The sequence below is a fragment of the Hypanus sabinus genome, chromosome 3 (genome assembly GCF_030144855.1).
Source record: "Hypanus sabinus isolate sHypSab1 chromosome 3, sHypSab1.hap1, whole genome shotgun sequence".
NCBI lineage: Eukaryota > Metazoa > Chordata > Chondrichthyes > Myliobatiformes > Dasyatidae > Hypanus > Hypanus sabinus.
The window spans coordinates 193,922,737-194,066,915 of record NC_082708.1 but is presented as its reverse complement, the minus strand read 5'-3'; the positions used below and the strand labels follow the sequence as shown (position 1 = coordinate 194,066,915).

Below are 144,179 nucleotides of genomic sequence, written 5' to 3'. Positions count from 1 at the left end.
GTATGATGTTGAGGCTATTACTGAATCGTGACCGAAGGATGGTTGCAGTTTGCAGCTGAATGTCCAAGGTTACATGTTGTATCAGAGGGACAGGAAGAAAGGCAGAACAGGTGGCGTGGCTCTGCTGGTGAAATATGATAGTAAATCAGTAGAAAGATGAAGCAGAATCAGAAGATGTTGAATCCTTGTGGGTTGAATTAAGAAACGTAAAGGGTAAAAGGGCCCTGATGGCACTTACATAATGACCTCCCAACAGCAGCAAAAAACAATACAGGGACAAGCTTCACTCAACTCTCCACCTACAACACACAGAGCTTACAGCAAGGTCTGCACATCATTGCAGTCTTTAAAGCTAAATGCAATGGAGTTTCTAACATCGCTGCCTCTCTCCCAGATGAACTAAATATTTTTTTATGCTTGATTCGATGTTCCCAGCACTGAGCCTCTGAAGAGAGCTATAAATGATGTGAACTGCAGCTTGGTCATCTCTGAGGCCAAAGTAAGCAGGTTTTTCCAATGAATGGACAGCCACAAGGCTGCTGCTTTTGGACTACAGGAGCAATGAACATAAGAACATAAGAAATAGGAGTAGGAGCAGGCCATCCGGCCCATTGAGCCTGCCTCGCCATTCAATAAGATCATGGCTGATCTGTCCATATACTCAGCTCCATCTACCTGCCTTTTCCCCATAACCCTTAATTCCCCTACTATGAAAAAATCTATCTAACTGTATCTTAAATATACAAGGGGTGATTGATAAGTTTGTGGCCTAATGTAGAAGGAGATGAGTTATACAGCTCTCGTTACATGCACGTGTAGTTCAACTGTTTGAGTGTTTATGCAGAAAGTTTGAAGTTAATAACTTCTGTAGTATTACTGTTTCAGATAATTGAAAATTGCAAGTAAGCACCGTCTGAGAAAATGGACCTTAGGCTACGAACTTATCAATCACCCCTCGTATTATAGTGAACAAGCCTCAACTGCTTCCCTGGGCAGAGAATTCCACAGATTCACCACTCTCTGGGAAAAACAGTTTCTCCTCATCTCTGTCCTAAATCTTCTTCCCTGTATCTTGAGGCAATGTCCCGTAGTTCTAGTCTCACCTACCAATGGAAACAACTTTGTATGTTTCTATAAGACCCCCTCTCATTCTTCTGAATTCCAGAGAGTATAGTCCCAGGTGACTCAATCTCTCCTCATAAGTTAACCCCTTCATCTCTAGAATCAACCTGGTGAACCTCCTCTGCACTGCCTCCAAAGCCAGTACATCCTTCCTCAAGTATGGAGACCAGAACTGCACACAGTGCTCCAGGTGCGGACTCACCAGTACCCTGTATAGTTGCAGCATGACCTCCCTGCTCTTGAATTCAATCCCTCTAGCAATGAATGCCAACATTCCGTTTGCCTTCTTAATAACCTGTTGTACCTGCAAGCCAATATTTTGCGATTCATGTACAAGCACTCCCGTGTCCCTCTGTACAACAGCATGCTGCAATCTTTCACCATTTAAATAATAATCTGCTCTTCTATTATTCCTTCCAAAGTGGATGATCTTGCATTTATCAACATTGTATTCCATCTGCCAGACCTTGGCCCACTCACTTAACCTATCTATATCCCTCTGCAGACCCTCCACATCCTCTGTACAATTTGCTTTTCCACTCAGTTTAGTGTCATTAGCAAATTTTGCTACACTACTCTCAGTCCCCTCTTCCAAATCATCAATGCAAATGGTAAACAGCTGTGCGCCCAGCACTGACCCCTGCAGCACCCCACTCACCACTGACTGGAGAAATTATACCAACCGGAGAATTTATACCAACTCTCTGCCTTCTATTGGTTAACCAAGTGTATCCATGCCAATACACTTCCTCCAATTCCATGCATCCGTGCCTTATTTATAAGTCTATTGTGTGGCACCTTATTGAATGCCTTCTGGAAATCCAAGCATACGACATCCACCTGTTCCTCTCTGTCCACTGCACTCATTATATCCTCAAAGAACTCCAGTAAGTTTGTCAAACAGGACCTGCCCTTTATGAATCCATGCTGTATCTGTCCAATGGAACCACTCCTTTCTAAATGTTTCAATATTTCTTCCTTAATGACAGTTTCAAGCATTTTCCTGACTACAGATGTTAAGCTAACTGGCCTCTAGTTGCCTGTCTTTTGCCTACATCTTTTTTTAAAAAGTGGCGTGACATTTTCTGCCTACCAATCCGCTGGGACCTGCCCAGAGTCCAGAGAATTTTGGTAAATGATTACCAATCCATCTACTATAACCTCTGCCAATTCCCTCAGCACCCTGGGATGCATCCCATCAGGACCAGGGGACTTATCTACCTTTAGGCCCCTAGTTTGCTCATCACTATCTCTTTAGTGACAGTGATTTTATCGAGGTGCTCACCTCCCATTTCGTCCATAACATCATTCTTTGGCATATCAGACATATCCTCCACCGTGAAGACCAACACAAAATAGTCATTCAATATCTCAGCCATTCCCTTATCACCCAATATCAATTTCCCCTTCTCGTCTTCCAAGGGACCTACGTTGACTTTAGCTACCCTCTTCTGCTTTATATATATATTTTTTTTAAATTAATTTTTTTATGAGTTTCTACAATACAACTACAAAAAACCATCAACAAAATGGAGATTCATACAGTGCAAATCAAACATGTCTAATACATAATTCATAACAATAAGGAAAAAGCATGCAAAATAAAATCATATGAAGTAAATATCCTCCCCACCCTCCCACTACAAAACTCCAGACCAACCGTTTCAAAAAGAAAAATTAATCAGAGCGTTTGAACCACAGAGCTGTAAATATATATATAAAAAATATAATGCCTACTGTTATGGTTCCGGTTGGCTGTTCCCGTTTAATGCTCCTTTCTCCCTGATTATGCCCTAATTTCAGATCTCCAATTGCTGCCAGTTTACTCAATTACAGAACACCTGGTTTTCATCAGAAACTGTGAAATAAATACGATGGTGTCACTATCACAGGTTGCTAGTTTGTTGGTCTATTCCCATGTGATAACTTCATTTCTCGACTGCTTAGAACCGTTTGTTCAAAGTTCAACTCCAGTTTCAAGATATTCCATGAAAACCCTGTCTCCATGTCAAGACTCCATATCAGAGCTCTGTGTCAAGATTCCTCCAGTTTACTGTTCATATAACATACAACCATATAACGATCACAGCACGGAAACAGGCCATCTCGGCCCTCCCAGTCAGTGCCGAACTCTTAATCTCACCTAGTCCCAGCTACCCGCACTCAGCCCATAACCTTCCACTCCTTTCCTGTCCATATACTTATCCAATTTTACCTTAAATGACACAACTGAACTGGCCTCTACTACTTCTACAGGAAGCTCATTCCACACAGCTATCACTCTCTGAGTAAAGAAATACCCCCTCGTGTTTCCCTTAAACTTCTGCCCCCTAACTCTCAAATCATGTCCTCTCGTTTGAATCTCTCCTACTCTCAATGGAAACAGCTTATTCACGTCAACTCTATCTATCCCTCTCAAAATTTTAAATACCTCGATCAAATCCCCCCTCAACCTTCTATGCTCCAATGAATAGAGACCTAACTTGTTCAACCTTTCTCTGTAACTTAAGTGCTGAAACCCAGGTAACATCCTAGTAAATCGTCTCTGCACTCTCTCTAATTTATTGATATCTTTCCTATAATTCGGTGACCAGAACTGCACACAATATTCCAAATTTGGCCTTACCAATGCCTTGTACAATTTTAACATTACATTCCAACTTCTGTACTCAATGCTTTGATTTATAAAGGCCAGCGTTCCAAAAGCCTTCTTCACCACCCTATCTACATGAGACTCCACCTGCAGGGAACTATGCACTGTTATTCCTAGATCTCTCTGTTCCTCTGCATTCCTCAATGCCCTACCATTTACCCTGTATGTTCTATTTGGATTATTCCTGCCAAAATGTAGAACCTCACACTTCTCAGCATTAAACTCCATCTGCCAACGTTCAGCCCATTCTTCTAACCGGCATAAATCTCCCTGCAAGCTTTGAAAATCCACCTCATTATCCACAACACCTCCTACCTTAGTATCATTGGCATACTTACTAATCCAATTTACCACCCCATCATCCAGATCATTTATGTATATTACAAACAACATTGGGCCCAAAACAGATCCCTGAGGCACCCCGCTAGTCACCGGCCTCCATCCCGATAAACAATTATCCACCACTACTCTCTGGCATCTCCCATCTAGCCACTGTTGAATCCATTTTATTACTCCAGCATTAATACCTAACGACTGAACCTTCTTAACTAACCTTCCATGTGGAACTTTGTCAAAGGCTTTGCTGAAGTCCATATAGACTACATCCACTGCCTTACCCTCATAACTTCTTCAAAAAATTCAATAAGGTTTGTCAAACATGACCTTCCACGCACAAATCCATGCTGGCTACTCCTAATCAGATCCCGTCTATCCAGATAATTATTAATACTATCTCTAAGAATACTTTCCATTAATTTACCCACCACTGATGTCAAACTGACAGGTCTATAATTGCTAGGCTTCCTTCTAGAACCCTTTTTAAACAATGGAACCACATGAGCAATACGCCAATCCTCCGGCACAATCCCCATTTCTAATGACATCTTAAAGATCTCCGTCAGAGCTCCTGCTATTTCTACACAAACTTTCCTCAAGGTCCTGTGGAATATCCTGTCAGGACCCGGAGATTTATCCACTTTTAAATTTCTTAAAAGCGCCAGTACTTCCACCTCTTTAATTGTCATAGGTTCCATAACTTCCTTACTTGTTTCCCACACCTTACACAATTCAATATCCTTCTCCTTAGTGAATACCAAAGAGAAAAAATCATTCAAAATCTCTCCCATCTCCCTCGGCTCCACACATAGCTGACCACTCTGATTCTCTAAGGGGCCAATTTTATCCCTCACTATCCTCTTGCTTTTAATATAACTGTAAAAACCTTTTGGATTTACTTTCACCTTATTTGCCAAACCAACCTCGTATCTTCTTTTAGCTTTTCTAATCTCTTTCTTAAGATTCCTTTTACATTCTTTATATTCCTCGAGCAATTCCTTTACTCCATGCTGCCTATATCTATGGTAGACAACCCTCTTTTTCCGAACCAAATTTCTAATATCCCTTGAAAACCATGGTGCTTTCAAACCTTTAACCTTTCCTTTCAACCTAACAAGAACATAAAGATTCTGTACCCTCATAATTTCACCCTTAAATGACCTCCATTTCTCTATTACATCCTTCCCATAAAACAACTTGACCCAATCCACTCTCTCTAAATCCCTTCGCATCTCCTCAAAGTTAGCCTTTCTCCCATCAAAAATCTCAACTCTAGGTCCTGTCCTTTCCTTCTCCATAATTATATTGAAGCTAATGCTATTGTGATCACTGGACCCGAAGTGCTCTCCAACACATACATCCGTCAGCTGACCTATCGCATTCCCTAACAGGAGATCCAACACTACCCCATCTCTAGTCGGTACTTCTATGTATTGTTGCAAAAAACTATCCTGCACACATTTCACAAACTCTAAACCATCCAGCCCTTTTACAGAATGAGCTTCCCAATTTACGTGTGGAAAATTAAAATCTCCCACAATCACCACCTTGTGTTTACTACAAATATCTGCTATCTCCTTACACATTTGCTCTTCCAACTCACGCTCCCCATTAGGTGTCCTATAATACACTCCTATCAGTGTTACTATACCCTTCCCATTCCTCAATTCCACCCAAATAGCCTCCCTAGAGGAGCTCTCTAATCTATCCTTCCAAAGCACCGCCATAAGATTTTCTCGGACAAGCAATGCAACACCTCCTCCTCTGGCCCCTCCTATTCTATCACACCTGAAGCAACTAAATCCAGGAATATTTAGTTGCCAATCACACCCTTCCTGCAACCATGTTTCACTAATAGATACAACATCATAATTCTAGGTATCAATCCACGCTTTAAGCTCATCCACCTTTCTTACAATGCTCCTAGCATTAAAATAGATACATTTAAGATACTCTCCACGCTCTCCTCTCTTTTCATCCCTAACAATGCATTCAAATTTATTATCCTTTTCTTTCTTCTCCCCTACATCTTCGGGCTGAGCACATCCCTTCTCCATCACCTGCCTTTCCTCCCTCACACACTGTCTATTTACTTGCTCTACTGGTGAACTAACCTCCTCTCCCATAGTTTCCTCAAATTGATTCCTGTATGTTCCTGTTAGGTTGAAAGGAAAGGTTAGAAGTTTGAGAGCACCATGGTTTTCAAGGGATATTGGAAACTTGGTTAGAAAAAGAGGGAGATCTACAATAAATATACGCAGCATGGAGTAAATGAGGTGTTTGAGGAATATAAAGAATGTTAAAAGAATCTTTAGAAAGAAATTAGAAAATCTAAAAGAAGATATGAGGTTGCTTTGGCAAGTAAGGTGAAAATAAATCCAAAGAGTTTCCACAGTTATATTAATAGCAAAAGGATAGTGAGGGATAAAATTGGCCCCTTAGAGAATCAGAGTTGACAGCTATGTGTGGAGCCAAAAGAGATGGGGGAGATTTTGAACAATTTCTTGTCTTCGGTATTCACTAAGGAGAAGAATATTGAATTGTGTAAGGTAAGGGAAACAAGTAGGGAAGTTATGGAAACTATGACAATTAAAGAGGAGGAAGTACTGGCGCTTTTAAGGAATATAAAAATGGATAAATCTCCAGATCCTGACAGGACATTCCCTAGGATCTTGAGGGAAGTTGGTGCAGAAATAGCAGGGGCTCTGACAGAAATATTTCAAATGTCATTAGAAACGGGGATTGTGCTGGAAGATTGGCGTATTGCTCATGTGGTTCCATTGTTTAAAAAGGGATCTAAGTGTAAACCTAGCAATTATAGGCCTGTCAGTTTGACGTCAGTGGTGTGTAAATTAATGACAATATTCTTAGAGATGGTACATATAATTATCTGGATAGACAGGGTCTGATTAGAAATAGTCAGCATGGAGTTGTAGGTGGAAGGTCATGTTTGACAAATCTTATTGAATTTTTTGAAGCGGTTACGAGGAAAGTTGACAAAGTGGAGGGTGTCTCAATGGACTTCAGTAAGGCCTTTGACAAAGTTCCGCACAGAAGGATAGTTAGGAAGGTTCAATCATTAGATATTAATATTGAAGTAGTAAAATGGATTCAACAGTGGCTGGATAGGAGATGCCAGAGAGTAATGGTGGATAACTATATGTCACGTTGGAGGTCGGTGAATTGGGTCCAATGTTGTTTGTCATATACATTAATGATCTGGATAATGGGGTGGTAAATTGGATTAGTAAGTATGCAGATGATACTAAGGTAGGTGGCGTTGTGGATAATGAAGTAGGTTTTCAAAGTTTGCAGAGAGATTTAGGCCAGTTAGAAGAGTGGGCTGAACAATGGCAGATGGAGTTTAAAGCTGATAAGTGTGAGGTGCTACATGTTGGTAGGACTAATCCAAATAGGACATACATGGTAAATGGTAGGGCATTGAAGAATGCAGTAGAACAGAGTGATCTAGGAATAATGGTGCATAGTTCCCTGAATGTGGAATCTCATGTGGATAGGGTGGTGAAGAAAGCTTTTGGTATACTGGCCTTTATAAATCAGAGCATTGAGTATAGGAGTTGGGATGCAATGTTAAAATTGTACAAGGCATTGGTAAGGCAGAACTTGGAGTATTGTGTACAGTTCTGGTCACCGAATTATAGGAAAGATGTCAACAAAATAGAGAGAGTACAGAGAAGATTTACTAGAATGTTACCTGTGTTTCAGCACCTAAGTTACAGGGAAAGGTTGAACAAGTTAGGTCTTTATTCTTTGGAGTGTAGAATGTTGAGGGGGACTTGATAGAGGTATTTAAAATAATGAGGGGGATAGATCGAGTTGACGTGGATAGGCTTTTTCCATTGAGTAGGGGAGATTCAAACAAGAGGAAATGATTTGAGAGTTAGGGGGCAAAAGTTTAAGGGTAACATGAGGGGGAATTTCCTTACTCAGAGAGTGGTAGCTGTGTGGAATGAGCTTCCAGTAGAAGTGGTAGAGGCAGGTTCAGTATTGTCATTTAAAGTAAAATTGGATAGGTATATGGATAGGAAAGGAATGGAGGATTATGGGCTAAGTGCGGGCCAGTGGGACTAAGTGAGTGTAAGTGTCTGCACGGACTAGAAGGGCCGAGATGGCCTGTTACCATGCTGTAATTATTATATGGTTACATGGTTATAAAGTATGATTATATCTCTCATCATGAGAAAGTATGATAATTTCTCATGCAAATGGAGGGTGCAATAGTTCAATCTAAACCAATGTATTATGCATAAACAATGGAGACTACAATGAGATGAGGGAGGATAGGATAGACTGGGAACATGGGCTGTATGGTGGGATGGTTGAGGAACAGTAAAAGACTTTCAAAGAGGTTTTTCACAGTGCTTAACAAAAATATATTCCAGATAAAAACAAGGACAGTAAGGACGGGAAGAGTCAGCCATGGATAACTATGGAAATAGAGGAAGGCATCAAACTAAAAGCTAGTACGCACAAAGTCACCAAGAGTAGTAGGAAACTGGAAGACTGGAAAAACCGTATAAAGCAACAAAGAACCACTAAGTGAGGAATAAAGAAAGGGAAGATAGATTCTGAAAATAAACTAACACAAAATATAAAAACAGATAGTAAAAATCTTTATATATAAAGCAGAAAATGATGGCTAAAATGAATGTAGATTCCTTGGAGGACAAGAAGGGGGAATTGATATTTGGTAATGAGGCTTTGCATGACTACTTTGTGTTGGTCTTCACGGTGGAGAACCCATCTAACATGCCAAAGAGAGATGATATGGATGTGATGGGAGGTGAGGACCTCAATACAATGGTTATCACTAAAGAAGTAGTGCTGAGCAAACTTGTGGGCCTGAAAATAGACAAGTTGCCAGGTCCTGAAGGAATGCATCCCAGGAAACTGAAAGAAATGGTAGAGGTTATAGTAGAGGGTTTGGTGATAATTGACCAAAATTCTCTGGACTTTGAGCAGGTCTCGACAGATTGGAAGCAGGTGAACATCATGTCACTGTGCAGAAAAGGATGTAGAGGTTCCGGTGACATCATCGTCAAGAATGGCAGCTTAAGTCACTAGCTCCTCCGGAAAAACGTGTGTTAAGCCCCGTTAACCCATCAAGTATGTTTTGAAAGTATTTGAACTGCTAAGAGGGGCAAGAATGGGGAAAAAGAATGGAAATTAAAAAAGCGACACTGCGGAGCCTGCTGCCGAGAGGAGTGCAGCGAGCGGCTCTCCTACCCAACCACGTGCTAGCGAGGCGGACACTGGGCCTCGTTCAGGCGAAGTAGCAAGTATGATCAAAATTTTTAAAGTGATAAAGGAGTTCCAGAAAGATATAAAACAGCAGCTACATGATATTAAGTTAGAGCTCACCAACATCAGTCAAAAAATAGCGGTGGCAAAGACTCAAATTGAGAAGGCGGAAGATCGCGTTCAAAACGTGGAACGGATACTAAGGAAGACGATAAAAATATTAAATCCACAAGAAGGTAAACTACTTGACCTGGAGGGAAGATCACAGCAGAAAAATATCAGAATATACAACGTTCCCGAAGGAGCGGAGGGCTCGTCTATGACGGAGTTTGTCGGAAAGTTGCAATGGGACAGGTTGGAGCTTCCATCAACTATGGAGCTGGAAATTGAGAGAGCGCATCATGTGCTCGTCCTGAAGCCTACCCGAGACAGAGCAGATAAGCCACGCTCAATGATAATTAAATTCCTTCGATACAGTACCAAGGCAGAGATTCTACTAAGGGCCTGGGGTAAGAAGAGGGTGTTTTTAGATGATAAATTAATATATTTAGACCAAGATTACCCCCCCCCCCCCTGCGGTCCTGCAGAAACGTAAAGAATACTCTGAAGTAAAGCAAATACTAAAACAAGGAAGGATTAGATTTCAAACTCTGTACCCTGCTAAACACTTGTTTTATCAAGATGGGATCCAACTGTATCAGACAGTGGAAGAGGCGACTACAGACATGAAGGCCAGAGGTTTGCCCGTCAGTGTGATCAAACCGAGGGAAAGCCTGGCAGAGGAATTATCCCGCTCTGCTTGGGAAATAGTGCGAGAATCGAGAAGGCAGGAGACGGGAGGAGGCCGAGAGAAATATATCAGGAAGAGACTGGGAGTTTTCTAAAGACAGCCCTCACCCCCTCCAGTAGAGCCATAAGGTTTGGCTAACTTTAAAAATGTTGATAAGCTAAATGGAAGCAAAAATAGACGGTGATATACCTATCTCGAGAAATACTTATTATAATGTGGATTTTATATAACTTAGTTGTTATTCTTTATTCACTCACTTACTCCTTTTTACCCACCAAAATGAGAATATATATATGGTATGTATGTAATATATAAATGTGTGTGTGTATATATATATATATATATATATATATATATATATATATATATATATATAGGAGGAGTATACAGGGAAATCCTTTCTGTGTAATGGATATGTTTACTGACTTTTATGAATACTGCAATGGGGACCCTCAACTCACAAGTAGGAGGGGTTATCCCCCACAGTTGGACATTTCCTGTAGCTCAACGCAAGGTCATCTACCAGAGACCTCAACCTTGGAATCACACATTCATTGCCATTTTTGTTATTATTTGCGTTTCTTGGTTCTTATTTGTTCAGGGAGTAGATTGATTAAATTTTATTCTGCTAATTTCAATGATACATTGACAGATAAATACAGATGGCTAAGGACAAAGTAAAATTCATTTATTTTAATGTCAATGGGCTATTAAATCCAATCAAATGTAATAGTATTTTATCCAAAATGAAAAAAGAACAAGCCCATGTAGTATATTTACAGGAAACTCATTTAAGTGATAATGAGCATAGAAAACTAAAGAGAATGGGCTTCACTAATCTGTTTTTCTCCTCATATAAATCAGGACATAGGAGAGGAGTTGCTTTTTTTATCTCAAGTAATTTTGAAAAAGTATTCGAAATGGGAGATAAAGAGGGCAGATATATTCTGGTAAGGGGGAATATAGACAGCAATTCAGTTACTCTATTGAATATATATGCACCCCCAGGAAGTGATATTGGTTTCTTTCAGAAAATTACTGATATTATGGTAGCAGAAACAGAAGGTCTCCTGATATGTGGGGGCAGACTTAAATTTACAATTACAACCAAACTTAGACTCTTCCAATAGAAAAACCTATGAAACAAAATCCTTACATAAGAAAGTTAATACACTTTTTGAGGATGTTGGTTTGATTGATATATGGAGGGACCTTTTCCCCGACAGAAGGGATTACACTCATTATTCTGCTTCCCATTCTGTATATACAATAATAGACTATTTCATAACATTTGGAAAAGACAAAGACAAAATAAATACCTGTGGAATTGGGACAATAGATGTAAGTGACCATGCACCTATACATTTATCTGTTGATTTTGACCTACAACCAAAGAATACTATTTGGAAACTAAGCTCAAGTCTAATCAATGATCCGTATTTCAAGGAACAAATTAAAAAAGAAATTGGTCTCTACTTAGAATTTAATGATAATGGAGAGGTTTCACCTCCCATTTTATGGGATACTATAGTGATATCTTCATATAAGAAAAAAATAAGGAATAAATCATTAGAGGAATTACAAAATAGGCTGAAGGAACTAGAGAAAAAAACACAAATCGAATTTGGCAGAGGATACATTAGGGGAAATTTAAAAAATTAAGAATGAAATTAATAGTTTGGCTATTAAATCAGGAAAAATTTAATGTTTCTGAAACAGAGACATTATGAAAGTGGATCAAAGTCTATGAAAATACTGACGTGAAAACTGAAAAAAAGATAGTAGAAAATATAATTCATAGAATTAGGGATCCAAGAACGCCTGAGTTGCAGTATTGTGAGCAGTTCTGGGCCCCTTATCTTAGAAAAGATGTGTTGAAGCTGGAGAGGGTACAAAGGAGATTCATGGAAATGATTCCAGGATTGAATGGCTTGTCATATTAGGAACAGTTAATAGTGGTTTTAGCTGTGAGGCAGATGCTAAGAGGATGCAGGGTGACTTGGATAGGTTAGCTGAGTGGGCAAATTCATGGCAGATGCAATTTAATGTGGATAAATGTGAGGTTATCCACTTTGGTTGCAAGAACAGGAAAACAGATTATTATCTGAATGGTGGCCGATTAGGAAAAAGGGAGGTGCAACAAGACCTGGGTGTCATTGTACACTGGTCATTGAAGGTGGGCATGCAGGTACAGCAGGTGATGAAAAAGGCAAATGGTATGTTGGCATTCATAGCAAAAGGATTTGAGTACAGGAGCAGGGAGGTTCTTGTAGGAGCAGTTGTACAAGGCCTTGGTGAGACCGCACCTAGAGTATTGTGTGCAGTTTTGGTCCCCTAATCTGAGGAAAGACATTCTTGCCATAGAGGGAGTACAAAGAAGGTTCACCAGATTGATTCCTGGGATGGCAGGACTTTCATATGAAGAAAGACTGGATCGACTAGGCTTATACTCACCGGAATTTATAAGATTGAGGGGGGATCTTATTGAAACGTATAAAATTCTAAAGGGATTGGACAGGCTAGATGCAGGAAGATTGTTTCCAATGTTGGGGAAGTCCAGAACGAGGGGTCACAGTTTAAGGATAAAGGGGAAACCTTTTAGGACCAAGATGAGGAAAAACTTCTTCACACAGAGAGTGGTGAATCTGTGGAATTCTCTGCCACAGGAAACAGTTGAGGCCAGTTCATTGGCTATATTTAAGAGGAAGTTAGATATGGCCCCTGTGGCTAAAGGGATCAGGGGGTATGGAGAGAAAGCAGGTACAGGGTTCTGAGTTGGATGACCAGCCATGATCATACTGAATGGCGGTGCAGGCTCACCTATTTTCTATGTTTCTATGTTCTGGGCCTCACTTACTGGAATTTAGAAGAATGTGGGATGACCTAATTGAAACCTATTGCATGTTGAAAGGCCTCAACAGAGTGGATGTGGAGAGGATATTTCCTATGGTGGGGGAATCTAAGGCCAAAGGTCACAGTCTCAGAATAGAGGTGCATCCTGTTAGAAGGGAGATGAGGAGGGATTTCTTTAGCCAGAGAGTAGTGAATCTGCAGAATTTATTGCCACAAGCAGCTGTGGCAGCCATGTTATTGTATTTATTTAAGGTTGATAGATTCCTGATTAGTCAGAACATGAAGGGATATGGGGAGAAGGCAGGAGATTGGGGCTGAGAGGGAAAATGGATCAGCTATAATGAAATGGTGGAGCAAACTTGATGGCCAAGTGGCTTAATTCTGCTCCTATCTCTTATGGTCTTTTGTCCGTGTGTTATCCCGACAGATGGTTTCATACGTAAGCATGCCAAGGTAGTGGAGAAAAAGAATTCAGAATTCGTTGTTACAGGCACCTACACTTCTGCTCCTCAATCTCTTCTGGTCTGTTGGGGAGCCTGTAGTCTCAATATTGCTCTTTACTATTTGTGAACTCTACCCATATGGACAATTTGAAGGTCCTCCAAGGCATGCTTCTCTGTTGCCGTGGTGATGGATGTTCTGATTGATAGGTGTGACATGAACAGTGAGATAAGGGCAGGACATACACTATGACTGCTAATTACGAAGGCACTACTAACAAACAGCTTAAGATGTTATGAATGCACCACAGCTCTGAGGGGCCGAAGGGTGCGGGGGAGCCCCCTCCTTTGTGAGAATCACAAGAGCATTATTGGGTTGTGTCAGAGAACCCAGGAAATGAGAGAGAGAGACCTGGCCATTGTCTCCTGGAGACAACGTTTGTGGATTGGGGACTATGCTACGTGCAAGTCCTCGGGCAAAGTGGGCTGGTTGAGAGAGGGATTGCATCATCCCAACTTTATTGACATCTGAGACCCCGTAAGGAAGTATAAAAGAGGGTCTGGGGGAACAACCCCTTTCAGACGCACCAGAAGAAACGCTAGCGATCCCGTAATAGCGGGAAGCCATTTGAAGGAAGCCACGTGCGTTCAGTTCCCTTGCCTGGGGGCTGGTGGCTGGTACCACGGAAAACGACTTGAAACTAACAATGAGGAACCAACTCCCCCGACGCAACGGATTGGCCTCATAAAAGTCCCGGGCAAGTTTAAAACCTTCTCTCTTAAACCCTAAAAGCTGCAGCTTGAAAGGACAGTGACTTTTATCTTTCCATCGGACAATACAATATCCCCTAGACAAACAATAGAGCTATTGCTTAATTGATGATTATTATTATACCTGCGTTTTTCGATTGAGTATGGACGACGTATTTTATCTGAATGTCTGTATTAATCTTATTTTTGTGCCCCTTTATAAATAAAGACTTTAAAAAATAGTACCATCAGACTTCAACGGGCCTCTCTATCTTTGCTGGTAAGTGACCCAGTTATGGGGTTCGTAACAAAGATTCTCTGAAGATGGGAAGCATTATCAATGAGGTGGTGAAGACAGATATTTCCCATCATTAGTTGGGACAGTAAAAATCAGAGCAGGGAATTTACAGCTTGATAGGAACTTTCTGAGACCTTGTTGTACATTACTGGTCAATACAATGAGTGGGATGTGATAGTTCTGGAGAGGATGCAGCAGAGATTCACAGGGACAATGCCTGATATCGGATGCTTCAGTTATGAGGAGCAAATGAAGGCATATATCTGAAGGTATAGCTAAGGCAGAGTTTCCACACAGTAGGCTTATTCAGAAAGTCAGAAGGAATGGGATCCAGGGAAGGTTAGCTATGTGGATTCAGAATTGGCTTGCCTGCAGAAGGCAGAGGGTTGTGGTGGAGGGAGTACATTCAGATTGGAGGGTTGTGACTAGTGGTGTCCCACAAGGATCAGTTCTGGGACCCCTACTTTTCGTGATTTTTATTAACGACCTGGATGTGGGGGTAGAAGGGTGGGTTGGCAAGTTTGCATTAGGGTTAGGGTTAGGGTTTGCAGACGACACAAAGGTTGGTGGTGTTGTGGATAGTGTAGAGGATCATTGAAGATTGCAGAGAGACATTGATAGGATGCAGAAGTGGGCTGAGAAGTGGCAGATGGAGTTCAACCCGGAGAAGTGTGAGGTGGTACACTTTGGAAGAACAAACTCCAAGGCAGAGTACAAAGTAAATGGCAGGATACTTGGTAGTGTGGAGGAGCAGTGGGATCTGGGGGTACATGTCCACAGATCCCTGGAAGTTGCCTCACAGGTAGATAGGGTAGAGAAAGGGGTGTTAGCTTTCATAAGTCGAGGGTTAGAGTTTAAGTGTTGCGAGGTAATCATGCAGCTCTATAAAACTCTGGTTAGGAGTACTGTGTCCAGTCTGGTCACCTCAGTATAGGAAGGATGTGGAAGCATTGAAAAGGGTACAGAGGAGATTTACCAGGATACTGCCTGGTTTAGAGAGTATGCATTATGATCAGAGATTAAGGGAGCTAGGGCTTTAATCTTTAGAAGGAGGAAGGATGAGAGGAGACATGATAGAGGTATACAAGATATTAAGAGGAATAGATAGAATGGACAGCCAGTGCCACTTCCCCAGGGCACCACTGCTCAATACAAGAGGACACACACAAAATGCTGGTGGAACACAGCAGGCCAAGCGGTATCTATAGGGAGAAGCGCTGTCGACATTTTGGGCCAAGACCCTTCGTCAGCAGTGAATAGGTGTTTCTCGGAATGGCAGGTGGTGACTAGTGGGGTGCCACAGGGCTCGGTATTGGGACTACAGCTGTTTACAATTTACGTCAATGAGTTAGATGAAGGCATTGAGAATAACATCAGCAAATTTGCTGATGATACTAAGGTGGGTGGCAGTGTGACATGTGATGAGGATGTTCGGAGAATTCAGGGTGACTTGGATAGGCTGGGTGAGTGGGCAGATACTTGGCAAATGATGTTTAATGTGAATAAGTGTGAGGTTATCCACTTTGGGAGTAAGAACAGGAAGGCAGATTATTATCTGAACGGTGTAGAGTTAGGTAAGGGAGAAATACAAAGAGATCTAGGAGTCCTTGTTCATCAGTCACTGAAGGTGAATGAGCAAGTGCAGCAGGCAGTGAAGAAGGCTAATGGAATGTTGGCCTTTATTACAAAGGGAATTGAGTGCAAGAGCAAGGAAATCCTCTTGCATTTGTACAGGGCCCTGGTGAGACCACACCTGGAGTATTGTATACAGTTTTGGTCTCCAGGGTTAAGGAAGGACATCCTAGCTGTAGAGGAAGTGCAGCGTAGATTCACGAGGTTAATTCCTGGGATGTCTGGACTGTCTTACGCAGAGAGGTTAGAGAGACTGGGCTTGTACATGCTGGAATTAAGGAGATTGAGAGGGGATCTGATTGAAATATATAGGATTATTAAGGGATTGGACAAGATAGAGGCAGGAAATATGTTCCAGATGCTGGGAGAGTCCAGTACCAGAGGGCATGGTTTGAGAATAAGGGGTAGGTCATTTAGGACAGAGTGAAGGAGAAACTTCTTCTCCCAGAGAGTTGTGGGGTTGTGGAATGCACTGCCTCGGAAGGTAGTGGAGGCCAATTCTCTGGATGCTTTCAAGAAGGAGCTAGATATGTATCTTATGAATAGGGGAATCAAGGGATATGGGGACAAGGCAGGAACCGGGTATTGATAGTATATGATCAGCCGTGATCTCAGAATGGCGGTGCAGGCTCGAAGGGCTGAATGGTCTACTTCTGCACCTATTGTCTATTGAAACATCAACAGCGCTTCTCCCTATAGATGCTGCCTGGCCTGCTGTGTTCCACCAGCACTTTGTGTGTGTTGTTTGAATTTTCAGCATCTGCAGATTTCCTCGTGTTTACTCAATACAAGAGGACATGGCTTTAAGGTAAGGGGTGGGAAGTTCAAAGGGGATATTAGAGGAAGGTTTTTTACTCAGAGAATGGTTGGTGCGTGGAATGCACTGCCTGAGTCAGTGGTGGAGGCAGATACACTAGTGAAATTTAAGAGACTACTAGACAGGTATATGGAGGAATTTAAGGTGGGGGGGATATATGGGAGGCAGGGTTTGAGGATCGGCACAACATTGTGGGCCACAGTACATACTGTGCTGTACTGTTCTATGTTCTAAATTATTGAGCAATCAGGCACAAAGGGATACAGGGAGAAGGCCAAAGATTGGGGCTGAGAAGGAAATGGATCAGCATGTTGAAAAGGCAGAGCAGACATCGTGGGCCAAATGGCATAATTCTGCTCTAACAGTTTATGGTCTTCTGGATAGGGTCTGTTCTACCATCAGTGGAGAAGAGGAAACATAAATGATGTCTATAAATCGGGGCAGACTGCAGGGTACCTTTCCCTGGTGAATAAACTAAAGCACATAGACTATGGTAAGCGGGGGCAGGGGCGAAGAGGGCACCTGAAGGTAAGGGTGGGAGGAGAGGGAGCATTGGGAAGGCCTTTCTCACTCAGAGAGTGGTGAATACCTGGAATTCACTGCCAGAGAGAGTGATAGAAGGAGGGTGTCTGAGGGCACAGGAACTGAATGGATGAACACTGGAATCACTCAGACAGAAAACGCTGGAACCTGGGATTAATGTGGAAAGGTTCTCACTGGTCAGCATGGATGAGTTGGGCCGAATGGTCTGTTTTCATTTTGTGTAATCATGACTCTACACACTATAGCAGATAACAAGATAAATTCAACATGTGGAGGCAAAGGCAGCCAACGTTTATTCAAATGGTTTGAATACACAGTACAGGATGTAAAATGGTACAAAGCATGTGAGAACCGGCAAATGGATATCGTATGGAATTGCTCAGATGCCTGAACTCCCCGTCCCCCATGGTCGTTTCCCTTCCCATTGGCAATGACCCACTGAGTGTTTCCAGAACTTTCTGCTTTGTCTCAGATATACTACAGTTGAACTGGTTTTGAGTTTGATTTTGTTGTTAAATATTTCTGGACGTGGCGAGTGTGGAGAGAGACCCCGCTGCAGTGTTTGAGGGTGGGTCTTACCTGTGGCGAGTGCAGACAGGAGCAGGGACAGACACAGTGTCAGGCATCTCTCCATGTTCAGCGCGCCAGTCAGCCTGTGGGAAGTTGGTACTCGGTTACGTGACACTGTCAGGATGGGGGAGAGACTCCCTGCACCCTGCCCCACTACCTCCCCTTGCCTCCCTATCCCCTTCCCCACCACATCCCAGAACGAGAGGGAGAAGCTGCCCGCAACCTGGGAAACCCCCCTCGCCCATTGCCTGGGACACTCTCCCCCTTCTTTTTCCCACATATGAGATCCCTGACCAGTCACCTGCCTGGGACTTTCCCTGCATTTCCTCCCTTCCACCACCTGAACTTCCCACCTCCCCTCGCTTTCCTCTTCCCTTCACACCCCACCACAACTTCCACCTCATGTCAGAGTGAGATTGAAGGTCATGATTCCTGAGGGTTCCAACTGTGTCCTAAAGAGGCAGCGATACAGCAGCTCAGCCTGGTGTCCATGTCTACTGTCTCTGGCTCCTCACCAGAGTCTGCCATTTCTGCCCGATGCACGTTCTTGGAAAGACAGTATGAATTTGCAGCAGGTTCCTGGCTCCAGTTACTGTACAGTGAGTGTTGGGAGCCTCAGCGTTGACCAAGATCCATGGAGACTGCCTTAAGGAAGTGTCAGAAAACTTATCTTAGTCGGCTCTAAACTTGCAGTTGATGAGCCGGGCTTTGGTCACATCACTGTGGACCTCCTGTTCCACAAGCAGCAGGAATGGAGGTACTGCAGTGACTCGGTAATTCACTGGATGTCAGGGCATCAGATGGAACATGACCAAACACTCGTCTCCCTGAAACCGCCCTCCCTCAGTCCTTATCATGAGACAGCACTAGGAGTAGCAGGGGCACAGAAGGTCCCCAAGTGGGGACCAACATCCATCAACAAGAGGGGCTTCGAGAATCCAGTACGGACTGAGCTGTCCGAGACTGGAAGGGCACTGTGTCAGAAAGTGCGTGACCATTTTCTAGGGCATTAAAACTATGACAACAATGAAGGGTTCTATCACCTGACTTCTCATCACCAACATCCTGGGAGAACATAGAACAGTACAGCACATTACAGGCCCTTCGACCCACAATGTTGTGCCGACCCTCAAACCCTGCCTCCCATATAACCCCCCACCTTAAATTCCTCCATATACCTGTCGAGTAGTCTCTTAAACTTCACTAGTGTATCTGCCTCCACCACTGACTCAGGCAGTGCATTCCACACACCAACCACTCTCTGAGTGAAATTCCTTCCTCTAATATCCCCCTTGAACTTCCCTCCCCTTACCTTAAAGCCATGTCCTCTTGTACTGAGCAATGGTGCCCTGGGGAAGAGGTGCTGCTGTCCACTCTGTCTATTCCTCTTAATATCTTGTACACCTCCATCATGTCTCCTCTCATCACCATTCTCTCCAAAGTGTAAAGCCCTAGCTCCCTTAATCTCTGATCATAATCCATACTCTCTAAACCAGGCAGCATCCTGGTAAATCTCCTCTGTACTCTTTCCAATACTTCCACATCCTTCCTACAGTGAGGCAGCCAGAACTGGACACAGTACTCCAAGTGTGGCCTAACCAGAGTTTTATAGAGCTGCATCATTACATCGCGTCTCTTAAACTCTATCCCTCGACTTATAAAAGCTAACACTCCATAAGCTTTCTTAACTACCCTATCCACCTGTGAGGCAACTTTCAGGGATCTGTGGACTAGTAGCCCCAGACCCCTCTGCTCCTCCACACTACCAAGTATCCTGCCATTTACTTTGTACTCTGCCTTGGAGTTTGTCCTTCCAAAGTGTACCACCTCACACTTCTCCGGGTTGAACTCCATCTGCCACTTCTCAGCCCACTTCTGCATCCTATCAATGTCTCTCTGCAATCTTCGACAATCCTCTTCACTAACTACAACACCACCAATCTTTGTGTCACCTGCAAACTTGCCAACCCACCTTTCCACCCCCACATGCAGCTCGTTTATAAAAATCACAAAAGGTAGAGGTCCCAGAACAGATCCTTGTGGGACACCACTAGTCACAACCCTCCAATCTGAATGTACTCCCTCCACCATGACCCTCTGCCTTCTGCAGGCAAGCCAATTCTGAATCCACCTGGCCAAACTTCCCTGGATCCCATTCCTTTCGACTTTCTGAATAAGCCTACCGTGTGGAACCTTGTCAAATGCCTTACTAAAATCCATGTAGATCACATCCACTACACTACCCTCATCTATATGCCTGGTCACCTCCTCAAAGAACTCTAACAGGCTTGTTAGACATGATCTGCCTTCTCAAAGCCATGCTGACTGTCCCTGATCAGACCATGATTCTCTAAATGCCCATAGATCCTATCTCTAAGAATCCTTTCCAACAGCTTTTCCACCACAGACGTAAGGCTCACTGGTCTATAATTACCTGGAATATCTCTACTACCTTTTTTGAACAAGGGGACAACATTCGCCTCCCTCCTGTCCTCTGGTACTATTCCCGTGGACAATGAGGACATAAAGATCCTAGCCAGAGGCTCAGCAATCTCTTCCATCACTTCATGGAGTAGCCTGGGGAATATTCCGTCAGCCCCTGGAGACTTATCCATCCTAATGTATTTTAACAACTCCTACACCTCCTCTCCCTTAATATCAACATACTCCAGACCATCAACCTCACTCATATTGTCCTCACCATCATCAAGTTCCCTCTCAGTGGTGAATACTGAAGAGAAGTATTCATTGAGGACCTCGCTCACTTCCACAGCCTCCAGGCACATCTTCCCACTTTTATCTCTAATTGGTCCTACCTTCACTCCTGTCATCCTTTTGTTCTTCACATAATTGAAGAATGCCTTGGGGTTTTCCTTTACCCTACTTGCCAAGGCCTTCTCACGCCCCCTTCTTGCTCTTCTCAGCCCCTTCTTAAGCTCCTTTCTTGCTACCCTATATTCCTCAATAGACCCATCTGATCCTTGCTTCCTAAACCTCATGTACGCTGCCTTCTTCCACCTGACTAGATTTTCCACCTCACTTGTCACCCATGGTTCTTTCACCCTACCATTCTTTATCTTCTTCACCAAGACAAATTTATCCCTAACATCCTGCAAGAGATCCTTAAACATCGACCACAAGTCCATAGTACATTTCCCTGCAAAAACATCATCCCAATTCACACCCACAAGTTCTAGCCTTATAGCCTCATAATTTGCCCTTCCCCAATTAAAAATTTTCCTGTCCTCTCTGATCCTATCCTTTTCCATGATAATGCTAAAGGTCAGGGAGCAGTGATCACTGTCCCCCAGATGCTCACCCACTGACAGGTCTGTGACCTGACCCGGTTCGTTACCTAATACTAGATCTAGTATGGCATTCCCCCTAGTTGGTCTGTCAACATACTATGACAGGAATCCATCCTGGACAGACTAACAAACTCGGCCCCATATAAACCCTTGGAACTAATCAAGTGCCAATCAATATTAGGGAAGTTAAAGTCACCCATGATAACAACCCTGTTATTTTTGCACCTTTCCAAAATCTGCCTCCCAATCTGCTCCTCGGTATCTCTGCTGCTACCAGGGGGCCTATAGAGTACCCCCAGTGGAGTAACTGCTCCCTTCCTGTTCCTGACTTCCACCCATACTGACTCAAAAGAGTATCCTGCTACATTACCCACCCTTTCTGCAGCTGTAATAGTATTCCTGACCAGTAATGCCACCCTCCTCCCCTTTCCCCCCCTCTCTGTCCCTTTTAAAGCACTGAAATCCAGGAATATTGAGAATCCATTCCTGCCCTGGTGCCAGCCAAGTCTCCGTAATGGCTGCTATAATTCCATGTATGTTTCCAAGCTCTCAGTTCATCACCTTTGTTCCTGATGCTTCTTGCATTGAAGTACACACACTTTAGCCCTTCTACCTTACTACCTTTACACCCTTTATTCTGCTTCTCTTTCCTCAAAGCCTCTCTATATGTTAGATCTGGCTTTATTCCATGCACTTCTTTCACTGCTCTATCGCTCCGGGTCCCATTCCCCCTTGCAAATTAGTTTAAACCCTCCCAAACCATGCTAGCAAACCTACCTGCAAGATATTACTCCCCCTCGAGTTCAGGTGCAACCCATTCAATCTGTACAGGTACCACCTTCCCCAGAAAGATCCCAATGGTCCAAAAATCTAAAACCCTGCCCCCTGCACCAAATCCTCAGCCACGCATTCAACTGCCATCTCCTCCAATTCTTACCATTACTATCACGTAGTACTGGCAGCAATCCTGAGAACACCACCCTTGAGGTCCTGTTCTTCAGCCTTCTGCCTAGTTCCCGAAACTCACACTTCAGGACCTCATCCCTCTTCCTGCTTATGTCGTTGGTACCAACATGTATCACGATTTCTGGTCGCTTTCTCTCTCATACCAGGATGTCATGTACCCGGTCAGAGACATCCCGGACCCTAGCACCCGGGAAGCAACAAACCATGCGGGTGTCCTTCTTACGTCCACAAAATCTCCTGTCTGCTCCCCTGACTATTGAGTCTCCAATGACGACAGTTTTCCTCTTCTCCATCCCATCGTTCTGCACCACAGGGTCAGACTCAGTGCCAGAGGCCCTGCCACCGTGGCTCACACCTGGTTGGTCATCCTCACCAACAGCATCCAGGACGGTAAAATTATTATTCAGGGGAATGGCTACAGGGGTGCCCTGCACTACCTGTCTACTCTCCTTCGCTTTCCCCCCTCAGACTGTCACCCAACGACCTGCTTCCAGCAGCCTAGGTGTGACTACCTCCCTGTAGCTCTCATCTGTGACTGCCTCATTCTCCCTTATGAGTCGAAGGTCATCCAGCTGCTGCTCCAGATTCCTCACACGGTCTTCCAGATCACCCAGCCGCATGCACTTCTGGCAGATGTGACTCTGCAGGAGAGGGGAGTTCCCCCAAGACTGCCACATCTCACAGGAGAGGCACATCACCATCTCAGGAGGCATTGTAAAGACTAACTGGGAACAAGCTCGTCCGCTGCCTCTCGGCATCTCACCAGACTGTATAGTCACATACACTACAAGATCTCAAAACTTCCGAGGCCCTGTAATCACACAGACTACACCATCGGCACCTCCCGAGAACCTGTAATCACACAGACTACCCCATCGGCACCTCCCGAGACTCTGTAATCACACAGACTACACCATCGGCACCTCCCGAGAACCTGTAATCACACAGACAACACCATCGGCACCTCCCGAGACTCTGTCACCACACAGACTACACCATCGGCACCTCCCAAGACCCTGTAACCACACAGACTACACCATTGGCACCTCCCGAGACTCTGTAATCACACAGACTACACCATCGGTACCTCCCAAGACCCTGTAACCACACAGACTACACCATTGGCACCTCCCGAGACCCTGTAACCAGACAGACTACGCCATCGGCTCCTCCCGAGACTCTGTAATCACACAGACTACACCATCGGCACCTCCCGAGACTCTGTAACCACACAGACTACACCATCGGTACCTCCTGAGACTCCATAACCACACAGACTACACCATCGGCATCTCCTGAGACTCTGTAATCACACAGACTACACCATCGGCACCTCCCGAGACCCTGTAATCACACAGACTACACCATCGGCACCTCCCGAGACTCTGTAATCACACAGACTACACCATCGGCACCTCCCGAGAACCTGTAATCACACAGACTACACCATCGGCACCTCCCGAGACCCTGTAACCACACAGACTACACCATCGGCATCTCCTGAGACTCTGTAATCACACAGACTACACCATCGGCACCTCCCGAGACCCTGTAATCACACAGACTACACCATCGGCACCTCCCGAGACTCTGTAATCACACAGACTACACCATCGGCACCTCCCGAGAACCTGTAATCACACAGACTACACCATCGGCACCTCCCGAGACCCTGTAATCACACAGACTACACCATCGGCACCTCCCGAGACTCTGTAATCACACAGACTACACCATCGGCACCTCCCGAGACCCTGTAATCACACAGACTACACCATCGGCACCTCCCGAGACTCTGTAATCACACAGACTACACCATCGGCATCTCCTGAGACTCTGTAATCACACAGACTACACCATCGGCACCTCCCGAGAACCTGTAATCACACAGACTACACCATCGGCACCTCCCGAGACCCTGTAACCACACAGACTACACCATCGGCATCTCCTGAGACTCTGTAATCACACAGACTACACCATCGGCACCTCCCGAGAACCTGTAATCACACAGACTACACCATCGGCACCTCCCGAGACCCTGTAACCACACAGACTACACCATCGGCATCTCCTGAGACTCTGTAATCACACAGACTACACCATCGGCACCTCCCAAGACCCTGTAACCACACAGACTACACCATCGGCACCTCCCGAGACCCTGTAACAACACAGACTACACCATCGGCACCTCCCGAGACTCTGTAACCACACAGACTACACCATCGGCACCTCCTGAGACCCTGTAACAACACAGACTACACCATCGGCACCTCCTGAGACCCTGTAACAACACAGACTACACCATCGGCACCTCCCGAGACCCTGTCACCACACAGACTACACCATCGGTACCTCCCGAGACCCTGTAATCACACAGACTACACCATCGGCACCTCCCGAGAACCTGTAATTACACAGACTACACCACCGGCACCTCCCGAGACCCTGTAATCACACAGACTACACCATCGGCACCTCCCGAGACTCTGTAACCACACAGACTACACCATCGGCACCTCCCGAGACCCTGTAATCACACAGACTACACCATCGGTACCTCCTGAGACTCTGTAATCACACAGACTACACCATCGGTACCTCCTGAGACTCTGTAACCACACAGACTACACCATCGGTACCTCCTGAGACTCTGTAACCACACAGACTACACCATCGGTACCTCCTGAGACTCTGTAACCACACAGACTACACCATCGCAACCTCCCGAGACTCCGTAACCACACAGACTACACCATCGGCACCTCACAAGACCCTGTAATCACACAGACTACACCATCGGCACCTCCCGAGACTCTGTAACCACACAGACTACACCATCGGCACCTCCCGAGACTCTGTAATCACACAGACTACACCATCGGCACCTCCCGAGACTCTGTAATCACACAGACTACACCATCGGCACCTCCCGACACCCTGTAATCACACAGACTACACCATCGGCACCTCCCGAGACTCTGTAATCACACAGACTACACCATCGGCACCTCCCGAGACCCTGTAATCACACAGACTACACCATCGCAACCTCCCGAGACTCTGTAATCACACAGACTACACCATCGGCACCTCCCGAGACCCTGTAACCACACAGACTACACCATCGGCACCTCCCGAGACCCTGTAACCACACAGACTACACCATCGGCACTTCCCTAGACTGTTATCACCAATGTAACCCCCTGGGTCACCTCAGGCTCGCTCAGCTCGTTCTCATCTAGGGGGAGCAGCCTTCGGCCCCGCCAAACTGGGTAATCAGCTGGTGCGGATGCTGTGTGATGTCCCTGCCTCACCCAAAAACAGACAGTACACCATAAGCGATTAAATGAGTACAATTTATAAAGGTTACTATAACTAAGTGATTAATAATGATACAGTATATATGAAGAGAAAAAAATCGCCAAACTTATCAAAGTTCAAACCACTTCGTGCACAACCGTTGGAGCTCAATTACTGAAGTCTTCTGGCCACCATTCGATCCCCTCCGAACTCCTCGACTCGCAGCTCAGGACCCTCCGAGTGGTCAACCAAGCACATCTAGCTTCATCCCCCCTCCTCGGAGTACCTCCTGGCCTCGGACCCCCGCTTTGGGTCCGTTCCTCGCCCAGCTTACAGCATTGCGTCCTTTCTCTCTCAACCCCCTCGCGCCGATCTGCCCAAAAGCCAGTCAACAAAAGCTTACAGACTCAGAAGAAAGAACATTAATCCCCATTTTGTTTACAAAGGAATACAATTCTCGTTATCAGTAAATTTTAACCCAAACAAGCTTCTAGCACTCTCTCGCAACAAAGAAGCATTCCTGCTAGTTAACAAAAGAAACCCTTTTGATTACATACACAGTAACAAAGAAAAAAGAAGAAACCCCTTTTACACTCTCCCCCCACCAAATAAAAGTCATGTCCTCATGACTATTAAATAACTCGCCACCTTTCCTGCCAACACACCGTAACCCAAGCACAAACAGTGACATCTCCTCCTCACACAGTAAACCTTACGCCCTGTTCCTCAGGCGCTACTTAGGCCAACTATCTGGGAGTTCCCTAACCCTTTTGAGACCTCCGTACCCCCTCACCTAAACCCTTCAGGCTCGGACACAACTGGGGATACCTTGGGCCCACTACCAGCTCCTCTCTCAACCTCTCACTCATGCCCCACACTGCACACAGCTAACCCTCCCTGCTACACCTGACTCAATGGGAGAAGGGCCAAAAGTCTCTTCCTCAATCGAGGGAAAGTCAGCAAAAGGCAGCATGTACCACACATCCAGAACATTATCCATCAAATCTGTATTGTTCCTCATTTCTGCGATCGGTAGCTGCTGTTTGATCTTCTCCAAATGGAAGCATGTGGCCTGCACTGCTCCTGCAGTCTCTTTAGCCTCCTGTTCAGTATTCACTGCACTTCTCTCCAGCTTTTTCTTCCTCATGACTTCTTCCAGATCAACTTCCAGGTTTTGCACTACATTTGAACTGTCGATGGTCATCTTCAGGTTCCCTTCAAGCTTCCGCTTCTCTCTTCTGAGATTTGTCTGTAATTTCTTTACCTCCGCAAACTCCCCTCTCCAGGTTCTCAGTTTGCTATTGCCCTCAGTCAGACAACTTTCTTCATTCTCTCCAACTTGTAAGTCTTCCGAATGGTTCCAGATCACTTTCTCCGGTCTCTCCGTCTTCATTTCAAACTTGATTCTGTAGAGACAGTCACTCACGAGCTGCGACCTTCGCCAGCCCTGGCACGTGTCCAGAAAACACTTTAACTCGGTAGTTCCCAGCTGCTCCTGTAACAACCTCACTTCATATTCTCCTGAGGCAAATCCAAATACCAAGAGATCATCCACATACACCAAAACTCCAAACGCCTCCACATCCCCTATGGTCTTCCACCTGCGCAGGAAGGTTGCAAGGGCTCCAGATATGCCCTGTGGTATCTTTTCAGACCGGAAGATTCCTAGGGAATTTATAACAGCCGTCTTCTCCTTGTCGGCCCCACTCATCGGGATCTGGCAACATCCGCTCCTCAGATCCAGCACCTTAAACCACTTCACACCACTCAGATAGGCCATCGCCTCTCCGGCCCTCAGGGCCATATTCTGGTCACTGACAGTGCGCCTCTTCAGCGCAATATAATCCACACACACGCTGCCTACATCTTCCACGGCTTCAGGGGCCAGTCGCCGCAACCTCTCTCTCTCTCTGTGGTGTCTTCAGCAGTCAACTCCCCTCCCTCGTGGTATTTCGCAGCGTCCACGAAGAGGGTCTCACCCTCAGATACTTCCCCCAGGCCGTACCACCACTGGCTCTTGTTTGAATTCGGTATCGGCCCAATGCTGCTACACACGTCCGCACAAGCAGCTCGAAACTCTGGGTGCATTGACAATGCCTCCAAACAGCGCTCACCCGCCTCCTCCAGGCAGGCCCCCAAGTGCACCAGCAGGATATTGGTTCACTCTAGAACAGAAATGCTGCCCGTCTCAACAGTGTCCGGACACATCAGCATTAACGATTCATGAACCTCAGTCACCTCCACTTTTGCCTCCAAGAACTCCATTTTCACTGACCAACTACCGTCATCTGGATAATCACCGGCACTGGTACCCCGAATCTCCAGTGTCCTCAATGTCATCAAGGGTAAATGCTTCCAATAACGGTTATAAAACAAACTGTATAGCAACTAAACCAGCGCCCCGGTGCCGAGGATGGCTTTAACTTGACTTCCATCCATCCGTAACAACACCTGTGCACTTGGTCCCTCTAAGCCTTCAGGAATAGGGTCTGTTCCTTTCGGGAGTTCCTTGGTACATTGCTGGGAACGTGCTCCCCCAGAGACCCCAAGCCGTTCCCCCACTGGGCCTCCTCTAAGTTTCCCGATACCTCTCGAATCAACGGAACAACTGATCCCCTTGACAGATCCCCTTGGCACCACAAGCAATTTATCTGCCCCCCTAGGCAAAAGGGATACCCTAAAAACTTTCCACCAATCTCCTGCCACGGATATGATAAGCCCCCCAGCTGCGGCATTTGACTTCCAGTCGAACCACACGCATTTTCCCACACTTTCTCAGAACTGGCAGCTGTCACTTCGAGGGAATTGCGCCCGACAGTTCTAACAAAGTCACCAGCCCACCTACTCAAACTTTCAACCCGTCCCTGTCGCTTTTCCTCAGCCAAGCACTGCCACTCACCCAACAACTGAGGGGTCCGCTCCACCCACGCCTCCAACCCTTTAGGGCTGGACATTATTCCAATAATCGGGCGGAGCTCACCACTGCTGAAACATCCCAACCTGTCACTCCTCACTCCCCACTCCCCAAACAGTACGGACAGGCCATGGTCCCACCACCATTTCGTCAGCACCAGTCAGAACTCGAACAACGACCTCCAGGCTACCAACACCAGCCACACACACAGTGATAACCAGCAATCGCACACCCACAAAGGCACACCAGCTCTTCGCCGCAGACACAATTTAAAGAGGGTGATCACACAGCTTCCATAGAAATCAACCCCGGACGAGCACCCCACAATGTAACCCCTTGGGTCACCTCAGGCTCGATCAGCTCGTTCTCGTCTAGGGGGAGCAGCCTTCGGCCCCACCAAACTGGGTAATCAGCTGGTGTGGATGCTGTGTGATGTCCCCGCCTCGCCCAAAAACAGACAGTACACTATAAGCGACTAAATGAGTACAATTTATAAAGGTTACTATAACTAACTGATTAATAATGATACAGTATATATGAAGAGAAAAAATAAAGAAAAGGCGCCAAACTTATCAAAGTCCAAACCACTTCGTGCACAACCGTTGGAGCTCAATTACTGAAGTCTTCTGGCCACCATTCGATCCCCTCCGAACTCTTCGACTCGCAGCTCAGGACCCTCCGAGTAGTCAACCAAGCACATCTAGCTTCATCCCCCCTCCTCGGAGTACCTCCTGGCCTCGAACCCCCGCTTGGGGTCCGTTCCTCACCCAGCTTACAGCATTGCGTCCTCTCTCTCCCCCCCTCGCGCCGATCTGCCCAAAAGCCCGTCAACAAAAGCTTACAGACTCAGAAGAAAGAACATTAATCCCCATTTTGTTTACAAAGGAATACAATTCTCGTTATCAGTAAATTTTAACACAAACAAGCTTCCAGCACTCTCTCGCAACAAAGCAGCATTCCTGCTAGTTAACAAAAGAAGCCCTTTTGATTTAATACACAGTAACAAAGAAAAACGAAGAAACCCCCTTTAAACACAGACTACACCATCGGCACCTCCCGAGACTCTGTCATCACACAGACTACACCATCGGCACCTCCCAAGACTCTGTAACCACACAGACGACACTATCGGCACCTCCCGAGACCCTGTAACCACACAGACTACACCATTGGCACCTCCCGAGACCCCGTAATCACACAGACTACACCATCGGCACCTCCCAAGACTCTGTAACCACACAGACTACACCATCGGCACCTCCCGAGACTCTGTAACCACACAGACTACACCATCGCAACCTCCCGAGACTCTGTAATCACACAGACTGCACCATCGGCATCTCCCGAGACTCTGTAACCACACAGACTACACCATCGGCATCTCCTGAGACCCTGTAACAACAGAGACTACACCATCGGCACCTCCCGAGACCCTGTAATTACACAGACTACACCATCAGCACCTCTCGAGACCCTGTAATCACACAGACTACACCATCGGCACCTCCCGAGACTCTGTAACCACACAGACTACACCATCAGCACCTCTCGAGACCCTGTAATCACACAGACTACACCATCGCAACCTCCCGAGACTCTGTAACCACACAGACTACACCATCGCAACCTCCCGAGACTCTGTAATCACACAGACTACACCATCGGCACCTCCCGAGACTCTGTAACCACACAGACTACACCATCGCAACCTCCCGAGACTCTGTAACCACACAGACTACACCATCGCAACCTCCCGAGACTCTGTAATCACAGACTACACCATCGGCACCTCCCGAGACCCTGTAACAACACAGACTACACCATCGGCACCTCCCAAGACCCCGTAATCACACAGATTACACCATCGGCACCTCCCGAGACCCTGTAACCACACAGACTACACCATTGGCACCTCCCGACACCCTGTCACCACACAGACTACACCATCGGCACCTCCCGAGACTCTGTAACCACACAGACTACACCATCAGCACCTCCCAAGACTCTGTAACCACACAGACTACACCATCGCAACCTCCCGAGACTCTGTAATCACACAGATTACACCATCAGCACCTCCCGAGACCCCGTAATCACACAGATTACACCATCAGCACCTCCCGAGACCCCGTAATCACACAGATTACAGCATCAGCACCTCCCGAGACACCGTAATCACACAGATTACACCATCAGCACCTCCCGAGACCCCGTAATCACACAGACTACACCATCGGCACCTCCCAAGACTCTGTAACCACACAGACTACACCATCGCAACCTCCCAAGACTCTGTAATCACACAGACTACACCATCGCAACCTCCCGAGACTCTGTAATCACACAGATTACACCATCAGCATCTCCCGAGACCCCGTAATCACACAGATTACACCATCAGCACCTCCCGAGACCCCGTAATCACACAGACTACACCATCGGCACCTCCCAAGACTCTGTAACCACACAGACTACACCATCGGCACCTCCCAAGACTCTGTAACCACACAGACTACACCATCGCAACCTCCCGAGACTCTGTAATCACACAGACTGCACCATCGACATCTCCCGAGACCCTGTAGCAACAGAGACTACACCATCGGCACCTCCCGAGACCCTGTAATCACACAGACTACACCATCGGCACCTCTCGAGACCCTGTAATTACACAGACTACACCATCGGCACCTCCCGAGACTCTGTAACCTCACAGACTACACCATCGGCACCTCCCGAGACTCTGTAACCACACAGACTACACCATCGCAACCTCCCGAGACTCTGTAACCACACAGACTACACCATCGGCACCTCCCGAGACTCTGTAACCACACAGACTACACCATCGCAACCTCCCGAGACTCTGTAACCACACAGACTACACCATCGCAACCTCCCGAGACTCTGTAATCACAGACTACACCATCGGAACCTTCCGAGACCCTGTAATCACACAGACTACACCATCGACATCTCCCGAGACCCTGTAAACACACAGTCTACACCATCGGCACCTCCCGAGACCCTGTAATCACACAGATTACACCATCGGCACCTCCCAAGACCCCGTAATCACACAGATTACACCATCGGCACCTCCCGAGACCCCGTAATCACACAGATTACACCATCGGCACCTCCCGAGACCCTGTAACCACACAGACTACACCATTGGCACCTCCCGACACCCTGTCACCATACAGACTACACCATCAGCACCTCCCGAGACCCTGTAATCTCACAGACTACACCATCGGCACCTCCCGAGACTCTGTAATCACACAGACTACACCATCGGCACCTCCCGAGACTCTGTAACCACACAGACTACACCATCAGCACCTCCCGAGACCCCGTAATCACACAGACTACACCATCAGCACCTCCCGAGACCCCGTAATCACACAGACTACACCATCAGCACCTCCCGAGACCCTGTCACCACACAGACTACACCATCGGCACCTCCCGAGACCCTGTCACCACACAGACTACACCATCGGCACCTCCCGAGACTCTGTAATCACACAGACTACACCATCGGCACCTCCCAAGACTCTGTAATCACACAGACTACACCATCGGCACCTCCCAAGACTCTGTAATCACACAGACTACACCATCGGCACCTCCCAAGACTCTGTAATCACACAGACTACACCATCGGCACCTCCCAAGACCCTGTAATCACACAGACTACACCATCGGCACCTTCCGAGACCCCGTAACCACACAGACTACACCATCGGCACCTCCCAAGACTCTGTAACCACACAGACTACACCATCGGCACCTCCCGAGACTCCGTAACCACACAGACTACACCATCGGCACCTCCCAAGACTCTGTAACCACACAGACTACACCATCGCAACCTCCCGAGACTCTGTAATCACACAGACTACACCATCGGCACCTCCCGAGACCCTGTAATCACACAGACTACACCATCGGCACCTCCCAAGACCCTGTAATCACACAGACTACACCATCGCAACCTCCCGAGACTCTGTAATCACACAGACTACACCATCGGCACCTCCCGAGACCCTGTAACCACACAGACTACACCATCGGCACCTCCCGAGACCCTGTAACCACACAGACTACACCATCGGCACCTCACAAGACCCTGTAATCACACAGACTACACCATCGGCACCTCCTGAGACCCTGTAACCACACAGACTACACCATCGGCATCTCCTGAGACCCTGTAACCACACAGACTACACCATCGGCACCTCCCGAGACTCTGTAATCACACAGACTACACCATCGGCACCTCCCGAGACCCTGTAATCACACAGACTACACCATCGGCACCTCCCGAGACCCTGTAATCACACAGACTACACCATCGGCACCTCCCGAGACCCTGTAAACACACAGACTACACCATCGGCACCTCCCGAGACCCCGTAATCACACAGATTACACCATCGGCACCTCCCGAGACCCTGTAACCACACAGACTACACCATTGGCACCTCCCGACACCCTGTCACCATACAGACTACACCATCAGCACCTCCCGAGACCCTGTAATCTCACAGACTACACCATCGGCACCTCCCGAGACTCTGTAATCACACAGACTACACCATCGGCACCTCCCGAGACTCTGTAACCACACAGACTACACCATCAGCACCTCCCGAGACCCCGTAATCACACAGATTACAGCATCAGCACCTCCCGAGACACCGTAATCACACAGATTACACCATCAGCACCTCCCGAGACACCGTAATCACACAGATTACACCATCAGCACCTCCCGAGACCCCGTAATCACACAGACTACACCATCGGCACCTCCCAAGACTCTGTAACCACACAGACTACACCATCGCAACCTCCCAAGACTCTGTAATCACACAGACTACACCATCGCAACCTCCCGAGACTCTGTAATCACACAGATTACACCATCAGCATCTCCCGAGACCCCGTAATCACACAGATTACACCATCAGCACCTCCCGAGACCCCGTAATCACACAGACTACACCATCGGCACCTCCCGAGACCCTGTAATCACACAGACTACACCATCGGCACCTCCCGAGACCCTGTAAACACACAGACTACACCATCGGCACCTCCCGAGACTCTGTAATCACACAGACTACACCATCAGCACCTCCCGAGACTCTGTAACCACACAGACTACACCTTCGGCACCTCCCGAGACCCTGTAAACACACAGACTACACCATCGGCACCTCCCGAGACTCTGTAATCACACAGACTACACCATCGGCACCTCCCGAGACTCTGTAATCACACAGACTACACCATCGGCACCTCCCGAGACCCTGTAACCACACAGACTACACCATCGGCACCTCCCGAGACTCTGTAATCACACAGACTACACCATCGGCACCTCTCGAGACCCTGTAATTACACAGACTACACCATCAGCACCTCTCGAGACCCTGTAATCACACAGACTACACCATCAGCACCTCCCGAGACCCTGTAATCACACAGACTACACCATCGGCACCTCCCGAGACTCTGTAATCACACAGACTACACCATCGGCACCTCCCGAGACTCTGTAATCACACAGACTACACCATCAGCACCTCCCGAGACCCCGTAATCACACAGACTACACCATCAGCACCTCCCGAGACCCCGTAATCACACAGACTACACCATCAACACCTCCCGAGACCCTGTCACCACACAGACTACACCATCGGCACCTCCCGAGACCCTGTCACCACACAGACTACACCATCGGCACCTCCCGAGACTCTGTAATCACACAGACTACACCATCGGCACCTCCCAAGACTCTGTAATCACACAGACTACACCATCGGTACCTCCCGAGACCCTGTAACCACACAGACTACACCATCGGTACCTCCCGAGACCCTGTAACCACACAGACTACACCATCGGCACCTCCCGAGACCCTGTAACCACACAGACTACACCATCGGTACCTCCCGAGACCCTGTAACCACACAGACTACACCATCGGTACCTCCTGAGACTCTGTAACCACACAGACTACACCATCGGCACCACCTGAGACCCTGTAATCACACAGACTACACCATCGGCACCACCTGAGACCCTGTAATCACACAGACTACACCATCGCAACCTCCCGAGACTCTGTAATCACAGACTACACCATCGACATCTCCCGAGACCCTGTAAACACACAGTCTACACCATCGGCATCTCCCGAGACCCTGTAACAACAGAGACTACACCATCGGCACCTCCCGAGACCCTGTAACAACACAGACTACACCATCGGCACCTCCCGAGACTCCGTAACCACACAGACTACACCATTGGCACCTCCCGAGACCCTGTAACCACACAGACTACACCATCGGCACCTCCCGAGACTCCATAACCACACAGACTACACCATCGGCACCTCCCGAGACTCTGTCATCACACAGTCTCCATAGGCTCACATCAACCCCCAAGTTCTTGTCGTCACACAGAGTACACCATCGGCTTCATAAGATAATAACATATAGGAGAAGAGGTAGGCCATTGAATCTGCTCTGCCATTCAATCATGGGCTGCTCCAATTCTTCCAGTCACACATGTCTTCTCCCCATACCCTTTGATGCCCTGTCTAATCAAGAACCTATCTATCTCTGCCTTAAATGCACCCAGACGGCCTCCACAGCCGTTTGTGGTGGCAAATACCACAGATTTATCCCCCTCTGATTGAAGCAACTTCTCCATAACTTTGTTCTAAATAGACGTCCTTCAATCTGAAGTCGTGCCCTCTTGTCCTAGAATCCCCTAACAAGGGAAATAACTTTGCCATATCTAATCTGTTCAGGGCTTTTAACATTCAGAATGTTTCTAAGACATCCATAGAAACATAGAAAACTTACAGCACAATATAGGCCCTTCAGCCCACGATGCTGTGTTGAACATGTCCTTACCTTAGAAATTATCTAGGGTTACCCCTAGCCCTCTAGTTTTTAAGTGCCATGTACCTATCCAGGAGTCTCTTAAAAGGTCCTGTCATATCCACCTCCATCACTGTTGCCGGCAGCCCATTCCATGCACTGTGTAAAAGACTTACCTCTGACATCTCCTCTGTACCTACTTCCAAACAACTTAAAACTGTGCCCTCTCATACTAGCCACTTCAGCCTTGGGAAATGCCTCTCACTATATACACTATCAATGCCTCTCATTATCTTAAACATCCCTATCAAGTTACCTCTCATCCTCCATTGCTCCAAGAAGAAAAGGGTGGGTTCACTCAAACTGTTCTCATAAGAAATGCTCCCCAATCCAAGCAACATCCTTGTAAATCTCCTCTGCAGCCTTTCTATAGTTTCCACATACTTCTTGCAACCAGAACTGAGCACAATATTCCAAGTGGGATCTGACCAGGGTCCTATATAGCTGTAACATTACCTCTCTGCTGCTAAACTCAATCCCCCGAATGATGAAGGCCAATGCATCATATGCCTTCTTAACCACAGAGTCAACCTGCGCAACAGCTATGACTGTCCTATAGACTCAGACCCCAAGATTCCTCTGATCCTCCTGACTACCAAGAGTCTTACCATTAATACTATATTCTGCCATCATATTTGACCTACCAAAATGAACCACCTCACACTTATCTGGGTTGAACTCCATCTACCACTTCTCAGCCCAGTTTTGCATCCTATCAATAACCCTTTGTAACCTCTGACAGCCCTTCACACTATCCACAACACCCCCAACCTTTGTATCATCAGCAAATTTACTAACCCATCTTTCCACTTCCTCATCCAGGTCATTTATAAAAATCATGAAGAGTAAGGGTCCCAGAACAGATCCCTGAGGCACACCACTGGTCACTGGCTCCTTTCAGAAGATGACCCATCTACAACCATTCCTTGCCTTCTGTGGGCAAGCCAGTTCTGGATCCACAATGTCCCCTTGGATCCCATGTCTCCTTACTTTCTGAATAGCTGGCATGGGGTACCTTATCAAATGCCTTGCTGAAATCCACATACACTACATCCATCATTGTGTTTTGTCAAATACTCAAAAAATTCTATCAGGCTCAGAAGGCATGACCTGCCTTTGACAAAGCCATGCCGACTATTCCTAATCATATTATGCCTCTCCAAATGTTCATAAATCCTGCCTTTCAGGATCTTCTCCATCAACTGACCAACCACTGAAGTAAGACTCACTGGTCTATAATTTTCTGGGCTATCTTTACTCCCTTTGTAAGGGAACAACATCCACAACCCTCCATTCCTCCGGAACTTCTCCTGTCCCTATTAATGATGCATAAATCATTGCCAGAGGCTCAGCACTTTCCACCCTCACCTCCCACAGTAACCTAGAGTACATCTTGTCCATTCCCAGTGACTTACTGAACTTGATGCTTTCCAAAACCTCCAGCACATCCTCTTTCTTAATATCTTTTTGCTCAAGCTTTTCAGTCCACTGTAAATCTTCCCTACAAGATCCTTTTCCATAGTGAATACTTAAATAAAGTATTCATTAAGTACCTCTGCTATCTCCTCCGGTTCCATACACACATTTCAAAAACAGTACAACTGTGGCTGATAAGGGATGTCAAAGCTATTGTTAAAGCAAAAGAGAACACATACAATAAAGCAAAAATTAGTGGGAAGATAGAGCACTGGGAAGCTTTTAAAACCCTACAGAGCTTGATAGGTTCTTGATTGGCAATGGCATCAGAAGTTACGGAGAGAAAGCTTGAGAGTGAGTCTGAGGAGGGGAGAAAAGCATCGGTCATGATTGAATGACAGAGCAGACTTGATGGGCCTAATTCTGTGATTATGTCTTATGGTTTTATGGCTTGAGTGGTCTAAGAATGCCTTTATTGTATGGACAGACCACAAGAATCTGGCTTATATTCAGGAGCCCAAAAGACTTAATTCCAGGCAGGCCAAGTGTTCACTTTTCTTTAACCACTTAAATTTCATTCTGAACTATTGACCGGGGTCAAAGAATCAGAAACCGGATTCCTTGTCCTGCTGGCCTACCACTATTTTTCTCTAGTTAGCATGATAACGCTAATTCGCTGGAGAACTAGTTCGGGAGCAGAGTGTAGGGCTTGGGCTCAGAGGGCTTAGGCGGGAGAGGGCACAGTAGGCTTATCTTTTAGTTCTCGTTGTTATTTTCAGTTATTCGGGAAGTTTGAGTGTGAGGGTAGCTTGTTGTTCTCAGTGTCAGATGTGGGAGATCCTGGAGTCTCCGAGCCTCCCGGACGTCCACATCTGCGCCAGGTGCGCCGAACTGCAGCTCCTGAGGGACCGAGTTAGGGAACTGGAGCTGCAGCTCAGTGACCTTCGCCTGGTCAGGGAGAGTGAGGAGATGATAGAGAGGAGTTACAGGCAGGTGGTCACTCCGGGGCCACGGGAGGCAGATAGGTGGGTCACGGTCAGGAAAGGGAAGAGGCAGGTACTAGAGAGTACCCCGGTGGCTGTACCCCTTGACAATAAGTACTCATGTTTGAGTACTGTTGGGGGGAACAGCCTACTTGGAGGAAGTGACAGTGGCCGGGCCTCCGGCACAGAGGACGGCCCTGTAGCTCAGAAGGGTAGGGATAAAAGAAAGAGGACCATAGTAATAGGGGACTCGACAGTCAGGGGTTCAGACAGGCGGTTCTGTGGAGGTGATCGGGAGTCCCGGATGGTAATTTGCCTCCCTGGTGCCAGGGTTCGGGACGTTTCTGATCGCGTTCAAGATATCCTGAAGTGGGAGGGTGAGGAGCCAGAGGTCGTGGTACATGTAGGTACCAATGACATAGGTAGGAAAGGGGAAGAGGTCCTGAAACGAGAGTATAGGGAGTTAGGAAGGCAGTTAAGAAGAAGGACCACAAAGGTAGTAATCTCGGGATTACTGCCTGTGCCACGCGACAGTGAGAGTAGAAATGGAATTAGGTGGAGGATGAATGCGTGGCGGAGGGATTGGAGCAGGGGGCAGGGATTCAAGTTTCTGGATCATTGGGACCTCTTCTGGGGCAGGCATGACCTGTTCAAGAAGGACGGGTTACACTTGAATCCTGGGGGGACCAATATCCTAGCGGGGAGGTTTGCTAGGGCTACAGGGCAGACTTTAAACTAGTAAGATCGGGAGGTGGGAATCGGTTTGAGGAAACTATGGGAGAGGAGGTTAGTTCACCAGTAGAGCAAGTAAGTAGACAGTGTGTGAGGGAGGAAAGGCAGGTGATGGAGAAGGGATGCGCTCAGCCCAAAGATGTAGGGGAGAAGAAAGAAAAGGATAATAAATTTGAATGCATTGTTAGGGATGAAAAGAGACGAGGAGGTGGAGAGTATCTTAAATGTATCTATTTTAATGCTAGGAGCATTGTAAGAAAGGTGGATGAGCTTAAAGCGTGGATTGCTACCTGGAATTATGATGTTGTAGCTATTAGTGAAACATGGTTGCAGGAAGGGTGTGATTGGCAACTAAATATTCCTGGACTTAGTTGCTTCAGGTGTGATAGAGTAGGAGGGGCCAGAGGAGGAGGTGTTGCATTGCTTGTCCGAGAAAATCTTATGGCGGTGCTTTGGAAGGATAGATTAGAGAGCTCCTCTAGGGAGCCTATTTGGGTGGAATTGAGGAATGGGAAAGGTGTAGTAACACTGATAAGAGTGTATTATAGGCCACCTAATGGGGAGCGTGAGTTGGAAGAGAAAATGTGTAAGGAGATAGCAGATATTTGTAGTAAACACAAGGTGGTGATTGTGGGAGATTTTAATTTTCCACACGTAGATTAGGAAGCTCATTCTGTAAAAGGGCGGGATGGTTTAGAGTTTGTGAAATGTGTGCAGGATAGTTTTTTGCAACAATACATAGAAGTATCGACTAGAGATGGGGCAGTGTTGGATCTCCTGTTAGGGAATGCGATAGGTCAGGTATGTGTTGGGGAGCACTTCGGGTCCAGTGATCACAATAGCATTAGCTTCAATATAATTATGGAGAAGGACAGGACTGGACCTAGAGTTGAGATTTTTGATTGGAGAAAGGCTAACTTTGAGGAGATGCGAAGGGATTTAGAGAGAGTGGATTGGGTCAAGTTGTTTTATGGGAAGGATGTAATAGAGAAATGGAGGTCATTTAAGGGTGAAATTATGAGGGTACAGAATCTTTATGTTCCTGTTAGGTTGAAAGGAAAGGTTAAAGGTTTGAAAGCACCATGGTTTTCAAGGTATATTAGAAATTTGGTTCGGAAAAAGAGGGATGTCTACAATAGATATAGGCAGCATGGAGTAAAGGAATTGCTCGCAGAATATAAAGAATGTAAAAGGAATCTTAAGAAAGAGATTAGAAAAGCTAAAAGAAGATACGAGGTTGGTTTGGCAAATAAGGTGAAAGTAAATCCAAAAGGTTTCTACAGTTATATTAAAAGCAAGAGGATAGTGAGGGATAAAATTGGCCCCTTAGAGAATCAGAGTGGTCAGCTATGTGTGGAACCGAAGGAGATGGGAGAGATTTTGAATGATTTCTTCTCTTCGGTATTCACTAAGGAGAAGGATACTGAATTGTCTAAGGTGTGGGAAACAAGTAAGGAAGTTATGGAACCTATGACAATTAAAGAGGTGGAGGTACTGGCGCTTTTAAGAAATTTAGAAGTGGATAAATCTCCGGGTCCTGACAGGATATTCCACAGGACCTTGAGGGAAGTTTGTGTAGAGATAGCAGGAGATAGCAGGAGCTTTCAGATGTCATTAGAAACGGGGATTGTGCCAGAGGATTGGCGTATTGCTCATGTGGTTCCATTGTTTAAAAAGGGTTCTAGAAGTAAGCCTAGCAATTATAGACCTGTTAGTTTGACATCAGTGGTGGGTAAATTAATGGAAAGTATTCTTAGAGATAGTATTTATAATTATCTGGATAGACAGGATCTGATTAGGAGTACCCAGCATGGATTTGTGTGTGGAAGGTCATGTTTGACAAACCTTATTGAATTTTTTGAAGAAGTTACGAGGAATGTTGACGAAGGTAAGGCAGTAGATGTAGTCTATATGGATTTCAGCAAGGCCTTTGACAAAGTTCCACATGGAAGGTTAGTTAAGAAGGTTCAGTCGTTAGGTATTAATGCTGGAGTAATAAAAAGGATTCAACAGTGGCTAGATGGGAGATGCCAGTAAGTAGTGGTGGATAATTGTTTATCGGGATGGAGGCCGGTGACTAGCGGGGTGCCTCAGGGATCTGTTTTGGGCCCAATGTTGTTTGTAATATACATAACTGATCTGGATGATAGGGTGGTAAATTGGATTAGTAAGTATGCCGATGATACTAAGGTAGGAGGTGTTGTGGATAATGAGGTGGGTTTTCAAAGCTTGCAGGGAGATTTATGCCAGTTAGAAGAATGGGCTGAACGTTGGCAGATGGAGTTTAATGCTGAGAAGTGTGAGGTTCTACATTTTGGCAGGAATAATCCAAATAGAACATACAGGGTAAATGGTAGGGCATTGAGGAATGCAGTGGAACAGAGAGATCTAGGAATAACAGTGCATAGTTCCCTGAAGGTGGAGTCTCATGTAGATAGGGTGGTGAAGAAGGCTTTTGGAACGCTGGCCTTTATAAATCAGAGCATTGAGTACAGAAGTTGGGATGTAATGTTAAAATTGTACAAGGCATTGGTAAGGCCAAATTTGGAATATTGTGTACAGTTCTGGTCACCGAATTATAGGGAAGGTATCAATAAATTAGAGAGAGTGCAGAGACGATTTACTAGGATGTTACCTGGGTTTCAGCACTTAAGTTACAGAGAAAGGTTGAACAAGTTAGGCCTCTATTCTTTGGAGCGTAGAAGGTTGAGGGGGGATTTGATCGAAGTATTTAAAATTTTGAGAGGGATAGATAGAGTTGACGTGAATAGGCTGAATTCCATTGAGAGTAGGGGAGATTCAAATGAGAGGACATGATTTGAGAGTTAGGGGGCAGAAGTTTAAGGGAAACACGAAGGGGTATTTCTTTACTCAGAGAGTGATAGCTGTGTGGAATGAGCTTCCTGTAGAAGTAGTAGAGGCCAGTTCAGTTGTGTCATTTAAGGTAAAATTGGATAGGTATATGGACAGGAAAGGAGTGGAGGGTTATGGGCTGAGTACGGGTAGGTGGGACTAGATGAGATTAAGAGTTCGGCACGGACTAGGAGGGCCGAGATTGCCTGTTTCCGTGCTGTGATTGTTATATGGTTATATGGTTAGTAGGCTTAAATTAAGCAAGTCACCAGGATCAGATGGGTATACGGCAGAGTGGTACAAAGAATTTAAAAATGAGTTAATTCCTGTTTTACTCCCCACACTGAACTGGGCTCTAAAAAAGGCACAAATGCCACCCAGTTGGAAGGAAGCGATAATCTCAGCTATACCAAAAGAAGGCAAGGATAAAATGGAATGCGGGTCATTTAGACCAATATCCGTTCTTATTGTAGATTATAGGTTATTTACTTCCATCATGGCCAAATGATTAGAGGAGTTTCTACCCATACTGATCCGTAATGATCAGACAGGTTTTATACAACAACGCCAGACTTGAGACAATATATGAAGGACACTTCACGTTATGGATCATATACAAAAAAATAAAATCGAAGCAATAGTGATAAGCGTGGACGCTGAAAAAGCATTTGATTCAGTTAATTGGAATTTTCTTTACAGAGTTTTACATAGATTTGGTTTCCAAGACACAATTATTAAAACTATACAGATACTATATGACAATCCTACTGCTAGGATTAAAATCAACGGATATTTATCAAATAGTCTTACCCTAGAAAGGGGCACGAGACAGGGTTGTGCATGGTAACTGCTACTCTTCACGTTGTATCTGGAACCATTAGCTCAAGACATCAGACAAACTGAAGATATCAGGGGAATTACTATTAAAGGGACAGAGCTTAAATTGACTTGTTATGTGGATGACATTTTGATCTATCTAGGGCAACAAACATACTCTTTACCTAAATTGATGCAATCATTTGAACAATATGGTCAATTATCAGGATACAAGATCAACATAGATAAAACCCAATTACTTTCATATTACTGTAGCCTACCAAGAGAAATTGAAAGTCGATACCTCTGGGCATGGCACGCAGAGTTTTTCAAATATTTGGGCATCATTATTCCAAAAGATTTGGCAAAATTATCAGAATGTAATTATCAGCCTTTATATAAAAAAAATTAAGGAAGATGTGGCAAGATGGAACCTGATTCCTTTTTTCAGTCTCAGTTCAAGGATTGAATCTACTAAAATGAATATACTGCCCAGACTGTTATATTTCTTTCAGACCCTACCAGTAGAGATTAATCAAAATCAATTCAATGAATGGAACAAAATGCTATCAAGGTATATTTGGCAGGGTAAAAGGCCAAGAGTTTGTCTCAAAACATTGCAATTAGCAAAGGAAAAGAAGGGATGGGGCCTACCTTCTCTCAGAGATTATTATTTTGCAGCACAGTTGAGAGCTGTGATATGTTGGTGTAACCCATCATATGACGCTCAATGGAAAAACATTGAGGAGCGGGTACTTCCCATCCCCATACAAGCAATTTTGGCTGATAACAACCTGCAAAGGTACATAAATACTATTGATAACCCATGGGTGAAATTGACTCTTAAAATATGGAAAACTACTATAAAAGAATATAATCTAGAGGGAAATATTGCAATTCTTAAATGGTGTGCATATGACTCAGATTTTAAATAAATTGGATGTTAGATTTAAGGACTGGACAGCTAAATTAATAACAGTTCCTTGTAACATAATGAAAGAAAGAACACTGTTCAGTTTTGAAATGCTTAAAGAGATACACTTATTAGAAAAAACAAGATTTTTATCGGTATTTACAGATGCGACAATATGTTAATAACACGCTTAAAAATGTAACCAAGGCAAATACATGCTTGATAGAGCTCTTTAGAAAAGCATATAATTCAGATAATGGCAGTAGAATCATTTCAAGCATGTATAAGGGGTTGTCAAATCTTAAAACACATTCAATTTCATACATTAAAACAAAATGGGAGAAGGAAGGAGGGATAATTATATCTGAGGAAGAATGGATAATAATATGGAGATATCAATGGAAGTGTACCAGTTCACAGAAATTGATGGAGTTTGGATGGAAAAACTTGATAAGATATTTTATTACACCCTCTCAGAAATCCCATTATGATTGTAACCTCCCTGTTTGCTGGAGAAATTGTGGAAATCAAAATGCTAATTATTATCATATTTTTTGGGACTGCCCTGTTATCAAAAACTATTGGAAGGGGATACACAATGCCCTACAGGACATCTTAAATGTGAAATACCCTTAGAGAGTAAGACCATATATTTTGGATATATACCTCAAGAATGGTTGAAAAGAGATAAATATTTAATGAATGGTTGGTGGCTGGTAAAAAGACTCTTACTAGGAAATAGTTATCACAGGAGAGCCCAACTTTAAATACATGGATGGAAATTACAATGGACATTTACAAAATGGAGAAGATAACTGCATCTGTTAACCATAAGCTGGAACAATTTGATCCATGCTGGGAAAAATGGTTTAACTACATAATGCTTCATAGGCCTGTCTTAATTCTCACAAATCAATGAATCTGTTGTAAAAAAAAAGATCACTCCTTATTTGTACATAGTTCTTTCCTTTTGCTTGTTTTTTTCTTTCCACTCTTTTCTATAAGAGTATACCCTAGATAAATACTTTGTGGAGATTTATGATATATACGATTATATGATATTTATGTACAATGTCTGAAATACATCTTATGGAAGTGTTTGTTTGATGATGAACTTCAATAAAAAAATTACAAAAAAAAAAAATTAATTACAAAAAAGGTAGTAGGGAATTTAGAGAATCATGGTCTGGTCAGGGACAGTCAGCATGGCTTTGTGAAGGGCAGCTCATGTCTAACAAGCCTGATAGTGTTCTTTGAGGAGGTGACCAGGCATATTGATGAGGGTAGTGCAGTGGATGTGATCTACATGGATTTTAGTAAGGCATTTGACCAGGTTCCACACGGTAAGCTTATTCAGAAAGTCAGAAGGCATGGGATCCAGGGAAGTTTGGCCAGGTGGATCCAGAATTGGCTTGCCTGCAGGAGGCAGAGGTCGTGGTGGAGGGAGAACATTCAGATTGGAGGGTTGTGACTAGTCGTGTCTCACAAGGATCTGTTCTGAGACCTCTACTTTTTGTGATTTTCATTAATGACCTGATGTAGGGGTAGAAGGGTGGGTTGGCAAGTTTGCAGACAACACAAAGGTTGGTGGTGTTGTAGATAGTGTAGAGAATTGTCGAAAATTGCAGAGAGACATTGATAGGATGTAGAAGTGGGCTGAGAAGTGGCAGATGGAGTTCAACCTGGAGAAGTGTGAGGTTGTACACTTTGGAAGGACAAACTCCAAGGCAGAGTACAAAGTAAATGGCAGGATACTTGGTAGTGTGGAGGAGCAGAGGGATCTGGGGGTACATGTCCACAGATCCCTGAAAGTTGCCTCACATGTAGATAGGGTAGTTAAGAAAGCTTATGGGGTGTTAGCTTTCATAAGTCGAGTGTTAGAGTTTAAGAGATGCGATGTAATGATGCAGCTCTAAAAAACTCTGGTTAGGCCACACTTGGAGAATTGTGTCCAGTTCTGGTCACCTCAGTATAGGAAGGATGTAGAAGGGTACAGAGGAGATTTACCAGGATGCTGCCTGGTTTAGAGAGTATGGATTATGATCAGAGATTAAGGGAGCTAGGGCTTTACTCTTTGGAGAGAAGGAGGATGAGAGGAGACATGATAGAGGTGTACAAGATATTGAGAGGAATAGACAGAGTGGACAGCCAGCACCTCTTCCCCAGGGCACCACAGCTCAGTACAAGAGGACATGGCTTTAAGGTGAGGGGAGGGCATTTCAAGGGGGATATTAGAGGAAGGTTTTTCACTCAGAGAGTGGTTGGTGCGTGGAATGCACTGCCTGAGTCAGTGGTGGAGGCAGATATACTAGTGAAGTTTATGAGACTATTAGACAGGTATATGGAGGAATTTAAGCTGTGGGGGTTATATGGGAGGCAGGGTTTGAGGGTTGGCACAACATTGTGGGCCGAAGGGCCTGTAATGTGCTGTACTATTCTATGTTCTATGTTCTTGTGTTTCTCCCTCCTCTCCCCCAACTTTTTAACTCTACTCCTCATCTTTGTTTCTCCAGTCCTGTTGAAAGGTCTCAGCCCAAAGCATCGACTGTACTCTTTTCCATAGATGATGCCTGGCCTGCTGAGTCCTTTGTGTGTGTTGCTTGGATTTCCAGCATCTGCGGATTTTCTCTTGCATGTGAAAGAGATTCCTCCTCAGCTCTGTTCTGAAAGGTTTCTGCTCTATTCTGAAGCTGTGTCCTCTGGTCTTAGTCCCTCCCACCACAGGAAACATCCTCTCCACATCCATTCTATCATTGTCTTTCACCATTCGATAGGTTTCAATTCTTCTGAATTCTAGTGAATACAGATCCAGAGCCATCAAATGCTCTTCATATGACAAGCCATTTAATCCTGGAATCATCTTCATGAACTTTCTTTGAACTTTTTTCCATTTCAGCACATCCTTTTGAAAATAAAGGGCCCAAAACTGCTCACAATATTCCAGGAGATGCCTGACCAGTGCTTCGTAAAATTTCTACATTGCATCTGTTACGTACCCCGTAAATGGGTTTACAGACCAGCAGAGACAGAAGAATCCGTTGAAGTCTGGTGGTACTACAACCAAAGGTGTTTATTAGTAAAACAAGCAGAACAATACCAATAATTCAAATATACATATAACACAGGTTAGCAATAATAAACCTAAAAGTGCATGAATAATAATAAGCAATAATAAACAAGCTCTATCAAGGTCTAGGGGTAAGTGAATTGTCATAGAAGAGTATAAAGTTCAGTTCAGTTCATGCGTGCTGAGGTAGTTACGGTTATTGTGTTGTAATCGTTAGAGAGAGAGAGAAAACGAGCAAGAGATTAGGCAGCTGCAGCAGGCAAACCTGCTGCTTTCTTATTCCGTCGTATCGTTGTGGTCATTCAACTATGACCCCTCTGTTCTTTAGCTAGACCATTCTTCTGTGGTGAACTCATCACTCTGGCACGAGTGGACACACACACAAGTCCCCACCAGCCCTGCTGTCACACTGTGAGCTTTGTTGACCGATCTCCTGATTCGGTCCTCGAAGCCCCCACCTTCCTGTGGGTCCACAACACTCAGTCAGTGTCCACTGGTGTGTCTGAAGGGTGTCTCTCCAGACCTGTCTTTTATCCCTACTAATGGGGTCTCAGCCATCCATCAACTCTAAATGACTGTGTCCATCAAATCAGGCCACTCCTGCTGTCTCCTGAGGAACATTAACAAGCAAAGTAAAGTCCTTGTAGTGAAAGGTAAATAATCCAGGAAGAGTCAAAACACAATAAATCAACAGTCTCTCTCTCTTATCTGTAGCAGATGTTCCTGCCTCTGTGCTTCATCTCTCTCTCTCTCTCATTAGCAGCATAGCAATAGCAATAGTTCATAGTTCTCAGGGAGGGGGGGAATGGTTAACTCTTCACCCCATTTCCATCAGGTCTGTCCATCACTCATAACACATCCTTGATTTTATAATCTAGTCCTCTTGAAATTAATGCTAACATTGCATTTGCTTTCCTCACCACAGACTCAATATGCAAGTTAACCTTTAGAGAACCCTGGTGGTGCTAGTGAGATGAGTGCAGCATAGACGTGTTTCATCCAGCTCCTCATGGCACACCAAATTTTATGAGTTAAAACGGCCTTTTTGAACACTTGACTCTCAGCTTTTGTTGCAAGATCTCCATTGTTTGTTTCTCTTTTACGCCATCAAAACGTGTAACATGAACATGTCCAGTAAAACAGCACGAGGTGGGAAGGGAGCAGTTCACCCGCTAGCTGATGCTGCAGCTAATGTTAGCCGGGACCAAGCTAGCAAGAACCCTCCAGAAATGTTGTCAGCTGAAGAGGAAGACGAGCTTCCTCTTATTTGGCAGAAAATGTTAAACAAACTCTTGCAGTCCTTCAACGAGTGGTTTGACAAGTTTGAGCAGTTTCCAGAGTCTGTTGTCTGCCCAGCAAGTGCTCACTGACAGACTGTCAAACACCGAAAATCAGACCGCCAACTACGAGCAGCAAATCCATGTCGTGGAAACTTCAGTCGCCGAGCTGCAGCAAGAAAATAAAAGGCTGCAGGCCAAGCTTTCAGATCTGGAAGGGAGATCCAGCCACAATAACATAAAGATTGTTGGCGTCCCAGAAGGTGAGGAGAAAGGGAGGCCGACTGAATTTGTTGCTAATCTGATCCCCAAGCTTCTGGGGATGATAACTCCACCAAGCCAGTCGTTATCGATAGAGCGCACCGCTTACAACAGCCTAAACCACCGGAAGGCTCAAGGCCCAGTATGATAATTGCACGGGTGCATTTCACACAGGAGAAAGAAAAGATTCTGTGACTCGGGAGGCAACACTTGATGGATTATGAAGGTCATCGAATCTTAATCTACCCAACTACACTGTGGAGGTTATGGAGCAACGGCGGAGTTTCCGTGAGGTGCTACAACTACTGAGAGAGAAGCAGGTCTGGCATTTGCTACGTTTCCCAGCCAGGCTCCATGTTCATCACCAAGGGCAAGTGAAAGTATTCAGCAACCCGGTTGAAGCCAATACTTTTGTAGACCAAAAACTTTGAAAGGTTATTTTTCACAACATAAATGAAGAGTCTAAACATGCTCTGAGCAGACTTTAATTATGGCAGTTCTTTTTTCTGTCCTCAATTTTTTCTTTACTATGTGTGCTAATGAGGGGCAGTTAGTTGGAGGTGTTTTTCTTCGTGTTTGTCCGGCGGTCCCAGATTAGGATGAGGGCAACTCTGCTTCATTTGGGGAAGCAATGGGTAGGGGTTTTGTTCCTATATTTGTTAACTGTTCATGTTATTTTTTGTTGGTTTATGCTGGCTGCCAGATTGAATGTTAAGTTTGTGTTTCGTTATAATGCAAAAGGTACCACAAATGAATACACTTAACCATAGAACCATCGAACACTACAGCACAGTACAGGCCCTTCAGCCCTCCATTTTGTGCCGACCCATATAATCCTTAAAAAAAGTACTAAACCCACACTACCCCATAACCCTCCATTTTTCTTTCATCCATGTGCCTGTCCAAGAGGCTCTTAAATACCCCTAATATTTTAGCCTCCTCCTCCATCCCTGGCAAGTCATTCCAGGCAATCACAACTCTCTCTGTAAAAAAATTACCCCTGATGTCTCCCCTAAACTTCCCTCCCTTAATTTTGTACATATGCCCTCTGGTGTTTGCTATTGGTGCCCTGGGAAACAGGTACTGACTATCCACCCTATCTATGCCTCTCATAATCTTGTAGACCTCTATAAAGTCCCCTCTCATTCTTCTACACTCCAAAGAGAAAAGTCCCAGCTCTGCTAACCTTGCTTCATATGACTTGTTCTCCAAAACCAGGCAACATCCTGGTAAATCTCCTCTGCACTCTCTCCATAGCTTCCACATCCTTCCTATAATGAGGTGACCAGAATTGAACACAATACTCTAAGTGTGGTCTCACCAGAGATTTGTAGAGTTGCAACATGACCTCTCTACTCTTGAACTCAATCCCCCTGTTAATGAAGCCTAGCATCCCACAGGCCTTCTTAACTACCCTATCAACTTGAGCAGCAACCTTGAGGGATGTATGGATTTGAGCCCCAAGGTCCCTTTGTTCATCCACACTCTTAAGTAACTGACCATTAATCCTGTACTCAGTCTTCTGGTTTGTCCTTCCAAAATGCACCACCTCACACTTGTCCGGATTGAACTCCATCTTCCATTTTTCTGCCCAACTCTGCAGCCTGTCTATATCCTCTTCGACAACCTACAGCTCCATCCACAACTCCTCCGATCTTCGTGTCATCTGCAAACTTACTCATCTATCCTTCCGCCTCTACATCCAGGTCATTTATAAAAATCACAAATAGCAGGGGTCCCAGGGCAGATCCCTGCGGCACTCCACTAGTCATTGACCTCCAGGCAGAATACTTTCCTTCCGCAACTACTCTCTGCTTTCTTCCTTTAAGCCAATTAAGCCAATTCTTGACTCCATATCTTTGGTCTCTTGGAATGTGTGCGGTTTAGGTCACGCAATAAAGCGAGGTAAAGTTTTTGCACATTTGAAGTCACTGAAATCTGATATTATATTCTTACAAGAAACTCACATTAAAGCCTCTCAGCATAGGAAACTCAGGGCTAATTGGATTTCACAGGTCTCTCAGGCACCTTTCACTTCCAAAGCCAGAGACGTTGCCATCCTCTTCCGTCAGACTGTACCTGGGCATATCAATTCTCTTCTAATTACACTGGTAAACATTTACGGGCCGAACTCGGATGATCCAGCTTTTTTCCATAAGATGTTTGACTTGATCCCAGATAACGATTCAAGCCACATATTGATTGGGGGTGACTTTAATTGCTACCTGGACCCATATTTAAATGGACTTTCCTATGCCCCCACCAGCCAATATTCTTGCTGTGCAAACTCTTAACAATTTGATGAAGTCGAAGAAGGTGGTGGATATTTGGAGACTACAGCACCCATCTGACCATGATTATTCTTTTTATTCTCATATACACAGATTGATTATTTTTTAGCTGACTTGAGATTAATCTCTAATATTGACCACACCAAATATCACAGCATAATAATATCTGACCATAGTCCTGTCAATCTCAATCTTCAATTGTCCCTCCCTAAGCAAGCCTACAACTGGTGCTTTAATCCCTTTTCACTCAAGGATCAGGCATTTAAAGAATATATTACCATGCACATCTTGCAGTTCCTTGAGACCAATGGCAAGGTGAATGACTCAACACTCTGGGAAACAAAGTGTATATCAGAGGACAAATTATTTCTTATGAAGCAACACTGAAAAGGGCTAAGCGAGATTGGAAGTGATTGAGAAAGAATTACTAGCAGCTGAACAGGCTTAAAAAAACTCTTTGCTCCAATCAGATTATAATAACGTTCTCAAATAAAAATATGAATACGACTCCATTCTAGGGGAACAAATTGACAACGTACTACTTAAACTTAAACAACGACATTTTGAGTTTGGTGACAAACCACAGAAGCTATTGGCAAGGCAGTTAAAAGGAGAACAAGCAAAATGAGCCATTTACAAAATAAAATCCAAATCTGGCCTGATACTTATGGACTTAAAGGATATTAATAAACAATTTAATGAGTTCTATTCAGAAATTTACAACTCCAAATCAACAGCTGCACAGAAAGATTTTGATAAGTTTTTTGATCCGCTCTACTTCCCACAATTAGATGCAGCTTTCAGGGAGAATTTGGACCTAGATTTTTCACTATCTGAGTTACAGGATGCCATTAAAGCATTTCCCACTGGTAAGGCAGCTGGATGGATGGGTTCGGGCCAGAGTTCTACAAAGCCTTCCGAGATGTCCTTACACTGACTTTGCTGAGAATGGTTCGGGATACCCTTAAAATCACAAGGATCCCAGTCTCAGTGAAGCAAATATCTGTGTTTTATTAAAAAAAGATAAAGACGAAATGGACCCTGGTAGCTATAGGCACATTGCACTACTAAATTATGATCTGAAAATAATTACAAAAGTATTAGCGAATCGGCTCAGAAAGCAAATAGCAAATATCATTCACCCGGACCAAACGGGATTTATCCCGGGCAGCTACTCCTTTTGTAATGTCCTCAAAATTCTCAATATTTTGTATGCCGATTATGGGAAAGATGATAGAGCTGCTATATTGTCTCTAGATGCCCACAAGGCATGCCATATGTTAGAGTGGCACTATCTAATTGCAACACTCAAGAAGTTTGGATTCAGTGACACTTTTATAGAATGATTTAAAATATTATATACTAATTCAAAATCCTTCATTTTCACAAATGGGGATAAATCCAATCCGTTCTCCCTGCAATGTGGCGTTCGTCAAGGGGACCCATTGTGCCCCCCTGCTGGTGGTGGCTAAGAAACTTACTGTTCTGACCTGGAAGTCCACTACTCCACCTACCTTTGCACACTGGCTCAGGGAGATGTTGTCTGTTGTACAAATGGAAAGACTGCATCTGCACAAACCCAATACACAGAACATATCTGAGAGAATATGGGGACCTTTCTTGGCTCAGTGTCATATTACCTCACATACATAGTGATCTTGACCTGTCTAGTCTCATGAGTGGGTGTAGTGCCTAACTGGATTCCTTTATTCATTTTATTTTACATTGCTTCCGTGGTACCACTATTGTGTCAACTTTTTTTTTGAAAGTTTATTTATGTAATCTTGTAAATTGTCTGGCACCTTTTTGTTTTTGTTTTTGATTTGTTTTGTCTGTCCTCCACCTGGATTGTTTTGTTTTGTATTGTTGCATTGTTTTTACGTCTTCAATATGTTTTGTCTTTGTAAAACTGAAAATTGTAAATAAAGCATTCAAAAAAACCTTTAGAGAATCCTTCACAAGGACTCCCAAGTCCCTTTGCACCTCAGATTTTTATATGTTCTCTCCATTTAGAAAATAGTCAACCTGTTCATTTCTTCTGCCAAAGTACATGACCATACACTTTCCAACATTGTATTCCATCTCAAGTCAAGTCAAATCAAGTCAATTTTTATTGTCATTGCGACCATAACTGCTGGTACAGTGCATAGTAAAAACGAGACAACGTTTTTCAGGACCATGGTTTATATGACACAGTACAAAAACTAGACTGAACACAGTGAAGAGTGATGCAAAATACTTATTCAGTTCATTTGTTATCTCCTTGTCCCCCATTACTACCTGTCCAACATTGTTTTCCAATGGTCTGACATCCACTCCTGCTTCTCTTTTACACTTAATATATCTGAAGAAACTTTTGGTATCCTGTTTAATATTATATGCTAGTTTACTTTTGTATTCTACCTTTACCTTCTTTTTGACTTTTTTAATTGGCTTCTGTTGGATTTTAAAAGCTTTCCAATCCTCTAACTTCCCATTAATTTTTGTTCTATTTTATGCCCTCTCTTTGCCATTTATGGTGGATTTGGCTTCTCTTGTTAGCCATGGTTGTGCCATCTTTCCCTTAGAACACTTTTTCCTCTTTGGGATATATATATATCCTGTGCTTCCAAATAGCTTCCAGAAATTCCAGCCATTGCTGCTCTACCAACATTCTGCCAGTGTTCTTTTCCAATCAATTTTGGCCATCTCTTCTCTCATACCTCTGTAATTCCCTTTACTCCACTGTAATGCTGATACATCTCACTTCAGCTTCTCCTGAAATTTCAGAGTGAACTGGATCATATTATGATCACTTGCCCCTAAGGGTTATTTTCCCTGAAGCTAACTAATCAATTCTGGTTCACTGCACAACACCTAATCCAGAATATCTGATCCCCCAGTGGGCTCAACCATGAGCTGCTCTAAAAAGTCATCTCATAGACATCTAGAAATTTGCCCTCCTGGAATCCAGCAACAACCTGATTTTGCCAAGCTACCAGTATATTGAAGTCCCCCATGACTATTGTAACATTGGTTCTTTGGCATTGGCCGTTTTCAATCTCCTGTTGTAATCTGCACACCATATTTTTACTACTGTTTGGAGTTCTATATACAACACCTATCAGGGTCTTTTTACCTTTGCAGTTCCTTAGCTCTATGACTTCCTGCTTATGCTTTCGATACAATGTATATCTTTGGACATTAAGCTCCCAGGTATAAACTTCCAGCAATGATTCAGTGATGCGTCCAACATCATACCTGCCAATCTGCAACTGTGCTGCAAATTCATCTACCTTATTCCATATGCGCGCACAATCAAATATGACACCTTCAGTCCTGTATTCCTCCTTTTTAAAATTTTGTTCACATTGTACAACTCATCCTGTTGACTGCAGCTTTGTCCGATCAACAGCCTCTACTCACTATACATTGCCTGTGTTTCTACACCAGCTATCTTATCTTCAGCACTAACATACTCCATTCCTACAATATTTCTTGCATTGAAATATACACTGCTCAGAACACTAATTGCACCAATCTTAACCTTTTAAGTCCTAACTTTGTCTGAGGTCTTACCGACATCTGCCTACACAACCTCTTCACTATCTCCACTGTTCTGGCACTCCGGTTCCCATCCCCCTACAACTCTATATTAAACCCCACCGTGCAGCATTAACAAACCTTCCCATTAGGATATTAGTCCCCCTCCAGTTCAGGTGCAAACTGTCCCTTCTATACAGGTCCCATCTTCCTTGGAAGAGAGCTCAATGATCCAAAAAGCTTATGGCCTCTCTACTACATCAACTCCTTAATCACATACTAAGCTATATAATCATTCTAGCACTGGCCTCCCTAGCATGTGACATGGGTAGCAATCCTGAGATCACAACTCTGGAGGTCCTGCCCTTTAACTTAGCACCTAACTCCATGAAATCCCTAAGCAGAGCCTCATCACTTGTCCTACCCATGTCATTGGAACCTACATAGATCACTTCTGGATGTTCATTCTCCCACATAAGAATGCTGGGGACAGGATCCGAGATATCTCAGATGCTGGCATTTGAGAGTCAGTATACTCTCCAGGAATATCATTCTCACTCTCAGAACTTCCTTTCTGTTCCCTTAACTGTGTATTCCCTCTCACCACAATTTCTTCTCCCATCTTCCAGAGACCCAGCCACTGTACCTTTCCTCTGTTAGGTCATTACTCCCACCCCCCCCCCCCAATATCCAAAGTGATATACCTGTTGTTGAGGGGGATAGCCACAGGGGTACTCTGCACTGGCTGCTTAACCCCTTTCCCCTTCCTGACAGTCACCCAGTTTCCTGTGTCCTGCACCTACCTCTCTATATATCCTATCTATCAGCCCTTCAGCCTCACGAAATGCTCCAGAGTTCATCCAGTTCCAGCTTCAATCCTGTAACGTGGTTTATTAGATGTTGCAGTTGAATGCACTTCTCACAGTTGTTGTTGTCAGGGACACTGGATGTCTCCCTGCCTTCCCACAACCCACAAGAGAATTTCACCATCCTGCCTGGTGTCTCTACTGTTTCAAGCTGAGCAGATAGAAAGAAGTGAACGAGAAAAGCGAGATTTTCTTTGTTTCTCTGACTGAAGCCTCAAAGAACTAAAGCCACAAGATCACCACTCTGACTCTGTTCACTCGGACGATGGCCGCTGTGCTTGCCCCTACCTTCCTTTAATTTTCTCTTACTAATCAATCCCAAACACCTACTGGTCGCTGGTCAAAGCTTTGTTTTCACTCTCACGACCCACTGCTACCTTTTATCCTTTGGCAGTGGACCTGATTGAAGACTCTTCCATATAACCATATAACAATTACAGCACAGAAACAGGCCATCTCGGACTCTACCTTCCGCTCACAGACATGTAAGACATAGTTTCTTCTGTCCACCTTTAATCTCTCCCTTTTCTGACTTAAACTTTGAAGTTTCAACTTTACTCAGTCGGATCTGTAGAGCAACAGTTATAATTATGGCTACTTTAAGAAGCACCAAAAAGAACCCGGACCCAGGCAACAGAAAGTCTAAAAAAGCTGACAAGTTCTTGGAGGAACCCCCTTCGGTGAAGAGATTAGAGTCTTAAATCAGCAGTATCGGTACTGAAGTAACTCAACTAAAAGAGAAATTTGAAGAAAAAATTGATTGTCTGATCCTCGATCTTAAAGAAGTTAGTAGAAATGCGGCTGACCTTTCTTCTTGTTTGGAAAAGGCTCAACAATGAATCGTGGATCTGGAAGCTTGGTCGCGTCGGAATAATATCCGAATTGTTGGATTAAAAGAGAAATCAGAATCTGCCAACACACTGGATTATTTTGCTAAAATGTTTCAGTCTTTATTTCCGGAGGTTTGTTCGCTACCTCCGGGTATTGAAATGGCTCACAGAACCGGTGTTTTAAAACATTTGGATCAAGGTAACAACAGGCATATTGTTGTGCATTTTCTCCATTTTAGAGACAAAGACCGCATTATTAAGCTTGCAAAAAAACAAAGGTTGTTTCAATTTCAAGGTTCAGAGATTCGCTTATTTGAAGATTTTCCACGTGAAATTGTTAAGAAATGTGTTGGATTTGCTTCAGCTATGGGATCAGCATATCAAAAAAAAAGCTCTTTCCATCGCTTCAATACCCAGCTAAATTAAGGCTTTTTGTCAAAAATTCTGGGGCTCGTATTTTTGATGATCCAGCCGAAGCATTGCGTTTTATTAATTCTTTGCCTGACGAGTCTGATGACGAGTCTGAAGCCTGAAGTTTGAGTGATTTACAATGGTTTGATTGTCTCGTGGCATAAAGAGTGATGAAATTGGAAGATTTGATGGTTATAGAGTCTTTACTTTAAAATGTATTTTTATCTCTGAAAAAGACTGGTTTGGATGGTTTTAACCTCAGAAGACATAGCAGGAGAACTGTTGAAAGACTGTAGATAATTTTGAACCATCTAGAATTTTTTCTCTGCAGCATTGAAATGAACTAACTGTTTTTTTTGTTCAGTATGCCTTTGTAAAAATCTTTTAAGTAATTATTTGGATTTCTTCACATTGAAAAGATGGGTTGGATAATTTAAAGATGGCGATTGTTTTTTATTGTGCAAATATTTCAAGAATTGTTTTGGATGTGTTTTTCTTCCCTTATCTAATATTATGAAGGTTACTTTCAAAATTGAAGGTCGTTTTGTTTTACAATAAAAACACTGTTCCTTCCAATGTAATTATATTGAGATACACGTCGACTGAAACGAGTTTTATGTTCGGTAGAGGGAGACAGAGTTTACTTTTTTCATATTTTTTATTTAGGTAGGTGGAGTTTATAATTGCTTTCTTTGCTTTTCTTGGGGCTTGCTTCAATTGATATTGACTTATTTCTAAGCTTTGTACTTAGGGTGGATTTTTTTCTTCTTTTTTTATCCCCATTATGGAATCTCAGAGCATACGCAAATTATTATTACTGTTGTTCATCTCCGCCATTTGCGACTATCTTACCCTGACATGCATCTAACTACTCTTTTTGGATACAAAGTTTCATGATGATATATAAAAATTTTTAAGTTGGAATGTCCGTGGTTGGAATCATCCTATTAAGTGTAAGAAAACATTTTAAATTATTAACCGATTCCAACCTGATATAATCTTTGCTCAAGAGATGCATATCAAGTTATGTGATTAAAAATTGATTTTTTAAATCTTGGATGGATCCTCAGATTCATGCAAACTCTCAGAGTAAAATAAGAGTTGTTTCTATTTTTATCGATTCCAATATTCCTTTTAATCATGAGGATATTACAGCCAATATTAATGGTAGATTTTTGATAATTAAAGGATTAATTTATAATAGGAAAACAGTTTTGGTTAATAATATGGACCAAATGTAGATGATCCTTCCTTTTTTTTTAAAGCTGTCTTTGCTCTATTACCTGATTTAAATGAATATATGTTATTAATGGGTGGTGATTTTAATACTTGTTTAAATCCTTTAATGGATAAGTCATCACCCAAACATCAGCTCCCTAATTGTTCTGCATCACTTATTAATTCCTTTTTAATTGATTATGGTTTAATTGAAATATGGAGGCATATGTATCCTAGTGTTAGAGAATACTCTTTTTTTCTCACATGTTCATAATACATATTCAAGAATTGACTGTTTTATAGTTGACCCTCGACTTCTATTTAATGTTGAGAAATGTGAGTATGATACAATTGTTATCTCTGATCATGCTCCTTTAAACCTAATATTTGAACTGAAAGATGTTGCTTCTACCAGACCATTCTGGTGTTTTCCAGAACACATGTTACAAAGTTCAGAATTTGTTGAGTTTATTGAAACTCAGATAAAAGAGTTTTTTCTCGTTAACAATACAGGAAACATGGTAACATGGTAAAAGCCTATTTATTTGGTCAGATTATTTCGTATATAGCTAAACTGAAGAAAACAACAAGAATGGAATTAGATAAAATCTCTAAATAAATTAAAGAATTAGATAACATCAATGCAATCTCTCCAAATGTTGTTTCATTTAAAAGAAGAGTAGGATTACAATCACAATATAATTTATTACTAACATATCCTATTGAAGGATATTTGCTTAAATTGAAAAGTCAATTTTATATTTTTGGGGATAAAAATAAGCTCTTAGCTTCCCAATTAAGAGCAGCTAGAGCTAAAAGACAAATTTTAAAGATTCATAAAAATAATGGAGATATAGCTAGTAACCATGAGGACATTAATAATATTTTTCAAGATTTTTATTCTGATCTTTATAGATCTCAGTTTCCTGCACAGTCCTCCAAAATGAAGGTTTTTTTTACATAAGATTACCTTTCCTCAAATTTCTGTTGAAGATCAACAGATGCTTGATGCTCCAATTACCAAGCATGAAATTCAGAAAGCTATTTTATTAATGCAATCAGGTAAAGCTTCTGGACTTGACGGCTATTTGGTAGTATTTTACAAAAAAATTTGAAAGATTACTTTCTCCGTATCTTTTGGAAATATTTCATGAATCCTTTGAGAAGGGTAGTTTACCTTATTCCTTTTATGAAGCATCTATTTCCTTCATTAGAACATAGAACATAGAATAGTACAGTACATTACAGGCCCTTCAGCCCGCAATGTTGTGCCGACCCTCAAACCTGCCTCCCATATAACCCCCCCACCTTAAATTCCTCCATATACCTGTGTAGTAGTCTCTTAAACTTCACTAGTGTGTCTGCCTCCACCACTGATTCAGGCAGTGCATTCCATGCACCAACCACTCTCTGAGTGAAAACCCTTCCTCTAATATCCCCCTTGAACTTCCCTCCCCTTAACTTAAAGCCATATCCTCTTGTACTGAGCAGTGGTGCCCTGGGAAAGAGGCACTGGCTGTCCACTCTGTCTATTCCTCTTAATATCTCGTACACCTCAATCATGTCTCCTCTCATCCTCCTTCTCTCCAAAGAGTAAAGCCCTAGCTCCCTTAATCTCTGATCATAATCCATACTCTCTAAACCAGGCAGCATCCTGGTAAATCTTCTCTGTACCTTTTCCAATGCTTCCACATCCTTCCTATACTGAGGCGACCAGAACTGGACACAGTACTCCAAGTGTGGCCTAACCAGAGTTTTATAGAGCTGCATCATTACATCGTGTCTCTTAAACTCTATCCCTCAACTTCTGAAAGCTAACACCCCATAAGCTTTCTTAACTACCCTATCTACCTGTGAAGCAACTTTCAGGGATCCGTGGACATGTACCCCCAGATCCCTCTGCTCCTCCACACTCCCAAGTATCCTGCCATTTACTTTGTACTCTGCCTTGGAGTTTGTCCTTCCAAAGTGTACCACCTCACACTTCTCCGGGTTGAACTCCATCTGCCACTTCTCAGCCCACTTCTGCATCCTATCAATGTCTCTCTGCAATCTTCGACAATCCCCTACACTATCTACAACACCACCAACCTTTGTGTTGTCTGCAAACTTGCCAACCCACCCTTCTACCACCACATCCAGGTTGTAAATAAAAATCACGAAAAGTAGAGGTCCCAGAACAGATCCTTGTGGGACTCCACTAGTCACAACCCTCCAATCTGAATGTACTCCCTCCACCATGACCCTCTGCCTTCTGCAGGCAAGACAATTCTGAATCCACCTGGCCAAATATCCCTGGATCCCATGCCTTCTGACTTTCTGAATAAGCCTACCATGTGGAACCTTAATGCTTAAGATAGATAAAGATCCTACTGAATGTTCATCATATTGACCTATTTCATTACTAAATGTGGATGCAAAATTTCACTCTAAGATAATGGCTAACCACTTGGAAAATAATTTAACTAAATTCATCTCTATGGATCAAACGGGCTTTATTAAAGGCCGTTCTCTTTCTCTAATATTCGGAGATTGATGAACATAATATATTCACCAATATCTAAGCAACCTCAATGTGTTACTTCTCTCAACACAGAAAAGGCATTTGATAGATTTGAGTGGCCATATTTGTTTAAAGCATTAGAAAAATTTGGTTTTGGTAATAACTTTAATAGGTGGATTCAAATGATTTATAAGAATCCTATTGCTACTTTTTTTCACTTTCTTGTGGTACTAGATAGGGATGTCCATTAAGCCCCTTATTATTTGATCTTGTATTGGAGCCTTTAGCTATAACATTACCTGAAGCTAAAAATATTCATTGTATCTCTATGAATGGAACCATACAAAAGATTTCTCTTTAGGCGGATGATCTTTTGGTTATTATTTCGAATCCTGAGGAATCAATTCCTAATCTTTTGGAAACACTAAAAGATTTTGGCAAATTTTCAGGATATAAACTTATCTTGAATAAAAGTGAATTGTTTCCATTAAATGCCCCTGTTTTATATATAATGATATTCCTTTTAGAATTGTTAATACTTTTAAATATTTAGGTATTATAATTACTAAAAAATATAAAGATCTTTATAAAGCTAATATAGTTCCTTTAATGGACTCCATGAAACAACTATTTTCTAGATGGAATCCACTTACTCTCTCTTTAATATCCATGCTGTAAAGATGATGATTTTACCTAGATTTTTATATATTTTCCAAAATATACCTATCTTTTTAACTAAATTTTTTTTGATCAAACTGACTCTCTTATTTCTTCCTTTATTTGGAACAATAAAAGACCAAGAATTAATAAGTATCATTTACAAAAATTCTAAAAAAGATGGTGGACTTGCACTTCCTTATTTAAGACTATTATTGGGCTGTTAATATCAGACAATTATGTTTTTGGCTATATTGGCTTGACAAGAGCCAAAAACTACTATTTGGAATTAAAAGCTGTTAAACAATTTCATTTAACCTCAATATTAGGAATTCCATTACCTTTACAACTCTCTAAAATTCCACTTTTAAATCTTTACCCTGTTATTAAACAGTCCTTACGGATTTGGCTTCGGTTTTGCAATTTTAAAAATTTTAAACACTTAAGTTGTCTAGTTTTTTTATATCGAAACTTTTTATGTAAACCTTCAATAACCGATCCCATTTTTCTCCTATGGAGAAATAAAGGGATCCGTTCATTTACAGATTTATTTTATGATGGCCAATTGATGACGTTTGAAGAGTTAATTAACAAATATTCTCTCACTCGTACACATTTTCTGCAATATTTTCAGGTTAGACATCTTTTACAACAATATTTATCTAAGTTTCCATATTTGCAAGAATCTGATTTGTTGGGTACCATTTTGAAGTTGAATCCTTCAGTGAAGTTCCATTAGCAGAATTTATAATTTACTTTTGTTACAAAAAGAGAACCTCTCATTAAAGATTAAACAAGATTGGGGGAGAGAACTTAATATGACCTTTGTTAATGAAGATTGGTTGCGAGTTTTGAAAAATGTAAATTCTTCTTCTATATATGTGCCAATCACTGTTTAATTCAGTTTAAAATTGTTCACTGTTATTAGTTAACAAAGGAAAGACTATCTAAAATATTTCCTAGTATAGACAACCACTGTGATAGGTGTAAAACTGAAGTAGCAACTTTGTTGCATATGTTCTGATCATGTTCTTCATTAAAACCATTTTGGAAATCTTTATTTTCTACAATTTCTAAAGCTCTGAAAATTAATTTACAACCTAACAGTTCTGTTTGGAATAGTTCTACATCATATTCAGGGTATTTCATCTTCAGATCAACATGTAATTGTATTTGTTACATTATTGACAAGAAGTGCTATTTTATTAAAATGGGAAGATACCTCTGTCCCTACATTAATTGAATGGTTTTCTCAAGTAATGTTATGTCTCATTTTGAAAAAAATTAGAAGTAGAACTTCTGATCCCCGATTTGATTTTGAGAGAAGATGGGACTCTTTTGCGAAATATTATCATTTAATTTGAATTATTTTATATGGTTTCCTTCCAATCTTATTTTATATAAATATGAATCGGTGGTTGATGATTCTATTTCTTTATATATATATATATATATATATATATGGATGATAGTAAGACATATTGCTCTGGGAGTTGATTCCTAATGGGTTTTTTTCCCCTTTTTTTGTAGTCAGTGGGTTTTTTTCTTAGTTCGATGGGGTTCTTTTTTTCCTTTGTTTCCTTACATATATATTTTTTTAATTTTTATATATTACAAAAATGTTTTATTTTCTTCAACTTTATTAATTGTATATACATTAACTTGTTGAAGTTTTGTATCATTTTAGAGCTGCAGAAGATTATGTACCAATAAAAAGATTCTAAAAATGAGCAACAGGCCATCTCGGCCCTTCTAGTCCATGCCAAATGCTTACTCTCACCTAATCCCACCGACCTGCACTCAGCCCGTAACCCTCCATTCCTTTCCTGTCCATATACCTATCCAATTTTACTTTAAATGACAATACCAAACCTGCCTCTACCACTTCTACTGGAAGCACGTTCCACACAGCTACCACTCTCTGAGTAAAGAATTTCCCCCTCGTGTTACCCCTAAACTTTTGCCCCCTAACTCTCAGCTCATGTCCTCTTCTTTGAATCTCCCCACTCTCAATGAAAAAGAGCCTATCCATGTTAACTCTACCTATCCCCCTCATAATTTTAAATACCTCTATCAAATCCCCCCTCAACCTTCTACACTCCAATGAATAGAGGCCTAACTTGTTCAACCTTTCTCTGTAACTTAGGTGCTGAAACCTAGGTAACATTCTAGTAGATCTCCTCTGTACTCTCTCTATTTTGTTAACACTCTACCTATAATTCAGTGACCAGAACTGTACACAATACTCCAAATTTGGTCTTACCAATGCCTTGCACAATTTTAACATTACATCCCAACTCCTATACTCAATGCTCTGATTTATAAAGGCCAGCATACCAAAAGCTTTGTTCACCACCCTATCCACATGAGATTCCACCTTCAGGGAATTATGCATCATTATTCCTAGATCACTCTGTTCTACTGCATTCCTCTATGCCCTACCATTTACCATGTATGTCCTATTTTGATTAGTCCTACCAAAATGTAGCACCTCAGACTTATCAGCATTAAACTCTATCTGCCATCTTTCAGCCCACTCTTCTAACTGGCCTAAATCTCTTTGCAAGCTTTGAAAACCTATTTCATTATCCACAAACACAAAAACGCTTCTGCATCCAGTGCTCCCAGTGTGGCCTTTTATATATTGGTGAGACCTGACGCAGACTGGGAGACCATTTCGCTGAACACCTACACTCGGTCTGCCAGAGAAAACAGGATCTCACAGTGGCCACACATTTTAATTCCACGTCCCATTCCCATTCTGATATGTCTATCCATGGCCTCCTCGACTGTCAAAATGAATCCAAACTCAGGTTGGAGGAACAACACCTTATATACCGGCTGGGTAGCCTCCAACCTGATGGCATGAACATTGACTTCTCTAACTTCCATTAATGCCCCTCTTCCCCTTCTTACCCCATCCCTGACATATATAGTTGTTTTTTTCTCTCTCTCTCTCTGCCCATTACTCTGCCTATTCTCCAACTCTCTCTGGTGCTTCCCCCCCACCCCCCCACCACCTTTCTTTCTCCTGAGGCCTCCCGTCCCATGATCCTTTCCCTTCTCCAGCTCTGTATCACTTTCGCCAATCACCTTTCCAGCTCTTAGCTTCATCCCACCCCTTCCAGTCTTCTCCTATCATTTCGTATTTCCCTCACACCCCACTACTTTCAAATCTCTTACTATCTTTCCTTTCAGTCAGTCCTGACGAAGGGTCTCGGCCTGAAACGTCAACAGTGCTTCTCCTGATAGATGCTGCCTGGCCTGCTGTGTTCCACCAACATTTTGTGTGTGTTGTTTTCATTATACAGAACACCACCTATCTTAGTATCATCTGCATACTTACTAATCCAACTTACCACCCCATCATTCAGATCATTAATGTATATGACAAACAGCACTGGACCCAGTACAGATCCCTGAGGCACACCACTAGTCACTGGCCTCCAACCTGACAAACAGTTATCCACCACTACTCTCTGGCATCTCCCATCCAGCCACTGTTGAATCCATTTTACTACTTCAATATTAATACCCAACGATTGAACCTTCCTAAATAACCTTCCATGCAGAACCTTGTCAAATGCCTTACTGAAGTCCATATAGACAACATCCACTGCTTTACTCTTGTCAACTTTCCTCGTAACCTCTTCAAAAAATTCAATAAGATTTATCAAACATGACCTTCCAGGCACAAATCCATGTTGACTGTTCCTAATCAGACCCTGTCTATCCGGATAATTATATATACCATCTCTAAGAATACTTTCCATTAATTTACCCACTACTGACGTCAAACTTACAGACTGATAAATGCTAGTTTTACTCTTAGAACCCTTTTTAAACAATCAAACCACATGATCAATATGCCAATCCTCCAGCATCATCCCCGTTTCTAATGACATTTGAAATATTTCTGTCAGAGCCCCTGCTATTTCTACACTAACTTCCATCAAGGTGCTAGGGAAATCCTGTCAGGACCCGGAGACTTATCCACTTTTAAATTCCTTAAAAGCACCAGTACTTCCTCCTCTTTAATTGTCATAGTTTCCATTACTTCCCTACTTGTTTCCCTTACCTTACACAATTCAATATTCTTCGCCTTAGTGAATACCCAAGAAAAGAAATTGTTCAAAATCTCCCCCATCTCTTTCAGCTCCACACATAGCTGTCCATTCTGATTCTCTAAGGAACCAATTTTATCCCTCACTATCCTTTTGCTATTAATATAACTGTAGAAACCCTTTGGATTTATTTTCACCTTACTTGTCAAAGCAACCTCATATCTTCTTTTAGCTTTTCTTATTTCTTTCTTAAGATTCTTTTTACATTCTTTATATTCCTCGAGCACCTCATTTACTCCATGCTGCGTATATTTATTGTAGACCTCCCTCTTTTTCCGAACCGAGTTTCCAGTATCCCTTGAAAACCATGGTGCTCTCAAACTTTTAACCTTCCCCTTCAACCAAACAGGAACATAAAGATTCTGAACCCTCAAAATTTCACCTTTAAATGACCTCCGTTTCTCTGTTACATCCTTCCCATAAAACAAATTGTCCCAATCCACGCCTTCTAAATCCTTCCGCATTTCCGCAAAGTTAGCCTGTCTCCAATCAAAAATCTCAACCCTGGGTCCAGTCCTATCCTTCTCCATAATTATATTGAAATTAATAGCATTATGATCACTGGACACAAAGTGCTCCCCAACACATACCTCTGTCACCTGACTTATCTCATTCCCTAACAAGAGATCCAACACTGCCCCTTCTCTAGTTGGTACCTCTATGTATTGCTGCAAGAAACTATCCTGCACACATTTTACGAACTCCAAACCATCCATCCCTTTTACAGTATGGGCTTCCCAGCCTATGTGTGGAAAATTAAAATCTCCCACAATCACAACCCTGTGCTTACTACAAATATCTGCTATCTCCTTGCAAATTTGCTCCTCCAATTCTCACTTTCCATTAGGTGGTCTATAATACACCCCTATAAGTGTTACTACACCTTTCCCATTCCTCAGTTCCACCCAAATAGTCTCCCTAGCTGAGCCCTCTAATCTATCCTGCCAGAGCACCGCTGTAATATTTTCTCTGACAAGCAACACAACACCTCCCCCTCTCGTCCCTCCGATTCTATCACACCTGAAGCAACAAAATCCAGAAATAATCAGTTGCCAATCACAACCCTCCTGGAACCATGTTTCACTAATAGCTACAACATTATATTACCAGGTATCAATCCATGCTCTAAGCTCATCCACCTTTCTTACAATGCTCCTAACTTTAAAATAAATGCATTTAAGAAATTCTCCACCTCTTACTCTCTGTTTATCCCTAATGGTGCAACAACTTTTTTCTTCCTTCTCCCCTATATCTTCAGTCTGAGTGCTCTCCTTCTCTATCACCTGCCTATCCTCCTTCATCAGCTTTCTCTGTTTGTGAACTAACCTCCTCTCTCCGAGACTCTTCAATTTGATTCCCACCCCCCCCCCAACCATTCTAGTTTAAACTCTCCCCAGTAGCATTTGCAAATCTCCCCACCAGGATATTGGTCCCCCTAGGATTCAAGTGCAACCAGTCCTTTTTGTACAGGTCACACCTGCCCCAAAAGTGGTCCCAATGATCCAGAAACTTGAATCCCTGCCCCTTGCTCCTATCCCGCAGCCACGCATTTATCCTCTACCTCATTCCATTCCTACTCTCACTGTCGCGTCGCACAGTCAGTAATCTCGAGATTACTACCTTTGCGATCCTTCTTCTCAACTCCCTTCCTAACTTCCTATATTCTCAATTCAGGACCTCTTCACTTTTCCAACCTTTGTCATTGGTACCTATATGTACCACCACCTCTGGCTCCTCACCCTCCCACTTCAGGATATCTTGGACACGATCAGAAACGTCCCGGACCCTGGCACTAGGGAGGCAAACTGCCATCCGGGTCTCCTGACTGCATGCACAGAATTGCCTGTCTGACCCCCTAACTATCGAGTTCCATATTACTACTGCCTTCCTCTTCTTTTCCCTACCCTTCTGAGCCACAGGGCTGGACTGTGCCAGAGGCACGGCCACTGTCGCCTCCCCCAGGAAGGCTGTCCCCCCCCCCCAACAGTACTCAACATAGAAACATAGTAACATGGAATTACGGGATCGCTAGCGTTTCTTCTGGTGCGTCTGAAAGGTGTTGTTCCCCCAGACCCTCTTTTATACTTCCTTACGGGGTCTCAGATGTCAATAAAGTTGGGATGATGCAATCCCTCTCTCAACCAGCCCACTTTGCCCGAGGGCTTGCATGTAGCATAGTCCCCAATCCACAAACGTTGTCTCCAGGAGACAATGGCCAGGTCTCTCTCTCTCATTTCCTGGGTTCTCTGACACAACCCAATAATGCTCTTGTGATTCTCACAAAGGAGGGGGCTCCCCCGCACCCTTCGGCCCCTCAGAGCTGTGGTGCATTCATAACATCTTAAGCTGTTTGTTAGTAGTGCCTTCGTAATTAGCAGTCATGGTGTATGTCCTGCCCTTATCTCACTGTTCATGTCACACCTATCAATCAGAACATCCATCACCACGGCAACAGAGAAGCATGCCTTGGAGGACCTTCAAATTGTCCATATGGGTAGAGTTCACAAATAGTAAAGAGCAATATTGAGACTACAGGCTCCCCAACAGACCAGAAGAGATTGAGGAGCAGAAGTGTAGGTGCCTGTAACAACGAATTCTGAATTCTTTTTCTCCACTACCTTGGCATGCTTACGTATGAAACCATCTGTCGGGATAACACACGGACAAAAGACCATAAGAGATAGGAGCAGAATTAAGCCACTTGGCCATCAAGTTTGCTCCACCATTTCATTATAGCTTATCCATTTTCCCTCTCAGCCCCAATCTCCTGCCTTCTCCCCATATCCCTTCATGTTCTGACTAATCAGGAATCTATCAACCTTAAATAAATACAATAACATGGCTGCCACAGCTGCTTGTGGCAATAAATTCTGCAGATTCACTACTCTCTGGCTAAAGAAATCCCTCCTCATCTCCCTTCTAACAGGATGCACCTCTATTCTGAGACTGTGACCTTTGGCCTTAGATTCCCCCACCATAGGAAATATCCTCTCCACATCCACTCTGTTGAGGCCTTTCAACATGCAATAGGTTTCAATTAGGTCATCCCACATTCTTCTAAATTCCAGTGAGTGAGGCCCAGAACATAGAAACATAGAAAATAGGTGCAGGAGTAGGCCATTCGGCCCTTCGAGCCTGCACTGCCATTCAGTATGATCATGGCTGATCATCCAACTCAGAACCCTGTACCTGCTTTCTCTCTATACCCCCGATCCCTTTAGCCACAAGGGCCATATCTAACTTCCTCTTAAATATAGCCAATGAACCGGCCTCAACTGTTTCCTGTGGCAGAGAATTCCACAGATTCACCACTCTCTGTGTGAAGAAGTTTTTCCTCATCTTGGTCCTAAAAGGCTTCCCCTTTATCCTTAAACTGTGACCCCTCGTTCTGGATTCCCCCAACATCAGAAACAATCTTCCTGCATCTAGCCTGTCCAATCCCTTCAGAATTTTATATGTTTCAATAAGATCCCCCCCCTCAATCTTCTAAATTCTAGTGAGTATAAGCCTATTTATTCCCCTTACAATCGAATTCCCCCCTGTGCCACAGAGCCACCCATGGTACCATGAACTCGGCTGCTGCTGCCTTCCCCTGATGAGACATCTGCCCCAACAGTATCCAAAACAGTATATCTGTTTAGGAGGGAGATGACCTCAGGGGACTCCTGCACTACCTGCCTACTGCTACGCTGTCTACTGGCCACCCCTTCCCTTTCTGCCTGTGTAGCCTTTACCTGCGGTGTGGCCAACTCACTAAACGTGCTATTCACGACTTTTTCAGCATCACGGATGCTCCAGTATGAATCCAATTGCAGCTCCAGACGCTCAATGCGGTCTGCCAGAAGCTGCAGCTGGACACACTTCCTGCACACATAGTTGTCAGGGACACTGGAAGTATCCCTGATTTCCCACGTGCTGCAGGATGAACAAACCACGGGGCTGATCTCAGCTGCCACGACCTACCCAATACTTGCCTTAACATTTGAAACTTTCTCCTTTTAAAAGAACTTACCCGGCCTTACCTCACTTGGAATGAAGCTCGCCCTGAGCCTCTGCTCGTCGAAGCCTCTCGAGACAAAGCCTTCTTACTCTGTCTCTCTACTCCGTTGCCCGCTACAACGTCAAACTGGAGTACTTATTGTCAAGGGGTACAGCCAATGGGGTACTCTCTAGGACCTGACTCTTCCCCTTCCCTCTCCTAACCATGACCGACTTGTCTCCCTCCCGTGGTCCTGGTGTGACCACCTGCCTGTAACTCCTCTCTATCAACTCCTCACTCTCCCTGACCAGACGAAGGTCACCGAGCTGCAGCTCCAGTTCCCTAACTCGGTCCCTCAGGAGCTGCAGTTTGGTGCACCTGGTGCAGATATTGACATCTGGGAGGCTAGGAGACTCCAGGACCTCCCACATCTGACACCAGGAACAACATGCTGCCCTCACACTCGTGATTGCCCCTTTCCTCAAAGAGCAGGAAAAATTGAAAACTAAACTTACCTTGCCTCGCCCATTGAGCCAAAGCCCTTAAGCCTTCACTCTGCTGCCCCAAATGACACTGCCCACTGTATAAGGCTGTGTTCCTTTTAAATCTTCCGAGCTTCACTGCCCGACATCACATACCTGCACAGTCCTGCATCTCTTAATCCCGATGAGAAGAAAAAGTCAAAATGGCTCCCGCAGCATTCTCGTTTTGATTCTCAGACTTCCTTCTCCAAATGCGAAGCATTCATGCTGTCACGTAATCCAGGATGGATTCCTGTCACAGTATGTTAACAAGCCGACTAGGGGGAATGCCATACTAGATCTAGCATTAGGTAATGAACAGGTCAGGTCACAGATCTGTCAGTGGGTGAGCATCTGGGGGACAGTGATCACCGCTCCCTGACCTTTAGCATTATCGTGGAAAAGGTTAGAATCAGAGAGGACAGGAAAATTTTTAATTGGGGAAGGGCAAATTATGAGGCTATAAGGCAGGAACTTGCAGGTGTGAATTGGGATGATGTTTTTGCAGGGAAATATACTATGGACATGTGGTCAATGTTTAAGGATCTCTTGCAGGATGTTAGGGATAAATTTGTCCCGGTGAGGAGGATAAAGAATGGTAGGGTGAAGGAACCATTGGTGACAAGTGAGGTTTAGGAAGCAAGGATCAGATGGGTCTATTGAGGAATATAGGGTAGCAAGAAAGGAGCTTAAGAAGGGGCTGAGAAGAGCAAGAAGGGGGCATTAGAAGGCCTTGGCAAGTAGGGTAAAGGAAAACCCCATGGCATTCTTCAATTATGTGAAGAACAAAAGGATGACAGGAGTGAAGGTAGGACCGATTAGAGATAAAAGTGGGAAGATGTGCCTGGAGGCTGTGGAAGTGAGCGAGGTCCTCAATGAATACTTCTCTTCGATATTCACCACTGAGAGGGAACTTGATGACGGTGAGGACAATATGAGTGAGGTTGATGTTCTGGAGCATGTTGATATTAAGGGAGAGGAGGTGTTGGAGTTCTTAAAATACATTAGGACAGATAAGTCCACAGGACCTGATGGAATATTCCCCAGGCCGCTCCACGAGGCAAGGGAAGAGATTGCTGAACCTCTGGCTAGGATCTTTATGTCCTTGTTGTCCATGGGAATGGTACCGGAGGATTGGAGGGAGGCGAATGTTGTCACCTTGTTCAAAAAAGCTAGTAGGGATAATCCAGGTAATTATAGACCAGTGAGCCTTGCGTCTGTGGTGGGAAAGCTGTTGGAAAAGATTCTTAGAGATAGGATCTATGGGCATTTAGAGAATCATGGTCTGAACAGGGACAGTCAGCATGGCTTTGAGAAGGGCAGATCATGCCTAACAAGCGCGATAGAGTTCTTTGAGGAGCTGACCAGGCATATAGATGAGGGTAGTGCAGTGGATGTGATCTACATGGATTTTAGTAAGGCATTTGACAAGGTTCCACACGGTAGGCTTATTCAGAAAGTCAGAAGGCATGGGATCCAGGGAAGTTTGGCCAGGTGGATTCAGAATTGGCTTGTCTGCAGAAGGCAAAGGATCATGGTGGAAGGAGTACATTCAGATTGGAGGGTTGTGACTACTGGTGTCCCACAATGATGTGTTCTGGGACCTCTACTTTTTGTGATTTTTATTTACAACCTGGATATGGGGGTAAAAGGGTGGGTTGGCAAGTTTGCAGATGACACAAAGGCTGGTGGTGTTGTAGATAGTGTAGAGGATTGTCAAAGATTGCAGAGAGACATTGATAAGATGCAGAAGTGGGCTGAGAAGTGGCAGATGGAGTTCAACCCAGAGAAGTGTGAGGTGGTACACTTTGGAAGGACAAACTTCAAGGCAGAGTACAAAGTAAATGGCAGGATACTTGGTAGTGTGGAGGAGCAGAGGGATCTGGGGGTACATGTCCACAGATCCCTGAAAGTTGCCTCGCTGATAGATAGGGTAGCTAAGAAAGCTTATGGGGCATTAGCTTTCATAAGTCGAGGGATAGAGTTTAAGAGACGCAATGTAATGATGCAGCTCTATAAAACTCTAGTTCGGCCACACTTGGAGTACTGTGTCCAGTTCTGGTCGCCTCACTATAGGAAGGATGTGGAAGCATTGGAAAGGGTACAGAGGAGATTTACCAGGATGCTGCCTGGTTTAGAGAGTATGGATTATGATCAGAGATTAAGGGAGCTAGGGCTTTACTCTTTGGAGAGAAGGAGGATGAGAGGAGACATGATAGAGGTGTACAAGATATTAAGAGGATTAGATAGAGTGGACAACCAGTGCCTCTTCCCCAGGGCACCACTGCTCAGTACAAGAGGACATGGCTTTAAGGTAAGGGGAGGAAAGTTCAAGGGGGATATTAGAGGAAGGTTTTTTACTCAGAGAGTGGTTGGTGAGTGGAATGCCCTGCCTGAGTCAGTGGTGGAGGCAGACACACTAGTGAAGTTTAAGAGACTACTAGACAGGTATATGGAGGAATTTAAGGTGGGGGTTATATGGGAGGCAGGGTTTGAGGATCGGCACAACATTGTGGGTCAAAGGGCCTGTAATATGCTGAACTATTCTATGTTCTATGTTCTATATGTACACCCAAGTTTATCATCCTTGACGTCTAACCAGGGATAAGTTTCCTTCTTTTTCTTCCACATTTCTTCAGTCCAAACATCTGAACAGGGATACATGTCTGACTTTGAAAGCCCCAGTGGCTCCAATGACTACGGACCAGTGGCATTGACCTCCCACATCATGAAGACCCTGGTGAGCCTTGTTCTGGAGCAGCTCCGGCCTATGGTTAGGCCATACAGACCCTTTCCAGTTCACCTACCAGCCCCGACTAGGAGTTGAGGATGCCGTCATCTACCTACTAAACCGTGTCTACGCCCACCTGGAGAAACTGGTGAGCACTGTGAGAGTCATGTTCTTTGACTTTTCCAGAGTGTTCAACACCATCTGCCCTGCTCTGCTGGGTGAGAAGCTGACAGTGATGCAGGTGGATGCTTCCCTGGAGTCATGGATTATTGATTACCTGACTGGCAGACCACAGTACGTGGGCTTGCAACACTGTGTGTCAGACAGAGTGGTCAGCAGCACTGGGGCTCCACAGGGGACTGTCCTGTCTCCCTTTCTCTTCACCATCTACACCTCGGACTTCAACTACTGCACAGAGTCTTGCCATCTTCAGAAGTTTTCTGATGACTCTGCCATAGTTGGATGCATCTGCAAAGGAGATGAGGCGGAGTACAGGGCTATGGTGTGAAACTTTGTCACATGGTGTGAGCAGAACCATCTGCAGCTTAATGTGAAAAAGACTAAGGAGCTGGTGGTGGACCTGAGAAGGGCTAAGGCACTGCTGACGCCTATTTCCATCCAAGGGGTCAGTGTGGACATGGTGGAGGATTACAAATACCCGGGGATATGAATGGACAATAAACTGGACTGGTCAAAGAACACTGAGGCTGTCTACAAGAAGGGTCAGAGCCATCTCTATTTCCTGAGGAGACTGAGGTCCTTTAACATCTGCCAGACAATGCTGAGGATGTTCTACAAGTCTGTGGTGGCCAGTGCTATCATGTTTGCTGTTGTGTGCTGGGGCAGCAGGCTGAGGGTAGCAGACACCAACAGAATCAACAAACTCATTCGTAAGGCCAGTGATATTGTGGGGGTGGAACTGGACTCTCCGATGGTGGTGTCTGAAAAGAGGATGCTGTCCAAGTTGCATGCCATCTTGGACAATGACTCCCATCCACTCCATAATGTACTGGTTAAGCACAGGAGTACATTCAGCCAGAGACTCATTCCATCGAGATGTAACACTGAGCATCATAGGAAGACATTCTTACCTGTGGCCATCAAACTTTACAACTCCTCCCTCGGAGTGTCAGACACCATAAGCCAATAGGCTGGTCCTGGACTAATTTCCACTGGGCATAATTTACATTATTATTTAATTAGTTATGGTTTTATATTGCTATCTTTCTACACTATTCTTTGTTGGTGCAACTGTAACAAAACCCAATTTCCCTCAGGATCAATAAAGTATGTGTCTGTCTGTCTGTCTATCTGGCTGTCAAACCTGATTCTGATTCTTTTGGGAGAGGCATGACCTGTTCAAAAGTGACAGGTTGCACCTGAACCCGAAGATGACCTACGTTCATGTGGGAAGGTTTGTTAATGCTGTTGGGGAGAGTTTAAGCTAAATTGGCAAGGGGTTGAGAACCGGAGTGAAGGAACTCAGGATAGGACTCAGGATAATGAAGTAGGTTTTCAAAGCTTGCAGAAAGATTTAGGCTGGTTAGAAGAGTGGGCTGAACGATGGCAGATGGAGTTTAATGCTGATAAGTGTGAGGTGCTACATTTTGGTAGTGTTACGTACCCGTGGGTATCTTGTACTAGTCACAAGACAGTGGTATTGAAGTTATACTGGACTTAAGGTTATGGTCTTGTGATGGTGGAGTGATGTCATTTTCCAGCCAGTAGAGGTCATGTGACAGTTTTTTTTACACAGGGTATAAAAGGAGGACCCCTCCCTGTGAGGAAGGGCAGTTCGTGGCTGGATTTGCCATTTTGACTCCATGCTACTGCGTGCTCCAATATTATGATGCAGTTTGGTTGAAAGGTGGAGTTTTATTTAATGCCTAAAGTTTAAAAGGTCATTGCTGGCAGTTTCTTTATAATACTGCCAGTTAAAGAACAGTGGAGAGTGAAGATCGGAGTTCTGGAGCTAACAGATCGAGGAAAATCGATTTCAATGGTGAAACAGGTTCGACCTTGTTTGATCCTCATTCGGAAGGTATTCGTTGGCTGTGCCCGTGGTAACCCCTGCAAATAATAGCAGAAAGGGTTGGGTACAGTTTTGTAAAGGAAAGGTCAGTGCCTTTAAGCCATTTCATTTTCATCTTCGTAAATTCTCCGGGAAAAGTATAGTTCGACTGGGAACCGCAACAACACGATGTAAAAGAGAATTTAAATCATCTAAAAAGTCTCTCCTTAAATGGACTGTAAGCATTTTGAACTTTTGCAGAGGTGTCTGAGATAGCTAGTAGATTGCAACTTAAAGGTATTTTGAAGTCTACATCGAAGGCTCTAATACAGAGAAAAATCACGTCACACTATGTAGATCTGGGTGATTTTGATGAATCGATTTTAGAGTAATTTCCAATAAGTAATCTGAAGATGCAGTTGCAAGTCGAACATATGAAGTTGGAGCATTGTAGGTTAGAAGTTGAGAGTAAACAGAGGGAATTTGAATATGCGATGGCGGAATTAAGGTCTGAGAATCAGTCTTCTGGTTCTAGAAAACCATTTATTGCTAGTCAAGAAAATAAATTGGTCCCTCCATTTAGTGAAACAGAAGTGGAAAGATATTTCCAACATTTTGAAACAATTGCTCAGATTTCAGAGTGGCTGAAAGATAAATGGTCAGTGTTGTTACAAAGTGCAATTAAAGGCAAAGCCCAACAAGTTTATATAGCTTTAACTGCTGCGCAAGCACTTGATTATGATATTGTGAAACAGCAGATTTTGAAAGCATACGAATTGGTCCCAGAAGCATATAGAGAAAGATTCAGAAGTTTGAAGAAGTCTCAGGAAAAAACTTATGTGGAATTTGCCTATGATAAAGCTGTGTGTTTTGAGAGATGAGTTTCCTCTAAAAATGTAAATGAGGACTATGATACATTGAAAGAGCTGATTTTAATGGAGGATTTTAAAAGAAGCATCCCTGTTGAAGTAAGGACATACTTAAATGAGAGGGATACTGATACATTGCAGGACACTGCTAGATTAGCTGATGAGTATGTTTTAATGCGTAAGAATAAATTTTCTCAGGGCAGAATTTTTAAGAGGAAAAATAACACAGAGACTCCAGGTAAATCTGAAATTAAATCGGAGGTTAATGAGAAAGGTAAGGAGGAAGGAAAACCTGTGAAGGAAAGACAGTTTGGTCTTATTTGTAACTATTGTAAGAAACCTGGCCATGTAATAGCTAACTGTTTCCGATTGAAAAAGAAAGAGAAGGAAGCAGTCCCAGATGCTTGTGTGCAACATACTGAAGCACCTGTAAAATTACAGCGTTTGATAAACACAAATGAGGTTTTGTTAGAGTCTGACCAAGTTAAAAAGGGATATGATCATTTTATAACTGAAGGGTTTGTATCCTTGAAAGAAGGATCTACTCCGGTGCCAATAAAAATCCTTAGGGATACTGGAGCTTCTCAATCACTGATGTTAGACAGTGTATTGAAGTTTAATGAAGAGTCTGATACTGGCGAGGTAAATTATATACGAGGTGTTGGGAGTGCTTTTATGCCTGTACATTTGCATAAAGTAAATTTAAAGTCGGGGTTAGTTACAGGATTTGTTAAAGTAGGATTACAGCCTAGCGTACCTGTGAAGGATATTTCTTTATTGTTAGGTAATGACTTGGCAGGTGGACAAGTTTTTCCTGAAGTGCATTTGACAATGGAGTCAGAGGAACCAGAGATGAATTCTAACATAGATTCTTCCTGTGTTGTGACTAGAGCTATGGTAAAAAAAGATTGATGCACAGAATGAGGTTGTTACTCATGACATTTCAACTCAGGATTTGAGTTTTGAGGATGTGGCGATGTTTTGTAAAACTTGTCAAATTGTGGGTAAACCAAATCAAGTTACACCAGTGGCTCCATTACAACCTATTCCAGCAATTGGTGAACCATTTTCTAAAGATATTATAGATTGTGTCAGTCCATTACCAAAGGCAAAAACTGGTTATCAGTATTTGTTGACTATCATGTGCACTTCGTCTAGGTTTCCAGAGGCAGTACCAATTAGGAATGTAAAGGGGGTTTCTTTTTTTTCTTTGTTACTGTTGGGAAAGGGTTTCCTTTTGTTAACTAGCAGGAATGCTAATTTACTGATAACGAGAATGGTATTCCTTTGTAAACCAAATGGGGATTAATGTTCTTTCTTCTGAGTCTGTAAGCTTTTGTTGACGGGCTTTTGGGCAGATCGGCGCGAGGGGGTCGAGAGAAAGGACGCAATGCTCTAAGCTGGGCGAGGATCGTACCCCAAAGGGGGGTCCGAGGCCGGGAGATTCTCCGAGGTGGGGGGGGGATGAAGCTAGATGTGCTTGGTTGACCACTCGGAGGGTCCTGAGCTGTTTGGAGAGTCGAGGAGTTCGGAGGGGACCGAATGGTGGCCAGAAGACTTCAGAAATTGAGCTCCAATGGCTGTGCATGAAGTGGTTTGGACTTTGATAAGTTTGGCGCCTTTTCTTTAATTTTCTCTTCATATATACTGTATCGTTATTAATCACTTAGTTATAGTAACCTTTATAAATTGTACTCATTTAATCACATATGGTGTACTGTCTGTTTTTGGGCGAGGCGGGGACATCACACAGCATCCACACCAGCTGATTACCCAGTTTGGTGGGGCCGAAGGCTGCTCCCCCTAGACGAGAACGAGCTGAGCGAGCCTGAGGCAACCCAGGGAGTTACAGGAATATAACAGCTAAAACTGTGACAAAGGCTCTTATAAAATTCTTTACTTATTTTGGATTACCTAAGGAAATACAATCTGATCAAGGCAGTAATTTTATGTCTGGATTGTTTCAACAGATAGTTTATAAATTGGAAGCTAAGTAAGTCATTTTGTCTGCATACCATCCAGAATTGCAAGGTGCCTTGGAGAGGTTTCATTCTACCCTCAAGAATATGATTAAGACATATTGTGTGGAAAATGAAAGAGATTGGGATGAGGGTATAAACTTACTTTTATTTGCAGTAAGGGTACAAGAATCTTTAGGTTCTTTAGGTTTGAACTTGTATTTGGGCATAGAGTTAGAGGCCCTTTAGCTTTATTAAAAGAACAGTGGATTAGTAAGGAAGTACACACTAATACGTTGGACAATGTTTTGAAATTTAAGGACAGGTTACATAAAGCTTGTAGCTTAGCAAAGGAAAATTTAAAATTGGCTCAGGAGAAAATGAAAACCTGGTACGATAAAGAAGCTAGGATGAGGATGTTTAAGCCTGGAGATAAGGTGCTGGTTCTTTTCCCAGTGCGAACGAATCCTTTACCAGCTAGATTTCATAGTCCTTATGAAATTGTGTCTAAAATCAATGATGTGGATTACGTGATAAAAACTCCAGATCCTAGAAGGCCAATACAACTTTGCCATATAAATATGATAAAGCCATATTATGAGAAACAATCTGCTGTTGTGACTGTTGTTCTGAATGATAATGAGTTTGATCTAACTAGGAACATGATAGATGATTCATCTGAATTTCATTCTAAATCCAACATTGTTTCTGTCAGTTTACCAAACTCAACCATTCTGGAAAATATTGATGAGAAACTAGCACATTTACAGCCAGAGCAAAAATAGCAGATGAAGAAATTAATTTTTAAATATGAGGATTTGTTTCCAGATGTTCCGAGAAGGACTACTATAGTTTCACATGATGTAGATGTTGGAGATGCAAAAACCCATTAAACAACATCCATATATGATGAACATAGAAAAATGTGAACTTGCTGAGAAAGAAATTAAATATATGTTAGAGAATAATATTATTAGACATTCTAACTCGAATTGGAGTTCGCCATGTGTTATGGTGCCAAAACCAGTTGGTAGTATTAGGTTTTGTACGGACTATAGGAAGGTGAATGCTGTAACGAAAACAGATGCACATCCAATTCCTAGAGTAGATGATTGTGTAGATAAGGTTGGAAAAGCAAAGTTCCTTACAAAGATTGATTTATTGAAAGGGTATTGGTGTGTTCCACTAACAGAGAGAGGTAGAGAGATTTCTGCATTTGTAACTCCATCTGGGCTATATGAATATAATGTTCCTCCATTTGGGATGAAGAATGCCCCAGGTACTTTTCAGAGGATGATTAACTCTGTGATTCAGGGATTGAAAGATACAGATGCTTATATTGATGATTTAGTGACAGGAAATGATACTTGGGAAGCACACATTATTGTGGTGGAGAAATTATTTGAAAGGCTTTCAAAGGCTAACTTAACTATTAATTTAGCTAAGAGTGAATTTGGACATGCCACTGTGACTTACCTTGGTTATGTTGTGGGTCAAGGTAAGGTAGCTCCTGTTTGGGCAAGTTTGGGCAATTTTAGAGATTCCCACTCCAACGGGAAAAAAAACTCTCAGGAGATTCTTGGGAATGGTAGGATATTATCGAAAATTTTGTAAGAATTTTGCTAATGTTGCCCTTCCATTAACTAAACTCTTGAAGAAGAATGAAAAGTTTGTGTGGACAGTGCCTTGTCAAGAAGCATTTGAAAAATTGAAAACTATGATATGTCAACAACCTGTGCTCAGGGCACCTGACTTTGAAAAACCTTTTTCATTGGCTGTAGATGCTAGTGATGAGGCTGCAGGAACAGTATTAATGCAAAGGAATGAGGGTGATGAGGTTGATCATCCAGTAGCTTACTTTTCTAAGAAATTTAATAAGCATCAAAGAAACTATTCAACAATAGAGGAGGAATTGTTATCTCTTGTTTTAGCTTTAGAATATTTTGATGTATATGTTAGTACAACTCAAAAACCACTTATCTTTTATACTGATCATAATTCTTTAGTGTTTCTGAGTAAGATGAAAAACAAAACGGTATGGAAAATGGAAAAATGCAAATGGTATATTGGCATTCATAGCAAAAGGATTTGAGTACGGGAGCAGGGAGGTTCTACTGCAGTTGGACAAGGCCTTGGTGAGACGGCACCTAGAATATTGTGTGCAGTTCTGGTCCCCTAATCTGAGGAAAGACATTCTTGCCATAGAGGGAGTACAGAGAAGGTTCACCAGATTGATTCCTGGGATGGCAGGACTTTCATATGAAGAAAGGCTGGATCGTCTAGGCTTATACCCACTGGAATTTAGAAGATTGAGGGGGGATCTTATTGAAACGTATAAAATTCTAAAGGGATTGGACAGGCAAGATGCAGGAAGATTGTTTCCGATGTTGGGGGAGTCCAGAACAAGGGGTCACAGTTTAAGGATAAAGGGGAAGCCTTTTAGGACCAAGATGAGGAAAAACTTCTTCACACAGCGAGTGGTGAATCTGTGGAATTCTCTGCCACAGGAAACAGTTGAGGCCGGTTCATTAGCTATATTAGATATGGCCCTTGTGGCTAAAGGGATGAGGGGGTATGGAGAGAAAGCAGGTACAGGGTTCTGAGTTGGATGATCAGCCATGATCATACTGAATGGCGGTGCAGGCACAAAGGGCCGAATGGCCTACTCCTGCACCTATTTTCTCTGTTTCTATGATTCTATATAAAAAGAGAAGGTTATTAAATTGGAATTTGATGCTACAAGAGTACAATATTGTGATAACTCATATTAAAGGTAAAGATAATGTGATTACTGATAGTCTATCTCGAGGTTGACTGTACAATGTAATTTTTTATGGAGTGATTTTTTTTAAACATTTGGAACACTCCTACTGTATTGTAAGTTGTAAGATGCCATATAATAATACTATGTATACTGTGTATGTTATAAAATTTATATATTTGTTTTTTTCTCTTTGGAGAGAGCTGTTACGTACCCATGGGTATCTTGTACTTGTCATGTGACAGTGGTGTTGAAGTTATACTGGACTTAAGGTTATGGGCCTGTGATGGTGGAGTGATGTCATTTTCCTGCCAGTAGAGGTCATGTGACAGGTTTTTTTTACACACAGGGTATAAAAGGAGGACCCCACCCTGTGAGGAAGGGCAGTTCGTGGCTGGATTTGCCATTTTGACTCCATGCTACTGTGTGGTCCAATATTATGATGCAGTTTGGTTAAAAGGTGGAGTTTTATTTAATGCCTAAAGTTTAAAAGGTCATTGTTGGCAGTTTCTTTACAATACTGCCAGTAGTTAAAAATCAGTGGAGAGTGAAGATCGGGGTTCGGGAGCTAACAGATCGAGGAAAGTCGATTTCAACGGTGAAACAGGTTCGACCTTGTTTGATCCTCATTCGGAAGGAATTTGTTGGCTGTGCCCATGTTAACCCCTGCAATAATAGCAGAAAGGCTTGGGTACAGTTTTGCCAAGGAAAGGTCAGTGCCTTTAAGCCATTTCATTTTCATCTTCGTAAATTCTCCAGGAAAAGTATAGTTCGACTGGGAACCGCAACAACACAACGTGAAAGAGAATTTAAATCGTCTAAAAAAAGTCTCTCCTTAAATGGACTAAGCATTTTGAACTTTTGCAGTACTACTTTGAAGAACTGTTTTTGCAACATCGCTTTAAGAACTGTTTTCGCTTTATCCCTTTGACATCTGTTTAAGCTGCTGCACAGCAGGTGATTTCTGGTTACGTTACTGGTTTGTTACTTTTGGGGGTTTGTTTTTCAGTGTTTAATAAATGTTTTATTTGTTATAAAAAAAAACCCTGCCTCACTTATATATTTATTGTTGCTGAATCCATAACGGTAGGAATATTCCAAATAGGGCATACATGGTAAATGGTAGGGCATTGAAGAATGCAGTAGAACAGAGTGATCTAGGAATAATGGTGCACAGTTCCCTGAAGGTGGAATCTCATGTGGATAGGGTGGTGAAGAAAGCTTTTGGTATGCTGGCATTTATAAATCAGAGCATTCAGTTAAGGAGTTGGGATGTAATGTTAAAATTGTACAAGGCATTGGTAAGGCCGAATTTGGAGTATTGAGTACAGTTCTAGTCACCGAATTAGAGGAAAGATATCAACAAAATAGAGAGAGTACAGAGAAGGTTTACTAGGATGTTACCTGGGTTTCAGCACCTAGGTTACAGGGAAAGGTTGAACAAGTCAGGTCTTTATTCTTTGGAGCGTAGAAGGTTGAGGGGGAACTTGATAGAGGTATTTAAAATAATGAGGGGGATAGATCGAGTTGATGTGGATAGGCTTTTTCCATTGAGAGTAGGGGAGATTCAAACAAGAGGACATGATTTGAGAGTTAGGGGGCAAAAGTTTAAGGGTAACACGAGGAGGAATTCCTTTACTCAGAGAGTGGTAGCTGTGTGGAATGAGCTTCCAATAGAAGTAGGTTCGGTATTGTCATTTAAAGTAAAATTGGATACGTATATAGACAGGAAAGGAAAGGAGGGTTATGGGCTGAGTGCAGGCCAGTGGAACTAGGTGAGTGTAAGAGTCTGCATGGACTAGAAGGGCCGAGATGGCCCGTTTCCGTGCTGTAATTGTTATATGGTTATATGGTTATATGTTATATGGTTATAGGATGGATGGTAAAAAAACCAAAGATAGCATGCAGTCAGACTGTCAGGAAGGGCAAGCAAATGATAAGACATAACTGCGGACTGCAGGGTGAGTATCAGTGCATTATGGGTGCGGAACCTGAAAGGGCAGCAAATACAGTATCAAAGTATTATATCTCAATGCACGGAGTAGGAGAACTAAGGTGGATGATCTTGTTGCACTTTTACAGATTGTCAGGTATGATGTTGTGGCCATCACTGAATCGTGGCTGAAGGACGGTTGTAGTTGGAAGCTGGATATCCAAGTTACACATTATATCAGACAGATAGCAGGGTAGGCAGAGGCAGTGCTATGGCTCTGCTGGTAAAGAATGGCGACAAATCAGTCAAAAGATGTGACATAGGATCGGAAGATGTTGAATCCTTGTGGATTGAGTTAAGAAACTGCAAAGGTAAAAGGACACTGATGGCAGTTATTTACAGGCCTCCCAACAGTAGCAGGGATGTGGACCACAGATTACAACAGGAAACAGAAAAGGTGTGTTGTCGAAAGGATAATGTTATGATAGTCACGGAAGATTTTAACATGCATGTCAATTGGGAAAATCGGGTTGGAAATGGATCTTAAGAGAGTGAGTTTCTTGAATACCTGAGAGATGGCTTTTTAGAGCAGTTTGTCATTGAGCCTACTTGTCACAACCATGGATTTGGCAGCACAGCAGATATGGCAATTGCACTTGTGAATATGCACATGTCAGCTAATTATTATTTCATTCTGATGGTATTTATCTCCATTCCTTTTATTTATGCACTTGTCAAGACTTGAGCAAAGCACAGCAACATTTGGCTGCCTATTTGCATTCGGCCTTGCTTGAGAAAATTGGACTGTCGAGTCAACTGACTCTGAAGACTAGCAATATTTATTTTATATCTAGTTTTTCCTTTCAGCTGCAGCGGTGGCTTCATTTTCTATTTGAGAGTTTTATCAGTCATGTTAGGCCAGAGCTTATTGTTTTCTTTTCCCTCTAACTCCGCTCGCATTAAGTCTGTGAACTATAGACCCACATCAGTATCTCTCGCTCCACATTTGGGCCATATCCGAACCTGGTGAGAACAAGTGTTGACCACGCAAAGAACGACCCAGCAGAGAGAGAGCGGCTGACCTTGGCCCTGACATTCATTGGTCAGGTAGGGGACAAACTACAGGCAATGGAATCTGTTCTGTGAAGTTACAGGGGCAATGAGGCAGACTCTCATGTGGACAAGCCCAGTCTCATTTGGAGGAACTGGTATCATCCCTAGCCGCAACGGTTGAATAGCTCACCGCAAACAATCGGACTCGGGTGTTTGCGATTTCCATTCTCACGGCCGCCGTCCATGAGCTCACTGTGGACAGGCAGCGTCAGCTGACCGCAGTTAACTTTCTCGCCAATGCAATTCAGCTGCCTCAGTCCCACTCACAGCACCTCACAGGTCCTTCTTTTCTACTGCCCCAACGATCTCTGCTACTAATGCGCCCACTCCCACGCCTCGACCAGAACTAACTCCTGCCTTTGGATCCCCACAGACTCCTGGGTCTGTACAGGAACCGAGTATTCCACCACCAGGCAGATATTTTGGTGATCCTGATGGCTGCAGAAATTTTATTACCCAATGTGAGCTGACATCCAAGCCCAGACTGGTCGATTTGATGGTGATACGTGAAAACTGACGTACATGGCCAGTCTTCTAGATGGACCTCCACTCAGCCTGTTCAACACTTTACGGGAGCGAGGATAGCCCGCAGCCCAGTCGTTCCAACATTTCGTAGTGGAGTTAAGGAGGGTTTTTGATCTTCCAGAAAGGGGTCAGGGGGCTGCCCACTGACTCTTGGACCTGCATCAAGGCAGAGGAACAGTGAGAATCTATGGAGTGAAATTCTGCATGTTTACAGCAGAGGTGGGTTGAAATGAGAGATCCCTCATCATTGCCTTCCAGTGTGGACTGAACACAGGGGTCTGGCATGATATTGCTGTTCCTGTCAAGAAGGATTAATCTGGCTGTTCAAGTTGACAACCGGGTAACTGAGTGGCGCAGAGAAAGAATGTTTCAAGCTTCCGGATGGCCGTCTGATCACCGTCTTTCTCAACCTTCTCTCCCTCCCTCACCAGTCCAGGGAGGAGCCTACGCAAGTAGGGCGCATGCGCCTGTCTCAGGAGGAATGAGAGCGGCTCTGGAGAATAGGTTCCTGCCTCTATTGTGGCGATCCAGGACACTTCCGGGTGGCATGGTCCAAGCATCCAGTGAAAGAGAATATCCGTCAGCAGGGAGGGGAATCCTGACGGGTCGGTTCTCTCTTCAGTCAACTCCCCTAATTGTGTAATGCTTGCAGCTTCCTTGTCATGGAGGTCTCAGACCCATGAACTTCAAGCATTTATTGACTCTGGTGCAGCCAGGAATCTTATGGACATCTCTCTATCTCAAAGATGGGGAGTTCTGACTTGGGAATTAAAATAAAAGATCAACGTCAAGGCGCTGGACGGTCGACCTCTGGGAACTGGCCAGATCCACCTTGCCACCCAACCCCTCCAACCGGTGCTCGAAGACAACCATCACGAAGAACTATCTTCCTACCTGGTTAACTCACCTAAACTGCCACTGGTGCTTGGTCTCCCCTGGTTATCCTGACATAACTCACAGATCGATTGGTCTCTGAAGGTATTCCAAGAGTGGGGTCCATCTCAAGCCCCATTCCATGAATCCCCTCCTGTGTCAGCTAAGGATGTGGACCAGTCTGGGATTCTGGCTGAATATGCGGATCTCCTTGATGTTTTCAGTAAAAGAAAGGCCACCACCCTGTCCCCACACCGGTCATACGACTGTGCCATAGACCTCCTACCTGGCACTGGTCCTCACTGGGGCCGACTCTTTTCCCTCTCGTCCTGAAACGATGGCCATGGAGGAATACATCAAGGAGGCATTGAGCATGGGGTTTATCCATCCGTCAACCTCTCCGGCAGGAGCGGACTTCTTTTCTGTGAATAGGAAAGATGGCAAGCTTCATCCCTGCATCGATTATCGGCCCCTGAACAACATCACTGTGAAGAACCACTACCCTCTTCCCTTGCTGGTGTCTGCATTTGAACACCTCCATCGAGTAACAATATTTTCCAAAATTGATCTGCGCAATACTTACAGTCTGATTTGCATAAGAGTAGGGGATGAGGGGGAAACAGCTTTCAACACCTCTAATGGCCACTATGAATACCTGGTGATGCCTTTTGATCTGGCCAATGCCCCTGCTGTATTCCAGGCCTTGGTTAACAATGTGCTCAGGGACATGGTGAACCAGTTTGTGTTTGTGTATTTAGATAACATCTTTAATTATTCTTGCTCTCATTAGGAGCACATCCTGCATGTCCGGACAGCTTCTTGAAAATCGCCTGTACGCCAAGCCTGGAAAATGTGAGTTCCATAAAGACCAGGTGTTATTTTTGGGCTATATACTTACCCCTTCCAGTGTTCAAATAGACCCTAGTAAAGTTCTGGCAGTTACGAAGTGGCCCAAACCATCCATAGTAAAACAGGTACAACTCTTCATGGAGCTTGTGAACTTCATCCGGATTTTCGGCTCTATCGCGGCTCCATTAAATGCGCTCACCAAAAAGACCTCGGCAGGATTCCATTGGACGGACGGTGCCGACCAAGCATCCTCTGAGCAAAAGCGACGCTTCACCACTGCCCCACTACTGCAACACCCAGACCCATCTCAGACATACATCATCGAGGTGGATGCATCCAATGTCGGCATTGGAGCTGTCCGCACTCAGCGCTCGTTTGTGGATAGCTAGCTGCACCCTTGTGCTTTTCTTTCCCATCGCTTGACTCTGGCCGAGAGGAATAACGATGTTGGGAACCGGGAGCTTCTGGCTGTCAAGGATGCTCTGGAGGAATAGTGACACTGGCTGGAGGGGACAGAGCATCGTTTCTTGGATAGAACTCACAAGAACCTCTCCTATGTTCCAGGTGCAAAGAGACTCAATTCCCATCAAGACAGTGGGATCTCTTCTTCACACGGTTCAATGTTGTCCTCACCCATCGTCGTGGCAGCAAGAATATAAAATCTGACTCTCTCTCAACGGATCCAAGGACAATGCGGATCCAGAGTCTATTCTTTCTCGCTCATGTATCGCCGCTCCGGTGATCTGGGGAATAGAGGTAGAGATGAGGATCGACCAACAGTCAGACCCAAGCCCTGATGGGGGACCTCCCAACCGGCTGTTTGTCCCTGCTGCGCTGTGTTCCAAAGTGTTGGAATGAGGTCACTTCTCCTGCCTGGCTGGACATCCAGGCTATCAACAGACCCAGGAGTTTTGGTGGCCATCTGTCCCAGGATGTCCATGACTTTGTATCTGCCCGTCCCACCTGCGATCTGAACAAGCCATCACGCCAGCATCCTGGTCCCACCTCTCAGTAGATTTCATCACTGGGCTTTCCCATCTAATGGAAACACCACTACTTTGATCATTGTGGATCAATTTTCCAAGGCTGCCCACTTCATTGCCCTGCCCAAGCTATCAGTTCCTCAGAATGCCACATTCATGGTTCAACATGTGTTCAGGCTCCATGGTCTTCCTCAAGACCACAGTTCACTTCCCGCTTTTGGAAGGTTTTCTGCTCCCATGTAGGAGCCACGGCCACCCTCTCATCTGGTTTCCACCTCAATCCAATGGCCAGACTGAGAGTGAACCAGGAGTTGGAGACAACCCTGCACTGCCTTGCTTCTTCCAACCCCACGTCCTGGAGCTCCCGATTGGACTGGGCAGAGATCGCCCACAATAACCTCGTCATCCTCCACGGGTATGTTTCCCTTTGAATGTCGAAGGAATTCCAGCCCCCACCTTTCCCTGATCAGGAGATTGATGTAGGAGTTTTTGCTTCTGAACAGCTGATCCAGTGCTGTAAGTGCACCTGGAGACGAGCCAGGTCTTCTCTGCTGCAATCCTAGAAACAACATGTCTGGCAGGCTGGTTGGCTCCGTCAAGGCAATTCAAGCCAGGAAAGAAGGTCTGGTTGACTTCCTCTGAAAGTTAAGAGACGCAAATATGCACTGCGCTACGTAGGACCGTTTGTAGTGTGAAAGGCTGAGGGTACCACCACTCCCCTAGCTCCAGTCACCCCACCACCCCTCCTCCCTGCTCAGTAGATGGTTCCCTGGTCTAAACGGTGCAGTGCCACATATAACATAGAGAATCTACAGTACATTACAGGCCCTTCGGCCCACAATGTAGTGCCAACCATGTAACCTACTCTAGGAGCAGCCGAGAATTTCAATTCCGCATAGCCCTTTATTTTTTTAAGCTCCGCATATCTAAGTCTCTTAAAAAACCCTATTGTATCCGGCTCAACCGGCATCATTGGCAGCGCAATCCATACACTCACCAGTCTGTGTGTGGAAAAACTTGCCTCTGACATCCCCACACTACCTATTTCCAAGCACCTTAAAACTACGCCTCCTCATGCTAGCCATTTAAGCCCTGAAGAAAAGAACTTTGGCTGTCCACACAATCAATGCTTCTCAATATTTTAAAATCAAAAAGGGTAGCAAATACAGCACTCAAAGTGTTATATCTCAATGCTTGGAGTATAAGAAATAAGGCGGTTGTCTTGTTGCACTTTTGCAGATTGTCAGTTATGATGTTGTAGCCATTACTGAATCGTGGTTGAAGGACGGTTGTGATTGGGAGCTGAATGTCCAAGGTTACACATTGTATCAGAGGGATAGGAAGGTAGGCAGAGGGGGTAGTGTGTCTCTGCTGGTAAAGAAAGACATCAAATCAGTAGAAAGACGGGACATAGGATTGGAAGATGTTGAATCCTTGTGAGTTGAGTTAAGAAACTGCAAGGCTAAAAGAGTATTGATAGCAGTTATATACAGGCCTCCCAACAGTAGCTGAGATGTGGACCACAGATTACAAGAGGAAATAGAAAAGGTGTGTCAAAAGGGCAATGTTATGATAGTCATGGGAGATTTCAAAATACAGGTCAATTGGGAAAATTAGGTTGGAAATGAATCCCAAGAGAGCGAGTTTGTTGTATGCCTACAAGATGGCTTTTTAGAGAAGTTTGAATTTGGAGTATTGTGTACAGTTCTGGTCACCGAATTATAGGAAAGATATCAACAAAAAAAGAGAGAGTACAGAGAAGATTTACTAGAATGCTACCTGGGTTTCAGCACCTAAGTTACAGGGAAAGATTGAACAAGTTAGGTCTTTATTCTTTGGAGCATAGAGGTTGAGGGGGGACTTGATAGAGGTATTTAAAATTATGAGGGGGATAGATAGAGTTGACATGGACAGGCTTTTTGCATTGAGAGTAGGGGAGATTCAAACAAGAGGACATGAGTTGAGAGTTAGGGGGCAAAAGTTTAAGGGTAAAACAAGGCGGAATTTCTTTACTCAGAGAGTGGTAGCTGTGTGGAACAAGCTTCCAGTAAAAGTGGTAGAGGTAGGTTCGGTATTGTCATTTAAAGTAAAATTGGATAGGTATGTGGACAGGAAAGGAATGGAGGGTTTATGGGCTGAGGGCAGGTCAGTGGGACTAGGTGAGAGTAAGCGTTCGGCATGGAATAGAAGGGCTGAGATGACCTGCTTCCGTGCTGTAATTGGTATATGGTCATTGAGCTTACTAGGGGATCAGCTGTATTGGATTGTTATGTAATGAACTGGGTGATTTGGGAGCTTAAGGTAAAAGAATCCTTTGGAGGCAGTGATTACAAGATGATTGAGTTCAATTTGAAATTTGACAGGGAGTAAGTAAAGTCTGATACAGAAGTATTTCAGTGGAGTAAGGGAAATTACAACGGTATGACAAAGCAGATGGCCAGAGTAAGTTGGAAGGAGATGCTGGCAAATGTTTCCACTCTCACTCCTGCTCACCAAGGCCTTTTCATGGCCCTTTCTAGAACATAGAACATAGAATAGTACAGCACATTACAGGCCCTACAGCCCACAATGTTGTGCCAACTCTCATACCCTGCCTCCCATATAACCCCCACCTTAAATTCCTCCATATACCTGTCTAGTAGTCTCTTAAACTTCACTAGTGTGTCTGCCTCCACCACTGACTCAGGCAGTGCATTCCACGCACCAACCACTCTCTGAGTGAAAAACCTTCCTCTAATATCCCCCTTGAACTTCCCTCCCCTTACCTTAAAGCCATGTCCGCTTGTACTGAACAGTGGTGCCCTGGGGAAGAGGCACTGACTGTCCACTCTGTCTATTCCTCTTAATATCTTGAACACCTCTATCATGTCTCCTCTCATCCTCCTTCTCTCCAAAGAGTAAAGCCCTAGCTCCCTTAATCACTGATCATAATCCATACTCTCTAAACCAGGCAGAATCCTGGTAAATCTCCTCTGTACCCTTTCCAGTGCTTCCACATCCTTCCCATACTGAGGCAGCCAGAACTGGACACAGTACTCCAAGTGTGGCCTAACTAGAGTTTTATAGAGCTGCATCATTACATCGCGTCTCTTAAACTCTATCCCTCGACTTATGAAAGCTAACACTCCATAAGCTTTCTTAACTACCCTATCTACCTGTGAGGCAACTTTCAGGGATCTGTGGACATGTACCCCCAGATCCCTCTGCTCCTCCACACTGCCAAGTATCTTGCCATTTACTTTATACTCTGCCTTGGAGTTTGTCCTTCCAAAGTGTACCACCTCACACTTCTCTGGGTTGAACTCCATCTGCCACTTCTCAGCCCACTTCTGCATCCTATCAATGTCTCTCTGCAATCTTCGACAATCCTCTACACTATCTACAACATCACCAACCTTTGTGTTGTCTGCAAATTTGCCAACCCACCCTTCTACTCCCACATCCAGCTTGTTAATAAAAATCACGAAAAGTAGAGGTCCCAGAACAGATCCTTGTGGGACACCACTAGTCACAACCCTCCAATCTGAATGTACTCCCTCCACCATGACCCTCTGCCTTCTGCAGGCAAGCCAATTCTGAATCCACCTGATCAAACTTCCCTGGATCCCATGCCTTTCGACTTTCTGAATAAGCCTACCGTGTGGAACCTTGTCAAATGTTTTACTAAAATCCATGTAGATCACATCCACTGCACTACCCTCATCTATATGCCTGGTCACCTCCTCAAAGAACTCTATCAGGCTTGTTAGGCACGATCTGCCCTTCACAAAGCCATGCTGACTGTCCCTGATCAGACCATGATTTTCTAAATGCCCATAGATCCTATCTCTAAGAATCTTTTCCAACAGCTTTCCCACCACAGATGCAAGGCTCACTGGTCTATAATTACCTGGACTATCCCTACTACCTTTTTTGAACAAGGGGACAACATTCGCCTCCCTCCAATCCTCTGGTACCATTCCCGTGGACAATGAGGACATAAAAATCCTAGCCAGAGGTTCAGCAATCTCTTCCCTTGCCTCATGGAGCAGCCTGGGGAATATTCCGTCAGGCCCCGGGGACTTACCCGTCCTAATGTATTTTAACAACTCCAACACCTCCTCTCCCTTAATATCAACATGCTCCAGAACATCAACCTCACTCATATTGTCCTCACTGTCATCAAGTTCCCTCTATGGTGAATACCCAAGAGAAGTATTCATTGAGGACCTCGCTCACTTCCACAACCTCCAGGCACATCTTCCCACTTCTATCTTTAATTGGTCCTACCTTCACTCCTGTCATCCTTTTGTTCTTCACATAATTGAAGAATGCCTTGGGGTTTTCCTTTACCCTACTTGCCAAGGCCTTCTCATGCCCCCTTCTTGCTCTTCTCAGCTCTTTCTTAAGCTCCTTTATTGCTACCCTATATTCCTCAATAGACCCATCTGATCCTTGCTTCCTAAACCTCATGTACGCTGCCTTCTTCCACCTGACTAGATTTTCCACCTCACTTGTCACCCATGGTTCTTTCACCCTACCATTCTTTATCTTCTTCACCAAGACAAATTTATCCCTAACATCCTGCAAGAGATCCTTAAACATCGACCACAAGTCCATAGTACATTTCCCTGCAAAAACATCATTCCAATTCACACCCGCAAGTTCTAGCCTTATAGCCTCATAATTTGCCCTTCCCCAATTAAAAATTTTCCTGTCCTCTCTGATCCTATCTTTTTCCACGATAATGCTACAGGTCAGGGAGCAGTGATCACTGTCCCCCAGATGCTCACCCACTGACAGATCAGTGACCTGACCCAGTTCGTTACCTAATACTAGATCTAGTATGGCACTCCCCCTAGTTGGCCTGTCAACATACTGTGACAGGAATCCATCCTGGACAGACTTAACAAACTCTGCCCCATATAAACCCTTGGAACTAATCAAGTGCCAATCAGTATTAGGGAAGTTAAAGTCACCCATGATAACAACCCTGTTAGTTTTGCACCTTTCCAAAATCTGCCTCCCAATCTGCTCCTCAGTATCTCTGCTGCTACTAGGGGGCCTATAGAATATCCCCAGTAGAGTAACTGCTCCCTTCCTGTTCCTGTCTTCCACCCATACTGACTCAAAAGAGTATCCTGCTACATCACCCACTCTTTCTGCAGCTGTAATAGTATCCCTGACCAGTAATGCCATAATAACATTCCTTTCTAGCTCTCCTAATTTCATTACTGAGTTCCTTCTTGGCACCCTTGTAATTTCCTAGAGTTCTAACAGTGCCTAGTTTCTTGGACCTTTAAGCTTTTCTTAAAGCTTGGCTCCAAGGGTAGTCATAGCCGAAGGGTGGTAATGGGGACGGGCTCCCACTGCTAAACAAATGCTCTTCATGGCGTGCATCTCAAACAGTCTCTGACCAAGTCCAAGTCCAAGTCCAACTCCAACTCCTGGCCTTCATGTGTGGCATGCTTCTTATGCCCGGCAGAGCTGTTCTCACTGACAGGAGAAGGGGCAAAGATGGACCACTTGCGCCTTAAAACCAGTTGCTCCGGGCAGATGGGGTTTGTTAACCACGGATGGTAGCTCATCTAGTAGAGGGAAAACTCCAATTTCAAACTCCACCCCATCTAAACCTCTTGGTCTTAGGAGATGTCAGTCAATATTAGAAAAGTTAAAATCACCCATCACAACAATCCCATTATTATAGCACCATTCCCGAATATGCATCCCTATCTGCTCCTCAATATTCGTGTTACTATTGGGAGTGGTCTATAAAAAACACCTAGTAGAGTTATTGCCCCCTTCCTGTTTCTGACTTCCATCCACAATCACTCAGTAGCCAATCCCTCCAAAACTTTCTCCTTTTCTGCAGCCATGATACTATCCCTGATTAGTAGTGCCACTCCCCCACCTCTTTTGCCTGCCTCCCTGTCCTTTTTGTAATATCTAGGGCCTAGCAGACTCAGCAGACATTCCTGCCCCTGAGACATCCAAGTCTCTGTAATGGCCACGACATCATAGTTCCACATATTGATCCATACTCTGTTCATCTGCCTTGCTCATGATACTCCATGCATTAAAATAGACACCTCTTATACCATCCGGCTGGGTGCATCTTTGCTCTATCATCTACCTACGATCCTTCTTCATAAACTCCCTACAAGCTATGTAAGAAAACTTCCCATCCTCTGCCTCTTTACTTCGGTTCCCATCCCCCTGAAAATCTAATTCAAACCCTTCACAATAGCGTTAGCAATTCTCCCAGCCAGGATATTGGTTGCCCTCTCCTACCACTTGTACAGGTCAGCTCTTCCCCAGAAAAGGTTCCAATGATCCAAGAACTTGAAACTCTGCCCCCTGCACCATCTCCTCATCCATTCATTCATTTTCACATTCTTTTGGTCGTAGTGCTTGTCAAGACGTGAGCAATGCAGAGCAATGTTTCCCTGCCTGATTGCATTCGGCCTTGCCTGAGAAATTGGACTGTCAAGTCAACTGACTCTGAAGACTAACGGTATTTGTTTTATATTTAGTTACTCCTTTCAGCCGCAGTGTTGGCTTCATTTTCCATTTGAGAGTTTTAGATAATGGCCCTGTTTGGCCTAGAATTTATTGTTTTTTGTTCGTATTAAAGACTACTAGTGACCAGCATCAGTGTCTCTCACTCCACATTTGGGCCACGTGTGAACACAGTGAGACGACTAGGGGCTCAGCTATACCGCACCGGGTGCTGTGTAACTGTAATGCCGTTTCATATTCTTACTGTTATATAACCATATAACAATTACAGCACAGAAACAGGCCATCTCAGCCCTTCTAGTCCGTGCAGAATGTTTACTTTCACCTAGTCCCACCTACCTGCGCTCTGCCCATAACCCTCCATTCCTTTCCTGTCCATATACCTATCCATTTTTTTTGAACAAGAGAAAATCTGTAGATGCTGGAAATCCAAGCAACACCCAAAATGTTGGAAGAACTCGGCAGACCAGTCAGCATCAATGGAGAAGAGTACAGTTGGCCCAACAAATGCTGTTCTAAGGAATGAAAAACCCTACCCTATCAATTTAGTTATGTATAGAGATTCTGAGAAAACAAAATAGAGGGAAACCATGTGCTGTTATTTGAGTCTCCAGTAATCCAGTAGTCTCCACATAACAATCTCTTGGACATCTTTGGGCACAGGACTTAGTACTACGAGACTTGAAATAAGTATCAAAATGTGCAAGATTGAGTGTCGCTGCACTTTGCTTGCAAGACATGTTTTAGACAAGCCAGATAAGAATGCCACTTTAGTTATTCATATTACTCAGAATTCTGTTATGCTGTATGTATTTCATTTTGTGCTGTATGTAATTCATTTGGCATTTCTGTGTGAGATGCCTGTTTTCAGCTTATGTTTGGGTTATTGTTGAAGGTAAGAGATATGGAGAAATGGGTGACATCCAATTAGGATGGTTAGATTTAAGGGGCGGTTTCTCTGGTGAGGGACACTAAGGTTGGGCTTGGGGCTTTTGTTTGAGAGGAGATGAAGAGGGAAGATGCCAGAGAGAAGAGGTCATATGATTTGACCTGGAGCGGGACCGTGATTCGACAAAGCCTGGAGTGAGATCGATTGAGGGTCGGTGGCTTGGTGAAGCTGTGAGCTCCAATCTGTGCACATTGGACTGTTTCGTTCAAATGAGCCCTTTACTCTCTTTTGTTCTTTTCTTTAATAACCCTTTAGTCAAGATAAGAATTATAAAGATAAATCTTTTAATCATATGCAGTGTCTGTGTGTTATTGTGTGGCACTAATTTGTAACAGGGTAGTGAATTACACAGCATCCACACAAGCAGGGGTTTTACAGTGGAATTGCACCTCAATCTCACATGTTTAGCGGGGCTAGAGGTTGTCTTCCCTAAACTTATGCAGCTGAGGAAACCAGGGTGTTTCATAATGAACTGGAGGTGATGAGAGAGCTTTAGGTAAATGAACCATCAGGAGGCAGTGATCACGATATAACTGAGTTCAACTTGAAATTTGATAAGGGGAAAGTAAAGTCTGATGTAGCAGCATTTCAGTGGAGTAAAGGAAATTAGTGCTATGAGAGAGGAGTTGGCCAAAGTAAATTGGAAGGAGATGCTGGCAGGGATGACAGTGGAACAACAATGGCGTGCATTTCTGGGGAAAATGAGGAAGGTCCAGAACAGATATATTTCAAAAATGAATACTCAAATGGCAAAATAGTACAACCATGGTTGACAAGGGAAGTCAAGGCTAATGTAAGAGCAAAAGAGGGCAGACAACATGGCAAAACTCAGCAGGAAGACAGAGCATTGGGCAGCTTTGAAAACCCTATAAAAAGCAACTAAAATAATAAGTGGGAGGGGGAGTTGAAATCTGGAAGCAAGCTAGCATATAATATCAGAGTGGATAGTAAAAGTTTTTTTTAGGTATGTAAAAGAGAAGTGAGAGTGAATATAGGACCACGAGAAAATGAGGCAGGAGAAATAATAACAGGGGACAAGGATATGTAAATGAGTCTTCACTGTGGATGACACTAGCTGTGTGCCTGATGTTGAAGGGTGCAAGGGAAGAGATGTGAATGCAGTTACTATTACAAGGGAGAAGGTGCTCGAAGTTGAAATACCCAAGCACACATTGGTCACCAAGACCAGATAAACTGCACCCTAGGGTTCTGAAAAGGTAGCGGTAGAGATTGTGGAAGCAATAGTAATGATCTTTTAAATATCATTGGACTCTGGCCAATGGAAATTGACTTTGGATTGGAAAATTGCAAATGACACTCCACTCTTTAACAAAAGAGGAAGGCAGCTGAAAGGAAATTAAAGACCAGTTAACCTGACCTCAGCAGTTGGGACTATGTTGGAGTCAATTCTTAAGGATGAGGTTATGGATTATTTGGTGACACAGGACAAGATAGTACAAGCCAGCATGGTTTCCTTAAGGAAAAATTCTGCCTGATGGACCTGTTGGAATTCTTTGAGGAGATTACAAACAGGATAGATAAAGGGTAGGCCGTGGACGTTGTATATTTGGACTTTCAGAAGGCCTTTGACAAAGAGCCTCACATGAGGCTGCTTATCAAGATAAGAGCCCATGGTATTACAGGAAATTTACTGGCATGGTTAGAGCATTGGCTGATCGGTATGTTACAAGAATCACCCCTTGTAATAATGATCAGTGAGGCACAGAGAATCTGTAGTTACTGACAAGTAACTTTTATTATTTCAACTTAAAAATCAGGTGGGTTCACACTCTTGTCTACCTGTGTACTCCCTACTAGAATTCCCTGACAGTCCATGAACAGGCAATGAAGAGAAAAGGCATTACCAGGGAAAGGAGTCTACGCTGGCCGGGTTCCTCGTGGTTCTGATCTCCACGTGTCCGTTGGGTCCGCGATGGTTGGTCTGGCTGCTGGAGAGTTATTGACCCTGCGTATTTGGAGCTCCTGAGTCTTGTACGGTTCCTCATCAATTGAACCATTGGATCTCCATCCCATTGGCTCAGGGTCACCTGACCTACTTGGGTCACCTTATTACTGGTCATTGTAGAGGACTACAGCCAACATTGTTTCATGGTTCTGTCTACCCCAGCCTTGTGTATTTGTGTGTTTACACTCTGACTGGTCCAAACCAGTAAATGAGGCAACCCAGACAGAGTTTAACGAGATTACTAATTGCAGGTCTGGCATTTTACAGAACAGGTACCTACTCCTCTGAGAATGGTCTCAGGTTTATTGCTCTGATAAGATTGTCCCAGCGCAAGGATCAGTTCAGAGTCCATTCCCTTTACATAACTAATGGCTATTTGTTCGAGAATGGTCTCAGGTTTAGCAGATCAATACCTGAAGCTTCCTGTGTCCACATTCGGTTGCTCTGATATCCAAGAGCAAGAAAGGCTCTTCACAGAGTCCACAAAATGGGGGCAGCGTGGCTTGTCTGCTTCCTTGTCCTTGATCAGACTGAAGTTTCTTCTGGCCAACAGGCAGGAGGCAGCAAGATCCTTTTCTGGTTGGCTGCCAGTTACTAGTGGTATTCCGTAGGGGTTGGTGTTGGGACCGCTTCTTTTTATGCTGTGTATGAATGATTTAGATGATGGAATAGATGGCTTTGTTGCCAAGTTTGCAGATGATACAAAGATTGGTGGAGGGGCCAGTAGTGTTGAAGAAGCACGTAGGCTGCAAAAAGATTTAGACAGATTAGGAGAATGAGCAAGAATGTGACAAATGAAATACAATGTTGGAAAAAGAATGATTGTGCAGTTTGATAATAGAAATAATCATGCAGACCATTTTCTAAATGGGGAGAAAATGCAAAAATCTGAGATGCAAAGGGACTTGTGAGTCCTTATGCAGAACAACCTAGAGGTTACCTTGCAGGTTGAGTCAGTGTGAGGAAGGCAAGTGCAATGTTAGCATTCATCTCAAGAGGACCAGAATACAAGAGCAGGAATGCAGTGCTTTATAAAGTTCTGGTGAATCCTCACTTTGAGTACTGTGAACAGCTTTACGCTCCTCATCTGTGGAAAGATATGCTGACATTGGAGAGAGTACAGCTGAGGTGCACAAGAGTGATTCTGGGAATGAAAGTGTTATCATATGAGGACTTTTTAAATTCATTTACAGGATGTGGGTGTTGCCAGCTAAGCCAGCATTTATTGCCCATTCCTTGTTCGCCTTGAGAAGATGATGATGAGCTGCCATCTTGATCTACTGCAGTCTCTGAGGGGTAGGTACACCCACAGTGCTGTTAAGGAGGGAATTCCATGATTTTGATCCAGCATCAATGAAGGAACAGTGATACGTTTCCAAGTCAGGATGGTGAGTGACTTGGAGGGGGATTTCCAAGTGGTGGTGTTCCCAGCTGTCTGCTGTTCTTGTCCTTCTAGTTGGTAGTGGTCGTGGGTCTGGAAGGTGCTGCCTTAGGAACTTTGGTGTGTTGTTGCAGTGCATCTTGTAGAGAGTACACACTGCTCCAACTGTTCGTCAATGGTGGAGGGATTGGATGCTTTGGGAAGGGGTACCAATCAAATGGGCTGTCTTGTACTGGATGATGTTGAGCTTCTTGACTGTTGTTGGAGCTGTACTCATCCAGGTAAGTGGTGAGTATTCCTGACCCGAACCTTGTCGATTGTGGACAGGCTTTGGGAAGTCAGAAGCTGAGTTCCTAGCCTTTGACCTGCTCTGGCAGCCACTGTGTTTATATGGCTAGACCAGTTCAGTTTCCTGCCAATGGTAACCCCCAGAATGTTGATAGTAGGGGATTCAGTGATGCTGATTTCACTGAATGTCAAGGGATGATGGTTAGAGCCTCTCTCTTGTCATTGCCTGGCACTTGTGTGGCTCGAATGTTACTGGCCACTTGTCAGCCAAAGCCCAGATATTGTTCAGGTCCTGCTGCATTTAGGCATGAACTGCTTCACTATCTGAGGAGCCATGAAAGGTGTAGAATATTGTGCAGTCATCTGCAAACATCCCCACTTCTGACTTTCTGACAGAAGGAAGCAGCTGAAGATGATTAGGCCTATGACACTTCCCTAAAAAACTCCTGCAATGATGTCCTGAGGATGAGATGATTGACCTCCAACCATCTTCCTTTGTGTCAGGTATGATTCCAGCCAGCAGAGGGTTTTCCTCCTAATTCCCCTTGACTCCTTTTTAGCTGGGCACCTTGATGCCATACTCGGTCAAATGCTGCCTTGATGTTGAGGGCTATCACTCTCACCTCTGTATTGAACTCTTTGGTCCATTTTTGAACCAAGGAGGTGATGAGGTCAGGAGCTGAATGTTTGATAGCTCTGGGTCTGTACTCACTGGAATTTAGAAGAATGGGGGTGGGGGGAATCTCATTGAAACCTTTCAAATGTTGAAAGGCCTTGACAGGGTAGACGTGGAAAGGATGTTTCCCGTGGTGGGAGAGTCCAGGACAAGAGGGCACAGCCTCAGGGCAGAGGGGCGTCCATTTAAAACAGAGATGCAGAGAACATTCTTTAGCCAGAGGTTGGTGAATTTGTGGAATTTATTACCATAGACAGCTGTGGAGGTCAGGTCATTGGTGTTTTTAAGGCAGAGCTTGATAGGTTCTTGATGGGACACGGAATCAAAGGTTATAGGGAGGAGGCCAGGAGGTGGGACTGAGGAGAAGGAAAAAAGGTTCAGCCATGAATGAACAGTGGAGCAGACTCAATAGGCCAAAAGGCCTAATTCTGCTCCTATAACACCATAAGATACAGGATCAGAAGTAGGCCATTTGGCCCATCAAGTCTGCATTCAATCATGGGCTGATCCAATTCTTCCAGTCATCTCCACTCCCCCGCCTTCTCTCCATACCCTTTCATGCCCTAGCTAATCAAGAACCTATCTATCTCAGCCTTAATTGCACCCACTTACCTGGCTTCCATAGCCACCTGTGGCAACAAATTCCACAGATTTACCACCCTCTGACTAAAGTAATTTATCTGCATCTCTGTTCTAAATGGACGTCCTTAAATCCTGAAGTTGTGCCCTCTTGTCCTAGACACCCCTACCATGGGAAATAACTTTGCCATATCTAATCTGTTCAGTCCTTTTAACATTCAGAATGTTTCTATGAGATCCCCCCTCATTTTCCTGAACTCCAGGGAATACAGCCCAAGAGCTGCCAGACGCGCCTCGTGCAGTAAACCTTTCACTCCTGGAATAGTTTTTGTGAATCTTCTCTGAACTGTCTCCATTGTCAGTATAGCCTTTCTAAAATAAGGCCGAAAACTGCCCACAGTACTCTAAGTGTGGTCTCACAAATGCCTCATAGAGCCTCAATATCACATCCCTGCTCTTATATCCTATACCTCTAGAAATGAATGCCAACATTGCATTTGCCTTCTTCACCACTGACTCAACCTCTAGGTTAACCTTTAGGGTATCCTGCACAAGGACTCCCAAGTCCCTCTGCATCTCCCCATCAAAATAATAGTCTGCCCGTTTATTTCTCCCAGCAAAGTGCATGACCATACACTTTCCAACATTGTATTTCATTTGCCACTTCTTTGCCCATTCCCCTAAACTGTCTAAATCTTTCTGCGAGCTCTCTGTTTCCTCAACACTACCTGCACCTCCACCTATCTTTGTATCATCGGCAAGTTTAGCCACAAATCCATTAATTTCATAGACCAAGTCATTGACATACATCGTAAAAAGCAGCGGTCCCAACACCGACCCCTGTGGAAATCCACTGGTAACTGGCAGCCAGCTAGAATAGGACTCCTTTATTCCCACTCTCTGTTTTCTGCCAATCAGCCAATGCTCCACCCATGCGAGTAACTTCCTTGTAATTCCATGGGCTCTTATCTTGCTAAGCAGCCTCATGTGTGGCACCTTGTCAAAGGCCTTCTGAAAATCCAAGTACACCATGTCAACTGCATTTCCTTTGTCTACCCTGCTTGTAACTTCCTCAAAAAATTGCAGTAGGTTTGTCAGGCAGGATTTTCCTTTCGGGAAACCATGCTGGCTTTGGCCTGTCTTGTCATGTGCCTCCAGGTACTCCATAATCTCATCCCTAACAATCGATTCGAACAACTTCCCAACCACTGATGTCAGACTAACAGGTCTATAGTTTCCTTTCTGCTGCCTCCCACCCTTCTTAAATAGAGTAGTAACATTTGCAATTTTCCAGTCGTGCAGTACAATGCCAGAATCTATCAATTCTTGAAAGATAATCATTAATGCAGCTGCAATCTCTCCAGCTACTTCCTTCAGAACCCGAGGGTGCATTCCATCAGGTCCAGGAGATTTATCCACCCTCAGACCATTAAGCTTCCTGAGCACCTTCTCAGTCGTAATTTTCACTGCACAAACCTCACTTCCCTGACACTCTTGAATGTCCATGAGACTGAGGCAAAATACACGCTCAATTCCTCTGTCATCTCTGCATCTCTCATTACAATATCTCCAGCGTCATTTTCTACCTTCAACTCTCTTTTACTCTTGATATACTTTAAAAAGCTTTTAGTATCTTATTTGATATTAGTCACCAGCTTCCTTTCATAATACATCTTTTCCTGCTGAATGACCTTCTTGGTTTCCCTTTAAAAGCTTCCCAATCCTCTATCTCCCCACTAGCTTTGACTTCCTTGTATGTCCTCTCTTTTGCTTTTACTTTCGCTCTGACTTCACTTGTCAGCTATGGCAGTATCCTCTCATGCCATTGTAATTTCCTTTATTCCACTGAAATACTGACACATTGGAATTTAGTTTCTCCTTCTCAAATTTCAAAATGAGCTCAATCATATTGTGATCACTGTTCCCTAAGGGTTCCTGAACCTCTCTTATCACTTCCAGATCATTGCACAACACCCAATCCAGCATAGCCAATCCTCTAGTGGGCTCAACAACAAGCTGTTCTAAAAAGCCATCCCTTAGACGTTCTACAAATTCTTTCTCCTGAGGTCCAGTACAGGCCTGGTTTTCCCAATCCATTTTCATGTTAAAATCCCCAACAATTATCATGACATTGCCTTTCTGACACACCTTTTCTATCTCCTGCTGTAATTTATAATCCACATCCTGGCTACTGTTTGGAGACCTGTATACAACTGCCATTAGGGTCCTTTTACCCTTGTCAATCCTTAACTCAACCCATAGAGACCCTACACCTTCCAATCCGATTGCATCCCTTTCTAATGATTTAATATTATTTCTTATACAGAGCCACACCACCCCCTCTGCCTACTAACCTAGCTTTCTGATACACCGTATATACTTGGACGTTCAGCTCCCAATGACAGCCATCCTTCAGCCAAGTTTCAGAAATGGCCACAATGTCATATTTGCCAATCTGGTATCTGAATTTCAAGATTGTCCATTTTATTTCTTATGCTGTGTGCATTCAAATATGACACTTTCAGTCCAGTATTTGTTGCTTTCTATTATAACTGCACCACGCCTCTATTGCCCTGTAACTCATCCCACTGGCTGTGATTATGCCTTATCTCCTGTCTGTCCTTTCTATCATCTGTTGCATGCTATCTTTTATATATTTGTTTTCTCCCTTCCTCAGCCCTATCACTCCACTTCCCATTCCCCTGCTAAATTAGTTTAAACCCTCCCTAACAGTGCTATTAAGCCTGCCTGCTAGGTTATTGGACCCCTTTAGGTTCAGGTGTAACCCATCCTTTTTGTACAGGTCATACATCCCCCACAAGAGGCCCCAATGATCCATGAATCTGAAGCCCTGCCCCCCACACCAGTCTGTCAGCCACACAATAACATGCCTGATCATGCTGTTCTTGTGCTCGCTAGCATGTAGCACAAGCAGCAATCCTCAGATTACTACCTTACAGAAGCTTTTCAGCTTCTTACCCAACTCACTGAATTCTCTCATCAGGACTTTCTCCCTTTTTCTATCTATGTCATTGGTACCAATGTGTACAAAGACTTCTGGCTGGTCACTCTCTCCCTTCAGAATACTCTTCACAAACTCTGCCACCTGGGAGGCAACACACCATGTGGGTATCTCTGTCAGGGTGACAGAACCTCCTGTCTATTCCCTTCACTGTGGAATCCCCTATGACTACCGCATTCCTCATCTTCTTCGCTCCCTTCTGCACCATGAAACCAGACAGTGCCAGAGACTCGATCACTGTGGTCGTCCTTTGTCAGGTCATCCCACCTCAACAGTATCCAAAATGAGATAATGAATATGGAGGGGTTGGCCACAGAGGTGCTCTCTTCTATCTGAGCTCTTCCCTTCCTTTCTCTGATCTAGCCCACTTATCTAACTCCAGCAGCTTCGAGGTGACTAACTCCCTGTAGTTCCTATCTCCTGCTCACTTTCCCTAATAAGCCATAGGTTATCAAGCCACAGTGCCAGATCCCTAACACGGTTTCTCAGGAGCTGCATCTCGGTGCACCAGGCGCAGATGTGTTCATCTGGGAGACTGGAGAATTCCCAGGATTCCCATATCTGACACGCAGAGCAAAGTACTAACCCTACAGACATGCTCTCTATTCCTCCTATGTCTTATAGACTTGAACAACTTAAACATCCCATCTCCTGTACTCAGTACATTCTATGAAGGCCAATGTACCAAAAGTTTTCTTTACTATCAATGAATTCTGGGCCTATAATCCCAGTTCCCTTTGTTTTACCACACTCCACAGTACCCTGTATTCACCGTGTGAGACCTACTTTGCACTTGTCTGCATTAAATTCCATCTGCCATTTTTAAACCTATTTTTCTAGCTGCTCCGTATCCCACTGCAATCCATGCAAGCAAGTCTTCCTGACTGTCCCCTACATCCCCACACTTGGTGGCAGCTGCAAATCTGCTGATCCAGTGAACCTCGTTATAGCAACAAAGGACCCAGCACCGATACGAGTCACTCCACTAGTCACAGCCCTCCATGCAGAGAAGTGACCATCTACTAACACTCTCTGGCTTCTCCCACAAAGCCAATGTCAAATCCAATTGAGTACGTCACCTTGAATGCCAAGCCAGCCACTGAACCTAGATCACCATTCTAAATGAACGGCTTTGAGCACCATAGGTCTCGCCTTCAGTAGACCCGGAAGCTCCTGTTTCACCCACGGCCTTTGCTTTGGGTATGTCTGGTGTGTTCTCAAAGGCACACACTCACCCACACAGGTCCTGATTGTCAGTGATGACTGTGGCATATTCATTCATATCAATATTGTCCAGTCCCCAGACTCAAAGCAGTTCTGCAAGCACCCTTCCACCTACCTTGACCACACCTGCTCCTCCTGGCCTTCTGTTACCCTGCTGTGTTCCATAATCTCCGTCAGGCACCTGGGAATGATTCCCAAGAGCAAATGCCATTCCCATACATCATTGATCCCAGATTCACTCTCCTCCCACCCTCCAGAGCTCCACTCTTCTGTTCCCCTACTCTCCCTCCCAAATTGTCATACTGCTAGTGCTACCCATTCCCCACCCCCAATCTCTGCTCCCCCCACCTCATCATTATCCTCTCCACATTCTGGGCCAGCACCCCAAACCTGTTGCCAGGGTGAAGTCCACAGGCTCCACCCACAAGTGGACAAGGACACATAGCATCAGGCAAGGTCATTTATTGAAGGAGTAGACAGCAACGACAAAGAGACGGGAGGGACTGGCAGCAGCCGAAGGGAAGTGGGGGACCGGCGGCGGCCGAAGGGAAGGGAGGGACCGGCAGCAGCCGAAGGGAAGGGAGGGACAGGCAGCAGCCGAAGGGAAGGGAGGGACAGGCGGCGGCCGAAGGGAAGTGGGGGACAGGCGGCGGCCGAAGGGAAGTGGGGGACAGGCGGCGGCCGAAGGGAAGTGGGGGACAGGCGGCGGCCGAAGGGAAGTGGGGGACAGGCGGCGGCCGAAGGGAAGTGGGGGACAGGCGGCGGCCGAAGGGAAGTGGGGGACAGGCGGCGGCCGAAGGGAAGTGGGGGACAGGCGGCGGCCGAAGGGAAGTGGGGGACAGGCGGCGGCCGAAGGGAAGTGGGGGACAGGCGGCGGCCGAAGGGAAGTGGGGGACAGGCGGCGGCCGAAGGGAAGGGAGGGACCGGTGGTGGCCGAAGATAAGGGAGGGACCGGTGGTGGCTGAAGATAAGGGAGGGACCGGTGGTGGCCAAAGGGATGGGAGGGACTGGCGGCTGAAGGGAAGTGGGGGACTGGTGGCGGCTGAAGAGACAGCAGGGACCAGAGCAGCTAATCATTCTGTAAGGTTCCTATACACACAGAACAGGGTGTGACAGTGACCTCTGAATTGGGGCAGTGAGAGAACCCACAGCCAGGCAGAGGGTGGGGTGAGTATACCAGAGCAAGGGTTGGGCTTCAATGGGGCTTGGATGGCACCTATGGACCACTAGTGCCCCTAGGGTGGAGCGGACAGCAGAAGCAATGTGTGACCCTGGAGTTGGGATGGAAGAAGGTGATCTTAGGGAGAGAGGGAAGGGGAATGGTCAAGAGAGACATTGCATGATCCTGGGGTAGGAGGAGGATCTGGGGAGATGCAATGGCAATGGAGGTGATGAGACAGGACAGTTAGTAGAGACGTATGGGAGGGGAAGTGATGGGGAAGACAATTCACAATCCACAATGTGTAGCCCGGGAGATGTGGCAAAGAGTTAGTTGCTCTGTGGGTCTCTGCTGATCACAGGACACAGATTTTGTGCACCCTCAGGGAGGATACCTGAATGTTTGGTGTACTGAGTTCCATTCTAGTCACTGCTTTCAGGAGGAGTGAGATACAAAGATTTATCAGCGGGGGCCTAAGAGTGTGGGGTGCTATTGTACCTACCAACTTCAGTGAGAAGTGATTGAGGCTGTAGATGCTGGAGATCTCCTGGGATTCTTTGAGGAAATAACTGGCAGGATAGACAAAGAATTAATGGATGTTGTGTATTTGGATTTTAAGAAGGCATTTGATAAGGTGCCACACCAAGAGCCCACAGCATCACAGGAAAGATTCTAGTATGGACAAAGGCGTGGCTGAATGTCCAGTGGCAATGAGTGGGAATAAAGGGAGCCTTTTCTGACCGGCAGCCAGTGACTAGTGGTGTTCCACCAATTCTTTTCATGTTATTTGGATGACAGAATTGATGTCTTTGTGGCCAAATTAGTAGATGATTTGAAGATAGGTGGAGGGGCGGGTAGTGTTGAGGAGACATGGAAGCCACAGGGGGACCTAGACAGATTAGGAGAATGGGCAAAGAAGTCGCAGATGGAATAGTGTCGGGAAGTGTGTGGTCATGTATTTTGGTAGAAGAAATAAATGGGAAGACTATTTTCAAAGTGGGTTGAAAATTCAAAACTCTTGAGGTGCAAAGGGACTGTGAGTCCTTCTGCAGAACACCCTGAAGGTTAACTTGCAAGTTGAGTCAGTGGCGAGGAAGGCAAATGCAATGTTAGCATTCATTTTGAGAGAACTAGAATATTAAAGCAGGGACATAATACTGAGGCTTTATACGGCATTGACCTCAATGAAGAAAATTTAAAGGGGACCTGAGAGGTAGAGTTTTGCAGAGTGGTTTGTATCAGGAACTCACTGCCAGGGCTGTGGGTGAGGAGGGCAATGGCTGTCACCTAGATTAAGAGGCATTTAGACAGCCTTGATAATTAATTAGGATCGGCGTTAATATGGGTGAATGGGATCATTGCAGATGGGCGTGGAAGTGGTGGGCAGGAGGACCTATGTCTTTCATGTCACACTTCAGTGACTGATAAATTATGCAGGTCCATGGTCGACTGTGCACACTGGGGCCCAGACTGTCCTCTGAGACAGAAATGGATGAAGAGTGAGGGGTGAGGAGAGAGACTGAGAGACTGGTGTGGAGTACTAAGGAAAGGATAAACTAGGGGTGGGGAGAGAGTCGGAGGGGAGACAGGAAGAGGGTCTGCGGTAGGAAGAGAGGCAGTAGGGCAAGTCTGGGGATGAGGCAAGAGATGGATGGACTGGGGGTGGGGAGAGAGAGGGCAAAGGACTGGGGATGGACACAGAGCCGGAGGGACTGGGGGTGGGGAGAGAGAGGGCAAGGGACTGGGGATGGACACAGAAACAGAAGGACTGGGGGTGGGGAGAGAGAGGGCAAAGGACTGGGGATGGACACAGAGCCGGAGGGACTGGGGGTGGGGAGAGAGAGGGCAAGGGACTGGGGATGGACACAGAGCCAGAGGGACTGGGGGTGGGGAGAGAGAGGGCAAGGGACTGGGGATGGACACAGAGCCAGAAGGACTGGGGGTGGGGAGAGAGAGGGCAAGGGACTGGGGATGGACACAGAGCCAGAGGGACTGGGGGTGGGGAGAGAGAGGGCAAAGGACTGGGGATGGACACAGAGCCGAAGGGACTGGGGGTGGGGAGAGAGAGGGCAAGGGACTGGGAATGGACACAGAGCCGGAGGGACTGGGGGTGGGGAGAGAGAGGGCAAGGGACTGGGGATGGACACAGAGCCGGAGGGACTGGGGGTGGGGAGAGAGAGGGCAAGGGACTGGGGATGGACACAGAGCCGGAGGGACTGGGGGTGGGGAGAGAGAGGGCAAGGGACTGGGGATGGACACAGAGCCGGAGGGACTGGGGGTGGGGAGAGAGAGGGCAAGGGACTGGGGATGGACACAGAGACGGAGGGACTGGGGGTGGGGAGAGAGAGGGCAAGGGACTGGGGATGGACACAGAGCCGGAGGGACTGGGGGTGGGGAGAGAGAGGGCAAGGGACTGGGGATGGACACAGAGCCAGAAGGACTGGGGGTGGGGAGAGAGAGGGCAAGGGACTGGGGATGGACACAGAGCCAGAGGGACTGGGGGTGGGGAGAGAGAGGGCAAGGGACTGGGGATGGACACAGAGCCGGAGGGACTGGGGGTGGGGAGAGAGAGGGCAAGGGACTGGGAATGGACAGAGAGACAGAAGGACTGGGGAAACATGTGGGTTTACATTGTTGCTACTGGGCAGTTGGTGGTCAAATTCTGAATGGGTCAAACATAAAAGGGCCGGACGACAAACTGGAGGGTGGAAATGCCGTCATCACAGGCAAAGAGAGAAAAGTCAGTGTTGTTGTGGGAGGGCAACACAGCTGTTGAGTTCTTCATCTCCTGCACATAGGAGACGGTGCTATTGTTGCAGAGCAGTAGCAGAGAGTTGCGGTAGGTGACGGTTTCCGGGGTGTTGTACGTGGTCAGCACTGCCACAGGGTAGGTATCGTACGGACATGACACGTAGCTGTTGCGGCAATGCTGTGCTGTGCTGTGGTAGTAGGCGGTCCATTGGAGCGTGCTGGAGCTGAACAGCTGGCTCATGTGTTGCTTGGTCCGAAAGGAGACGCGTGGGGAGGAGTAGTAGTAGGAGTTGTAGTGGCCATAATACTTCTGTTGCCTGTTGTAGTATGAGGGCGTGGGTCCGTACAGACCAGTGCGCTGGTAGGCAGAGTCCCTGAGGCCGGGGATGGCCAGGGTCCTGCTCCATTGTTTGGAGGTGTAGATGCGTGGCTGGAAGTCAGGGGTGTTCAAATCCTTGAAGTATTTCAGCACCTGTGGACGGACCGAATGGAACTCAAAAGCTTCCAGCACCCCCTGCGTGAACACGCTCTCAAACTGCTGGTACAGGCTGGAGTTGAAAGACAAGGAGATGAGCTCCTCGGGAGACATCATTGGGAAGCGGATGCCCTTCATCAACAGGCCAATGGCATCAGTCTGCCCACTGCGGGAGATCCAGGACTCCACTGCCTGGAACAGCGTGAATTCACTCTCAATGACCAGATCTGAACGCTGGAGCAGGGCAGCCAAGTCCGTGACTGACAGCTCATCCCATGCCACTGTCTGGCTGAAGGTCTCACAGTTCCAGGAGAAGTACTGCAGGCAGATCTCCTGCAGCACAGGGTCCTTCACTCTTACTGCATACTTGTAAAGCTCCAGCTGCTGCTGAAATGAACTGTCCTGGGGCATGAGTTTGTAGAAGAGCTGATCACAGTAATCACGTACTGCAGTGATCCTGTAGTCCGATGCTATGTTGTGGATGCACTTCACTGAAGACAGAGTGACAGAGATGGTCTTTGTGTAAAAATACCTGCGGGTAAAGAGTGACAGAAAGGGGACGTGAGTGGATTTCATTCTCCAACCCCGCACCTGGCGTGGAAACTGGCCATTCAACTCAACTCATCCATGTTGGGCAATGAGCACCCTTCCATATTCATATCATAGCCCAATATCAAAATGTCCATGTGTTTGAAATGCTCACAAGACACTTCTCAAACACTATCAGTAACTGTGCTCCAGACATTAACTGCTTTCTGGCTGAAAAATACCCTGGCACATCCCTTCCAAATCTTCTCTCTACTCTAAACCTACTTCCCACTAAGTACTGGAGTCAGTCAGGCATTTCCGCAATCCATCATGCCGAACAAGGTGTCCATCAGGGGTAGTCTGATTTGCCCACATTCTGGCCATAGATTCTAAATCTTTTCCATCATTCACTTGTTCAAATCTTCATCTACAAACATTGTTTCTGCCACTTAATGACACTTGAACAGTGTAGATGATTAGAGAAGCCAGTCTGAATTTGTTAAAATCATCTGAGCTAGTACATCTCTTGTTCATTATTTGGGTAAATAGTTTGGATGAGAAAGTACAAGGCAGAGTTAGTAAATTTACAAACACCCCAGGTGACATCATAGACAAAAGATTATCAAAAATTACAGGAGGGAGTCTTGATCATCCAATTAATTGGGCCGAGGATTAAGGACTGGCAAAAGAAGTTTAATTCATAGAAACACAGAAAATCTACAGCACAATACATGTCCTTCCACCCACAATTCCGTTCCGAACATGTACTTATTTTAGAAATTACCTAGGGTTACCCATAGCCCTCTATTTTATAAGCTCCATGTACCTATCCAGGAATCTGTTAAAAGACCCAATCATATCCGCATTCACCACCGCTGCCGGCAGCCCATTCCACACACTCACCACTCTCTGCGTAAAAAAGAACTTGACTCTGATATCTCCTCTGTACCTACTTCCAAGCACATGAAAACTGCCCTCTCATGTTAGCCATTTCAGCCCAGGGAAAAAGTCTCTGACTATCCACACGATCAATGCCTCTCATCATCTTATACACCTCAATCAGGTCACCTCTTATCCTCCGTCGCTCCAAGGGGAAAAGGTCGAGTTCACTCAACCTATTCTCATCAGACATATTCCCCAATCCAGGCAACATTCTTGTAAGTCTCCTCTGCAGGATGGCTTCCACATCCTTCCTGTAGTGAGATGACCAGAACTGAGCACAGTACTCCAAGTGGGGTCTGACCAGGATCCTATATCGCTGCAACATTACCTCTCAGCCCCTAAATTCAATTCAACAATTGATGAAGGCCAATACACCGTTTGCCTTCATAACCCCACAGTCAACCTGCGCAGCAGCTTTAAGCATCCTATAGACTCAGACCCCAAGATCCCTCTGATCCTCCACACTGCCAAGAGTCTTATCATTAATACTATATTCTGCCATCATATTTGACCTACCAAAATGAAGCGCTTCACACTTACCTGGGTTGAACTACATCTGCCACTTCTCAGCCCAGTTTTGCACCCTATCGATGTCCCACTGTAACCTCTGACAGCCCTCAACACTATCCACAACACCCCCCCAACCTTTGTGTCATCAGCAAATTTACTAACCCATCCCTCCACTTCCTCATCCAGGTCACTTATAAAAATCACAAAGGGAAGGGCTCCCAGAACACATCCCTGAGGCACTCCACTGGTCACCAAACCAACCTCTATGCAGAATATGACCCGTCTACAACCACTCTTTGCCTTCTGTGGGCAAGCCAATTCTGGATCCACAAAGCAAGGTCCCTTTGGATCCCCTGACTCCTTACCTTCTCAATAAGCCTTGCATGGGTAGCTTATCAAATGCCTTGCTGAAATCCATATACACTACATCTCCTGCTCTTCCTTCATCAATGTGTTTAGTCACATCCTCAAATAATTCAGTCAGCTTCATAAGGCATGACTTGCCTTTGACAAAGCCATGCTGACTATTCCTAGTCATATTATGCCTCTCCAAATGTCCATCAATTCTGTCTCTCAGGATCTTCTCCATCAATTTACCAACCATTGAAGTAAAACTCACTGTTCTATAATTTCCTGGGCTATCTCTACTCCCTTTCTTGAATAAGGGAACAACATCTGCGACCCTCCAATCCTCCAGAACCTCTCCCGTCCCCACTGATGATGCAAAGATCATTGCCAGAGGCTCAGCAATCTCCTCCCTCGCTTCCCACAGTAGCCTGGGGTATAACTCATTGGGTCCCAGTGACTTATCGAATTTAATGCTTTCCAAAAGCTCCAGCATATCCTCTATCTTAATGTCTACATGTTCAAGCTTTTCAGTCTGCTGTAAGTCATCCCTATAATTGCCAAAATCCTTTTCTGTAGTGAATCTCCTCCAGTTCCATACACACTTTTCCACTGTCACACTTGATTGGTCCTATTCTCTCACGCCTTATCCTCTTGCTCTTCACATACTTCTGGAATGCCTTGGGGTTTTCCTTAATCCTGCTCACCAAGGCCTTCTCATGGCCCCTTCTGGCTCTCCTAATTTCATTCCTAAACTCCTTCCTGCTAGCCTTATAATTTTCTAGATCGCTATCATTATCTAGTTTTCTGAACCTTTCATGAGCTTTTCTTTTCTTCTTGACAAGATTTTCAACAGCTTTTGTGCACCACAGTTCCAGTACCCTACCATTCTTTCCCGGTATCACTGGAATGTACCTATGCATAATATCACGCAATTATCCCCTGCATATTTGCCAAATTTTTGCTGTACATTTCCCTGAGAACATCTGTTTCCAATTTACACTTCCAAGTTTCTGCCTGATAGCTTCACATTTCCCCTTATTCCAACTAAACACTTTCCTAACTTGTCTGTTCCTATTCCTCCCCAATGCTATGGTAAAGGAGATAGAATTGTGATCACTGTCTCCAAAATGCTCTCTTGCCAAGACTTGATACCTGACCAGGTTCATTTCCCAATACCAGATCAAGAACAGTCTCTCCTCTTGTAGGTTTATATGCATATTGTGTCAAGAAACCTTCCTGAACACACCTAACAAATTCCACACCATCTATACCCCTTGCTCTAGGAAAATGCCAATCAATTTTTGGAAAATTAAAATCTCCCACCACAACGACCCTGTTATTATTACACCTTTCCAGAATCTGTCTCCCTATCTGCTCCTCGATGTCCCTGTTACTATTGAGCAGCCTATAAAAAACACCCAGTAAAGATATTGACCCTTTCCTGTTCCTAACCTCCACCCACAGGGACTCCGTAGACAATCCCTCCATGATGTCCTCCTTTTCTGCAGCCATGACACTATCTCTGATCAGCAGTGCCATGCCCCCACTTCTCTTGCCCCCCTCCCTTTCCTTTCTGAAACGTCTAAAGCCTGGCACTCAAAGTAGCCATTCCTGCCCCTGAGCCATTCAAGTCTCTGTAATGGCCACATCATAGCTCCAAGTACTGATCCACACTCTAAGCTCATCTGCTTTGCTCATGATGCTTCTTGCGTTAAAGTAGACACATCTCAAACCATCAATCTGAGCATATCCCTTCTCTATCACCTACCTATCCTCCCTCTCGCACTGCCTACAAGCTTTCTGTATTTGTGAGCCAACCACTCCTTCCTCCATCTCTTCAGTTCAGTTCTCACCCCCAGCAATTCTAGTTTAGACTCTCCGCAATAGCCTAAACAAATCTCTCTGCCAGGATATTGGAACCCCTGGGATTCAAGTGCAACCCGTCCTTTTTGTACAGGTCACCCCTGCCCTAAAAGAGGTCCCAATGATCCAGAAACTTGAATCCCTGCCCCCTGCCCCAATCACTCAGCCATGCATTTATCCTCCACCTCATTCTACTCCTATACTCAGTCACGTGGCGCAGGCAGTAATCCCAAGATTACTACCTTTGTAGTCCTTCTTCTCAACTGCCTTCCTAACTCCAGGTTGTCTTCTTTCAGGACCTCTTCTCTTTTCCTACCTATTTCATTGGTACCAGTATGTACCATGACCTCTGGCTGTTCTCCTTCCCACTTCAGGATATCAGGGACACAGTCAGAAGCATCCCGGACCCTGGCACCTGGGAGGCAAACTACCATCCAAGTTTCTTTCAGCATCCACAGAATCGCCTATCTGATCTCCTGACTATAGTCCCCTATCACTACTGCCATCCTCTTCCTTTCCCTACCCTTCTGAGCCACAGGGCCAGACTCTGTGCCAGAGGCACGGCCACTGTTGCTTCCCCCTCCCCCAGCAGTACTCAAACAGGAGTACTTATTGTTGAGGGGGACAGCCACAGGGGTACTCTCTACTACCTGACTCCTACTCTTCCCTCTCCTGACTGTTACCAACTTATCTGTCTCCCGAGGTCTACCTACTACCTACTGTGACTACCTGCCTTTAGCTGCTCTCTATCACCGCTTTACTCTCCCCGACCAGATGAACGTCATTGAGCTGTCTCCAGTTCCCTAATGCAGTCCCTAAGGAGCTGCAGTGCTACGCATCTGATGCAGATGTGGCAGTCCAGGAGGCTGGGAGTCTCCCAGACCTCCCACATCTGACACGCAGTACAGAATACCGGCCTCACACACATACTTTCTATTCCTCACCTTGCCTCAACCCACTAGCACCGAAGCCCTGTTGAACCGAAGCCCTCCTACTCTGTCTACCTCGACTCACCCGCTCGCTCTACAAAGCTGTCTTCTCTTAAACCCTTCCTGCCAGTCTAACTCGCTGACATCCACACGCTTACACAGACATGCCTCGGTAAGTGCCAGATGTTACATTTTGGGAAGACAAGGGTAGGACTGCCTCAGTGAAGCAACAAATATGAAAGACCCCAGCCACCCCAGACATTCTCCCTTTTTCGGGCTTCCACTGGGCAGAAGGTTCAAAAGCCTGAAAGCACATACCACCAGGTTCAAGAACAGCTTCTATCTTGCTGTTATAAGACTATTGAATGGTTCCCTAGTGTGATAAGATGGACTCCACCTCACAATAAAGGTCTCGCCCTTTATTGTTGACCTGCGCTGCATTCTCTCAGTATCTCACTTTATTCTGCATTCTGTTCTTGTTTTACCTTGTTCTGCATCAACATGCTGCTATAATAAACTGATCTGTATGGATTGCATGCAAAATATAAACTTTGCTAAGATATATTAGTATGTGACAATAATGCACCAATTTACTGAGAGTGGCAGTGCCATGGGACTGTTGTAGAAGAGAGAGCCTTGGAGTACAAGGACATGCTACCCTGGAAGTGGCATCCCAGGTCAGACAGAGTGCTGAGAAAAGCTTCAGCAGTGAGGGACTGAGTGTGGAAGTCAAAGTTGTGCAAATCATTGCTGGCATTGGGAGTATTGTCTTCAGTTTGGGTCACTCTGCTAAAGGAGGGACAACATTCAGCTGGAAAGAATTCAGAGGAGATTTACAAGGAGGTTGCCAGGATTCAAGGGACTGGAGTTATTGGGAAGGCTAAGAGTAGAAAGATCCTACAAAGATGGCACTGGTGAGACACTGCAATGTTTTTTGGGCAACAAACAGAACTACTAACTATTCTATTAATTACACAGTGGACTATGATCACTGAAATCCACAGCCTATAACTTCCCTTTGGCAGTTGTGCCTTTCAACCATCTGTACGATCTGGCAGTTTTGAAGGATTTGGCGAACTGGACTCTTGAGAATGCAATTACAACCTTGGTGTCCATTGCTGGAATCGGAGTCTGGGCTGACTGAGATGACAGGGCCCGGCCCGAGAGCACAAAACAAACTGCTGTTGAGTTGATTTAAGTACTGAGCCAGATTAAAAGGAGGCAGAACAAATTCCTACTCCATGAGGTTTTACTTGCCGTAGCGCTGAGCCGACTCTGCGGTTGTGACCCACAGTCATCGGGTTACTGGACCAGCTGCAGTGCCGAGCCAACTCCATGGCTGTGCAGTCAGCTTTGGGGACTCTGTGGTTGGTGCTCTCTGTGTTACTTAGTTTATAAGTTGCACAATTTGTTCTTTTTCCACACGTTGGATGCCTGAAGGATATTGTGTGGAATATTTTAAATGGTTCCAATATGTTTCTTTGTTTTGTGACTGCCTGTAAGAAGAGGAATCTCAGGGTGTATATGGTCAACATACTTTACGAATAAATGTACTTTGTACCTTATTCCTTGGTGTGCAGAAGACTGAGGGGTGACCTTATTATGATCATGAGGATGATGCGCAGTCTTTTCCCATGTTGGGTATCAAACACTGAACAGTACAGGCTTCAGGGGAGCGGGGAGAGATCGGATAAGGACCCAACGAACAACTACTTCATATAACCATATAACAATTACAGCATGGAAACAGGCCATCTTGGCCCTTCTAGTCCGTGCCGAACGCTTACTCTCACCTAGTCCCACCTACCTGCACTCAGCCCATAACCCTCCATTCCTTTCCTGTCCATATGAAATATGCAAAAATAACAGGATTGCTATCATGGGTAACTTTAACTTCCCTAATATTGATTGGCACTTGATTAGTGCCAAGGGTTTAGATCGGGCAGAGTTTGTTAAGTGTGTCCAGGATGGATTCTTGTCACAGTATGTTGACAGGCTGACTGGGGGAATGCCATACTAGATCTAGTATTAGGTAATGAACCGAGTCAGGTCACAGATCTGTCAGTGGGTGAGCATCTGGGGGACAGTGATCACCGCTCCCTGACCTTTAGCATTATCATGGAAAAAGGTAGAATCAGAGAAGACAGAAAAATGTTTAATTGGGGAAGGGCAAATTATGAGGCTATAAGGCTAGAACTTGCGGGTGTGAATTGGGATGATGCTTTTGCAGGCAAATGCACAAATTTTGTACTATGGACATGTGGTTGATGTTTAAGGATCTCTTGCAGCCAATATCACCTACATTAGAAGATAGGCATGAAATTATTTTGGAAATATTTAAAATGGAAAGATGACCTACTCTTTGAGAATTCAAAAAGAAAGATTTAATCAAATTTGGAATAAATGGATTGAATTCATAACCCCAAAGCAAGCAGACTTTGGACGTCTCTCCTAATGATTTATACTGCTTTTCTCATTAACACAGTAATATTACTAATGTAAGCACCCTGGATTCAATTGTTTACTGTTTTGTTTTGGAAAATAGGGAATTAACACAAGGGAAAGATTTGGGAAAGGGGAAAAATATTTAAAAAATTAAGTAAATAAGTACATAGGGATTGGATAATTATGTTTGGAGGTGGAGCAAACATGAACGAGTTAGGATATAAAATCCTACAATGGTAGTTACATAGGGTTACATATAATATTTTGGACCAGAAGTAATGGTTCAGAAAAGATACATGGAAATTATTATTAATCCACTATTATTACTATTCTTCTTAACAATTATTGTCATTACTTAGTCAAATACAGTGGAATTACAAAATTATCTATTTAAGTGCCTTATTACTTTTCATATTATCTCAATGTGTACTTATGAATGTATTAAAATTATACATTAAAATTAAATTATTTTTTTTAAAAAAAAACAATCTCTTGTAGGATGTTAGGGATAAATTTGTCCCAGTAAGGAAGATAAAGAATGGTAGGGTGAAGAAACCATGGGTGAAAAGTGAAGTGGAAAATCTAGTCAGGTGGAAGAAGGCAGCATACATGAGGTTTAGGAGGCAAGGATCAGATGGGTCTATTGAGGAATATAGGGTAGCAAGAAAGGAGCTTAAGAAGGGGCTGAGAAGAGCAAGAAGGGGACATGAGAAGGCCTTGGCGAGTAGGGTAAAGGAAAACCCCAAGGCATTCTTCAATTATGTGAAGAACAAAAGGATGACAGGAGTGAAGGTAGGACCAATTAGAGATAAAAGTGGGAAGATGTGCCTGGAGGCTGTGGAAGTGAGCGAGATCCTCAGTGAATACTTTTCTTCGATATTCACCACTGAGAGGGAACTTGATGATGGTGAGGACAATATGAGTGAGGTTGATGTTCTGGAGCATGTTGATATTAAGGGTGAGGAGATGTTGGAGTTGTTAAAATACATTAGGACAGTTAAGTCCCTGGGGCCTGACGGAATATTCCCCAGGCTGCTCCACGAGGTGAGGGAAGAGATTGCTGAAACTCTGGCTAGGATCTTTATGTCCTCGTTGTCCACGGGAATGGTACCGGAGGATTGGAGGGAAGCAAATGTTGTCCCCTTGTTCAAAAAAGGTAGTAGGGATAGTCCAGGTAATTATAGACCAGTGAGCCTTACATCTGTGGTGGGAAAGCTGTTGGAAAAGATTCTTAGAGATAGGATCTATGGGCATTTAGAGAATCATCGTCTGATCAGGGATAGTCAGCATGGCTTTGTGAAGGGCAGATCATGCCTAACAAGCCTGATAGAGTTCTTTGAGGAGGTGACCAGGCATATAGATGAGGGTAGTGTAGTGGATGTGATCTACATGGATTTTAGTAAGGCATTTGACAAGGTTCCACACGGTAGGCTTATTCAGAAAGTCAGAAGGCATGGGATCCAGGGAAGTTTGGCCAGGTGGATTCAGAATTGGTTTGCCTGCAGAAAGCAGAGGGTTGTGGTGGAGGGAGTACATTCAGATTGGAGGGTTGTGACTAGTGGTGTCCCACAAGGATCTGTTCTGGGACCTCTACTTTTTGTGATTTTTATTAACAGCCTGCATGTGGGGGTAGAAGGGTGGGTTGGCAAGTTTGCAGACGACTCAAAGGTTGGTGGTGTTGTAGATAATGTAGAGGATTGTCGAAGATTGAAGATAGACATTGATAGGATGCAGTAGTGGGCTGAGAAGTGGCAGATGGAGTTCAACCCAGAGAAGTGTGAGGTGGTACACTTTGGAAGGACAAACTCCAAAGTAAATGGCAGGATACTTGGTAGCGTGGAGGAGCAGAGGGATCTGGGGGTACATGTCCACAGATCCCTGAAAGTTGCCTCACAGGTAGATAGGGTAGTTAAGAAAGCTTATGGGGGTTTAGCTTTTATAAGTCGAGGGATAGAGTTTAAGAGATGCGATGTAATGATGCAGCTCTATAAAACTCTAGTTAGGCCACACTTGGAGTACTGTGTCCAGTTCTGGTCGCCTCAGTATAGGAAGGATGTGGAAGCATTGGAAAGGGTACAGAGGAGATTTACCAGGATGCTGTCTGGTTTAGAGAGCATGGATTATGATCAGAGATTAAGGGAGCTAGGGCTTTACTCTTTGGAGAGAAGGAGGATGAGAGGAGACATGATTGAGGTGTACGAGATATTAAGAGGAATAGACAGAGTGGACAGCCAGTGCCTCTTTCCCAGGGCACCACTGCTCAGTACAAGAGTACATGGCTTTAAGGTAAGGGGAGGGAAGTTCAAGGGGGATATTAGAGGAAGGTTTTTCACTCAGAGAGTGGTTGGTGCGTGGAATGCACTGCCTGAGTCAGTGGTGGAGGCAGATACACTAGTGAAGTTTAAGAGACTACTAGACAGGTACATGGAGGAATTTAAGGTGGGGGGTTATATGGGAGTCAGATTTTGAGGGTCGGCACAACATTGTGGGCCGAAGGGCCTGTAATGTGCTGTACTATCCTATGTAGAAACATAGAAAATAGGTGCTGGAGTAGGCCATCCGGCTCTTCGAGCCTGCACCGCCATTCAATATGATCATGGGTGATCATCCAACTCAGAACCCTGTACCTGCTTTCTCTCCATACCCCCTGATCCCTTTAGCCACAGGGGCCATACCTAACTTGCTCTTAAATATAGCCAATGAACTGGCCTCAACTGTTTCCTGTGGCAGAGAATTCCACAGATTCACCACTCTCTGTGTGAAGAAGTTTTTCCTCATCTCGGTCCTAAAAGGCTTCCCCTTTATCCTTAAACTGTGACCCCTCGTTCTGGATTCCCCCAACATCGGAAACAATCTTCCTGCATCTAGCCTGTCCAATCCCTTTAGAATTTTATACATTTCAATAAGATCCCCCCTCAATCTTCTAAATTCTAGTGAGTATAAGCCTAGTCGATCCAGTCTTTCTTCATATGAAAGTCCTGCCATCCCAGGAATCAATCTGGTGAACCTTCTTTGTACTCCCTCTATGGCAAGAATGTCTTTCCTCAGATTAGAGGACCAAAACTGCACACAATACTCTAGGTGCGGTCTCACCAAGGCCTTGTACAACTGCATTAGAACCTCCCTGCTCCTGTACTCAAATCCTTTTGCTATGAATGCCAACATACCATTTGCCTTTTTCACCATCTGTTGTACCTGCATGCTCACCTTCAATGACTGGTGTACAATGACACCCAGGTCTCGTTGCACCTCCCCTTTTCCTAATCGGCCACCATTCAGATAATAATCTGTTTTCCTGTTCTTGCAACCAAAGTGGATAACCTCACATTTATCCACATTAAATTGCATCTGCCATGAATTTGCCCACTCACCTAACCTATCCCAGTCACCCTGCATCCTCTTAGCATCCTCCTCACAGCTAACACCGCCACCCAGCTTCGTGTCATCCGCAAACTTGGAGATGTTGCATTTAATTCCCTCATCTAAATCAGCAGGCTCGAAGGGCCAAATGGTCTACTTCTGCACCTATTTTCTATTGTCTATTAATATATATTGTAAACATCTGGGGTCCCAGCACTGAGCCTTGTGGTACCCCACTAGTCACTGCCTGCCATTCTGAAAAGGTCCCATCTACTCCCACTCTTTATTTCCTGTCTGCCAACCAATTTTCTATCCACATCAATACCACACCCCCAATACCACGTGCTTTAAGTTTGTACACTAATCTCCTGTGTGGGACCTTGTCCTTTTGAAAATCTAAATATTCCACATCCACTGGCTCTCCCCATCCACTCTACTAGTTACATCTTCAAAAAATTCTATAAGATTCGTCAGACACGATTTTCCTTTCACAAATCCATGCTGACTTTGTCCGATGATTTCACTTTCCAAATGTGCTGGTATTACAGCTTTGATAACCGACTCTAGCATTTTCCCCACCACTGATGTCAGACTCACCGGTCCATAATTCCTAGTTTTTCTCTCCCTCCTTTTTTAAAAAGTGGGGTTACATTAGCCACCCTCAGGAACTAATCCAGGATCTAAGGAGATTTGAAAAGTTATCACTAATACATCCAGTATTTCTTGGGCTACTTCCTTAAGCACTCTGGGATGCAGACCATCTGGCCCTGGGGACTTATCTGCCTTTAATCCCTTCAATTTACCTACCACTTCCCTACTAACATGCATTTCCTTCAGTTCCTCCACCTCACTAGACCCTCGGTCCCCTACTATTTCCGGAAGATTATTTATGTCCTCCTTAGTGAAGACAGAACTAAAGTAGTTATTCAATTGCTCTGCCATGTCTTTGTTCCCTATGATTAATTCACCTGTTTCTGACTGTTTCCTACATTTGTCTTGACCAATCATTTTCTTTTCACATATCTGTAAAAGCTTTTACAGTCAGTTTTTACGTTCCCTGCCAGCTTTCTCTCATAATCTTTTTTCCCTTTCCTAATTAAGCCCTTTGTCCTTCTCTGCTGGACTCTGAATTTCTCCCAGTCCTCAGGTGTGCTGCTTTTTGCTGCTAATTTATATGTTTCTTCTTCGGACTTAATACTATCCCTAATTTCCCTTGTCAGCCACGGGTGCACTACCTTCCCTGGTTTATTCTTTTGCCAAACTGGGACGAACAATTGTTGTAGTTCATCCATGCGATCTTTAAATGCTTGCCATTGCATATCCACCGTCAACCCTTTAATACCATTTGCCAGTCTATCTTAGCTAATTCACATCTCATACCTTCAAAGTTACCCTTCTTTAAGTTCAGAACCTTTGTTTCTGAATTAACTATGTCACTCTCCATCTTAATGAAGAATTCCACCATATTATGGTCATTCTTACCCAAGGGGCCTCGCACAACAAGATTCCTAACTAACACTTCCTCATTGCTCAATACCCAATCTACCATGGCCTGCTCTCTAGTTGGTTCCTCGACATGTTGGTTCAGAAATCCTCTTCCTCAGCACCCTTACCAATTTGGTTCACCCAATCTATATGTAGATTGAAGTCACCCATTATAACTACTGTTCCTTTATCGCACACATTTCTAATTTCCTGTTTAATGCCATCCCCAATCTCACTACTACTGTTAGGTGGCCTGTACACAACTCCCACCAGCGTTTTCTGCCCCTTAGTGTTATGCAACTCTACCCATATCGATTCCACATCCTCCAGGCTAATGTCCTTCCTTTCTATTGCGTTAATCTCCTCTCTAACCAGCAATGCTACCCCACCTCCTTTTCTTTCCTGGCTATCCCTCCTGAATATTGAATATCCCTGGATGTTGAGCTCCCATCCTTAGTCACCCTGGAGCCATGTATCTGTGATCCCAACTATATCATATTCATTAATAACTATCTGCACGTTCAATTCATCCGCCTTGTTACGAATGCTCCTCGCATTGACACACAAAGCCTTCAGGCTTGTTTTTACAACACTCTTAGCCCTTATACAATTATGTTGAAAAGTGGCCCTTTTTGCTTTTTGCCCTGGGTTTGCCTGCCTGCCACTTTTACTTTTCACCTTACTACTTTTTGCTTCTACCCTCATTTTACACCCCTCTGTCTCTCTGCACTTGTTCCCATCCCCCTGCCACATTAGTTTAAATCCTCCTGAACAGCAGTAGCAAACACTCCCCATAGGACATTGGTTCCAGTCCAGCCCAGGTGCAGACCGTCCTGTTTATACCGGTTCCACCTCCCCCAGAACTAATTCCAATGTCCCAGAAATTTGAATCCCTCCCCCTTGCACCATTTTTCAAGCCACGTATTCATCTGAAATATCCTCCTATTTCTACTCTGACTAGCACATGGCACTGGTAGTAATCCAGAGATTATTACCTTTGTGGTCCTACTTTTTAGTTTATCTCCTAACTCCCTAAATTCACCTTGTAGGACCTCATCCCATTTTTTACTTATATTGTTGGTACCTATGTGCACCACGACCACTGGCTGTTCACCCTCCCATTCCAGAATGTCCTGCAGCCACTCAGAGACATCCTTGACCCTTGCACCAGGGAGGCAACATAACATCCTGGAGTCTCATTGGCGGCTGCCGAAATGCTTATCTATTCCCCTTACAATCGAATCCCCTATCACTATAGCTCTCCCACTCCTTTTCCTTCCCTCCTGTGCCACAGAGCCACCCATGGTGCAATGAACTCGGCTGCTGCTGCCTTCCCCTGATGAGACATCTCCCCCAACAGTATCCAAAACAGTATATCTGTTTAGGAGGGAGATGACCTCAGGGGACTCCTGCACTACCTGCCTACTGCTACACTGTCTAGTGGCCACCCCTTCCCTTTCTGCCTGTGTAGCCTTTACCTGCGGTGTGGCCAACTCACTGAACGTGCTATTCATGACTTTCTCAGCATCACGGATGCTCCAGTATGAATCCAATCGCAGCTCCAGACACTCAATGCGGTCTGCCAGAAGCTGCACCTGGACACATCTCCTGCACACACAGTCGTCAGGGACACTGGAAGTATCCCTGATTTCCCACATGCTGCAGGATGAACGAACCACGGGGCTGATCTCAGCTGCCATGACCTACCCAATACTTGCCTTAACATTTGAAACTTTCGCCTTTGAAAGGAACTTACCTGGCCTTACCTCACTTGGAGTGAAGCTCGTCCTCAGCCTTTGCTCGCCAAAACCTCTCAAGACAAAGCCTTCCTACTGTCCCCCTCTACTCCGTCACCCACTACAACATCGCCCACTCTATCTGCTGCTCTCTTTAAATACTCCTGCTGCCTCACGGTCTGACTTACACGATCTTGTGCAGTCGTGCCCCCGTTAAACTGCCAAAGAAAAGTATATGCTCTATATACCTATCCAATTTTTTTTAAATGACAAAATCGAACCTGCCTCTGCCACTTCTACTGGAAGCTCGTTCCACACAGCCACCACTCTCTGAGTAAAGAAGATCCCCCCTGTGTTACCCCTAAATTTTTGCCCCCTAACTCTCAAATCATGTCCTCTTGTTTGAATCTCCCCTACTCTCAATGGAAAAAGCCTATCCATGTCAACTCTATCTATCCCCCTCATAATTTTAAATATCTCTATCAAGTCCCCCCTCAACCTTCTACACTCCAAAGAATAAAGACCTAACTTGTTCAACCTTTCTCTGTAACTTGGGTGCTGAAACCCAGGTAACATTCTAGTAAATCTTCTCTATACTCTCTCTAATTTGTTGACATCTTTCCTATAATTTGGTGACCAGAACTGTACAAAATACTCCAAATTTGGCCTCACCAATGCCTTGTACAATTTTAACATTACATCCCAACTCCTATACTCAATGCTCTGATTTATAAAGGCCAGTATACCAATAGCTTTCTTCACCACCCTATCCACATGAGATTTCACCTTCAGGGAACTATGCATCATTATTCCTAGATCATTCTGTTCTACTGCATTCCTCAATGCCCTACCATTTACCATGTATATCCTATTTGGATTATTCCTACCAAAATGTAGCACCTCACACTTACTAGCATTAAACTCCATCTGCCATCTTTCAGCCCACTTTTCTAACTGGCCTAAATCTCTCTACAAGCTTTGAAAACCTACTTCATTATCCACAACACCACCTACCTTAGTATCATCTGCATACTTACTAATCCAATTTATCACCCCATCGTCCAGATCATTAATGTATATGACAAACAACATTGGACCCAGTACAGATCCCTGAGGCACACCACTAGTCACTGGCCTCCAACCTGACAAACAGTTATCCACCACTACTCTCTGGCATCTCCCATCCAGCCACTGTTGAATCCATTTTACTACTTCAATATTAATACCTAACGATTGAACCTTCCTAACTAACCTTCCGTGCAGAACCTTGTCAAAGGCCTTACTGAAGACCATATAGACAACATCCACCGCTTTACCCTCATCAACTTCACCCAGAGAGACAATAGACAATGGACAATAGGTGCAGAAGTAGACCATTCAGCCCCTCGAGTCTGCACCGCCATTCTGAGATCATGGCTGATCATTCACTATCAATACCCAGTCCCTGCCTTGTCCCCATATCCCTTGATTCCCCTAGCCATCAGATATCTATCTAGCTCCTTCTTGAAAGCATCCAGAGAATTGGCTTCCACAGTCTTCCGAGGCAGTGCATTCCACACCTGCACAACTCTCTGGGAGAAGAAGCTCTTCCTCAACTCTGTTTTAAATAACTGACCTCGTATTCTCAATCCATGCCCTCTGGTACTGGACTCTCCCAACATCTGGAATATATTTCCTGCCTCAATCCTATCAAATCCTTTAATTATCTTAAACGTTTCAATCAGATCCCCTCTCAATCTCCTCAATTCCAGCGTGTACAAGCCCAATCTCTCCAATCTCTCTGCGTAAGACAGCCCTGCCATCCCAGGAATCAACCTAGTGAATCTACGCTGCATTTCCTCAACTGCCAGAATGTCCTTCCTTAAACCTGGAGACCAAAACTGTACACAATATTCCAGGTGTGGTCTCACCAGGGCCCTGTACAAATGCAAAAGAACATCCTTGCTCTTGTATTCAATTCCCCTTGTAACAAAGGCCAACATTCCATTTGCCCTCTTCACTGCCTGTTGCACTTGCTCATTCACCTTCATTGACTGGTGAACTAGGACTCCTAGGTCTCTTTGCATTTCTCCCTTACCTAACTCGACACCGTTCAGACAATACTCTGCCCTCTTGTTCCTGCTTCCAAAGTGGATAACTTCACATTTATTCACATTGAATGACATCTGCCAAGTATCTGCCCACTCACCCAGCCTATCCAAGTCTCCCTGTATTCTCCTAACGTCCTCTTCGCATGTCACACTGCCACCCAGTTTAGTATCATCAGCAAACTTGCTGATATAGTTTTCAATGCCCTCATCTAAATCATTGACATAAATCGTAAAGAGCTGTGGTCCCAGTATAGAGCCCTGTGGTACCCCACTAGTCACCTCCAGCCAGTCCGAGAAACACCCATTCACTGCTACCCTTTGCTTTCTATCTGCCAACCAGTTTTCTATCCATGTTGAAACCCTGCCCCCAATGCCATGAGCTCTGATTTTACTCACCAATCTCCTATGTGGCACCTTATCGAATGCCTTCTGAAAATCTAGGTATACAACATCCACTGGCTTACCCTCGTCTAACATCCTTGTTACACCCTCAAAAAACTCCAACAGATTAGTCAAGCATGATTTGCCCTTGGTAAATCCATGCTGGCTCGGCCTAATCCTATTTCTGCCATCTAGATGTGCCACTATTTCGTCCTTAATAATGGACTCAAGCATCTTCCCCACGACTGACGTTAGGCTAACAGGGCGATAGTTCTCCGTTTTCTCCTTCCCTCCCTTCTTGAAGAGTGGGATAACATTAGCCACTCTCCAACCTTCAGGAACTGATCCTGAATCTAAGGAACATTGGAAAATGATTACCAATGCATCCGCAATTTCCTGAGCCACCTCTTTTAGAACCCTCGGATGCAGACCATCTGGACCCAGGGATTTATTAGCCTTCAGTCCTACCAGTCTACTCATCACAGTTTCTTTCCTAATGTCAATCTGTCTCAATTCCTCTGATATCTTATGACCCTGGCCCATCCATACATCTGGGAGATTGCTTGTGTCCTCCCTGGTGAAGACAGATCTAAAGTACGCATTAAATTCTGTTGCCATTTCCCTGTTTCCCATAACAATTTCTCCCAATTCATTCTTCAAGGGGCCAACATTGTTCTTAACTATCTTCTTTCTCTTCACATAGCTAAAAAAGCTTTTGCTATCCCCTTTTATATTCCTGGCTAGACTGAGCTCATACCTGATTTTTTCTCTCCGTATTGCTTTTTTAGTTAAGATCTGCTGCTCCTTAAAACTTTCCCAATCATCTGTATTCCCACTCATCTTAGCCCTGTCATACTTCTTTTTCTTTAATACTATACAATCTCTGACTTCCTTTGTCAACCACTGTGGCCCCTTCCCCCTCTTTGAATCCTTCCTTCTCATTGGAATGAACTGCTTTTGCATCTTTTGTATTATGCCCAAGAATATCTGCCACTGCTGATCCACTGTCATTCCTGCCAGGGCATCCGCCCATTTAACTTTGGCCAGCTCTTCCCTCATGGCTCCGTAGTCTCCTTTATTTAATTGCAACACTGACACCTCTGATCTGCCCCTATCCCTCTCAAATTGTAGATAAAAACTTATCATGTTATGATCACTACTTCCTAATGGCTCCTTTACTTCAAGATCACTTATCAATTCCTGTTCATTACACATCACCAAGTCCAAAATAGCCTCGTTCCTGGTTGGCTCAAGCACAAGCTGTTCCAAAAATACATCCCTTAGACACTCCACAAACTCCCTATCCTGGGGTCCAGCACCTACCTGATTCTCCCAGTCCACCTGCATGTTGAAATCTCCCATAACGACTACATTACCTTTAGCACATGCCAATGTTAACTCCCTAATCAACTTGTACCCAATATCCACGCTACTGTTTGGGGGCCTGTACACAACACCCATTAGGGTCTTTTTACCCTTGCTGTTCCTCAGCTCAATCCACACAGATTCTACTTCCCCTGTTCCCAAGTCACCTCTTGCTAAGGACTGAATCTCATTCCTCACCAACAGTGCCACCCCACCCCCTCTTCCCATATTTCTGTCTCTACGATAGCACGTATACCCTGGTACACTCAATTCCCAGGCCTGATCCCCTTGCAGCCATGTCTCCGTTATTCCAACAATATCGTAGTTCCCCATTTTCATCTGAGCTTCAAGCTCAACTGTCTTATTTCTGACACGACGCGCATTCAAGTATAGAATTCTTAGCCCATTCCTCCTCTCTTTGCTTAAAACACTGTCTACTGTACCTAACCCAGCTCCTTGAACTTCCATCGGGCTAATTGCACCCTGAATTTTGATGACCTTCTCAAGATCACCCAAACCTTCTACACATTTAACCCCATGCTCCTTCTGACCAACCCTCTGGATCTGGATCCCTGCCCCCTGCACATCTAGTTTAAACCCCCCCCGAGCAGCACTGGCAAACACTCCTGCAAGAATGACCAGTACATGAATCAGCTTCCAGAGGAAGTGGTCAAGGGGGGTATATTAACATCATTTTGGAAATGTTTGTACAGGTACATGGATATGAAAGGTTTAGACTGAGATATGGGCCTATTGTAGTCAAATTCGACTGATTTTGTTGACATAATCCACTTTGCCCAAAACTGCTGCTTATCTGCGGTGTGTCTCAAAATATTGTGAATGGAAATCAATAGCATTTTGATGAAGTTGCAGAATACAGTACTCTGAGCGCGATCTACCCCATATTGTGTCCGTACACAATACTCTGAACACAGTCTACCCCACACTGTGTCTGTACACAATACTCTGAGCGCTATCTACCTCGTACTGTGTCTGTACACAATACTCTGAACACAGTCTACCCCATAGTGTGTCTGTACACAATACTCTGAACACAGTCTACCCCATAGTGTGTCTGTACACAATACTCTGACTGCTCTCTATCCCTTATTGTTCCTTTACACAATACTTCAAGTGCAGTTTACCCCTTATTGTTGCTGTACGCAATACTCTGAACATCGTGTCCCTGTGTTATGTCTGTACACAATTCTCCAAGAGCAGTCTACCCCATGTTGTTTGTACAAATATTCCCTTCCCTGGGTACCCTCTCCCTGCCCTGTGTCTACCCAGTGTCCGGGGTGAGAACTAGTCCTTGTCATGTGTCTACCAAGTGACTGAGAGTGACAACTTGTTCCTTCCCCTGGGTACTCACTCCCTGCCTTGTCTCTACCCAGTGACCAGGGGGGTGACAACTCGTCCATCCCCTGGGTACTCTCCCCCTACCCTGTGTCTACCCAGTGACCGGGGGTGAGGGGCGAGCAGTAATTACCTGATGATGTCATCAACATACTGCACACAGTCCTGAGACACCAACAAATTGAAGCAGCTGCCTTGACTCTGGCTGAGCAGATTTCCATCTGTGTGCAGTGACAGGATTAGTCTGTGAACACAGAAGCGCGCCTCTTCACCGCCGTCCTCCAGGCTGCTCACTGTGATGTTCATGTCACAGTCCCTGTGACTCTCGTATAATTCTTCTAAAGATTTGTAGAACTCTGAAGTGAGGTCTAGTCTGTAGCCAAACAGCTGGTCCAGCCGCCCTGGAGAACAAAACATTCTTCTCATAATTCTGAAAACACACCTTCCCAGAAACAGGAACACCGCAGCTCAGAGTGGTAAAGTGGTGCAGTGGGGACAGCCAGTCTCACTGGCATGAAAGTTGGTGCAGTTGTGGATAGTCTGGAACATTGTTAGGGGTCACTGACAATGTGCAGAGCTGGGCTAAGTGGCAGAGGGAATTCAGCCAGAAAATTAAAGGTCTAATTTGAAGGCAAGTACAGGGTTAATGGCAGAGTTCTTAGCAGTGTGGTGGAATAGAGGGATCTTGGGGTCCATCTTGATAGATCTTTCAAAGTTGGCACACATGTTGATAGGGTGGTTAAGAAGCTGTATGGTGTTTGAGCTTTATTAAGTTCAAGAGCCATGAGGTAATGTTGCAGATCTACAAAACCATGGTCACGGAATATTGTGTTCAGTTCTGGTTGCCTCATTACAAGAAGAAAGTGGAAGTTTTTGAGAGGGTGCAGGAGAGTTTTATCAGGACGTTGCCTGGACTTGAAGGCATGTCTTATGAGGAAAAGTGAAGTGAGCTCAGGCTTTTCTCTTTGGAGTGAAGGAGAATGAGCGGTGACTTGATAAAAATATACTCAAGCAGCACAGATGTAATAGGCAAAAATGCTAATATGAGGGGGCATAATTGTAAGGTAATTGGAAGAATGTGGGGGTGGGAACGTCAGAAGTAATTTATTTTTAAGAAATACAGAGAGCAGTGGTTGCATGGAACATCCTGGCAGGGGTGGAGGTGGAGGCAGATATATTAGGGACTGTAAGCAACTCTTAGACAGGCACATGAATGATAGAAAAATGGAGGCTATGTGTAAGAGAAGGGTTAAAGGGACAGCACAACATTGTGGGCTGAAGGGCCTGTACTGTGCTGTAATGTTCTAAGTTCTCTAGAATATCAAATTGAGAAGTATGGAGTGTATGAGAGAGAGGGGTAGAGAATCACAGCCTTTTTACAGGGTAGAAATGCCAAGTACCAGAGTTACCAGAGGAAAGTTAGTTTACGTGATGGGGAAGGGGGAAGGTTTTTTTTATTTTTACGGAGATTGGTGGGTGCCTGGGGTGGTGTTGTAAGCTGGTTTGATAGTGGTATTAGAGAGACAGTTAACACATAAACAGCAGCCAGTGTCGGAATGTAGGCTTCTGCAAGAAGGGATTTACTTTGTATTCAGCACAGATATTGTGGGCGGAATGGGCTGTTCTATGTTCAAACTGAAATGAGAGGGGAAAGGTTCATGTGCAGTAGGAAAGAACATAAACATAAGAACATAAGAGATAGGAGCAAGAGGCCAATCGGCCCCTCAAGCCTGCTCTGCCATTCAACAAGATCATGGCTGATCCAATCTTAACTCTAGTTTTCACCGAATCCCACAAGGCAACAGTGCCAACCAATAGGGCACCATGCCGCACATTTTATTTTATTATTCATCCCGCCCAAACCCATGTGATCACCCGGGGAAAAAAAAACGATTTGCCAATTGAGGAGAAAAAATCTGGAAAATTCCTCTCCGACCCATCCAGGCTATCGAAAACTGGTCCAGGAGATCACATGGCTGATCTAAACCTAGCCTCATGTCCACTTACCTGCTCGCTCACTGTATCCCCTAATGCCATTTTTATCCAGGAAAATGTCTATCTCCGTTTTGAATTTATTGAGTGTAGTAGCTTCCACAGCTCTCTGGGGCAGTAAATTCCACAGCCCCACTACCCTCTGAGTGAAGAAATTTCTCCTCATCTCAGTCCTGGAACGGCATTCCCTTATTTTAAGATTATGCCCCCTAGTCCTAGTTTCACCCATCATTGGGAACATTCTCCCCGCATCCACCCGATCAAGCCCCTTCACAATCTTATATGTTTCAATAAGATCGCCTCTCATTTTTCGGAACTCCAATGAGTACATCAACCCACCCATCCCCGGAATTAACCTAGTGAACCTTCTCTGTACTGCCTCGAGAGCCAGTATGTCCTTTCTTAAATATGGACACCAGAACTGCACGCAGTACTCCAGGTGTGGTCTCACCAATACCCGGTACAACTGCAGTAAGACCTCCCTGTTCTTATACTCCATCCCCCTAGCAATAAAAGCCAGCATTCCATTGGCCTTCTTGACCACCTGCTGCACTTGCATACTAACTTTTTGTGTTTCCTGCACCAGGACCCCCAGATCCCTTTGCACAGAAGCACTTTCCAGTTTCTCTCCATTTAGATAATAACTTTCTCTATTATTTTTCCTGCCAAAGTGCAAGACCTCACACTTGTCAGTATTATATTTCATCTGCCAAATGTCTGCCCAATCACTCAGCCTATCTATGTCCCCCTGCAGGGTTTCAATGTCCTCCGCACTCATTACACTCCCTCCCATCTTTGTGTCATCAGCAAACTTCGATACATTGCACTTAGTCCTTTTCTCCAAATCATTAATATAGATTGTAAAGAGTTGGGGTCCCAACACCGACCCCTGCGGAATTAAGTTTAATTTAACATTGTGCTCAGCACAGACATCATGCGCCGAAGATCCTGTTCAGGGCTACATTCTGTGAATAAACATTAATGTAAAATGGGTGGCAATGGTATGCATGGCTTAAACAGGTGGAAGAGCCTGTGTCAATGACAAAACAAACCACAAACAACCATGTACCGTCAAACTGCCAACCTCAGATCAGCTCCAGACTCTGCGGTAGTCAGCAGTTCCACCACCCCACCCCAGCAATCGTCACATCACCCACTCCCTCATCTCCAATGATCTGTTTATTCCCTTCCCAGTGAACCCAACCCTCCCCACTCCAGCAATCGTCACATCACCCACTCCCTCATCTCCAATGGTCTGTTCATTCCTTCCCAGTGAACCCACCCCTCCCCACTCTCTGTATTGTCCTTAACGTCCAGCAGTCCAGTCACTCCCCACTCAGCCATCCCACTCCCTCCACGCCGCCCGCCACGTCACTCCCTCCCCATAGTCCATCACATCACTCCCTCCTCACTGTCCATCACGTCACTCCCAACTCACTTTCCATCATGGACCCCTCCCCGCTGTCCCTCACATTACTCCCTCCCCACCATCCATCACTTCAGAGACCTCTCCAAACCGTCCGTCACAGACCCCTCCCCACCATCCGTCACGGACCCCTCCCCACCATCCGTCACGGACCCCTCCCCACCATCTGTCACTGACCCCTCCCCAAATCCGTCACGGACCCCTCCCCACCATCCGTCACGGACCCCTCCCCACCATCCGTCACGGACCCCTCCCCACATCCGTCACGGACCCCTCCCCACCATCTGTCACTGACCCCTCCCCGCTGTCCCTCACATTACTCCCTCCCCACCATCCATCACGTCAGAGACCTCTCCAAACCGTCCTTCACAGACCCCTCCCCACCATCCGTCACGGACCCCTCCCCACCGTCTGTCACGTCATTCCCTCCCCACCGTGCATCACTGACCCCTCCCCACTGTCCATCACTTACCCTTCCTCACCGTCCGTCACAGTCCCCTCCCCACCATCTGTCACTGACCCCTCCCCACTGTCCCTCACATCACTCCCTCCCCACCGTCCGTCACGTCACAGACCTCTCCAAACTGTCCGTCACAGACCCGTCCCCACCATCCGTCCCGGACCCCTCCCCACCGTCTGTCATGTCATTCCCTCCCCACCGTGCATCACTGACCCCTCCCCACTGTCCATCACTTACCCTTCCTCACTGTCTGTCACAGTCCCCTCCCCACCATTTGTCACTGACCCCTCCCCACTGTCCCTCACATTACTCCCTCCCCACCGTCCGTCACGTCACAGACCTCTCCAAACCGTCCGTCACAGACCCCTCCCCACCGTCCATCACTGACCCCTCCCCACTGTGTCACGTCATTCCCTCCCCACCGTCTGTCACTGACCCCTCCCCACTGTCCCTCACATCACTCCCTCCCCACCGTCCATCACGTCACAGACCTCTCCAAACCGTCCGTCACAGACCCCTCCCCACTGTCTGTCATAGACCCCTCCCCACCGTCTGTCACTGACCCCTCCCCACCGTCTGTCACATCATTCCCTCCCCACCGTGCATCACTGACCCCTCCTCACTGTCCATCACTTACCCTTCCTCACCGTCTGTCACTCCCTCCCCACCGTCTGTCACTCCCTCCCCACCGTCTGTCACTCCCTCCCCACCGTCTGTCACTGACCCCTCCCCACCGTCCATCATGGACCCCTGCCCTCTGTCTGTCACTCCCTCCCCACCGTCCGTCACATCACTCCCTCCCCACCGTCCATCATGGACCCTCCCCACCGTCTGTCACGTCATTCCCTCCCTACCATGCATCACTGACCCCTCCCCACTGTCCATCACTTACCCCTCCTCACCATCTGTCACGGTCCCCTCCCCACCTTCCGTCACTCCCTCCCCACCGTCTGTGACGTCATTCCCTCCCTACCATGCATCACTGACCCCTCCTCACTGTCCATCACTTACCCCTCCTCACTATCTGTCACTGACCCCTCCCCACCGTCCATCACTGACCCCTGCCCTCTGTCTGTCACTCCCTCCCCACCGTCTGTCATTGACCCCTCCTCACCGTCCGTCACATCATTCCCTCCCCACCATCTGTCACTGACCCCTCCCCACTGTCCCTCACATCACTCCCTCCCCGCCATGCATCACTGACCCCTCCCCATCATCCATCATGGACCCCTGCCCTCTGTCTGTCACTCCCTCCCCACCATCTGTCACTGACCCCTCCCCACCATCCATCAGATCATTCCCTCCCCACCATGCATCACTGACCCCTCCCCAGCATCTGTCACGTCATTCCCTCCCCACCGTGCATCACTGACCCCTCCCCACTGTCCATCACTTACCCCTCCTCACTGTCTGTCACGGTCCCCTCCCCACCGTCTGTCATTGACCTCTCCTCACTGTCCCTCACATCACTCCCTCCCCACCGTCTGTCACATCACAGACCACTCCACACCGTCTGTCACTGACCCCTCCTCACCATCCGTCAGATCATTCCCTCCCTACCATGCATCACTGACCCCTCCCCACCGTGCATTACTGACCCCTCCCCACTGTCCATCACGGACCCCTCCCCACCGTCTGTCACGTCATTCCCTCCACACCGTGCATCACTGACCCCTCCCCACCATCCATCACGGACCCCTGTCCTCTGTCTGTCACTCCCTCCCCACCGTCCATCACTTACCCCTCCCCACCATCTGTCACTGACCTCTCCCCACCGTCCGTCACGTCATTCCCTCCCCACCCTCTGTCACTGACCCCTCCCCACCGTCTGTCACGTCATTCCCTCCCCACCCTCTGTCACTGACCCCTCCCCACCGTCCGTCATGTCACTCACTCCTCACCGTCCGTCACGGACCGCTCCCCTCTGTCTGTCACTCACTTCCCACCATCTGTCATTGATCCCTCCTCACCGTCTGTCATGGACCACATTCCCACCCCCTCCATTCGACGGCTGCTGCTCACGGGGGTCACATCGAACACCAGCACCCCATTCCCACCCCCCCCATTCACGGGCTGCTGCTCACGGGGGTCACATCGAACGCCAGCGCCCCATTCCCACCCCCCCATTCACGGGCTGCTGCTCACGGGGGTCACATCGAACGCCAGCGCCCCATTCCCACCCCCCCATTCACGGGCTGCTGCTCACGGGGGTCACATCGAACGCCAGCACCCCATTCCCACCCCCCCATTCACGGGCTGCTGCTCACGGGGGTCACATCGAACGCCAGCACCCCATTCCCACCCCCCCATTCACGGGCTGCTGCTCACGGGGGTCACATCGAACGCCAGCACCCCATTCCCACCCCCCCATTCACGGGCTGCTGCTCACGGGGGTCACATCGAACGCCAGCACCCCATTCCCACCCCCCCCATTCACGGGCTGCTGCTCACGGGGGTCACATCGAACGCCAGCATCCTCTGAGTGTTGGCAGTCGTGGATCTTCCAGCCTTTGGTCTTGCAGTCAGCAAGAGACGTCTCGGTTCCAGTACAGGACACATCATCCAGCAGGATTGGGCCTGACCCTGGGGGAGAGGCAGATTGGAGTCAGCACAGCCTCAGGGTCACCCCCTCACCTTAGTGTCATGTCCTTCTCCTCAGGGATCCACATCTCTGGGTCACAACAGCATGGGCCTGCAGCAGTGTTGCGGTCAAAGAGTGAAACTGGGGTCACGGGGAGACAGATATCAGGGTTCATGGGGTCCGGGTGAGGCAAAAGAGTAGGGTTCAAGCATCTTGACAGGGCCGAGTGAGGGGGCACTGGGGTCCATGTGGGGCCAAGGCCAAGGCGGAGGGGCACTGGGTCCAGGCAAGGGCCGAGGGAGAGGACTGCTGGGTTTGGGCAGGGCCGAGTGAGGGGGCACTGGGGTCCATGTGGGGCCAAGGCCAAGGCGGAGGGGCACAGGGTCCAGGCAAGGGCCGAGGGAGAGGACTGCTGGGTTTGGGCAGGGCCGAGTGAGGGGGCACTGGGGTCCATGTGGGGCCAAGGCCAAGGCGGAGGGGCACTGGGTCCAGGCAAGGCCGAGGGAGAGGAGTGCTGGGTCTGGGCAGGGCAGAGTGAGGGGGCACTGGGGTCCATGTGGGGCCAAGGCCAAGGCGGAGGGGCACTGGGTCCAGGCAAGGGCCGAGGGAGAGGACTGCTGGGTCTGGGCAGGGCAGAGTGAGGGGGCACTGGGGTCCATGTGGGGCCAAGGCCAAGGCGGAGGGGCACTGGGTCCAGGCAAGGCCGAGGGAGAGGAGTGCTGGGTCTGGGCAGGGCAGAGTGAGGGGGCACTGGGGTCCATGTGGGGCCAAGGCCAAGGCGGAGGGGCACTGGGTCCAGGCAAGGGCCGAGGGAGAGGACTGCTGGGACTGGGCAGGGCAGAGTGAGGGGGCACTGGGGTCCATGTGGGGCCAAGGCCAAGGCGGAGGGGCACTGGGTCCAGGCAAGGGCCGAGGGAGAGGAGTGCTGGGTCTGGGCAGGGCAGAGTGAGGGGGCACTGGGGTCCAGGCGGGCCCGAGGTGGAGCGGCGCTGGGTATGGGCAGGAGCCGAGGAAGAGGAGCATTAGGGACCCCATTCCCCACTAGCCAGTCAATCTCGGTTCTCAGCAAAATCACACTGTGGCCACCTACTGCTCACCAGTCGTTCCCTCTGGTGATCAGGGAAATATAGAGATCCCCCCCCAGACCCCTCACCTGATCCGAAGAAGCCTCCGGCAACAGCCTCCGTGGCATTGAGGTAGCCGAGGCTGCGGCAGACAACGTGAGCATCAGTGAGGTCCCAACCATCATCACACACGGTGCCCCACTCTCCATCGTAGTAAACCTCCACTCGGCCCTCGCTGGGCAGTCGGCCGCTGGACAGACGCAGCTCTCCGGACTCCAGCCCTGGGGACAAGCACACGTCAGCTTGAGAAAGCAGCATCAGCTGGGTCCGGGATTACACTGACTCCCCGGTCTCCCATCCAGATCTGGGATTACACTGACTCCCCGGTCTCCCATCCAGATCTGGGATTACACTGACTCCCTGTCTCCCAGGCGGGTCCGGGATTACACTGTCTCCCCATTCTCCCAGGCGGGTCTGGGATTACACCGTCTCCCCGGTCTCCCACCCGGATCTGGGATTACACTGTCTCCCCGGTCTCCCACCCGGATCTGGGATTACACTGTCTCCCCGGTCTCCCATGCGGGTCCGGGATTACACTGTCTCCCCGGTCTCCCAACCAGATCTGGGATTACACTGTCTCCCCAGTCTCCCAGCCGGGTCTGGGATTACACTGTCTCCCCAGTCTCCCAGCCGGGTCTGGGATTACACTGTCTCCCCAGTCTCCCACCCGGATCTGAGATTACACTGTCTCTCCAGTCTCCAACCCGGATCTGGGATTACATTGTCTCCCCGGTCTCCCACCCGGATCTGGGATTACACTGTCTCCTCGGTCTCCCACCCGGATCTGGGATTACACTGTCTCCCCATTCTCCCAGGCGGGTCTGGGATTACACCGTCTCCCCGGTCTCCCACCCGGATCTGGGATTACACTGTCTCCCCGGTCTCCCACCCGGATCTGGGATTACACTGTCTCCCCGGTCTCCCATGCGGGTCCGGGATTACACTGTCTCCCCGGTCTCCCAACCAGATCTGGGATTACACTGTCTCCCCAGTCTCCCAGCCGGGTCTGGGATTACACTGTCTCCCCAGTCTCCCAGCCGGGTCTGGGATTACACTGTCTCCCCAGTCTCCCACCCGGATCTGAGATTACACTGTCTCTCCGGTCTCCAACCCGGATCTGGGATTACACTGTCTCCCCGGTCTCCCACCCGGATCTGGGATTACACTGTCTCTCCGGTCTCCCACCCGGATCTGGGATTACACTGTCTCCTCGGTCTCCCACCCGGATCTGGGATTACACTGTCTCCCCGGTCTCCCACCCGGATCTGGCATTACACTGTCTCCCCAGTCTCCCACCTGGATCTGGGATTACACTGTCTCCCCAGTCTCCCACCTGGATCTGGGATTACACCATCTCCCCGGTCTCCCACCCAGATCTGGGTTTACACCGTCTCCCCGGTCTCCCACCCGGATCTGGGATTACACTGTCGCCCCCGGTCTCCCAGCCGGGTTCGTGGGGGGTGAATGGGGGAAATTTCACATGGCCTGACTCTGGGGACCTGGGGGTGAGGGGGGGAAATGTCAGACTGTCTGACCCCGGGGTTGGGGAGTATGTCAGACGGTCTGACCTCGGGGTCGGGGGGTGAGAGGAATATCACACAGCCTGACCCCGGGGACATGAGGGTGGGGGTGAATGTCAGATGGTCTGACCCTGGAGTGGGGGGGGAATGTCACACAGCCTGACCCTGGGGATTGGTGTGGGGGGGAGAGTGTCACACGGCCTGACCCCGGGGTGGGGGGGATTGTCAGACAGTCTGACCCCAGGGTGGGGGTGAGGGGTGGAATGTCACATGGCCTGACCCTGGGGATGGGAGGGTGAGGGGGGAATGTCAGACGTTCTGACCCTGGGGATGGGAGGGTGAGGGGGGAATGTCACACGGCCTGACCCTGGGGATGGGAGGGTGAGGGGGGAATGTCAGACGTTCTGACCCTGGGGATGGGAGGGTGAGGGGGGAATGTCACATGGCCTGACCCTGGGGATGGGAGGGTGAGGGGGGAATGTCAGACGTTCTGACCCTGGGGATGGGAGGGTGAGGGGGGAATGTCAGACGTTCTGACCCTGGGGATGGGAGGGTGAGGGGGGAATGTTAGACGGTCTGACTCCAGGGTGAGGGGTGTGAGGGGGGGAATGTCACACGTCCTGACCCCGGGGTGGGGGGGAATGTCAGATGTTCTGACCCTGGAGATGGGAGGGTGAGGGGGGAATGTCGCACGGCCTGACCCTGGGGATGGGTGTGAGGGGGAGGAATGTTACGCAGCCTGACCTCGGGTTGGGGGGGGGTGGAATGTAACATGGTCTGACCCCGGGGACAGGTGGTGAGTGGGGGAAGACACGCGCCTGACCCGGGGACAGGCAGGTGGGTCGCAAGACTGGATTCCACTTAGGAATGTACACCAGATGAGTCTCACCTTCACCCAATCCCAGCAGAAGGAACATTAAAGCCAGAGCAGGAAGGACAGTCATCTTGTTCCTGGGCACAAAACACAGAGGGCAGCTGAAACAGAACAGACAAGTACTCACACTCACTTCCAAAACCTTTGTGTTACCTCCGGTCTGCAGGAGCCTTGTCTCTTGTGATGGTATACATGAGAGAGACCAATAAATTTGATCTTCAATCTTCTTGTTGCTAGTGGGGCTGATTATGAACAACTAGTTCCATGGACACTAGCCTCTCCTACATCTAGGATACCTTCGAAAGAAGCTGCCTCGAAAAGGTGGCATCATTCACCCAGGACTTGCCCTCTTCCCATTGCTACCATCACAGAGGTGGTGCAGGAGCCTGAAGATCCACACTCAACGTTTCAGCTTCTTCCCCTCCGACATCAGATTCTGAACGGTCAATGAACCTATGAACACTACCTCACTATTTTTCCTCTTTTTTGCACTACTTAATTTATTTTACATATATCTATTGTAATTTATAGCTTTATTATTCTGTGTTGCAATGCACTGCCACCACAAAACAACAAATTTCATGACATATGCCAGTGATATCAAATATGATTCTGATTCTGAAAGAGGAAGAGATTCATTTAATTAGGCATCATTAGTTTAATTAGTTATCAAGTCAAAGTTGGTGACCAGTGGTGTTCCACAGGGATCTGTTCTGGGATCCCAGCTCTTTGATTTGTATGGATGAGGAAGTGGAAAGGTGGGTTAGTAAGTTTGTGGATGACACAAAAGTTTTATGGAGTTGTGGAGAGTTATCATACATTACAACAGGACATTGACAGGATGCAGAGCTGAGCTGAGAAGTAACAGATGGAGTTTATCCTGAGAGATTCACTTTGGGAAGTTTGAACTTGAAGGCACAGTACAGAGTTAATGATGGGATTCATAGCAGTGTGAAGGAACAAAATCTTCTATTCCAAGTTTATAGGTTGCTCAAAGTTGCCATGCTCATTCAATCTCAGAAAGATTAAAGAGCTGACTATTGACCACAGAAGGAGGAAATTGAAGGTCCATGAAGGGAGTATAGGTGGAGAGAACAGCAACTTTAAGTTCCTTGCTGTTACTTTTTCAGAGAATGTGTCGAGGGCCCAGCACGTAACTGCCATTGAAGTGAAGGGAGAGCAGAACCTTGATCTTCTTAGAAGTTTGCACAAATTATCCATGACATCTAAAGCTTCGAGAAACTTCTATAAATGCATGGGGGAAGAGTATACTGACTGGGTTCATCACAGCCTGGTAGTGCAACTCCTACAAATAGTCCATCACAGGTAAGGCCCTGCTCACCATTGAGCATCCATCAACGGTGTTGCAGGAAAGGAGCATCCATCATCAGGGACCTCCACCACCCTGGACATGCTCTCTTCTCACTGCTGCCGTCAGGGAGAAGGTACAGGAGCCTCAGGACTAACACCACCAGGTTCAGGAACAGTTATTATTCCTCAACCATCAGGCTTTTGAACCAGAGGGAATAACTTCACTCACCTCATCATTCAACTGTTCCCACAACCTATCGACAAACTTTGGACACACTTCTGAGGACTTCAGAACTCATGTTCTCAATATTTATTATTCCTCTTTTTTATTTACAGTTTGTTGTCTTTTGCACTCTGGTTGCCTGTCCATCTTGAGTGCAATTTTCTTTGATTCTGTTGTGTTTATTTGTATTTACTCTGAATGCCCACAAGAAAATGAACTTCAGGATAGTATAAGGTGACGTATATGTACTTCGATGAATTTTGTAGGTTAATAGGGTGGTTAAAAGGACGTATGCTGTGTTGACCTTTATCAGTTGGGGGATTGCGTTCAAGAGCTATGTTGCAGCTCTATGAAACCCTGGTTAGACCACACTTGGAATATTGTGTTCAGTTCTGGTCATCTCCTTGTAGGAAGGATGTGGAAACTTCAGAGGGGGCAAAGGAGATTTACCAGGATGCTGGCTGGATTACAGAGCATGCCTTATGAGGATAGGTTGAGTGAGCTGGGGCTTTTCTCTCTGGAGTGACAGAGGCTGAGAGGTGAATTGATTGGACTGTACAAAATGGTAAGAGGCATGGATTGAGTGGACTGCCCAAGACATTTACCCCCAGGACAGAAATGGATAATATCAGAGGACATCTATTTAAAGTGATTGGGGTAAAGTATGGGGGGGGGTGGCATGTTGGAAGTAAGATTTTTAATTTTTTTTACACTGAGAATGGTGGGCGTGTGGGATGCTCCACCAGGTATGGTTGTAGAGGCAGATACATTAGGGACATTTAAGCAACACTTATATAGGCACATGGATGACAGAAACATGGAGGGCTATGTAGGAGAGAGGGTTAGATTGATCTTGGAGTAGGGTAAATGTCAGCCCAACATTGTGGGCCGAAGGGCCTGTGCTATGTTGTGCTTTATTTAATTAATTGTCATTTCCTTTAGAAACATAGAAAACCAACTGCACAATACAGGTCATTCAGCCCACAAAGTTGTGCTGAACATGTCCCTACCTTAGAAATTACTAGGCTTACCCACAACCCTCTATTTTTCTAAGCTCCATGTTCCTATCCAAAAGTCTCTTAGAAGACCCTATCATATCCACCTCCACCACTGTTGCTGGCAGCCCATTCCACGCACTCACCACTCTGTGTAAAAAAACTTACCCCTGTCATCTCCTCTGTATCTATCCCCCAGCACCTTAAACCTGTGCCCTCTTGTGGCAGCCATTTCAGCCCTGGGAAAAAGCCTCTGACTATCCACATGATCAATGCCTCTCATCATCTTACACACCTCTGTCAGGTCACTTCTCATTTTCCGTCGCTCCAAGGAGAAAAGGCCAAGTTCACTCAACCTGTTCTCATAAGGCATGCTCCCCAATCCAGGCAACATCCTTGTAAATCACCTCTCCACCCTTCCTAAGGTTTCCACATCCTTCCTATAGTGAGGCGAACAGAAATGCGCACAGAACTCCAAGTGGGGTCTGACCAGGATCCTAAAAAGCTGTAGCATCACCTCTCAACTCCTAAATTCAATTCCACGATTGATGAAGGTCAATGCACCCTATGCCTTCTTAACCAGAGTCAACCTGCGCAGCTGCTTTGAGCATCATATGGACTTGGACCCCAAGATCCCTCTGATCCTCCACACTGCCAAGAGTCTTACCATTAATACTATATTCTACCATCATACTTGACCTACCAAAATGAACCACTTCACACTTATCTGGGTTGAACTCCATCTGTCACTTCTCAGCCCGGTTTTGCATCCTATTGATCTCCCACTGTAACCTCTGACAGCCCTCCACATTATCCACAACACCTCCAACCTTTGTGTCATCAGTAAACTTACTAACCCATCCCTCCACTTCCTCATCCAGGTCATTTATAAAAATCACGAAGAGTAAGGGTCCCAGAACAGATCCCTGAGGCACTCCACTGGTGACCGACCTCCATGCAGAATATGACCCGTCTACAACCACGTTTTGCCTTCTGTGAGCAAGCCAGTTCTGGATCCACAAAGCGATGTCCACTTGGATCCCATGCCTCCTTACTTTCTCAGTAAGCCTTGCATGGGGTACCTTACCAAATGCCTTGCTGAAATCCATGTACACTACATCTACTGCTCTTCCTTCATCAATGTGTTTAGTCGCATCCTCAAAAAACTCAATCAGGCTCATAAGGCACAACCTGCCTTTGACAAAGCCATGCTGACTATTCCTAATCATATTATACCTCTCCTAATGTTCATAAATCCTGCCTCTCAGGATCTTCTCCATCAACTTACCAACCACTGAGGTAAGACTCACTGGTCTATAATTTTCTGGGCTATCTCTACTCCCTTTCTTGAATAAGGGAACAACATCAGCAACCCTCTAATCCTCTGGAACCTCTCCCGTCCCCATTGATGATGCAAAGATCATTGCCAGAGGCACAGCAATCTCCTCCCTCACCTCCCACAGAAGCCTGGGGTACATCTCATCTGGTCCCAGTGACTTATCCAACTTGATGCTTCCAAAAGTTCCAGCACAGCCTCTGTCTTAATATCTACATGCTCAAGCTTTTCAGTCCACTATAAATCATCACTACAATCATCAAGATCCTTTTCCATAGTGAATACTGAAGTATTCATTAAGTACCTCTGCTATTTCCTACGCTTCCATACACACTTTCCCACTGTCGCACTTTATAGGTCCTTTCTTTCACATCGTATCCTCTTGCTCTTGACGTACATGTAGAATGCCTTGGGGTTTTCCTTAACTCCACCCACCAAGGCCTTCTCATGGCCCCTTCTGGCTCTCCTAATTTCCTTCTTAAGCTCCTTCCTGTTAGCCTTATAATCATATAGATCTCTAACGTTACCTAGCTCTCTGAACCTTTCGTAAGCTTTTCTTTTCTTCTTGACTAGATTTACTACAGCCTTTGTACACCATTGTTCCTGTACCCTACCATAACATCCCTGTCTCATTGGAAAGTACCTATACAGAACTCCACACAAATATCCCTTGACCAGGTTCATTTCCCAATACCAAATCAAGTACAGTCTCTCCTCTTGTAGAAACCTTCCTGAACACACCTAACAAACACCACCCCATCTAAACCTCTTGCTCGAGACAGATGCCAATTGATATTTGGGAAATTAAAATCTCCCACCATGACAACTCTGTTATTATTACACCTTTCCAGGATCTGTTTCCCTATCTGCTCTTTGATATCCCTGTTTATATTGGGCAGCCTATAAAAACACCCAGTAGAGTCACTGACCATTTCCTGTTCCTAACCTCCACCCACAGAGATTCTGTAGACAATCCCTCCATGACATCCACCTTTTCTGCCGCTGTGACTCTATCTCTGATCAATAGTGTCACGCCCCCACCTCTTTTGCCTCCCTCCCTGTCCTTTCTGAAACATCTAAAACCCGACACTTAAAGTAACCATTCCTGTCCCTGAGCCATCCAAGTCTCTGTAATGGCCATCACATCGTATCTCCAAATACTGATCCACGCTCTAAGCTCATCCGCTTTGTTCACAATACTCGTGTTAAAAGTCACATCTCAAACCTTCGGTCTGAGCACATCCCTTCTCTATCACCTGCCTATCCTCCCTCACACATCGTCTTCAAGCTTTCTCTATTTGTGAGCCAACTGCCTCTTCCCCACTCTCTTCTATTCGGTTCCCAACCCCCAACAGTTCTAGTTTAAACTCTCCCCAGTTGCCTGCTTACCCCTTAGGTGTCAAACTCACAAATCCGGCCCGCGAGATCATTTTAGATAGATCTATTATTTTAATTATTGATGGCCCGGTGATATGAAGCTTATGATTGTAAGTTAATACCAATCATAAAAATAATGCTTGTTCAGCAGTCTTCTTCATAAGAAACGGAATCTGTGAAGTGAAACACTTTGTAGTTATAGCAGAGACTGAGACACATGAGAACAGGCTGAAGAAACGGAGGCAATGAAAGCTGCGTTCGCACGTGCCCGGCTGATCCGGCCCGCATGAAGCTGCATTTTGCCCAATCCGGCCCGTGACCTAAAATGAGTTTGACACCCCTGCTAGCCTGACAGGATATTGGTCCCCCTGGGATTCAAGTGCAACCCGTCCTTTTTGTACAGGTCACAACTGCCCCAAAAGAGGTCCCAATGATCCAGAAATCTGTATCCCTGCCCCCTGCTCCAATCCCTCAGCCACGCATTTATCCTCCACCTCATTCTATTCCTGTACTCATTGTCACGTGACACAGGCAGTAATCCCAAGATTACTACCTTTGAGGTCCTGCTTTTCAACTTCCTTCCTAACTCCCTGTAGTCTTCTTTCAGGACCTCTTCCCTTTTCCTACCTATGTCATTGGTACCAATATGTACCACGACCTCTGGCTGTTCTCCCTCCCACCGCAGGATATCTTGGACGTGATCAGAAACATCCCGGACCCTGGCACCTGGGAGGCAAATTACCATCCGAGTTTCTTTCCTGTGTCCACAGAATCGCCTGTCTGACCCCCTAACTATCGAGTCCCCTATCACTACTGCCTTCCTCTTCCTTTCCCTACCCTTCTGAGCCACAGGCTCAGCACGGCCACTGTTGGTTCCCCCAGGTAGGCTGTCCCCCCTCAACAGTACTCAAACAGGAGTACTTATTGTCAAGGGGTACAGCCACAGGGGTACTCTCTGGTACCTGACTCTTCCCCTTACCTCTCCTGACTTTTACCCACTTGCCTGTCTCCAGTGGCCCTGGAGTGACCACCTGCCTCGAACTCTTGTCTATCACCTCCTCGGTCTCCCTGACTATGGCGGTCTTCTTTGTTAACTTTTCGCGCTCTACCGGATGACGTCCGTTTGCAGCCTTCTTGCTTTAAATTATGATATTGTTAGTAACCTAATTTAATCTCAATTACAAACTTACAAAATTAAGTCCATCTGAGTAGTTTAAAGAAAGGGTGAGGGACCTGCCTGATGCAGGTCTCTCGATCCAAAGCCTCACGGTCCAATGATCTTCTCCTGTAATGACTGATCTGCTTCATTTACCTTCCTTTTACTGGCAGCGGCTGCCCAACGAGCCACGAACGGTTTTCGTTCGTTTCCGTTCTCGCACCTGACTCAGATCTTTCCCAATCTCACTTTCACTTCCGTAAAAACGAAACTCATCAGCATCGAAACTTGTTAACTCAAATCTTTCCCCATCTCACTCTCACTTCTCTGAAAACAAACGCTCCAGTAACGAGGCATGTCTTAAATAGAGACCTTCCTGCTTTTGCTTCTCAGCTCTACCAAATGGTCTGTCTGAACGATCCCCACAAACGTCCCAGTCTCCAGATCCAACCCACCCAAGTATATCCACCTCACTGTTAAGCCTCGTGTATAAAAATAAGTCCAGTTTAAATCTCCTGCCTTTCTTCGCTCTTGGCTGTTCTGTTGCTCGCATTGTGGCTCCTAGAGGCTTCATTTCCGTGCAGGGAAACACCCCCCGGCGAGCTGGTTTAAACCCTCACAAGCAGCCCTGCAAATCTTCCCCGGCCCTACCCCAGACCGGGTCTCCGCTCAAGGTGGCAGGAACTGCATTCGGTTGTAGGTGTAGTCAACAGGGAGATTAAACTACTAAATTGGTTTATCGCTATCTCATGTACAGGTACCGTGTGGAGGAGTTCGTTTTACAGACTGTTTTATCTAGTCATTACACAGTGCATTGAGGTAGAACACGGTAAACAATATACGGAGAAGGTTCGATGCAGGTAGACAATAAAATGCAGATTTTCATGATAGATTGTGAGGTAGAGATAACCGGTGGTGTCCCTAACCGGCCACATGCCCCAGAAGGAACAGCCGCTGCCCCAACTGCGCCGTGTTTGCGAAGTATAAGGTTTGAGAAGATTTTACCTGCTCTTACCAGCACCTACTCCTCGCGCACGGCACCTCGAACCACAGCCACTCCCAATGCCTCTGTTTCAAAGGCCACTTCGCTTCGCCTTGGCTGACGCACCTCACAATTAACCAATCAGAAATGTTTCCTTGGCTTTCTTCTTCGCGGCCGAAGTACATTTAACTATATAACAATCACAGCTCGGAAACAGGCCACCTCGGCCCTTCTAGTCCGTGCTGAACGCTTACTCTCACCTAGTCCCACCTACCTGCACTCAGCCCATAACCCTCCATTCCTTTCCTGTCCATATACCTATCCAAATTTTTTTTTAAATGAAAAAAATCAAACCTGCCTCTACCACTCCTACTGGAAGCTCGTTCTGCACAGCCACCACTCTCTGAGTAAAGAAGTTCACCCTCGTGTTACCACTAAACTTTTGCCCCTTAACTCTCAACTCATGTCCTCTTGTTTGAATTTTCCTACTCTCAGTGGTAAAAGCCTATCAAGCCTATCAAGTCCCCCCTCACCCTTCTACGCTCCAAAGAATAAAGACCTAACTTGTTCAACCTTTCCCTGTAACTTAGGTGCTGAAACACACGTAACATTCTACTAAATCTTCTCTGTACTCTCTCTAGTTTGTTGACATCTTTCCTATAATTCAGTGACAGAACTGTACACAATACTCCAAATTCGGCCTTACCAATGCCTTGTACAATTTTAACATTAACTCCTATACTCAATGCTCTGATTTATAAAGGCCAACATACCAAAAGCTTTCTTCACCACCCACATGAGATTCCACCTTCCGGGAACTATGCACCATTATTCCTAGATCACTCTGTTCTACTGCATTCTTCAATGCCCAAACATTTACCATGTATGTCCTTTTAGATTAGTCCTACCAAAATGTAGCACCTCACACATCAGCATTAAACTCCATCTGCCATCGTTCAGCCCTACGATGATATGTAAGAAAGGTCAGTTCAATGCACGAGGTTGTTGTTGTTGGTAAGAGAGAGAGAGAGATTTGTAATCCAAAGGTGTATTTTATAAGAAGGCAATTATGTTGATATTCCAAAATAACAATAGCAGTAGGTTTTATCTCCGGAGTTGTTCCACTCCACACACAAAGT

The 144,179-nt window shown here is 45.3% G+C and overlaps 1 protein-coding gene and 1 long non-coding RNA gene across 4 annotated transcripts; both read right to left on the bottom strand.

Moving 5' to 3' along the window:
* Positions 1-73,380: 73,380 nt before the first annotated feature.
* LOC132390898 (uncharacterized) lies at positions 73,381-97,276 on the bottom strand. Its single transcript, XR_009511048.1, has 3 exons — positions 94,690-97,276; positions 83,832-83,967; positions 73,381-73,572 (listed from the first exon to the last, which is right to left on the bottom strand). It is a non-coding gene; the product is annotated as an uncharacterized LOC132390898 (long non-coding RNA).
* A 6,684-nt stretch (positions 97,277-103,960) lies between these two features.
* On the bottom strand, positions 103,961-143,240 carry LOC132392018 (galectin-3-binding protein-like). 3 transcript variants are annotated; one of them, XM_059965926.1, is made up of 6 exons: positions 143,074-143,240; positions 135,676-135,761; positions 133,296-133,487; positions 132,013-132,144; positions 125,817-126,084; positions 103,961-106,877 (listed from the first exon to the last, which is right to left on the bottom strand). In XM_059965926.1, exons 1-6 carry the CDS (start codon positions 143,223-143,225, stop codon positions 105,791-105,793), a joined length of 1,917 nt encoding a protein of 638 aa, XP_059821909.1. In that variant the 5' UTR covers positions 143,226-143,240; the 3' UTR covers positions 103,961-105,790. The 3 variants fall into 3 exon arrangements, with proteins under 3 accessions (XP_059821909.1, XP_059821912.1, XP_059821910.1); XM_059965929.1 differs by having other exon boundaries at positions 143,064-143,201; XM_059965927.1 differs by lacking the exon at positions 143,074-143,240 and adding an exon at positions 142,093-142,214.
* Between the last annotated feature and the right edge of the window lie 939 nt (positions 143,241-144,179).

Excerpts from the sequence above, each read along its gene's own strand:
- LOC132392018 (XM_059965926.1), bottom strand. The coding sequence starts at position 143,225 with ATGTACTTCGGCCGCGAAGAAGAAAGCCAAGGAAACATTTCTGATTGG. Across the intron at positions 126,085-132,012 it reads TGGCGTTCGATGTGACCCCC|GGCGGCTGGACCAGCTGTTT; the intron begins GTGAGCAGCAGC and ends TTTGTTCTCCAG. Across the intron at positions 106,878-125,816 it reads TATGTTGATGACATCATCAG|GTATTTTTACACAAAGACCA; the intron begins GTAATTACTGCT and ends CTTTACCCGCAG.